Source organism: Asterias amurensis, chromosome 3, assembly GCF_032118995.1.
Source record: "Asterias amurensis chromosome 3, ASM3211899v1".
Lineage (NCBI taxonomy): Eukaryota > Metazoa > Echinodermata > Asteroidea > Forcipulatida > Asteriidae > Asterias > Asterias amurensis.
The window spans coordinates 12,323,278-12,438,758 of NC_092650.1; the positions used below are offsets into that span (position 1 = coordinate 12,323,278).

At 37.6% G+C, this 115,481-nt stretch overlaps 2 protein-coding genes across 2 annotated transcripts in view; one reads left to right on the plus strand and one right to left on the minus strand.

The window, feature by feature from the left end:
* Positions 1-274: 274 nt before the first annotated feature.
* LOC139935001 (rotatin-like) lies at positions 275-91,215 on the plus strand. Its single transcript, XM_071929443.1, has 47 exons — positions 275-447; positions 4,387-4,574; positions 5,539-5,731; positions 6,633-6,785; positions 8,120-8,201; positions 8,979-9,093; positions 10,335-10,485; positions 11,285-11,447; positions 12,700-12,961; positions 13,900-14,091; positions 15,970-16,182; positions 17,062-17,171; positions 18,219-18,348; positions 19,381-19,509; positions 21,209-21,325; positions 24,166-24,317; positions 25,286-25,457; positions 26,435-26,534; positions 27,742-27,848; positions 28,837-28,948; positions 30,712-30,859; positions 32,584-32,784; positions 33,432-33,555; positions 35,279-35,403; positions 36,968-37,285; positions 37,725-37,862; positions 41,319-41,394; positions 42,143-42,271; positions 43,336-43,437; positions 44,059-44,217; positions 44,666-44,779; positions 46,162-46,345; positions 48,560-48,645; positions 50,680-50,746; positions 51,968-52,160; positions 55,164-55,405; positions 60,006-60,143; positions 63,964-64,161; positions 66,978-67,151; positions 68,118-68,215; positions 69,535-69,612; positions 70,661-70,787; positions 71,402-71,595; positions 72,182-72,341; positions 76,440-76,565; positions 87,394-87,497; positions 89,162-91,215. The coding sequence occupies exons 1-47, from the start codon at positions 384-386 to the stop codon at positions 89,324-89,326; spliced, it is 6,873 nt and encodes a 2,290-aa protein (XP_071785544.1). The 5' UTR covers positions 275-383; the 3' UTR covers positions 89,327-91,215.
* Positions 91,216-95,953: 4,738 nt separating this feature from the next.
* LOC139935278 (uncharacterized) overlaps positions 95,954-115,481 on the minus strand; it is a 23,425-nt gene continuing 3,897 nt past the window's right edge. Inside the window, exons 2-14 of the mRNA XM_071929792.1 lie at positions 110,336-110,491; positions 108,720-108,959; positions 105,728-105,852; positions 102,198-102,289; positions 101,127-101,156; positions 100,581-100,673; positions 100,332-100,448; positions 100,022-100,117; positions 99,553-99,642; positions 99,255-99,368; positions 98,155-98,184; positions 97,964-98,056; positions 95,954-97,814 (exon numbers count right to left, since the gene is read on the minus strand). Of these exons, the coding sequence (XP_071785893.1) occupies positions 97,669-97,814; positions 97,964-98,056; positions 98,155-98,184; positions 99,255-99,368; positions 99,553-99,642; positions 100,022-100,117; positions 100,332-100,448; positions 100,581-100,673; positions 101,127-101,156; positions 102,198-102,289; positions 105,728-105,852; positions 108,720-108,959; positions 110,336-110,491 (1,422 nt within the window). The 3' untranslated portion in view covers positions 95,954-97,668. The remainder of the gene's footprint in view (positions 97,815-97,963; positions 98,057-98,154; positions 98,185-99,254; positions 99,369-99,552; positions 99,643-100,021; positions 100,118-100,331; positions 100,449-100,580; positions 100,674-101,126; positions 101,157-102,197; positions 102,290-105,727; positions 105,853-108,719; positions 108,960-110,335; positions 110,492-115,481) is intronic.

The window sequence follows — 115,481 nt, forward strand, 5'->3', positions numbered from 1 at the left end:
ACGTTCGTCCTGGAAAAAGAACACGCAACACACCGGGGTTGACCAGGGGAAGCTAATCAAACGCACCGGTGCACCCTGTATAAAACTTTGGGCCAACCGGTAACCATGACCAAACGTCACTATCTTGTTCTTGTTCATTGTTGCGCTGGCGCCCTCTACCGTTGAGTGTGTGTACTACGGCTCGCATGTCTTGTATCCATTCACTACATCAGGGCAATCAACGTTGATTTTTTAATGGACACTGGAACCAAACTATAGACGCGGGGAACTGGAAACAACATGGTGATGAAGGGGAGCGCTAGTACAAAAAATCATGTTGTTTTAGAATTAGTGTCAATTTCTTTTACCATTGTAGCGTAGGGAAAGCAGCAAAGGGATTTAAGATGTCCGTGCCATTATTACATACAGTAACAGATGTTGACTTGAGGCCAGTTCTTAATAAATTAGGTAAGCATCACCCTTCCTTCCCGTCCTGCTTCCATTCCAATCCACCATTGGTTGTAGTTCCAATTTGTTTTCATAATCTTAAATCAGGGTCCAATTTCATGCTGCTAAGCACACAAATTTGCTTAGCATGAAATTTCTTCCTTGATAAAAACAGGATTACCAACCAAATTTCCACATGATTTTACGGATAAGAAAACAACAGCTGAACATACAAATAACAAGCACCAGCAACAAATGGAAATTTGGTTGGTAATCCTGTTTTTATCAGGGGGGCAATTCCATGAAGAAGTGGACATGACCTCAAAATTTAGAATTGTGTTTTTTAAGTAAAAATTAGGCTTATATTGTAGCATATACATCAAATATTCAGGAAAAAATGGTTTCAATGTCATGTCTTTGCAAGAAAGTTACAAAAAAATAATTTTTGTGCCAACAATGTTTTATCATGAAATTATGTGTAAAAAAGTTGTGCAACTTCAATTTACTACTGAAGGGGGAAGATAACAAGGTATCAAATCAATCTAGTCATATTTATTCATTGATTGGACCTACACATTGGCTGCAATCGTCAAAATTTGTGTTTGTGATAGATTCAGACCATCAATCTGTGAAGCTTGTACCCCCATTAAACCTTATGTAACGTAACTAACCAAAACTTCCAATTGTTTCTGCCTGTAGAGAAGGCAATCAATTAAAATGTTTATATCTTGAATTTTCCTACTTGGTGCAATCCTTAATTAAAATAAGGAAGGAAAAATCATAAAAATTGTACCATGTGGAAAATAGAAGCAGTCAAAAACTGTAACGTAACTAACTATGTAACGTAACTAACCGGACCGTAACGTAACTAACCGACATAAAGACTATTAAGATGCTGCTAAGTTGACACAAGCATAAGTTTTCAGCCATGTTGTAGAGTTTAAACAAGTTAGGGAAGTGTGATACTGTTCTTTGACCCACAATTCAACTTCTAGCAATGTTTTGTTTGCCATGTGCCTCATTTTGTCTGTATGCATATTATGTATGCAAGATCCATGCGCAACACCCCTGGCCTACAAGTTCATCTTCTTCAACTTTTGTGGTGAACTTTTTGGGGTAAGTTTGATGACAATAAAGTTACATGGTGTAATCCACATGAATTTTATTTTAAAGGGTTATCTTAAAGTTGTATTTTTCTTCTATATACTAAATTAATGAGAGTTTGTGTACAAGTGCTGCATGTGTATAATTCTAACATTGTTCATCAGGTACATACATATGTGTAGTTATAAAAATTGCAATTTTCAAAAAAGTTGATTGACTTTGTTCCTTATTTTTATGTCCATAGATCAAACTGGCCATTTTCAAACAAGGAAAAGCAATTAGCAACACTAAGAAAACATAAAGGCAGCTAGTCACTACAAAAAAATACAACTAGGAGAAAAAGGCAGTGGCCGTCCAGACATTTTGTGACATAAGAAACAGCGAGAGATTTTGCTGTCTAATCGTCAACAATATCAGCTTGTATGTAAGGGGGAAGCAAACTCATTATAAGCTTGTTGCCCTGTGCAAACAGACCATGGGATGCGATTAGTGTGAAAAAAACAAAAACATTTTGATGTGCATCTCGTAGAGATTTTTTTTAGGACAAAGCACAAAAAACAGTAGGACCGGAACGTGTTCAAAAGGTTTAATATTATAATAAGTCTTCCTTTGTACATGGATAATCAAAGGCTTTAGTTATTAATTAGGGAGGGGGTACATGTATGTAGTAGAAGGGCAAAGAGGAACTGGTGTTGGTAGGCCGGGGTGGGGTTTGGAAAGGAGGGAGGGTGTGATGAAGAGAGAGAGACTGCCCATTTAAGCATTAAGCTGAAAAGCATTGTGGAGCGTGACAGCTGTACTTCAAGAGCAGCACAAGATTGAAATTCGCTGGACTTTCTTCTGCACCTCCCATGGCAAAGGTCATGTGGATGGCATGGGAGGGGCAGTGAAGCATCTTCTGTAAAATGGCCCACTCAAAATGTTTGTATCTTCTATACGAGGGACAAAATGATTTTCAAGCTAGATGTGCCAGAAAATGTCAACAATCGCGAGCATTTCAAAATTTCTGTTTAACTGTAAGATTAGTGTCCATGACCAAGAGTCAAGACAAGCGACTCATTTAACATCCTTTCTATTGTTTTGTTTTCTTTGGTATCTATGTAAGAGAGAAATTCACTTGGTTTATTGTGACTTTAAAATACTGCATGGCTTATGAATGTAAAGGAACAAGTTTATATGTTACAGATATAAACATTTTGTAATATATGTGACCTGGGTTAATGATATGGCGAGGTAATGGCTTTTTATACCTTTTTTGCAATTTTGTTACCAAATATTACTTTGTTCCATTGTTTTTTGCTTAATTGATTTGTATATAGTGTAGTATTGCATACTAGTTACTAATATAGACCAGATTAGAGCTGTGAGTGAAGTACAAAGGGTGTATCACAAATAATATTAGTCACGGACAAAGTGTAACGTAACTAACTGTAACGTAACTAACCATGATTTTGGGGCAATGCCTGGAATTGATAAGAGTTATTTTATTTTTTCCCCTACCAAAACACTTGCTAGTACCCTTGTAGTTATAGAAATAGTAAAGTTTGTTTCAGCTGTACCCTGTTTGAGGAAACTTTTTGTTCAAAGACATGCATTTTTTTTCCATGTCCCTTTTTTGTAACGTAACTAACCAAAATTAAACTGATCATAACAACGGAATAAATGTGTCTAGAAGTTTGTAATTTTGTTGTATATTAGGTCTAACCAAGATGTAGCCATGGTACAAAAATGGAGACTTGATAGGCTTTCATGTTAATATTGGAGATCACAGAGCTGTGCTAAGCAGCTAAAAGTGTAACGAAACTAACCGTGGAATTGCCCACGGAAGAAATTTCATGCAAAGCAAATTTTTGTGCTTAGCAGCTCTATGAAACTGGACCCTGATCGTATCGTCGGATCATATCATGGTCGGATGTAATAATAATAATAATTAATAATAAGACTTGTAATGTGCACGTATCCACCCTGCTGGGTGTTCAAAAGCGCACTTGTGTGGCCAAGGCTAGCCACACAAGTGGGGCTAGGTCGGATGTAGTTGCGATAACATACACCCTCCTCCCGACGAATGCTAGGCCGGAGGAGGAGGGTTTTACGTTATCGCAACTAGGTCCGATGCACTTGTGTTGTGTCCAAGGGGGCCTTGGCCACACAAGTGGGGCGAATGTTTTGATGACTTAGCCACCATAACTTGAATTTACGCTCGATAACCACATTATGTCACCCAAACCATTTCTCAAATGAACCAGAATGATCTACTTTAAAGCATCAAGCAGGTGGAGCAGTCACTAAAATGATGCAGCCTTGTTCAATTTAAATAGTAAAATTTAATATAAAAAAACATAACAGGGTTAACAAAGGTCTGATGTTAACTTTAAAGGATTCGGTTACCTTTTCAAAATGTCCACAGATTTACATTAAACTTACAGGGTTTGAAGTGATTGATAGTGGAAAGCTTCCCTTCAAATATTACTAACTAAGGTTACTGTAGTTTTTGAGAAATGAGTAAAACAAGTCACAACATAATTTTGGTCTCATGAGATCAAAATTATTTTAGCATGTAAAATTCCCTTAACCAGTTATGATATTATACCAAAACCATAGCATAACTGGTGAATACGTTTTTACATGCTGAAACTGAGACGAAAATTATTACTTTTACTCATTTCTCAAAAACTACAGCACCTCAGTAAGTAAAAATTTCAAGGGAAGCTTTCTACTATCATAATCTTCAAACTGTGTAAGTTCAATGTGAATCTGTGGACATTGTGTTTTTTGTTCGGAAAAAGTACATATTATAAACCCTTTAAAAAAGGTCTGATGTTAACTTTAAACCAAGTCAATTGCCTTTTCCCTCAGGACACAAGTTAGAGGAGATCCGTGTGAGGGCATTGCAGAATATCTGGAGTAAATTGGAGCATGGGTTAATCTGTGAAGCGGATCTCGTTCAGGAAAGGATTTTACACATAAATCTGTTAGAATGGTTTAATCACAATCACTGCCCGAATAAAGAAGAGGTACTCAAACTCATCAAGCGACTAAGTAAGGTATGTGAGATCTAGGCACTATTCTGCTTAAAAAAATAAAATAAAAATGTAGCGTTAGATTTGTCCAGTGTTTGGGTCTGCCGGTATGTTTTAAGCCAGACCTGTTGATAAAAGTTACTTCATTCTTTCTGTGTGACTTTCTAACTGCTTCAGTTTCTGGTTGATTACTTACTTAAAAATTAAAGGGTAGCGACGAGTTCTTGAACGGTATAAAGGCTCGGGCCTTTATTGCACGGCAGCGATTCTGCAAGGTTTTAAATGGAGGTTTAAGAACGAGTCATTACCTTTTTATTCCCATTCATAAATGCGCCTTTGTTAAAAAACGTTAAAAAAATACAATTATAGACACTTTGACAATTAAAAATTCAAGGTTTGAAGTATTTTTTTCAGAAACTTTGTGAAGAATCTGTTTGATGCGCGTGGTTATAAGTACGCGCCCGCGCTTAGAAATAGATTAGAGATAGATTACGCACGCTTGCTTAGAAACATATTACGCGCTGTTACTAATGGCTATGAATTGCACGTTCCACGTGATAATATTGGCGTACGCGCGCCAGACACGCAGAAGCCAGCCGGTTATAAACAGTTCCAGCTGGTCATTATCAACCGTTCAAACACCCCCATGTGAAGCTCTCTCCACCAATAGGAGTAGCAAACCTGTCCATGGGGTATTTATAAATGTAGATTGATGTGGTCCAATGTTTGATCTAAATAACACATCCCCGCACTTCACTCAATTAAATTTTGCTTGATTACCTGTTTGCTGGAAAATGTTGTAAATTGCCAAAATGTGACGTGTAATGTGTAAAATGTAATGTCAATGTGACAAATGCACAAGGCAGGTTGCTCTGGTTTTCCTGCATCACTGAAGGAAGATGTCAGTTGACAAGAGATGCACTTTTACATGACTGGTACTCATGTAGACTATGCATTATCAACACAACTATTTTAATCTTATGAACAGCATGGGTCATCAGTCAAGCAGTTTCTTGAGATTGGAGGGCCTAGTTTCTTATCCAAACTTCGAGCAGATACTGATGATTCTCTGAAGTCAATCATTGATGACATCTTGGACAATCTACTCAGTTTTCCAAATGAAGAGGAAGCACCACATACAACAGAATGTATCTATCAACATCAGCAGACAAACAACAATGGTATTGTAGTGTTAACCCCATCTCCCTCCCCACCCTCAACAGAACAAAACAAATACCCCCTTGGAAATAATAGAACGCAATATCTATTAAAGGGAAGGTACACATTTGGTAATTACTCAAAACAATTATTAACTTAGAAACTGACTTGGTAATGAGCATTGGAAAGCTGTTGATAGTATAAAACATTGTGGGAAACGACTCCCTCTGCAGTAACGTAGTTTTTGAGAAAGAGGTAAATTCTCACTAAAATAATAAAAGACTTCTAGCTAGAAGTCTTTTATTCTTATCTAAGAGCACACAAATTCGTCCAACAAGGGTGGTTTTTCTTTCATAATTTTCTCGCAACTTCGATGACCGATTGAGGCCAAATTTTCACAGACTTGTTATTTTATGGTTATGATGGGATAAACCAAGTGAGAAGACTGGTCTTTCACAATTACCGATAGTGTACCTTCCCTCCACCCGTCCAATTTGAACACTAGATTGCCTTTGATTGGGAGGTACTGATTACATACTGTACTACATGTACCAATACCCATCAAATGTCTAATAAACAACTTAGTAATGTTTTGGCTTGAAATTTCCACTCGGCGGTAGAAACATTGGATACATGTATGTGTTTTTAAATTAAATAATTGATGGAATGAAGTGCAATCTTTGAGCACATCAAATTGTATGCTACATGTGTACATGGATTTTTCAGCATTCAGTACCAGTGACAAATGTGTTTTTGTACTTACAAAGTTGTTATCAAATGCAAAAGTTCTATGATTTGTGATCATTGATGGTTCGATCAAGATTGATATTGAAGCAAACATTTATAATTCTAGACGTGACAAAAATTATAATTTGAAAGCTTTGGTTTCTAGTTGTCTGAGAACATGTCATGTGATTTCTATAGAGTCTGGATGTAAACCGGTCCTGCATGAGATGAACAGGCCATCAGTTGCAGAACAGAGTACATCACAACTGCCTCAACAATATGGCTATTTCAAAAATGGCACCAAAGTCAATGTTCAGCACACAACTGGATACAGTAATTCAGTTAGTACTGGTAGGTCAATATACAATTGTTGCATGCTGTGACGGGGTCCATGTTGTTTTGTACATCTGAGGGGGAAAATGGCACACCAGGCGAAGCCGAGGGTGCCATTTGTCCCTAAGGTGTACAAAACCCTTGGACCCCGTCACAGTGTGCAATAATTGTTTTGTTATACATGTACCTTGGTGACATTTTTATTCCTCTTCTCGAAGTTCTGTCGGTTGTCATCTTCAAACATCCAACGGAGTATGCATAGTTTAATAAGCAGACGAACAGTTGTACAAATGAGAAACAATTTTTCACTGTTCCCTTGAACCCGCAGCTGTTGTGTACAAAGCGCTGGAAATTGATAAATTTAAACAAAAACGTATGTACCGTGGCTAATGATGAGCGCTACGCATAACGCCTAGCGCACATCCTTAGCCATGGTATCACATCACATGATTGGTTGTCGACCAATCAAACATCACAATTTGTTACTGAGCTATAACAGACTTTATAACACCCCTTACAAATATTTGGCCTTTTCATTGGTTTAGAGCGCGTCGCATGATATGTCTTGGTTTTACTAGACGGCGGCTGTGTGATAGTGCATCGTTTGCCGTGTGATAGTGCATCATTTGCGGTGTGGAAGTCCGACGACTATCACACGGCATGCAGTACCCAGACGTCTTTTTGCCCACCTCGAACCCAATCAGTTGTACATCTGTGTATCTGAAACGCGCGTACGAACGTTACGTGAACGAAGATGATAAATAGTCTGTTGGGGTGTTATAAAACAAATATTGACTGCTTTAACTCGTGCTATGGTTAAAACTACGACTCCTTCAGTGATCCCTGAACTGTTCCATTTTCCCTCGGCTGCACCTCGGGAAAATAGAACGCTCCGGGGATCACCTCGGGAGTCGTAGTTTTAACCATAGCACTAGAAGCAGTCAATATTTGTATAATAGGATACACTAATTCAGTTAGTACAGTAATTCATAAATATGGGTACATGGTATTTTTTTCTTGAACTTTCAAAGTAATTTTGATTTTGAGAACAACCTAGTCACAAACCCTGACTACACTAAATGTAAGTTAAAAAAACAAATATTCTCATAAAATGAATTGTTTTGTCTTTTTCCCTTTGGGGAATGGATGGATTATCCGGGGCATAGTTAGCCAGTCAATGCACCACTACCAAAAAGAGGATGTTGTGAAGTTGATCCTACATGTCCTAGTGTTTATTTAAACGTCCATCGCTGTTCAGTTTGGAAAAGTTTGACAGAAAAAGAGTACATCAGATGTTAAGTGTTTAAGACTTGTTATTGACCTCAATATCCATTTTTTGGTTAATGTTGTAGGTATTAAAGGTTTGAAGTTTTCTACATTTCCTTGGCTTGCTTTAACCCCCACTGACAGACATGTGTTGATATCAACCAACAGGTATGTCCAGATAGTCCACTTTTTATTCTAACAAATCTGTATCTGTAATTAGGATAACTTTTTGGCCATTCTAACTTATCATTGTTGAGAGTCATGGGTATGACATACATGTAATGCAATGCAATGTTGATGTCATTGTGCACCCTGTTACAATGGCCACTGTGTATTGTTTCATTTTATTTACATCCGTCAGCTTGGAAATAAGTAGGTTTGTTTACATGAAAAGTTGTGCACACAAGTTTTCTCACTTGTATTGTCGTCTGAAAGAAAAACAAACCTTCAAAAGTGATTGAAAATAATCACATCAAACCTTTAGAAATGCCTCTATTTTGTTGTATGCAATGCAAGTCGCCAGACACACAAGGCCTTTAAGGTGTTGGCTACCATTTTTTTCCCATAGGGCCTTTGCCATAGGTACTCCCAGAGGTTACCCTCTTTATAGGGATGTAGGCTTGGGTCAATCAGAAGCCTGGCTTGTAGAGCAGAAAGCACTACCTTCCCAACTTTACTTTACATAGCAAGTGTCACGACCGAACTCAAACCCACACTCTGCTGATCAAACACCAGAGCTTGAGTCCGGTGCTCTTAACTGCTAAGGCCATGACGACTCACAGATAATTTCTGTACCTAAAACCTTTTGTAAAGTTCTTTCAAATCACGGTATTCCGTGTGTAAGAAACCGCAGTAAGTTTGTAGCGGAACAATAAATTGAAGCAATGGTATGCTACAGTGTATGTTGTATTTTTCAAAGTGTTCACATTATTTACTCCCCATTAGTTCACTATGTAGTCCAAGACCAAGTCTGGTGCATACTTCATGTGAATTCGTCAGCGATGTGGTTCTTCAAGACTTTCCAGCTGAGATTTTCCTACAGAGGCCAAGCATCGCTAAGGTTTGTGTTTTGTTTCATTACTTGCTTTTGCTGTCATGGTGATTTTAAGTTTCTTTATTATTTTTTCCAGAAATACGGAGAATTAAATCCAAAATCATGCTTTAAAGGGTCTGCGTAACTTTTGTAGGACAAAAAACACAATGTCCACAGATTTACACTAAACTTACACAGTTTGAAGATAGTGATAGTAGAAAGCTTCCCTGAAAATATTCGTGCTGAGGTTCTGTAGTTTTTTGGGAAATGAGTAAAACAATGTCATGAAAATAATTTTCGTCTCATGAGACGAAAATTATTTTAATCATTTACAAACGTATTTTCATGACATTTTTTACTCATTTCTCAAAAACTACAGCACCTCAGTAAGTAATATTTGAGGGAGGCTTTCTACTATCATTATCTTTAAACCCTGTAAGTTTAATGTAAATCTATGGACATTTGGAAAAAGTACACAAATCCTTTAAAGTGTTTTCAATTTCCTACAGTTTAAGTAGGATTTGAAATTTGCATGGTGGCAATACGATAAGGAAAGGTTTGCAGTGACACCATGTAAGGATAATCTCTAAATGAGTTGGGGTGGTTCTGAAACTCGACGTTTCGATCAGTATGCTCTGATCGTCTTCTGGAGAAAAGGCTCTGATCGTCTTCTTTGGGCATCTTTTGACATGTGGGCGTGTCATGGCCTTAGCAGTTAAGATCGTCTTCTGGATTGTCTTCTGGGTTCTTCTGCCAGAAAACGATCAGAGCATACTGATCAAAACGTCGAGCTGAACCCAACGGTTCTTTTCAGAACCACCCCTACTCATTTAGAGATTATCATTGAGAGATAGTCGTTACACGGTGGTACCGCAAACCTTTCCTTCTATAGTTTGTTTAGCATTATAGTTTTATCCTTGAAGCAAATGACAAGAATCTGCTTGGATGTTATAATGAGTAACAAATAATAATAAGTGTTGTACTCATGCAATGGATAAACAAAGGATGGGATGAAAATGCACATTGAATAGTACAAGAATGCAAGGCTTGTGATGTACAAGTAGGCCATGTGGTGGTTTTGAATAATCAATTGCGCTTGACCAACAATCCTCCAATCAAATGACAATACTTCTATTCATACAATATAGTACATGTAGATTGACGCATTTACAAATGAGCTGCTACTCATGGATACCAGTTAAATTTATTCCTCCGTTTTACAATACATTATACAATTGATGCATTTTGTGTCATCAACTGAATTACAGAGTCTGATTTCCTTGGTTGGTCTGAAGCCATTGAGTAGTGGGGACCATTCTATACCTTTGAGTGCCATGAAATGTTTGAGGGAGCTGTCATCACTTCTAATGTCAAGACATGAATTCTACCATGATCCAGCTCTCTACTGTCCCAAACAAGGTCAGTTCTGGTCAATTAATCATAATGATAATGTATTTTTGACAAAGGTTTTATCTAATCAATTGTTGAGAGGCTCTTACATGTACATGTAAACGCTCCTTATTTGCACCTTAATTTTTTCTTTCCTCTGTTGTATTTTAAAGAAAAAACATGTGCCAAGGAGAATTTTGTGAATTGTGCATCTGTTTATTAAGTTCTTTGTAAAAACAGAGACTTTAGAAAATTGCAAATATTGCCATTCATAATGTCAAGCAGAGTATCGCATTGCTACTAAACAAACAATTCAAAAGCTTACGCTTGTAGGATTGATATGTATGTCTTCTTCTTCAAGTGCCGTGAGCGCATTCTTTAGGCAGATACTGGTACTCAACTAAGTGTTCTATGTTATTGCCAGTTTTAATGCTTGTTGGCAGAACTGTGCGCCTAAGAACATTATCATGTACATGTACGTACAATTCACTTTATACAAGGACTCAAGGAATACAATTGATAGTTGAAGGAACACGTTGCCTTGGATCGGTCGAGTTGGTCTTTGAAAAGCGTATGTAACCGTTTGTTATAGAATGCATATGATTAGAAAGATATCTTAAAAGTAGAATATAATGGTCCACACAAGTATCAAGTGCAGTCTATTTATTTCTGCAGAAGGCTTCCCTTCTTGTTGCCATACAGTAGTGCACTGTATAATATACAGACAGCTCATCACTTTTGTCACTTCAATTTTCTGCAGGATGCATGTCTAACCCAAAACGTCCGCTATCATTATGATTTGAACTCTCTTCTTTAATTTTATTAAAAGATTTTGGATCCCGGACAACCTCATCAGCATCTTCTGGCACTGGAAGAGCATCTTGTTCAACTGGCCAATCAACTCTGAGTTCAGACTCAAGACCCTCTGTGATTGGACGAAATGAACCTCGTGTTAGAGGGGACGGAAGGGACCGAGATTCACCTAGTTCAGTGTAAGTAAACAGTATTGGCCACTTTTCAAACACGAGAGACACATGCAACCCGTGCTTGCCTCTCAGTACACACAACTTATGCCGACGATGAACTTTCCATGCTGATACTAGGGATTTTGGGACTTTGTGTTAGAGTGTCCACATTACTTCAAATCAATTTGGAAAAAAGTTTGTTTTAATATTTTATTTTAAGACCAATATTTGCATACAATACATGTATATGCTGAAGCAATCATAACATACATTGCACATTGGTTTTTGTTTTGGTTCAATGTTGTTTAAAAAAGTCAAGTCTCAAGTTCTGTTCATGTCACTGATATTAGTGTTTCCAGATGTCTTTTTTTTTGACATGAGTATAATCTATTAAAAAAAATAGTAGGTTTTGGCTATTGAAGAGACAACAGGTCAATTGTCATTTGATACATATGCGGATCGTTTGCAAAGTCTATTGACTTCACTGATGAAATTGAGACTCTTTACGTTTTTGTTTTCAATCCAACTTCCTGTTGTTACTAAAATACAAGGTTAAACATCTTACCAGAAAGAAGAGGTGGAGATAATAGTCTCCAAGCTGCAATGGTTTCAATATACATGTAATGTGTAGGAAATGATGATACAAACCTGGAACAGACACTATGGAATGTATGTGGTGACTAAAGGCCCGGTCCCACTGCAGCGATAACGAGAGTGATAACAAAATCGACGCAAAGAGAACGCATTTTATTGGTTGAATGAGAGTGTGCGTATTCTGTGTGGAGCAATTTGACCAATACATGTAGAATGCGTTCTCTTTGCGTCATCGTTGTCGTTATCGTTATCGTTATCGCTGCAGTGGGACCGGGCCTTTAGACAGAGATTATATTACCAGAAGCTTCTGTGGATAGTTTGAAGCTTGGATAGCACATTCAAAACAGTATGATTACGACTAGTACAGCATGTTCTATGTTCCTCTGACCCGTTTATCCAGCTATGGGGACAGGGCATTCAGTAACATTTCACCCTGCCTCTGGAACTCTCTGCCTCAACATCTCAAGGACACACATGGCATCTCTCGATTCCAACATTCTCTCAAAACCCATCTCTTCAGATTAGCATTTGCAGATATAGAGTGAAATTTTCTTCTTGTTCTTTGACCAGCGCCTTTGAATGTTCTACAGATTTAGTGCGCTTTAAAAATGCCGTATTATTATTATTATTAGTAGTAGTACACCCTGACTCTAATTACTTATGGTGTGTTCATGTTTGATTGTAGGGACTCTAGTCCAATGGCTGCAGAGATATCTGCTTCTGGTTCAGAAACGGACAGTGAAGATGCAATGATGCTTCAGTTCTCACAGCTTACTCTTGCCCAGTTTTCTTGTGATGTCCTCGTTCATGTCATTCCACTTCTGAAGACTGCTAATACTGAGGTACTAATGTCTGGTGTGTACCTTCTGAGAGAGGTATTGAGGTTGATAGAGATCTCTATAACAGCTGATATATGGAATGATGAATGTGCAGCAGGCAGAGCATTGGTGAGTAAGCTGATTTAGAAGTCATTCACCACTTCATTTTCCACAAAGTTTTTCAATGTTACAATTTAGGTCTTGTTTTCAACTCCAACTAGTTTTTGGTTTTATAAACAATGGCACTTATGATCATTCCTAAAAATCAAACACTTTTCGGATCTTGGCTGTGCTCCGTGGTCATAATGGGTTGATGTGGCTGGCAGCCAAAGGTGCCCTTGCATGCCTGCTTCTTGAACACGTTGTAGCCGCATCCTTCGCAATTCAGCTCTAGCTGCGAGTGAGGACGATTAGCTCCCCCAAATTATTATTATTATTATTCCTGTAATGGTGCAGTTTACAAAGCTTCCTGGTAAATGGTGTGTTTTCTCAGTTTAAAAAGGAAGCTTTCATAAAGTAACTCTGTAACGACTGTAAACTTGGCCGGGGCAAACTTGTAACTACACGCCAGCAGGTCAGCCTTTTCTGCTCGCTCGTGACTATTTCCAACTCTTCTGTAGACTTTATGTCATATAAATCAAACAGTTCATATATCTAATAGTTTTTATTTGAATCTCTTTTAAATTTCCTGTTCAGCAGGTGTCAATTTGGAAAGGACTTGAGTAATGCTATAGACTTTCTGGATTGAATTATAGACTACGATGATGAATTTGTTTCATAGTAGTCATTTATCTTAAACTCATTAATCAGTACTGTCTGTGTTCAGCTCCTTCACTCATTCCACAATCATTGTTTTACTACATCAACTGCCTTCAGTAACATTTGTTGTAACCACAAACTTTACTTTGTCCTAAAATAACATTTATTTCAGTTCAATTGGTAAGGTATAATGTTGCAGTATTTTACTCTCCGTATTAACATTGCATGGTGTGATGGAGTAGTGTCTGTACACACATTGTGAACATAGTTAGCTCAAATTTGTTAATTTATTGATTTGATTTCCACAGGTGGATAAGTTATGTGAGAGTTTTGATAACCTTGGTGAAGTCCTTGAGTATCATTATCAGCTGTGCCACAATGATGACCATGAGTCATCTACCATTGTTTCTAAAGATGGTTTGTTTAATCACCGTCTCTCCATGATTGCCGTTCTCTCATTGGTCAAGAATCTACTGCAACATCTTGTTCCTCTAGACAAGGTAAATTACATCCACTTTAGAAATAAATAAGTTCTTTGAGTCAAACTAAGTAAAAAAAACACCAGTTGCAGTCAGCAGGCAAGCATAAACAGAAGTTGCCAACTTTGTAACTATAAAAACATCCGCACAATTTAGTTAAAGCCATTATACACTTTCGGTACAGAAAAAAGAAAAAAACAGTTCACAGATTTACAAATAATTTACAGGGTTTACAGAAGGTAATGGTAAAAGACTTCTCCTGAAATATTATTCCATGAAATGCTCTACTTTTTGAGAAAACATTAAAACAATATCAATTCTCGATAGCGAGAATTACGGATTTATTTTAAACACATGTCATGACACGGCGAAAACGTGGGAAAACAAGGGTGGGTTTTCCCGTTATTTTCTCCCAACTCCGATGACCGATTGAGCCTAAATTTTCACAGGTTTGTTATTTTATGTATAAGTTGTGGTATATGAAGTGTGAGCCTTGGACAATATTGTTTACCGAAAGTATCTAATGGCTTTAAATACTTACTTTGACTGATAATGGGCCCTAACCTGGCCCTGTTCAGACAGCATCTTAAAGTTAGACCTCAACCGTTTGAACTTTACGAGCAGTGGGGGTTGGTTGTAAAAATAAAACTACTTTGCGTTCAGACAGCTTGAATTTAAACCCCTAAATGGTGTACAAAATACACTTGCTTTCACAATGGACCCTTCCCATGAAATATGCTAATTACATTCATGCCCGGTACAGACCCTGTTGGTTGGCAAACGCCATAGAGTTGTGCTATAAGCAGACGCGCAATCGCGTCTGCGTCAGGCACTCATTAGCTGTGTACAAAACAGTGCGATGTTCCCTCATTTTGCCGACCAAAATGTTAGTGCACACGCGCTACGTGCAATTAACATATTTCATGGGAAGGGTCTATTGATGGCGTGTTGTGCAACACCCCAATGGTCAATTGTGAGGACTTGAAACTGGATGTGGCTGTTTTTATTCTGTCCACACTTTGTGCTAAAAGACAATCCTGAAGTGTTTAAACCACCCTCGCTGACCGATTTAACTAATTCAGTTTTAAACTCAATTTGTTTAAGTTTGAAAAGCCTTCAGACACACACAGTTAAAATCAAATGATTTCTAAATCATTTGGTTTTAAAAACCGACTTAAAGGAACACGTTGCCTTGGATCGGACGAGTTGGTCTATAAAAAGCGTTTGAAACCGTTTGTTATGAAATGTATATGGTTAGAAAGATGTTTTAAAAGTAGAATATAATGATCCACACAAGTGTCACTCAAAATTGCACGGTTTTCTTTTTACGTCCCGAACTATCACGGTCGGCCATTTATGGGGGTCAAAATTTTGACTCCCATAAATGGCCGACCGTGTTTTTGGACGAGGTAAAAAGAAAACCACGCAATTTCGAGGCATATTTGTGTAGATCATTGTATTCTACTTTTACATCATCTTTCTAACCATATGCATTTTATAATAAACGGTCAAAAAACGCTTTTCAAAGACCAACTCGACCGATCCAAGGCAACGTGTTCCTTTAAGTTCTGTGTCTGAATGACCTGACTGCCAGTGCCTAGCTGCTATTAATAACCATTGGAATTCAGCTTGGATAAGTGTTTTCTTGTACTACATTTACTCTACTAGGCCTGTGCTGATTAGTATCCAGATATTTTGTTTATGTTATTGTATTTATTAATACATAATTGAGAAAGACTCTGCTAGGGTTGAAATGCATGCCTTTGTAACTATTTTTTGCATTTATACTATTGGTCCTTTTGGTTGGTAAGCAGTTTGCAATGTAGCAAATTCTACTTTCTCAATAATAATAATAATAATAATAATAATAATAATAATATCATCATCATTTAATATTAGGCTGCTGACATCTTACCCGAAGGTTTAGCATTATCAGTGTTTAATGCTGTGATGGATGCAGGCTTGGTGCACTGTTTGCCTCAAGTTAGACCAGTGCTGCTTCCATTTCTCAAGAAATGTCTACCGAGTAAACACGCCTTGTATAAGCACTCAGCTTCAGTTTGTACCTCCATGGAGAAAGCTTGCCACTTCATCCAACAGGTCGATCAGAAGGTGAGCATGTACACAGAGACCAATGTATCCTCACTGCTAACAAAACATTGCAGTTATACTTACCTGACTTATAAACCCCTGTTCATCTATATTTCCTTCTTCATGTACGTGTTAATCTTTCAGCTCACCCCTCCATGGTATTGATACAATCATACATTGTAGATACAGGGGTCGATTTCACAAAGAGTTAGAACTAGTCCGAACTTAGGACTAGTCCCAGGAGATATTAAAAACTTAAAACGCCCTAACTCGAGATAAAACTAGTCTTAACTCTTTGTGAAATTCACCCCAGAACTATTTTATAATAAGGGAATCAATGTGTGGTGAAGAGGTTTTCAACTAGTTGTTTAATCCCAACGAGGCCTGGTTCTTGATAATTTTACCGAGATGAAGTCAAGGTAAATTATCAAGAACCAGGCCTAGGCGGGTTTAAACCACTAGTTGAAAACCGATCAACACACTTTGATTCCTATTTACAAATACCTTTTCGGTCAAAAACAACACTTTTTTGTCAAAAAGTAAAATAAATGCAAAAATTATAACTGTTTAATGATTTCTTTCAACACAACACCCCTCCAGCTAAGAAATGGTAAAGCCCTCCTCCGCCCTTCCTTATAAGGAATGCTATGGCGTCGCGCGTATTGCGTGATGTGGCACAACTGTTTCAGCCGTTGCTCTCGACCAATAGGTATGAAGAAACTGTCTTATCAGCACAGGTGCAAGCTCGCATGTCACGCCCATGTTTCAACTTTTTTAATTGGTGTTATATCAACCGTTATAACACCCCCATGTGATGCCCTCTCGACCAATCAGAATGGATGAACTGTCTTAGGTATTTATGAATATTGCTTTATGTAATTCTTTATTGTTTTTACTAAGAATCCCAACATGAAGGAACTTCTTGATTTAGCTGAGGCCAGTCTAATGGGTCTTCATTATCACAAGGTTGTATCTGTGGTGGATAAATACGTGCAACTATGTTCAACCATGTAAGTCTTTCATTTTCGATTACAAAGGATAAATAATTGAAATAACACAATTTTTCTACTTATTTGTTTTAGAATAGACAAGATAAATGTAAGCACCATTTGTGTATGTAGGCCCTATATGATGTTATTCCATAACTGGAGTAATGCAAAAATTGTTTAAATTATCTTCCAGCGAACTTGAATCCTCTTTGATGATTGGTCAACCACTATTAGAAATTTAGTGCACTATTATATTTCGCTTACTTTGTATTGAATGAAGTATGCTCAGAGCAACATGTGTAATTGTAAAATCAGAAATTTACCAGCACAGGAATTCCGGTATCAGGGGGTAACTTAAAGACACAGCCGTCGATTTCACAAAACTCTTCTTAACTTAAGACTAATCTTAGGACTTAGGACGAGTCCCAACCCTGCACTGTAGCATGCAGACCTTAAGATTAATCCTAAGTTAGGACGAGTTAAGTTAGGACGAGTTACTCATCCTAACTCGAGATAAGACGAGTCCTAACTCTTTGTGAAATCGACGGCTGGACACTATTGGTATTGTGAAAGACCAGTCTTCTCACTTGGTGTATCTAAACATATGCATAAAATAACAAACCTGTGAAAGTTTGAGCTCCATCGGTCATTGAATTTGCGAGATAATAATGAACAAAAAAAACACCTTTGTCACCGAAGTTGTGTGCTTTCAGATGCTTGCCCTCAAATTCTAAACTTGAGGTCTCAAAATCAAACTCGTGGAAATTACTTCTTTCTCGAAAACTATGCCACTTCAGAGGGAGCAGTTTCTCAGCCTCTTCCTATTACTCGTTATCAAGTGAGGTTTTATACTAATAATTATTTTGAGTAATTACCAACAGTGTCCCGTGCCTTTAATGGCAAGTATATAGATTACAGTTCTGGGTGTTTATGTCAGAAGACTGAAGTGCCCATCAAATGTAACTGGTCTTAATCAACCGAAGGGTTAGGATGATAGTTCCAAATTTGACTCTACTGTTATAAAGGTTTAAGAGGAGGCTTACATAATGATATTGATCCCAATTCTAGATGCTGTTTATCATCAGGGAATGATGAGGATCTCAACATACAGTCCAGAAAGATCCTACTTCAATTATTAGCTTATCCTGAGGAGACTATACAGACACAAACATATGCGGCATGTCTGAATATCATCAAGGTAAATACACAGTTGGGTTTAAATAATGTAAGGTTAACTTTGAAATGTCCATGCTGGGATGAACTTGAAGTTGTTTGATACTTGAATCCAAACTATTACAGATAACTACCTATAGGGGAATAAATGACATTAAACAGCCAATAAAGGATGATCTCAAATATATAGATATTACAGTTTTCTAATAGCTGGAGTCAATAGAAACGAAAAAAAATATAACGAGTCTCTTACCTCACGTTAAAACATGTTAAAAATGTGATTTCTACAGAATGCTTGTAGCCAAATTTCTGAAAAACGTGAGGTCAAACAAATTTGCGCGACAAAGGAATCGTGATGTCAGTGGCGGCTATTTGGTGTGAAAAATAGCGCCCTCAGTTTGCCAAAGCTGGAGAACTGTGTTCACACCCAATATGGGGAATATCGTCACTGGGTCAAGAGGTCATTATAATAGATAAGCCGTTTTTGACTCTCGGCTGAAAAAAACCGCGCAGCCGGGTGCATTTTTGACTTGAATTATTCGTTACGATGTCTATTTGGCCATAAAAAGGTAATAGTTGAAATTTGACATCATCCTTTATTGGCTATTTGATGGTTTGATCATGAGTCTATACAATCATGTACAGTTTTTACCGAGCGTAGATCGGAACGTTGGTTGTGTGTGACCGTGCAACACCAATGGTCTTGGAATCAATCTAGAGGCGCCCTTGAATGCCAGCTTCTCGAACACGTGTAGCCGCGTCCCTCGCAATTCAGCTCTTAGCTGCGAGTAAGGATGTTTAGCCCCCCAAACTATTATTATAAATATCTGACAAACGAAGTCACTTATAAACAGAAAAACACATAAACAAGATGCTTTGAACATTTCTATTTTCTAGAAGAGATGAATATGGCAAGGTTCTTACTGGGGTGTCATGAAACGCTACCAACTTTAAGCAGCCAAAATACATGACATGTTGAGGCATAATTGATGATATATTGTTGAACTATATCTTTGTGTAAATGATTCAGCTGTTTGTCTCTTATTCTACTCTACAGGATGTTATTAATGTCAAAGAAGTTGTTAAGCCCAGTGCTGATGAAATGAGACGGATTGTATTTCTCTTTGATACACACATTCTGTATGAGATATGTTGCTTTGGATTGAAGAATAGTAACAAAGACAAGGTATGTTCTTAAACAAAGTGAGTTGAAAACCATTTGAAAGAAACTTAATCGTGTTGACTACATTTTCCAGTGTCTTACTTTTTTTCTACCATACAGTTCTTTTACCCTTGTTAAAAAAACTGTGAATTGTTTGGTAGTTGCGAATATTTTGATTGTAATAATGTGATACTTTATTGCTGAAACACACTATGCTATAATAATAATAATAGTAGTAGTAGGCCTCCATCTCTCTCGAAAGGCGATGGACTTGTAACTGGGGGACATTGTTAGGCTAGGGATGGCACTTGCGTCTGTGGCTTGCAAGGCCTACCCTGGAGTGGCAGTCGCGATGGCAGCCCCAACAGATGAACGTTGAAGCAGCAGTTGGCATCTGTTTCCTCTGACAGCGTTTTGCATTGTGTTCATCTGCTCGTCTGAGGTCGCTGCATGTGGTTCCAATGGTGACTGTTTGCTTCCAGCGCTGCCTGTCAGCTGCTAAGGACTCCCAATTTGAAGGGGAAATGGAACAAGCCTGCAGGTCTCTTTTGCAGGCATCCTTGAATCGTAGGCGAGATCGACCTGTTCCTCTCTTCCCAAGGGACAAATCGCCATAGAGCAGGTCTTTTGGAATCCTGTCATCATCCATCCTGTACAGGTGACCTAGCCAGCGGAGTTTCCTCTGGCTGAGCACAGCATAGACTGATTGAACACCAGTCCTCCTCAAGACTTCGAAGTTTGTGATCTTGTCCATCCAAGTGATGTTAAGGATGCGACGAAGGAAACGAAGATGAAGTGAGTTAAGTCGCCTCTCTTGTTTCGAGTAGGATGGCAGAGACTCGCTGCCATATAGCAGAGTGCTGAAAATGCATGCCAAGTATACCTGGACTTTCGTGTTGATAGTAAGCTTCGAGCTCCTCCATACTCTCTTGGTCAGCATTCCAAAGGTGGTGGTACTGGAGACGGTTGAGCCAAGGTAACAGAACTTCTTAACAACCTCGAGGTTGTAGTTGCCTATGGAGATGGTGGGTGGTGCAGGGGTGTTTCTGCCCATCACTGTTGTTTTCTTCAGGCTTATGGTAAAATTAAACTCGACGCAAGCAAGTGAGAAGCGGTCCATGAGTGATTGGAGTTCATGTTCAGAGTGGGCAACAAATGCCGCATCATCAGCAAACAACAGCATATTAATAAGGACTTTGCGCACCTTGGTTTTTGCACGCAGACGGGCGGGCAAGGTTAAAGAGTCCACCATCAGATCTTGTGTGCTAGTGAACACCTTCATCCTTAAACATTTCTTAGCTCCCTGGGGAGTATACAGCCTGTTTTGTCAACTTAGAAAATGATCGCCTGCACGCATGCCTGGTCGCGTATATAGGCCAGTGCACACTCTAGTTCTTATATATAACCCTATGCCTTTATCACACTGTCACCATCTTGATCATGTTCCCTGTTTCCAATAACAGAAATGAATACTAACATTGATTGTGCATGGCACCAGACTATTATTTCGTCCAGCCTCAGTTTCGTTACAATGAGTTGGAATGGAGTAAAATCAAGATGGCCACACCGTGATAAAGGTCTATACTCTGGAGGAGATGGTACAAACATTTCCTACTAGCACAATGTTCAAGTCTGCGAACAAGATTAATCTTTAAAAATTCAGAAAGCATTTTATACAAGACAATTAAAAAAGAAACATTTGGTTGGTTTTTGTTTGACAAAGGTGTGTAGGCATGCTGAAGAGTTACTGTTACATCTTCTACAAGGTAAACTGATTATGGGTTGCAGTATATGGCATGACTTCCTGCAGGCTTGTATTCCAGTATTGCCTCTACTTCAGGTTTGTCAAACTAAAGACAGCAAAAAAAGTAACTCGGCTGTTGTAAAAGCACCTATAATTTTAAAATTGTTACTCGTATTCTAAAAATGAAAATACCAGGAGACGGACAATTTAATTACTGTGATGTTGACACCTTGTTTATAACAATTGGGCGAGTATTGTTGTTGCGGTATGTGCTTACCATGCTTACAGGTAAAAAGTGCCCATTTCTCCTCTGATTCAGCGTGAATCTAATAGCGGGAATTTTGAAAAGCGGTTCTTGTCAATAGGAATGACTGCAACAATGGAAATCAGCACTTTTTACCTGTAAGCACATATCGCAACAACAATACTCGACCGATTGTTATAAACAAGGTGTCAAATCACAGTAATTAAATTGTCCATCTTCTGGTTATTTTCATTTTTAGAATACGAGTAACAAGTTTAAAATTATAGGTGCTTTTACAACAGCTGAGTTACTTTTTTCGCTGTCTTTACTTATTCAATACAGTTTGTTCACACAATGATAACACTCTTTAAAGACCATACCGTGCAGTTTCCGCGTCTATCACACTTAACGTGTGTGGCTAAAATGGATCGGTCTATAATACGTAGACCTAGCACGATTGAAAGTGCTCCATGGTTTTTTTCTCCGAGGTATGTGGAGCCAAGTTCAAAATACAAGACCATTTGTTTACATGGCACCATGTAATGGTTTACGAGGTGCTGTGGCGCATTCTGCAGCCAACCGTACTACAAAACACCAGGCAAACCAATTCTCTTAACAATTAGTGTACTGGGTTCTTTTACACATGGGGCTTTACTCCCATCCAAAGAAAAAAAAAACAATAGTTAAGTGTCATGCAACAGGACAAGAGTGGTAAGAGCGGTTTCTCAAGCCCACACTCCAGTGGTCAAAAAAAACTAGGGCTTGTTTCCAGTGTGCATGACCACTTGACCACTTGATAATGACACTCCGTAATAGATTGACGAGGTGATGTAGTGGAATCTGCTCCACACCATGCCAGAAACACCGCGTAAAACCGCTTCCGTTCATGATAAGTTTGCTGGGTGTTTTTAAGTGTATCACACAACACAAGTGGCCCTGGGCTAGACGTCCCATCTTAAGGAAAAAGTGTCTTCCTTGAGGACACGAGTGCCATGACCAGCCAAACCCACTCGACACAAACATCGACCCACAAACATTACATGAATTTGAGTCTCTTGCGCCAGACCGTTGTTGTAGCCATGATGAGCTGTGCTGGTCGAACCCGCCCAGGACTTTCCCAGCACTCAGAGAAAATTTCATTGTGCTATTTAGCACAGATTTCCCTTAGAATAATATACACATATTGACTGGCAATGAGGTAACTAGAGCACGTCTATTCCCCCGAGGGACTTTGAGTGACCAGAAGAGGGAAATAGGCCCCTCTTCTGGTCACTCACAGGCCGGAGGGGGAATAGACAAACACTACTTACCAAATTATGCCAGTCAATATGTGTTTTATAACACAGCTCGGTCTAAAATGTGAAATAAGAACAGAAATCTGGAAAAGAATGGAAGTTTTGTAGTTGCTGTTCACGGTTCAAGTCAAGAGAGGGCGCTGTAACCGGGCATTTTTTTCAAAGACTAGTGCCCGCTCGGGAACTAGTTCCCCCAAAACATGCGCGCGCGATCACTAGACATAGGTTGCGTTCGTTTACCTCCCCTGGGTCGACCCCGGTGTATGGCGTTTTTTTCCCAGGACGAACGTGAGTAATTATCTGCACACATTCGCTCTGGAAAACAAAACCGCCACACACCGGGGCTGACCCAGGGAAGCTAAACGAACGCACCCTATATTAGTTCATCCCACGTGACCGTGTTTCAGCCAACCAGAATACAGAAAAAGTACATGTAAGAGGTGTGTTATAAATCAAACTATTGTCCACTGTACATTGATCTGACCCACACAGCTATTGATAAGGAGTTTCAAGTGTCACAGAGAAAGAACACAGTCAAAAGGTCATTCAACTTAAATTGCATGGCCCCACAACATGAACAGTTTGGAAACCTAGCATCATGCCTGAATCTTGCACATCAGCATTAATGGCTCCATAATTTAACATGAATAATTATGTTTAAGCTGCTTGCCCTTGGTGGACTTTAACAACATTCTAGCAACAACCCTGCGCTGGACCATTTTTAGAAAGTTTATCAAAATAATTTTGTTTATTTTAAACCTTTAAAGGCAGTGGACACTATTGGTTATTGTCAAAGACTAGGCTTCATAGTTGGTGTACATCAACATATGCATAAAATAACAAACCTGTGAAAATTTGAGCTCAATCGGTCATCAAAGTTGCGAGATAATAATGAAAGAAAAATAACCCTTGTCACACGAGGTTGTGTGCGTTTAGATGGTTGATTTCGAAACCTCAAGTTCTAAATCTGAGGTCTCAAAATAAATTCATGGAAAATTACTTCTTTCTCGAAAACTATGGCACTTCAGAGGGAGCCGTTTCTCACAATGTTTTATACCATCAACCTCTCCCCATTACTCATCACCAAGAAAGGTTTTATGCTAATAATTATTTTGAGTAATTACCAATAGTATCCACTGCCTTTAAAGCTTGCAGGAAAAACAGTTTTACAAACTTTTATTTTTCTTCCTATGTTTTGCTGCATTTGTTGACAGAGACGGGGAATTTAAGAAATTATGAAAGTAGTTATTTGAAAAGAAATAGTCTTTGAGATGCTTAGTATTATTTGGATTGAGGATAAATTATGAAAGTAGATATTTGAAAAGAGATAGTCTTTGAGATGCTTAGTATTATTTGGATTGACACGGAGTGAGGATACAATGAATGTTTGATTGTAGGGGGTATCAGACACCAAGAGCCAGCTTTCAAGGTGTATCCTGGATCTAATACAACCTTCAATCCATTGCGGTCAAGTGAGACAATCTCAAGACTTGTCTGGTCTGGAAAAGCTAAGAGGTTCCTTGAGGCTACTGTTCTGTGCAGAGCAAAGGTATGTAGCTCAGTTGATGTGCAACGTTCCAAGCTGTCCCAAGTTCAAGAAATTTGCAGGAACCAATAGTTGAACTATTATTTACACCTCCATGAACTACATGTATAATAATATTAGCTGAATTGCAATCCAAAAGTACTTGTCGAAACTAAGGGAATCAATGTGTGGTGAAGAGGTTTTCAACAAATGGTTTAATCCCAACGAGGCCTGGTTCTTGATAATTTTACTGAGTCGAAGTCGAGGTAACTCGTCTCGGTAAAATTATAAAGAACCAGGCCTCGGCATTCAACACACTTTGATTCCCATTCATAAATACCTTTTCGGTCAAAAACAATCATCACTTTTTGGTCAAAAAGTAAAATAAATGCACAAATTATAATTGTTAAATGATTTCTTTCAACACAACACCCCTCCAGCTATGAAATGGGAAAGCCCTCCGCCGCCCTCGGGTAAACAACTCCTTATAAGGGAATGCTGTGCGCGTTGCGCGTATCGCGAGATGTGGCACCACTGTTTCATCGGTTGCTCTCGACCAATAGGAATGAAGAGACTGTCTTAAAAGAACAGGTGCAAGGTCGCGTGTCACGCCCATGAATTAACACTTTTTACCGGTCATAAACAAAGGTTTATACACACCCACGTGACAAATAGGAATAGCGAAACTGTCTGAGGTATTTACGAATGTAAGTTAATTGTACAACAACCACACAAAACAATCATTGCCACTTAAAGACAAGCTGCTGCGAACAAACGTAGCTTTTGTTCACATGATAGAAATAAGGCAAATGAAATGTTGATATCTTTGAAAGTTTTGTTTTAATTGAAAAGACCTTTTGGTGAATTTTATTATTAAAAATGTACTCAACTGATTGTTATACATGAATATTGAGAGCACAGTAATATGTAGTGATGTAGTTGATTTAGATCAATCTATTGGGATTGTTTTCTTCTTCTTATTCTTTTCTTAGTGTACGTCTTGAAGGAGCGAAGGCTTTGATGTGGTATCTCTCTCAAGAAGCAGATAAATCAAGGAAGCTTCCATCTTTAGATATGTACACATTGAAAGATGTAGCTGACCTCCTCTTCATGGATCATCCTGTTAGTCTAGACATGCAAGACTCGGGACCTTCAGCTTTTTCAGTGAGAGACTTTGTTTATATTTCATTCTTTTAACTTGTTTGCTCCAAGATTCCAAGAAATATTTACCATGACCACCTCAGAATATCTTGAGCAATTTTTTTTATTTGAGAATATCATCGACCAAACAAAGCAACCAAACCAAGTAAAGACAAGAAATGTTCTCATAAAATGCTCCTTGCTACTTACATGTATTTATCTCTTTCAAGAAAATGATTATTTTTTTTCACTGTGACTCGATCCTGTCCTCAGCCGAAAGCCACAGCTTTTAATTTAGGAATCAATGTGTGGTGAAGAGGTTTTCAACTAGTGGTTTAAACCCGCGTTGAGGCCTGGACTTGATAGTTTTACCGAGGCAAGTCGAGGTAAATTATCAAGAACCAGGCCTCGGCGGTTTTAAACCACTAGTTGAAAATTGATTCAAGACACTTTGACTCCCATTTAACAAATAATACCTTTTTCGGTAAAGCGGAGAGCTTTACCATTTCATAGCTAGAGGGGTCTTGTGTTGAAAGAAATCATTCAACAATTATAATTTTTACATTTATTTTACATTGTGACAAAAAAGTGATGATAAAAACTGAAAAGGTATTTATGAATGGGAATCAAAGTGTGTTGAATCGGTTTTCAACTAGTGGTTTAAACCCGCCGAGGCTTGGTTCTTTATAATTTACCTCTACTTCGTCTCAGTAAAATTATCAAGAACCAGGCCTCGTTTGGATTAAACTACTTGTTGAAAACCTCTTCACCACACATTGATTCCCTTATTGTAGATTGCACAAAATGTGGCCCTTTCTTGTTTCTAAAACCAAGAGGAGTGTTTTTGATGACAAATTGCCATCCTTTGTATTGTGTAAAATTGTAAAGACAACAATAAACATTCTATAGAAAAAGTAATGATTATAATATTGTATGCAGGTGGATTTCATTTTGTTGTTGCTGCATCTTATGTTTCTACTATGGTGTTCATTTTATTTTAGATTGAGGGCCTTCTTCAAGTCTTTGGTATTTTTACCGCTGTTAACAGTGAGGATGATCTGAGAAAATCAGCACTGGAGCAGATAGCTATCATCGTTCAAGGTTAACACTTACTGTGCATTTCTTAAGATTTTTGTCTAAAAAACCCAAAATACAGTACATTGTACATTTATATGTATGTACTTACTCAAGTTAATGATAAATACTGACTGATAAACTACTGCAAACAGAGATTCAAGTTGTGGCTATAGTTGATGTACATGGTGGCATGGTTAGCGTGTGCGTAAAGAGCTTGCCTCTGCTGTGCCACAAGGATTTTACAGAACATCCGGTTTTCCTCGCTCGGGAAAAATCAAATACTTTTGATCTTGGCTGTGCTCCGTGGTCATAATGGGTTGATGTGGCTGGCAGCCAAAGGGGCCCTTGCATGCCTGCTTTTCGAACACGTTGTAGCCGCGTCCTTCACAATTCAGTTCTTAGCTGCGAGTAAGGATGATTATAGCCCCCCATATTATTATAACTACAATGTATTTGTGATGCCAGATGGTATTAAAGGGAAGGTACAGTGTATACATTTGGTAATCATTAATGCCAACTTACTTGGTTGAGTACAGCAGCTCACAGTAGTATTTATAAAGTATTTTGAGAATCATTTTGATTCCAAGTAAAGTAAAAGATATCAGTTTTTATCCCCAACAATTTGAATTTTAGAAAAATTTCCAAGATTGTGTCTTCCAATTTCTTCCTGCGTGGACTCAAACGCTCCAGGTTTACGGCAAAACATGTATCTTAAAAATGCTAAATTTTCATTTCAAAAGATAGTACTATCTTTTGAAATGAAAATGGTGTGTTAGTTTTATAGGATTAAAACAAATGAACGGTTCAAAAGACCAAAGAGTTCCGCATTTACTTTAGACTATGCAAGTGTCATGCAAATTCAGACAGTCTAGGGAACATTAGGTTCTCACGTACATTGCTTTAAGGTGTTCAGAAAAAACAAAAACAAGTTTGTTTTAACAGACCACAATGACTGAATACACATTTGCAGTCTATTAACCTACATATATATCCATTCAAAACATCATGGTTGTCATGGTGTTCTTGGTAGTTAACTGTAGAAGGTCATGTGATGTAACCTCTAATCCAGTGCCTACAAGAATCAAAACACAAATTGTTATTCCTAAAGTTGCCCAGATTCAGTTTTATATTCCTGTCAAAATTTCTTTGAATCTGTCTGGAAAAAAAAGACAATGTGCTTATAATTTATTTGGTAATTTGTGTTCTTATTTGTATATACAATGTATTGCAGATGTGAGTGTCCATAAAGCCTTCTTGTCTCAAGGTGGTTTGGAGAAGGTGATAGAATGCATACAGCAAGTTACAAGTGTATCTATGGATAGCTTCAAGCAGAATAAGGTATACATCATATTATGTGTTATGTGCAATCTCGCATATGTATCATTCAGATTGTCATTGATAATTGTTGATAGTCTCTTTTGGACGGTGAATGAATAATCAACACATTTTAATAATAATACTACTTTCTAGAGCAAGTGAAGTGTGTAGAAGACATGCCAAGGTTAAATCAAACTTGTCAGTGTCACAAGGTACATACATAGATCAACGCAGCTTTGTTAGAAGTTAATTTTTATCTTTCATTCTATGCACTATGATGAGCAGCATTTGTTTATTATGGATAATACGTGCTAAGTGCCCAAGTCGAGTGGTGTCCTCGAATCACGATGGTTCCCCAAGCCTTTCTGTCTCCCATTGGATAATATACACGCAAATATCCTTTGTGTTCAATGCGTAATTTGGTACACCTAGCCAAAGCAACAGTACTCTGTTGTGCTGGAAGTTTCGTGGCCGAGCGGCTAAGAGCACCAAATTCAAACTCTGGTGTTTCTGATCAGCAGAGTGTGGGTTCGAATCCCCAGCCATGACACTTGTGTCCTTAAGCAAGACACTTAACGATAGCTTCGTCCTTTGGATGGGATGTAAAGCCGTTGGTCCCATGTGTTGTGTAAACGCATGTAAAAGAACCCAGTGCACTTATCGTAAAGAGAAGGGGGTTCGCCCCGATGTTCCTGGCTGGATTGGAAGCATATTGCGCCACGGAACCTTGTAAACCATTACATGGTGCTAAGGATTAGGTCTTATATCTCAAAACTTCATCCCACTCCCTGCAGAAATAATTCCTGGCGCTTTGTAACCTTTTTCAAAAGGTGCATATAAATACGGTTATTATTATTATTATTATTATTATTATTATTATTATTATTATTATTATTATTATTATTATTATTATTATTATTATTATTATTATTATTATTATTATTATTATTATTATATAATATTAATCTGATATAAATATGCATTGTCTTTGATGTGGTTGCATTGGTAGTTGCTGTTGATTCCAGCGTGTATGTGTATCTTGCGTCACATCCTACATGCTAATGTATCATTAAGACATCAGTTAGCGCATCAAGATAGTATCTACTTGCTCCTGCTTAGAGGTGAGTCTTAAACTGAAGAGGTAACTAGAGGTAGTATGAAGCAGATTCTATTGCTGTTCTTGACCTACATTCATAAATACCTCAGACAATTTCGCTATTCCTACTGTTGGAGCGCGCGTCACGTGGGGGTGTTTAAACCGTTGATAATGACCAGTGTTTATAACCGGTTATCTGCGCTAGTCTTGATGCAAGACGTTTCTTGTTAAGGGCGATGCAGGTGGCGTCAGTGAGTTGGCCGCACTGTGTGTGAAAGGAAAACCAGCGAATATGCACAAATGGAACCGGAAAACACTCGCGTACAGATACGTACATGTACATGTAACATATACTGAACATACCGTACCATGGAGGTGGAAACAGAGCTCAAGCACTCGGAAACAAATAAGTTTTACAGGCCTTGTTGGGATTAAACCACTAGTTGAAAACCTCTTCACCACACATTGATTCCCTTGAGTAACTAGCTTCGTTGGGATTGTTAAACCACAAGTACTATTATAAGGTTGCCCTTCATCAGGCTGCATCATGGTGTTTAGTTCAGTCATATATATGGGTGAAAATTCACTAAGCCGCCATAATTACGTTCAATTTGGGTCCAAAATTCAAAATAGATTCAGAATAATCATTCCAACTCGGTCAAATAGTCCAATTGTTCTAATTTATTAATTTGATAATGTCGGGGCTACAACTATTTCGAATATTTAACAAACAATACTTTAAGCTCAACAACTTGTAAACAGTAAGCAGTAAATATACAAAACAATAAGACCATTTTGAAAAACCTCTTTAATGTTAACTGCTAATGTTTTTAACACCTTGTTACAAATATGCTCTGCAACATTTTTGCCGAAATACGTACCATATGGCTGTTTTAGAAAAAAATTATGGCTATCTGCGTGAATTTCAGAGTGTTTTTTTCATGACTAGCGCACATATTTTGAAGGGTAACTGAACAACCAATTGTCCTAGTCTCATATCAATGCTTGTATTTACACATACTAACCTACTGATCATTCATACGATCATTGAAGTTTAGAGTGTATCTGGTTTAAAAGATACATATTTCTTTGGGTGCACAATTTCGGACATAACTTTGGACTATGTGGACATTTCGGACATAACTCTTTGTAGACATTACATAGTTTTACAATATATTTAGTTTCTCTAAATCTTTGGTGTTACTGACTCTGTTTTTTTTTTTTATGTTTAACACTTGATCTCCAATGTTGATGTAGGGAGTGCACAATAGCATACATGTACTCAATTCAAAGCGTTTGTATTTATTCCCTGCTTTTGACTCACTTGACCATAAATGTTTGCTTGATTAGGTTTAAAACATGTTTCTGGTAGAGCTCTTTAGGATGTGTTTATCATCTCTCAACACAGATACATTCCGTGCTTGTTGGAAAATCACAATAGAAATGGTATCTCATCAATACCAGCCTACTGTACCTACTGTACCTCAGGGCATAGTTATTGGCCCAAAGTAACTTTGCCGTAGCTTTTTGTTTTGTGTTAGATATGGATTATTTATACACAGATCTTAAAAGTGAACAGGAGCAGAACAGTGCTTAGGTAAAAATGAAAAAGATATGATGTACATGTATTTTTGACAGGCATATCAAGGAAAGTTTGACTGCAGTGCGAATTATTATTTTATTGACATTTTAGGGAAGGTATATGAAATGACAACTTTGGTAACAAGTAAAGTGTTGTGTACGTGTTGTAGGATTGCCTTTTATTCCTTTTGAAAATATGTTTTTCAGGTGCTTTGTTGTGCTACACAGACTCACGTGTCCGGTACCATGCATCCCATATCATGGTTTTACTGCTTTTTGACGAGGTTGCCTCTCTATCTACAGATGAGAACCAGTCTGTGAACCACTTTAGTCTTCCTAAATGTGTATCACAAAAGTAAGTATTTCTAGGGATAAACTGGCAAGTACATCAAGGGAGTCCCTGTTAGCCTAATGCCCAAACCTTCTGTGTTAAAGGCAGTGGACGCTATTGGTAATTACTCAAAATAATTATTATAATAAAACCTCACTTGGTAATGAAGTAATGGGGAGAGGTTGGTGGTATAAAACATTGTGAGAAACGGCTCCCTCTGAGTTGGAGTACTTTTCGAGAAACAAGTAATTTGCCATGAATTTGATTTCGAGACCTCAGATTTTGAATTTGAGATCTTGAAATCAAGCATTTTAAAGCACACAACTTCATGTGACAAGGGTGTTTTTTCTTTCATTGTTATCTCGCAACTCTGACGACCAATCGAGCTCAAATTTTTACAGGTTTGTTATTTTATGTATATATGTTGAGATACACGAAGTGAGAAGACTGGTCTTTGACATTTACCAATAGTGTCCACTGTCTTTAAAGGTCCATGTTGTTGACCATTGATTTTCTTTTAGTCATAAGGCCTGCTGTAAAGAGGTTCCCTGGGGATGGGAGAGATGCACCCATTGCTCCCTATCCCATCCACATCAAACAATGAGACTCTCAACAGACAGTGACACTAGTCTGGGGATGGGAGAGATGCACCCATCGCTCCCTATCCCATCCACATCAAACTAACAATGAGACTCTTTAACAGACAGTACCACTAGATTTGAACCTTGCACTTGAAAATCATAAAAACCGATTCAACACACTTTGATTCCCATTCATAAATACCTTTCCAGTCAAAAAACATCAACACTTATGGCTCAAAAGTAAAATAAATACAAAAATTATAATTGTTCAATGATTTCTCTCAACACAACACCCCTCCAGCTATGAAATGGTAAGGCCCTCGGGCAGCTCGGGTAAACAACTCCTTATAAGGGAATGCTGTGCGCGTCGTATCCCATGATGTGGCACAACTGTTCCAGCCGTTGCTCTCGACCAATAGGAATGAAGAAACTGTCTTATAAGCACAGGTGCAAGCTCGCGTGTCACGCCCTTGTTTTTAACACTTTTTACTGGTCATAAACAAAGTTTTATACACACCCACGTGGCGCGCTCTCCACCAATAGGAATAGCGAAACTGTCTGAGGTATTTATGAATGATGTTTTAGTGGTGTTGAAGTCTTCATCCAAAGCATTTAATATATCAGTTTGTGCCAAACAGAGGTCTCAGTTTGTGCCAAACAGAGGTCTCAGTTTGTGCCAAACAGAGGTCTCAGTTTGTGCCAAACAGAGGTCTCAGTTTGTGCCAAACAGAGGTCTCAGTTTGTGCCAAACAGAGGTCTCAGTTTGTGCCAAACAGAGGTCTCAGTTAATCCCAAACAGAGGTCTCAGTTTGCGCCAAACAGAGGTCTGCCAATGAATGTTCAAGATATTTCCATCCAGCAACCCAACAACCTAATCAATAAATAACATAATTGATAAATTGGTAGCCTTACACACCCCTTTTCTAAAACACCATCTTGATATCCAAATATGACAAGCTACATTTCTGGACTTGCTATTTTCTTTTGTGAGCCCTTGACGGTCTGTATCTATTTGATATATGATCTATTTCACAGTAATGTAAAGCATAGCCAGTAGCCACATACTATAATCACATATAACATAAGAAACTGACACAAAGTTGGTCACATAATGATCTGTTAACTATCAAGACTTCTGGACTCCAAATTTGTTTGTGTTTTGTTTAGGTACAGGCTTCCATTCCGTGGTGCTACTGTCAAGTCACAAAGTATCCATCGAATAGAACTGCCATTATTGGATGATGCAATGAAAAGGTCCCCTGTTGCATGGAGAATGGTGAAGTTAGTATGGAATACTGCATGGTATGGTGGTATCAAGGCTATGATACAGAGGATTCAGTCTAATACACTACTAGACTCTCCAACCAGGTACTAAGGATTAGAGTTTTTTTAAGGGAAAGGACAACATTTATAAGAACTATTATAACTTCAAACCATTTATGTAATATCTGTTAACCTAATGATATTATAAGTCATCACACAAGTGCGAGTGGAATACGGAAAAATATAGCGCTTCTGCGTCCCATATCCGACGAGGCCAGAAGCGGAGTTGGATATGGGACGCAGATGCGCTATATTTTCTGTATTTCCATGAGCACGCGTGTGATAACATATTTATCTTCAAGCAAACTTGGCGCGTGACATAGAACACACAAGACGTAGGTCGTGATATTAGGCATGCAATGTAGGTTTTTGATTGGAGGATTAGCGCGTACTTGAAGATAACAAGTTATAATGGAAGTATTAATTCCATTGACAAATCTAGCCCTGGAGAACTTTCTATTTCAGATGTATAGCTTTATTTACCCATAACCTGCCAAGCGTACCAAAGTTACCATGTAGCTTTGAAAGATAAGTACTGTGGGCTGGCATGCAGTAATGGATTGATTGGGGATCCATTGACGCTGAAGTGTTTGTTTATATTTGTTTGTTTTGTACATTTTAGCTGTTTTTGAGTATTACCCTTGCTTGTTCATTTTTGAAACCATTGTTGTTATTTCCATTTTTGTTATTAGCTTTGATCCAGACCTAGCGCTATCGAAGGAAGAGCAAGATTTGATGACGTGTAGTCATATAACAACGAGCCTGACTGAATGTTTAAAATCACTACAAGAAGCTACACACCATTATGCAGTCAAGGTAGAGTTCAATCAAACTTGTACAGTAGATGTGGTTTGTCAATTAATGGTCGAGTTTGCCAGGGATTATGCTGTATAGCATTTTGCTCTAGTCACTAGTCCTGCGAAATCTCCGCTTTAAAGCGGATTTCTGTGTTTTTTCATTTTCCCACTTTCGCAGATTTCTTGGGCTCCGCCTTTGTTCCCGTTTCGTGTTTTTCTTGTGGTCCACTTTATTCCCGTTCCGTTTTTATCTTTTTTTTTTTAACATCGGAAATAGATCGTCAAGCAGCACGTACCTGGAATCGTGAAGCACTTTAAATGCGATTTGATTTTGACATGTGAGTCGGGGACTAGACCCAGTAGAATGCTCCGCGTTGGTCTTTCATTGGAGTCGTTGTTGTTAATTTTTCGTTTAGCGCGATGTCTATTATACATGTACTTTAATGCCATTGTTCCATTGCACCAATAGAGGGCGCTTTACTAAAAGCTGTATTAAAAAGCCAACACCTTGAGACAAGATTAGGCACACACGGTTCGTACGTTGTGTGTGTGTGTATTTTTTTGCAACACGTGGAAATATGGCAGTTGACTTGACGACGAGGATTTGACGACGAGGCATCCTCGCGCTTGTGGAGCATTATTGAGATTGGAGAGAAAACTAGAATGTGTGTGAAATCTGAAGAGAACTTGCAAGGGTTTTCCTCATTATTTTTTTTGAGTCAACAAAATTTTTGGATCGCTCGCAGCTTTTCCCACTAATTTATTGACACAAACAATTTTTAAAACATAACAAAATAAAAAACATGGAAGTGAAGTTCGCAAAAATCCAAAATTTGCGTAATTTAGTGAAATATAATCACAGCCAAAATTTTGTAGATTTTTGGGGAGAACAAAAACATCAAAATGTCTTCATAATTAACAAGAAATGTCTGAAAAACAAAAACTGTTGATGTTTAGCTTTACTTCATATACATGTAGCAGTCTGCATATCCATCCATGTACACATCACACGTCAGTCCAATCTACACAAAACTGCTGTTCCTTAGTCTGTTAGTCTAACAAGGTTAGCCCATATTAATTTTGGTTTTTACCCATACACTGATGTGTGTTAGCACTATATACTCAGTACTTTCCCGAGTCCTGTGAAAAAAATATCACAGGCATACTTGAGTGGGATTCGAACCCATGACCCTTGCAACTCTAGACTCGGCAAAAGCACTTAGTATACAGTGCTGACACACATCGGTGGGATGGGTAAAAACCAAACTTGTGCATCAATGAACACACTTCTGTTGAGAAGACTCTCTGGATTCAATTCATACATTTGATTTGTCATGCCTTTAATCCAGAATCTGAATGCATAGTCTCTGTTGTCATCAACACTTCAGTTGAGTCTGTTACAGTAAAGTGGTGTGGTGATTTATCCAATCCAAAAATCAGAACCAAAAATGGCCACAATTTTTGGTAAATGAATGAAAATGCCAGAAATGCCAGCATTTGATCTTTTCCTTTTCAGGGACTGTTGTACTCTTTCTATTAACAGAAGACCTACAAAATTATGTGTGGGTTTATTTTGTAGCTTCAAAAGCCCAACAAAGCTAATGTGTCCCTTTAAGTTTGGAAAATAGGACAAAGTTACTAATTTATTTACTAAGCTGCGGGTTAACACATTGTTGTACAATTCCTTCCACTCGTTTAAAAATGCAATTTTAAACAGTTTGAAATCTTATTCCTTTGTGCAGATGTCGCTATGGAGATTATCATTATGGCTTCTGACTGACATGGTGGCTCAAGACGGCACCAATAAATCCAACCCAGACATCACACAGTGTCTAGTGCAACTAGAATTCAATACAGTATTAGCAAGGTATCAAGTTTATTTAAATTACATTCATTTACAGCTAGAATTAACTGTTTTATCTTGTGTGGTGATATGCTCATAATATGGAGCTGTTTAAACATTAACAATGATTGATTTTAAACAAGATTCTAACCGTAGTCTATAGGGAGGAGAATCTGGTCCTAAGATATAATCAGTGTTACTATACCTCATACATATTCATGACCGAGAGTTGAGTTCTTACTGGTCCATTCATCATCACGTGCCATGGGCTATTTTTGTTATTTACCAATCGTGCACACGAGTAATCACGCACCGATGGTTTATGCGCATGACAAGTAGAATAGCGCCCGGGCAGCCCAGGAGCTACTCTTCTTGTCATTCGCATTACCATTGTGTGACCGGTCAGCCCGGACACTATTCTACTTGTCATACGCCTTACGATTGTGGTACTGTTTTGTATACACGCACAAAAAGCGCTCCCTCTAGCGACATTCTAGCGACATGAACAAAGTATATGCATTTTATTTCACAGTTGTCATTTTCCCTTGCTCCAAACTCATGTTCCATAACTGAATATGTAAGAAGTATAGTGAAACAAAATTAACATGGTTTATTTGAAGTGATTATTCGATACTAGATCCCCGAGGTATTGGAAGTTGACAAACTAGTTGAGGGAACTAGTTTGTCAACTTCCAATACCTCAGGAAGCTAATATTGACTAGTCACCCTCAAACCATGTTATATTTGTATAGTATGAATTAATATGTATTCATAAATACCTCAGACAGTTCATTCATTCATTCTGATTGGTCGAGAGGGCATCACTTAGGGGTGTTTAAACAGATGATATAACACCAGTAGAAAGTGTTTAAACATGGACGTGACACGCGAGCTTGCACCTGTGCTTACATGTATAAGACAGTTTCCTCATTCCTGTTGGTCGAGAGCGACGGCTGCAACAGTTGTGCCACATCACACGATACGCGCGACGCCCACAGCAAAGTTTACCAAAGGGCCTTACCATGTTATAGCTGGAGGAGTGTTTTGTTGAAAGAAATCATTGACCAATTATAATTTTGTGCAGTTTTTAAATTTTGGACCAAAAAGTTTTGATGTTTTTTTGACTGAATAGGTATTTATGAACGGGGAAAAAAAAATGATCTTGGCCGGTACTAAACACTGTTTAAAACCGGTTGCCCAGTTGCAGTCTGGATGCTGATAATTACCCTCTCGGGTAATTATCACATCCAGACTGCAACCGGTATTAAACATAGTGTTTAAAACCAGCCAAGCACATATTTATCCCCTTAAAACCTTGCAGGGTCGTTGCCGTGCGATAAAGTTTATTTAGTTCTGTTTCACCGTTTTATCAACATCTGTGTTTTGGAAGTGATTATTTACGCTTTGGTTATAATTAGTCGTTTGCTTGCTTTACTATCTGATAAGTGGGGCTGTTTCGGACAATTCACTTATGATGAAATTAGATTATAAACTTGATTTAAATTTGAAATAAATGAAATGGTCTAAACTTTCACATGTTTCAAGTGATATTTGATAAGTTGTGTTGATTGATATGATTGATTTTCAGATTCATTGCAGTGTTTCCATCAAACACTGATGATAAGCTGTTACTCGCTGAAGTGCTATCCTTCCTTATGCTCCTACTGAAATCACTGGCATTGCACCCACCACATACCGACTTCTTACACTGGTTGGGGAATATGGCCTGCAATCCAAAGTGTACAATAACAGATCTAGTTATTCGATCTAAGCATGATGTTACAGAGAGTGACAGACAAGGAAGGCATGAGGATGTGTCTACAACATCACAACGATTCCTACATAAACAACTACTGGCTTTCCTGGGCTTTTATATACAGAGTTTACCTCTGTCATGTCAAGCTTGGTAGGTTAATGTTAACAGATGATGACCTACATGTTGTTGGGAATTTGTGTTGGTAACATTTTTTGTTTGTAGACTTTTTTTATGTGGGTTATACCACAAACAATTGTGATGATCAATGAAGTAAACATTCACATTATCAGTGTGGCTTTTTGTTTTTACTAAAGTGTACTCTTTCTTACGATATTGATTTCACTCGTTGTAAAATTAAGGGTGTTCAACAATTGTTGAAACGTAATATATGAAACTGATTTTTAGTTTGGGTCTGTTATTAATTATGCACTCTTTCTTTTCTAAACAAAGTTCAGGATTTGACATTCAAAAACAGTTTTTCATGAAGATTGACTTTTCTACTTTTTATATTTTGGTGGTTTACTATCCATTTATATTTACCAACAACCTGTCGTACCTAAACATGTACATTTATTTTGTTATTTTTTAGGAGAAGGAAGACTGGTTACTTAGGGGGCTCCTTAACCCATGCTTTGCTATTGAGTCTCAACTCTGCCGATGCTACTCATTTCTATGATCTTCCCTCATTGGAGAACACACTACATGCTTTAGTTCATGTAACTGCAAGGTATGAAGTGTATGTCAACATCATGATATCTCAGAAGCAAAAAGCAAACAGTTTTCCAAATGTTCAAGACTGTAACCTTGCATTCCCGGTCATGACACTTGTGTCCCTGAGCAAAACACTTAACTATAATTGCTTCTCTCCACCCAGGGGAAAATGGGTACCTGTGAGGGCAGAGATGGTTCTTGTGATTGATTTAGCCGAGTAGCGCATATTAATGTTGCACAAGGCTGTATACTCCCCACCAGGGAGCTGAGATGGTTTAAAGAGTGATTTAAGGCCCAGTGACCAGGGGTAATAATGTGAAGCGCTTTGGGACGCCCTCCGGGTGTGAAAAGCGCTATATAAAAACGGGTTATTATTATTATTATTATTATTATTATTATTATTATTATTATTATTATTATTATTATTATTATTATTATTATTATTATTATTATTATTATTCACTATGAGGGAGTTTTCTACAACTGTGTGTAGGTATCTACAGGCGCATAGTTATGTTTATCTACCTCATGTATCGATCCTCTAATCTGATTGGTAAAAAATTGAGTCATGGAAATAGCTATGCCCCCTTTTCCTACCAAGATCTCGTCATGACTATTCTCGCTCTGAAAATAACGCAACCATGATATGTACCACAAGCGTTCCATGTCACGGCGCGACATTTCGTCGCAGACAACCTTTCACCGTATAGTCAGAGTGTTGTTGAATAGAAGAATCTTTATTCGGTATATAAAAGAAATATTGACTGGCTAATAATCGGGGAACAGTTAAAATTATAGGCCCTCGATGTCAAAACCATTGCTATGCCCTCAGCCTCGCTTCGGGCATAGCCATGGTTTTGCCATTACCTTGGTCCTATAATTTTAACTGTGCCCCTCAGTGCAGTCAGTATTTCCTTAAAAGCATGCAATATTAAAATAGGTTGGGACAAAAAAAAGATATGGCAGAGTGAATAATAATAATAATAATAATAACCTTACTTATAAAGCGCTTTTTACAAAAGCGATACAAAGCGCTAACGAAATACAATGGCAACAAAAACAAAAGATAAACTACACGCTTTACAGACAAAACAATGCAATTAACAATGATACAATCTAGAGTAACTTAGGATAGAGGTGGGTTTTTAATTGGGATTTGAAGGAACTCAGGGAATTGGCTAAACGAACAGATTGAGGGAGACGATTCCAGCATTTTGGCCCAGTTGCAGCAAAGGCTTTAGATCCTACATTGGTACGTGATCGTGGGGCATTCAATACAACAGCTGAAGTGGATCTTAAATTATACAGAGACTGGCGGGTGTGGAGAAGGTTGCCCAGATAAGTTGGAGCTTGGTTAGAGAGTGATTTATATGTGAGTACTGCGTTCTTATATTCAATCCGTTGCAAAACTGGTAGCCAATGCAGGGTCTGGATGAGAGGTGATGTATGTGTGTATTTCGGTTTCTTGTAGATGAGACGGGCGGCTTGATTTTGAAGGAGCTGTAGTGAGTGCAAGTTCTTTGTTGATGTTCCATAGAGAAGGCTATTGCAATAGTCCAACCTTGAAAGAACTAGTGCTCGAATTGCTGCATGTGTACAACTAGCATCAAGGTACTTCCTGATCAAAGTCAGGTTACGGAGGTGAAATTTAACAGTTCTTGAAATATTTGCCACCTGAGCATCATGAAGAAGACGATCATCAAAGATGACACCAAGGATCCGAAGGGATTGTGAGGGTTCAAGAACAACATCACCAAGTGTCAACTTGACATCAGTGAGCTTCCGATGATGTGCTTGCGATGCGACTACCAGGAATTCGGTTTTGTCTTGGTTGAGTTTAAGTTTATTGACAGTCATCCAGGTTTGAATGTCTCTGACCACATGTGTCAGCTTGGAGAGTGCACCTTGGATAGAGTCTTGAGAGCCTGGATCACATGTGAGATATATTTGTATGTCGTCAGCATACATGTGATAGTTAATATTGTGTTCTTGGAAGATATTGGCAATCGGTTGCAGGTACAAAGTGAACAGCAGGGGCCCTAGGACTGACCCCTGTGGGACTCCATACTCGAGTTTAACCTGGGGAGAATCTGAATTGTCAATGGCAACGGAGCATGTCCTGTTCTGAAGATAGGACACGAACCACTGTAAGGCGAATCCGGAGAGTCCAAAATGAGTGTGAAGTCTTTCTGTTAGAATGGCATGGTCCAGTGTATCAAACGCTGCTGATAGGTCAAGGGACAACAGGAATGTAGCTTTCTTGTCGTCCAAGGCGCGTGATATGTCATTCTGTAGAGATAGTAGAGCTGTTTCAGTGCTGTAGTTCTTTTTATATGCAGACTGTCTCAGGTTATCAAGATGATTCAGATCGATATACTCGTGCAGTTGATGAGCAACAACTTTCTCCAAGACCTTAGCGAGAAAGCGAATATTGGAGATTGGCCTGTAGTTACAAAGGCTGTCTTTGTTCAATGATTGTTTCTTCAGAACAGGTGTAACCGTTGCTTGACCAAGACAGGAAGGGAAAGTACCACTTTCCAGCGAAGAGTTGACGGTCTCTAGGATGATGGGCATGAGTACAGGAATGTGTTTCTTTAACAGCCACGTCGGTAGAGGATCAAGGGAGCAGGTTTTATCAGGTAGTTTCCTAATGATATCTTCAAGGTCGCTGAATGTTACCCGATTGAATGATGAAAGCTTGGTGTTTGGTTTAGCGGAAACTAGACCAAGAACAGATGCATGGACATTGAGATCATCGATGCACTTCCTTATATTCCTCACTTTATCAGTAAAGAAGGAACAGAAAGCAGACGCAAGTTCCACAGATGATTCAGCGTTGGGCAGCACACGTTTGTTCTTGTTCAAGAGTTCGTTAACTGCTTTAAACATGTCCTTCGGTGAAGAGCGCTCGAAGATGTCATGATAGTAGGCCTGTTTAGAATCAGATACAGCCGATGCCACTAAAGTCTTTGCTTCATGATAGGGTAGTGGGTCACTTGAATAGTATCAAGCTGCATGGTTTATGACATGATCCATGTAATAGTTTGAATAATAAATGTTATTAATGTTGCCTGAACCACAATCCTCCACTCCGAATGACAAGGATCTATTTGGGTGTTTCACACTATTTATTATTTGATGTTATTTTCAATGTTAAAACCAGCATGTAAACTCCGGCTTTCAAATCTTGTTGTCCACTGTCTTCTATGAGGTGGAATGTTTTCATTTTGCGAAATGTGAAGAACACGATAAAATCTGAATTTGTGATGGATCTCAAGCTGATACATGTTCCACTCAAGCATAGCTTATGCAAAAACATGGAAAATGGGGTGTTCAACTGGTAAAAAAACAGTGCCATGATTTAAACTTAAACAAAATTAGATGATATTTGTGGATATTATTTGATTCACATTAATAATTGAAATGTTCTCGATGATATTGAAAGATTAATTGTTGCTGTTTTTGATCGCAGGCCTGGCTGGAGTCTAGACTGGGCGGATGGAGACAGTATGTCACTTTGTCAACTCCTGTTGAATTCATTGCTAGAGGTTAGTGCTTTAACTTTGTCAACTCCTGTTGAATTCATTGCTAGAGGTTAGTGCTTTAACTTTGTCAACTCCTGTTGAATTCGTTGCTAGAGGTTAGTGCTTAACTTTGTCAACTCCTGTTGAATTCATTGCTAGAAGTTAGTGCTTAACTTTGTCAACTCCTGTTGAATTCATTCCTAGAGGTTAGTGCTTTACTTTTGTCAACTCCTTTTGAATTCATTGCTAGAGGTTAGTGCCTAACTTTGTCAACTCCTGTTGAATTCATTGCTAGAGGTTAGTGCCTAACTTTGTCAACTCCTGTTGAATTCATTGCTAGAGGTTAGTGCTTTAACTTTGTCAACTCCTGTTGAATTCATTAGCATTGTATTGGCCATTAAATTTCATTATTTGTTGTTATAATTTATTGATTGCATTTTGTTCTTATTTTAAGGTTTATCTGCTGTCTTGCTTTTAGTACTTATATGTGTTGTGTAGTTTACATTTTAAAATTTGTATATTATGTGCAAACAGAGGAAATGATTATTATGCTTGCATGACGAATGAATATTGTAACTGCCATCAATTTCACAAAACTCTTCCTAACTTAAGACTAATCTTAGGACTTAGGACGGGTCCCAACCCTGCATTGTAGCATGCAGACCTTTAAAGATTAATCCTAAGTTAGGACGAGTTACTCTTCCTAGCATGAGATAAGACAAGTCCTAACTCTTTGTGAAATCGACGGCTAAATATATGTATCTCTCTACAGGTAGTATCTGCTTTCCATGTAGGACGAGGAGGGACAGCGATGTCATATATGGGCAAAGGAGTGACAAAGAGCGCCACTCTCTGCTTGTGTCATTTAGCCCATGAGATGGCCACTAGATCTCATCAAAAGGTTAGAGGTCAAACTCTTGACTGTTAAATAATATACAAATATTGACTGCTTCGAGTGCTATGGCACGAGTAAAAGCAGTCAATATTTGTTTGATAACACCCCAAACATTTCTAAATACTGTACTATTAAGTAACAGATCTGTATGCTACAATCCACGGACGACTCGAATACAGATTGCGAAAACTTTTACTGTGCTGCATGTAGTGTCATGTAATCCGAAATGGTTACAGACTATTAATTTATCATTCTCGTACACGCAACGGACGTCTGGGTACTGCACGCCGTGTACTAGTCTTCGGACTAGTGCATGGCAAACCGATGCACTATCACACAGCAAATCGATGCACTATCACACGGCCACCATATAGTAAAACTAAGATATATCATGTGACGCGCTCTAAACCAATGAAAAGGCAGAATATTGGTAAGGGGTGTTATAATACCTGCTACACTTGATGCAATTGTGAAATATGCTGAAATGTAGTGAGTTAGATTCAACAAAAGACTGATGTACATGTATGTATAGAAATAGTACAGAATCACATGTGTCATATATTCATTGTAAGTTACATGTGTTTTCCCTAATCATTGCCCTAAACTTTGCAAACCAAACACTTTGTGCATATATATCAAATTGTTTGTGTCCAAACATAAACAAAAAACTGTCATTATGAAGAGGTAAAGCCTTCAATGCTGTAATGTTCCAAATGTTAAACACACTGCTTGTTATGTTATTTTCCTTTAACACTATTAAGAACACGTTTTTGGAGACTTAGTGTCTGGCATGACTTGACAAATTAAGTCAATTTGGAGTAATTAACGTTTTTGAATATTTCCTGGGGTGATTTATACTACATGTAGATGGGAAAATAGATTTAAAAACACTAACCAAATCCCTTGAATAAGAGTCGTATAATACATTCTTGTAACCTCTGTTGCAAGCATTTTAAAATCTATATCATGCTTGATAAAGCTCCTTATCGTTTGATACACTTTATAGGCAATTGCTTTAAAAATTGTTTCAAAATTGTGTTACTTTATTTGCATTTTTTTAATTCATGAAGAGTTGGCCAAGTGAATGGCTGTATACAAGGCAGAGACCAGACGAGCAAGCGGATGTTGGGCTTGGATGGTTGACTCCCCTTTGGTCATATCGAGATCCTGAGGTTAGTGTATAACATCTTCCTCCCTTTATACAACACATCACAAAGTCAGTATTAAGAAAAGTTTATTACCTTAACTGTTGCTGTATTAAAGGCAGTGGACACTATTGGTAATTATTCAAAATAATTGTTAGCATATAACCTTACTTGGTAACAAGCAATAGAGAGCTGTTGATAGTATAAAACATTGTGAGAAACGGCTCCCTCTGAAGCAACGTACATGTAGTTTTTGAGAAAGAAATAATTTCTCACTGAAATAATTGATATGAACTGGAGATCTTAGCTGAGGTCTCAAATCCAAGGCATCTGAACTTGTGTTTTTTCTTCCATTACTCTCTCGCAACTTCAATGACCAATTGAGCTATAAACAAATTCACAGGTTTGTTATTTTATGCATATACATATTTTGAGGTACACCAAGTGAGAAGACTGGTCTTTGACAAATACCAAAGGTGTCGAGTGCCTTACAGGTATAAATGAATAATTTTTAGAAATTCTTGAAGATTGTGATTTAATGTTAGCTATGATAAGGTCTTAAAGTTGTGTGAAATGTTAAATGCTCTTGGATTCATACTTAAAGACTGAAAGTGGTTTAGCATGCAATATTGCTTGTCCTTTTTGTAGGTGAGAGCAGCTGGCTTAGCTATAGCAGCCATTTTGTCTTCTACTGAAGAAGGACGTGTTACCGTGACAACAGGTTGTGAGCATCTGCCAGGTGGATTATGGGCCATGGCATTTGGAGTTCTTCTTGACCAATCAGAGTGCAGTATTGTCCGCCAACAGGTAAAGTAGATTACAATCTTAATAGGATGTCCAAGTGATTGTAAAAGTAGTAGAACTAGATCCAAAAAGTATGGTTATTAAAAAGTACGTCTGTTATCAATATAAGCGATTTTTAAGAAATATCAGAATTAAAACAACTCTCAGTTTTCTAGAATTTGCAACTTTTACTTGTGCGTCAAATTGCAGGACACTTTAAACATTGCAGGAACAAATTTAAACCTGTACACATATTGTGCAATTAATAATGTATCCTCTTCACTCGAGTTTTATTCAAACAAAACCAGTCTTTATTGTCTTGTAGTGTTGCAGCAACACCGTTGAAATCATTTGGCCAATCGTGTAATATTTGTTATCGTTGTTGTGAAATCTGATACACTTGGTGTTCAACAAACCTCAATCATGTAAAGTTTAAAATCCTACTTTGCTTATATTTCTTGTTTTATAACAGGCAACTTTGTTGCTGGTGAACCTGTTAAGCCAAGATCAGCACAGTGGCAACCCAGAGGAGGCTGGTATACATAAAGTATGGGCTGGGCTTGTTATAGATGACCAACAGACAAAGGTAGGCGGTCATTCTGATATACATAAAGTATGGGCTGGGCTTGTTATAGATGACCAACAGACAAAGGTAGGCGGTCATTCTGATATACATAAAGTATGGGCTGGGCTTGTTATAGATGACCAACAGACAAAGGTAGGCGGTCATTCTGATATACATAAAGTATGGGCTGGGCTTGTTATAGATGATCAACAGACAAAGGTAGGCGGTCATTCTGATATACATAAAGTATGGGCTGGGCTTGTTATAGATGACCAACAGACAAAGGTAGGCGGTCATTCTGATATACATAAAGTAGGGGCTGGGCTTGTTATAGATGACCAACAGACAAGGTAGGCGGTCATTCTGATATACATAAAGTAGGGGCTGGGCTTGTTATAGATGACTAGCAGACAAAGGTAGGCGGTCATTCTGATATACATAAAGTATGGGCTGGGCTTGTTATAGATGACCAACAGACAAAGGTAGGCGGTCATTCTGATATACATAAAGTATGGGCTGGGCTTGGTCGTTCTGATACACCGCGTATACCGTATTTTCCTGCGGATAAGACGCTCGGCGGACAAGGTGCAGGATCCTAAAATGACCCCCAACAAATTTGAACGTCAGCAGACAAGGCGCACTGCCGCACAAGGCGCATGTTTAACCGCACACAAAAGAACACCGGGCGCCACCCGGTGTCGGTACATTGACACAAAGCAAAATTTTGTTGCCTTTTAGAACCTACGTATACTGACCTTCATAAATATATGATTTGAACTAATTGTAACAATAATATAAAACTTGTGTCCTACCAAAGATGACAGTTAAGTTCCCAAAGCACTTATCAATCACAAAGGTCTAAAAAGAGGCAAATACAAAAATAAACTATTACCCCATCCTTTTAATACGTAAAGCCTAAGGCACACTTCAGAGATCATTATTCTCTACAATAAAAACCCTCAAAGTTTACCACATAATAGCGAATTGGTGAATGACGTTTGTTTGAAGTTATTGACTGTCAATCATTTTCAAAATGAATACCCGGCCACACAGAAGAACGTTGGTACAACGCCAACATCTGTTGGACCGAAAGCTAGACACATTGCGGCATTTTTGGAATGAAAATACAGTCATGGGGAATAAACACGTTGTGGCATTGTTGGAATAAAATGACTGTCTGGGGGACTGTGGCATTGTTCTCACGAAAATATGGTCTCAGTGTCTGATTAGCCTTGTTTGACCGCATTATTGAGTAAGGATTGTTGAACTGGACAAGAAATTACTTTTTTCTTTGGTTGCCTTTTAAAAATTTTTTTTTTAGCTCTTATCATCTTTTAAAGATTGGACAACATCCCTGATGTTTTATTTTGTTCATTCCTTCAAACTGTCTTTCTTTTTTAAAGGTTTCTGTATGCGGTTTGCCAGCCCTTCTTGCTGTACTGAAACACTACAATGTATATGAAAGTTTGAGGTTGTCGTTATGTTACTACTACGGTCATGCTAGCATCCAACCAGTCAGTGTTGTAGAAGAGTCTACTGTAGCATCAAGTAGTGTCGCATCAGCTCCATCTACAACAACTACAACAGGTAACAACACATCTCATTCTACACCATTTTGTTATTTGCAAAGCAGTGCAACTGCTGCTAACCCAGCATGTGTGTATAAATAGAGCAGCATTTTCTAAACACTTGAGTGATTGATTGATTAATTGATTGATTGATTCAGTTCATTTCTACAGGGATCGAGGATGCTTTTTCCATTATTCAAACTGTTAAATTACAGCATTTTAGAATCTAGTATTTTAGTTTTATACTTGGACTCGGATAAAAGAACAATTAAATACCTTCTAATTGTTGTACGACACAGTTTTTTTAATTATTAAATAAGGGAATCAATGTGTGTTGAAGAGGTATTCAACTAGTGGTTTAATCCCAACTAGGCCTGGTTCCTGATAATTTTACCGAGACAAAGTCAAGGTAAACTATCAAGAACCAGGGGACGATTTCACAAAGAGTTAGGACTAGTCCTAACTTAGGACTAGTCCTAGGAGGTATACAAATTGCATGGATAGTCCTAAGTTAGGACGAGTAACTGGTCCTAACTCGAGATAAGGCTAGTCCTAACTCTTTGTGAAATCCACCCCTGGCCTCGGCGGGTTTAAACCACTAGTTGGACGGTCCAACTTCTCATCAATGGACTCGTAGTTCTCAACCTACCAAAGGACTCGCAGGTCCCAAATTAAACTTCCAATTGACGGCCATGTCTTGCAAGAAAACTGACTGAGTGACACATTAGAAACTGCGCCAATATTGCCTCCCCCACGCCCATAAAACCATGCACCTGACTGGCTGACCAACACACACTGTGATTGGCCAAAAATTACATGAATATTTAGTGGCAAAAGCTCCCCTGAAGCCTAAATTTGCATAATAGTTGTTGTGTACACATACCAATGGTCATAATTATGTGTGTATGGGTGAATGGGTGTGTTTAATCATGCACATGTACAACAAATTGCATAAACAAATTATAGGAGAAAGGAACATTTGGCGAGGTTAAGTGCATCCTAATTGTACCTTGCAAAGTATAAAGGAATGATCAAATTATTTTGATAAAATCACACATTATTATTATTCTAGACCATTACCTAAAAAATGTAACTTTAAAAAAAAGTATTTTTACTATTCTTTGTCATTTTTTTTCTCAAAAATGTTTGAAAAGAAGATACATTTTTACTGTAAAACAAGAGCATATGATGTCCTCTTTCCAAAATTGGCTGTCTACTTCAATCTGATGATATAGTCAAAAGTTAGTACTGAAAAGGGCCAATGGTTTTCCCTTTCAGAAATTGTTTTGATTTTGTTTTAAGAAACCTGAATCCTATTTCTGGCTAGGAAAAACATGTTTTCATTTGTAAGGGTGTGGACAAATTCCTGGAAAAAAAACCCCATAATTGGCATTATAACACACCTCTTGCTCGTTCTGTATTCTGGTTGGCTGAAACACGGGCACGTGGAATGAACTAACATAGGCTAGTGATTGCGTGCGCGTGTTTTGCTGGAATGGTACAAAACTCCTTTTTCTGTTCTTATTTGACATTTTATGACCGAGCTGTGTTATAAAACACATATTGACTGGCATAATTTGGTAACAAGTGTTAATCTATTCCCCTTGGGCCTGTGAGTGACCAGAAGAGGGCCTATTTCCCTTGGCCTTCGGCCTCGGGAAATAGGTCGCTCTTCTGGTCACTCAAAGTCCCTCGTGGGAATAGACGTATACTAGTTACCTCGTTGCCATTCAATATGTGTATAATATGTTTACAGAGGTTGCTATGTTAAGCAATACTGTGTAACCATTTTGCAGTTAGAGTCTCAAAGTTTTTCCGAGCCCCCTCAATGGAATAATTTTCAGAACGTCTTAAGGTTGATGTCACAATGAAACTCTGACCAAACTAAAGGCAACAAATGTTTTCATAAAAAGCACTAAGATTTTGTTCCTCTTTCAAGCACATTTTTTTATTTGTTTTTACCATAAGCAACAACTTGTAATCAACCATGGCATCCTAGAATCTTGGATTTGCCTCTCAGGACAATTACAGTGGAAAACTAGTATAGCAACGTTACCCAAAAACCTGAGCTTCTGTCATTGGTAAAGGATTTTACCAGATGGGTTCAGCTACGAGGACCTAACTGTTGCTAGCAAATCAGCACTGAGTTGTAGGTTTGGTTAGGCTTGGTTTCAAGACTATCGTAGGGAATTGGATTGTTGATAAACTGTATGTCTTTGTATTATATTTATAGATCTTGGTAGTAATCAAGGTGACAGCGGTAGTAATACACCTGCAAGCACTGAACTACCTTTCTTACTGAGTGGTCTACAGCCTCAGGTATGTTATAGAAACACACACTTTCTTTAGACATCTTCAAAGCCACATATTATTCTCTAGTATGCATATCAAGTTTGAAAATTTCCTGCCGTTTGGGGGTTTTCTGCTTTTGAAGGCCAAAATATTACCTCCCCTGGTTCAATGAATCCAGTTTAAAATTTGGGGGGTAAGGGTTACATACATGGTTAATTGACCCATCATGCAGCCGACCCATGTTAACATTTTTATGTTCGGATAAACGAATTTACTCGAAAGTGTTGCAAAAGGCTTACCAATTACCAGTCACGATGTACACAACGCATGATCCGGTGTGACACACACACAATCATATCATTTCCAATTTACAGTCCTGTAAGCTTTGTTACTTTGCTTGCGAAAAAAAAAAAATAGAAGAAACATTGAACACTAGAGAGCATTTCGGACAATGTGGTGGCGCGAGAGCCCTCTATTGGTGAAATTAGGCGATAGTTGACAAAACCAGTTGCAAGTGCCTCGAGATTGAAGACCTAACGTGTCTAGGCATGCTTGGGAGAATCTGGTATTCCCTATAAGTTGCAATAATAACCATCGAAGGTGCGCGAGCTAGAACCATACAGCATTGTCATTGCAGGTAGTCATGCACTTTCTGTCAACACCATGTTCAACGTAGCAGGTCCTTGGAAACTTTAGCATGTTTATAAAAAACTGCCGAACGTGTAGGCTTCATTGTTTATGACAAATTTAGGCTGCCTGTATGAACGAAAAGAGGGTTTTACTGTATAATGTCAACACTCTGACAGAAATGAAATGACTTACAACCAAGAAGAAGACTCTGACAACACCCAAGCTTGAGTCCAATGACTAGACAGTGTTCAAGGGTTTCCCTTAACTTTTTTCCAATTGTTAATCGTTAACACCAAAACTTGAGTCCAGTGCACTAGACCACTCTGCAACAACACTCTGACAACACCAAACCTTGAGTCCAGTGCACTAGACCACTGTGCAACAACACTTTGACAACACCAAAACTTGAGTTCAGTGCACTAGACCACTCTGCAACAACACTTTGACAACACCAAAACTTGAGTCCAATGACTAGACCACTCTGCAACAACACTTTGACAACACCAAAACTTGAGTTCAGTGCACTGGACCACTCTGCAACAACACTCAGACAACACCCAAACTTTAGTCCAGTGCACTAGACCACTCTGCAACAACACTCTGACAACACCAACACTTACGTCCAGTGCACTAGACCACTCTGCAACAAGACTCTGACAACACCCAAACTTGAGTTCAGTGCACTAGACCACTCTGCAACAACACTCTGACAACACCAACACTTACGTCCAGTGCACTAGACCACTCTGCAACAAGACTCTGACAACACCCAAACTTGAGTTCAGTGCACTAGACCACTCTGCAACAACACTCTGACAACACCAAAACTTGAGTCCAGTGCACTGGACCACTCTCACAACACCCAAACTTTAGTCCAATGACTAGACCACTCTGCAAAAACACTCTGACAACACCCAAACTTGTGTCCAGTGCACTAGACCACTCTGCAACAACACTCTGACAACACCAAAATTTGAGTCCAGTGCACTAGACCACTCTGCAACAACACTCTGACAACACCCAAACTTGAGTCCAATGACTAGACCACTCTGCAACAACACTCTGACAACACCCAAACTTGAGTCCAATGACTAGAACACTCTGCAACAACACTCTGACAACACCCAAACTTGTGTCCAGTGCACTAGACCACTTTGCAACAACACTCTGACAACGCCCAAGCTTATGTCCAATGCACTAGACCACTTTGCAATAACACTCTGACAACACCCAAACTTGAGTCAAATGACTAGACCACTCTGCAACAACACTCTGACAACACCCAAACTTGAGTTCAGTGCACCAGATTGCTTGGCCAGGACACTTTGTAAACACTTCTGTTGTCATGATTTTAGTTGTTTTGCTTGATATTCTGTATCAAACATTTTTGAGTTTGTAAAAGATGTAGAGATGTGTTTTTCTTTACTATAGATATTGAGTGCCACAGTTAACAGCGATCATGAAGTGAACACCTTTCTCACTATGCAGAATGATCAAGGTAAGCCGTTATTGTCCTGGGCCCAAATTCATAGAGCTGCTTAGCACAAAAATTTGCTTAGCATGAAATTTATTACTTGATAAAAACACCATTACCAACCAATTTTCCATTTATTGCATATTGCTTGTTACTGGTACTCAGCTGTTGTGTGCTCATTCTGACAATCATGTGGAAATTTGTTTGGTAATCCTGTTTTTATTAAGGCATAAATTTTATGCTAAGCAAATTTGTGTGCTTAGCAGCTCTTTGAAATTGGGCCCTGCAAGTGTTTTATAACTAAAGGTTTTAACCTGGAATGGTTGGTGCTACAATAGTAAAAAAAATTTTAAAAAATTAATTTATGCAAAACGATAAGCTTTCATCAGGTAAATTTTACATAGCACCGTTTGTAAATCTCTTTTGAGTAGTTCTGAAAAGAACCATTGGTCGACAACCATTGGTAATAATGTCAGAAGCACTTTGATATGCCCTTCGGGCTGTGATAAAGCGCTATACAAGAATCAAGTATTATTATTATTAAAAAAATCAGCGTTTCAATCAGTATGCTCTGATCGTCTTCGGGAGAATGAAGCATTAGAAATAATTCAGCAAACAGCTTTATTATGTTTTAATGAAGCCTACACAATGTCTAAATATTGCAAATTTAAATGCATCAAGGTAAGTTTAACAAAATAAAATATTTTAAATCTTCGGACATAACTCTTTGTTGGCAGGGGCCGTCCAGGGTAAGGCAAAAGTAAAAACAAAAACTATCATGAAAGCGATGTGCTCTCCCAAACAACGCTAAAAATGATGTATGGAACTAATACTAAAATGTTATTGACTTCTGAAGCATTTCATGCAGTTATAAAAAATTATCCCAGAAACATTTTTTGTGTATTGAATGTATGCTCATTTGACAAAGAAAAGTTTACAGAATTTTTTTTTGTAAAAATGTACATATATTTGTTAAGTTTCAGTTGTTTTTATTGCTTGAATAAAATGAAGATTTTAAAAGAATGAGGAGGGTGTATAAAGTGCAGAATAAACTATTGCACACAATGTGGTCATTTTAACCTTAATAAGTGGAAGTTATCTAAGATCATAATGATTACATGCAGATTACCAAGGTGTAAGACGCTTCAACAAAGCTTCTAAAAGCTCTTTGTTTAGGAGTAGGAAGCTTCGGAGAGTTCTGTATTGTTTTTATAACAATGTTGTGATTTGACTTGAATGTAACAGGTTCCAGCAGACCCGACTCATCTCAATCCAGTAGTACAGTGAGCATTCCACATTCCAATGGACGTTACATCAGTGTAGTTACTCCAAGCTTCATATCAGCCATATGTCGACTTCTCCTCAATCTCTTAGCTTTGTCTCCCAAAGAAACCAAGCCTTCTATGGATGAATACAACATTAACCAAAGCTTGATCAGGTGAGAATGTAAACATGATTTATAATCCATCCTCAAAACACTCACTATTTTGTTTACCAGATGTGGATCTTGTATAAACATTTTAGGGTTATTTCAACAAGATATTTTACAATGCATATGATCAGATACAAACATTGGGCTCATGCAATTTTGTTGTCGCAGATTATAATCACAAGGTGAAATCTAGACTATTACATTTTACTTGGCGAAGATTTTGGAGTGAATGTATTCTTGGATTATGCACAAACACAATGCATTCAGAGTTTGTTTTATATAACACACACAAACATATTTACCATAGGAATTTTTTTCACAACAAGCACAAAAAAACCCAGAAACTTGTCCACCTCAAACACTGAAAACTCTTTAGAAACTTTCTAAACAACGTGGACGACTTCGTTGACACTATTAAACCTTGTCCGGTGCATCATGAACGGACCTTGTTTTGTTGGGACAAACTGACAGACAGGAATGATCAGTTTGGAAATTGTCCTGTGAAACATTGCTGAGAAGTGTTTCAAGTGTCCTATATCAATCATTATAAGACTACAATGTTACTGGGCATCGCGGCATAAAATACAGGTCAGAATGAAACATGAACTGTGAGGCGTTATCCGCTAAAAAATATGTGTGCAGTATATTTATTTATATGTAAACATTCAGTATGTAATCATTCAGTATTCATTCAGTAGTTCCTCAGGTGCCAACCTCCCTCCCCCCCCCCCAAAAAAAAGGGGGATAAAAAAGGGGAGTAGTACATGTAATGTGAATCGCTATTGTTTGTTTCCAAGCATCAAGTGATAACAAGGTATTCTTGTTTCTATAAATTAACTGCTTGGGCAAATGAAAATAATATGTATGGAAAGAATTTTTGTTCATTCCCACATATACATATTTGCAGCAGAAGTTCTTTTTCATAAATCTGTGGCTACTCCTAAAAGTAACTTAATAGGGTAGTATTGGCCATCGGAATGATCCATGTAGATTGGAAGCGTACATGAGTTGGTGTAGTGGGAATCCTTAATCTAGGCAGTCATAGCCTCAGGAACGAGGTCCTTATCCCCAGGTCCCTCTGTCTCAATCACAGGAACTCACTCACAAGAAGGAGAGTTTAATCGATGTTAGTTTTGCATCGAGGGATAAAGAATATAATTAGTTTTACCCTCACACCAATTCGTAATGAGCACTGTATACTGAAGTATCCTGAAGTCTGTGAGAAAAATTTAATATGCAAATCTCTCGCGTGGGACTGAAACTCACGACCTTTGAACAGCTAGAGCAGATGTCTCACCACTAGACCACCGAGCAAGCCAAGTGGCTAGAGACAGTTTGAGTTCTATGTGTTAGCAGCTGGTACTGCAACAATTTAACAGTGTACAGTGCTTTGTAAACATCTGAAAGGGTAAAATACAAATTGTATTCTTTATCCCTGATGCAAAAATAGCATCTATTAAAACCATTGCATTTGCAGTACCTGCTGCTAATACATAGGATTCAAACTGCCTCTGGCCATCAGATTAGAGGTTGCATCATTTTTCGTCTTTGAGGAGCCAAAGGTCTTGGATTTTAATGAATTAAATAACTGCATCAAATCATTGGCTGTTTTGGCACCAAATTGGCTGTTTTGGCACCAAAACAGCTATTGATATCGTACATTGTTTCATTTGGGGGGTTTTCCCCAGATCTATCTGTCCAAGCAGTTCATAACACCATTCATAACAAATTCTTATTTCCTGAGATAACATTTAAGTTACATCAAGACGACATCCTGTGTCAAATTACATTAACTTAAATTTGAATAGTTCAAACAATTTCACAATATTTTTAACAATATCTCATGGATTTATACAACCTACATGTATACATCATCAGAAAGTAGTGAAAAATAAAAGGTTATACATGTAAGTGTACAGACCCATTGAACCCAATTTGACCCCATCTTTCAATCGAAACCAGAAGCTGAAGTGAAAAATATTTCCTTGCCCTACATTGGTGTATGTTGCTAATATTAAAGGGAACTTGACATGGTTTCTGTGTTTGAAATGACATTTGGTTCATGTCCTTTTATGACATTTAATTGATGACATTGTATTGTGCCATTTATATGCCATGGGTAAATTGATATTTATTTGTTCGAACTCTCAATATGTTTCAACAAGTTTCTCTAAAATCTATACAAATAATGAGCTGAATTATGAATTTTGAAATAAAATCGACTGAGTGAAATGAAAGTTATGGTGAGAAGGTGTTTTCTGTGCAATAAGCAAAGCACATGTTACGTTGTATCGTTTCAACCAATATGAATGACACAAGACCTGTCAATTTACGCCTTCTTTCATCAGCCTGTACGTGCAACAGCTAAATTCATATAAACTTGGAATTTCTGATGTGACCCAATTATTAAACATAAACTGGAACAACCAGCTAGCTGGCTAGTCATCACTAAGACATTAAACTTGGTTTCAGTTTTCTTTCTTGCAGGATAAGTAAATTCTGTAAGTAATAATAACAATAATAATAATTAATAATTTATTGAATTTAAAGACACTGGACACTTGGTACATGTAATTGTCAAAGACTAGTCTTCACAGTTGGTGTATCTCAACATATGCATAAAATAACAAACCTGTGAAAACTTGAGCTCAATCGGTCGTCGAAGTTGCAAGATATTAATGAAAGAAAAAACATCCTTGTCGCACCCTTGTCACACGAAGTTGTGTGCTTTCAGATGCTTGATTTTGAGACCTCAAATTCTAAATCTGAGGTCTCGAAATCAAACTCCTGGAAAATTACTTCTTTCTCGAAAACTACGTCACTTCAGAGGGAGTTGTTTCCCACAATGTTTTATACCATCAACCTCTCCCCATTACTCGTAATCAAGAAAGGTTTTATGATATTATTTTGAGTAATTACCAACAGTGTCCACTGCCTTTAACTATACAATAAAACTTGTAACTTTCTAACCAATGAATATAATGTGTATGGTCTGTTTTAATGTTGTAGATTGATTGATGTTGAGCACATCTCAGGTCTCTTACATCACCTCTCAGTGACATCTACCCAAGAACAAAGAAAGATTCGTCTACAGCTGTCAGCACATCTTACCATGTACAGAGATATCTTACAGCTTCTTCAAGCTTACAAGCGCACACAGAATCCTAACAAATCTCCAACCGCTAATATTGACACTACAGAATTAGTGCTTGCTTGTAGATTGCTTGGTGTATCCAGCACAGAGGCAACAGGTAAGTATAAGAATATATTGCAGGTCAACATAAAAACAAGAATGTGCCGACTCCAAAGTAAAATCTCTTTTCTTAGTATGTGTGGTTCTGAACGGAATTGGTGGGCTCAATATTTCAGTTGGTGTGTTCGGTATGCATACATGAAGACCTCACATTTTTTTATTTTTTTTCGCAATTTGAAACTAAATTAACTTTGGTTTACAGAAAATTTAAAGGCAGTGGACAATATTGGTAATTACTCAAAATAATTATTAGCAGAAAACCTTACTTGGTAGCGAGTAATGGGGAGAGGTTGATAGTATAAAACATTGTGAGAAACGGCTCCTACTGAAGTAACGTATTTTTCGAGAAAGAAGTAATTTTCCACGAATTTGATTTCGAGACCTCAGTTTTAGAATTTGAGGTCTCGAAATCAAGCATCTGAAAGCACACAACTTTGTGTGACAAGGGTGTTTTTTTTTTCATTATTATCTCGCAACGTCAAGGACTGATTAAGCTCAAATTTTCACAGGTTTGTTATTTTATGCATCTGTTGAGATACATTGAGTGAGAAGACTGGTCTTTGACAATTACCATCAGTGTCCAGTGTCTGTGGAACTATGGTATTTGTAGACGATCGGCCCTATCAGAGCATGTTGTCCAGCACTGTTGAAGCTCATGAAATACTTACTGTAAGTCACCCAGTCTACAGACAGATAAAAAAGACCTAAAAAATTGTAAAAATATTTGTGCACTCAATTATGCTGCACTCATCATGATGTGACAATGTATGATAGTGCCCTTAAGCAGCCATCCAAATTGACCAAGTAACCAATTATCTTCCTTTGACTGTTGCTGTTTCTAGCTTGAGGTAAATCCTATGGGAATACACTGACCATTTGTTTGCTTTGGGACAGCTGCATATTATCATTTAACAGGAAATATTTACCATTTGTTATGTAAACTGAATCATCTTCTACGAGAGGAAGGTACTGCATTGTATTAAACTCCTGAGGGATCTACATGCAGCGTTACCTGCAGCTATCTGTTTCCATTGCTCCCTTCTTCTTGATTTTGGTTGTTTTTCTTAAGTTTGGATTGGATACAATGATGGGCGCAAACATGAGTGCAAAAGTATCTATTACAAATAACTGCCAAGTTGTTTATGCCTAGTGTACAACAGTGATCGCACCTATTACCGCATGTATGTCATGCACCAATCCTGACCTGGGGCCAATTTCATAGAGCTGCTTACGCCAAAAATTTGCTTAAGCACGAAAATAGCTTGCTTATTTGACACATGTTACTGGCCAAAATTTCATGCCATATACATTACTTGTGACTGGTATTTAGCTGTTGTTTACTTAGCATAACAATTGAGTGGAGGCTTGGCCAATAATCTGATTTTACTAAACATGATTTGTTTTTGCTTAAGCAAAATTTGGTGCTTAAACAGCTCTGTGAAATTGGGCCCTGGAAGCAAATGGCTACAGATAAGTTTAATTACATTTAGTAAAGGATTTGTTAAAGACAGTGGACACTATTGGTAATTGTCAAAGACTAGTCTTCACAGTTGGTGTATCTCAACATATGCACAAAATAACAAACCTGTGAAAATTTGAGCTCAATCGATCGTCGAAGTTGCGAGACAATAATGAAAGAAAAAAAACTCTTGTCACACAAAGTTGTGTGCTTTCTGATGCTTGATTTCGAGACCTCAAATTCTAAACTTGAGGTCTCGAAATCAAATTCGTGGAAAATTACTTCTTTCTCGAAAACTACGTCACTTCAGAGGGAGCCGATTCTCACAATGTTTTATACTATCAACCTCTCCCCATTACTCGTAATCATGAAAGGTTTTATGTTGATAATTATTTTGAGTAATTACCAATAGTGTCCACTGCCTTTAAAGAGGAGTATTGGCTAATTTCTACTGTCAATAGATGCATACATTTTGTACACGTGTCAAAACAAACCAGTGTGGATTTAAACTTGCTCTAAAAATGTCCCCAGTGATAAGAAATGAATGTTTCAGTTAGCAAGATTTGGCATTGAGTTACTACCACTGCTGATTTGTCCCCTTGTGGTCATGCAGATTGCAACCATGAAGCCATGCAGTAATCTAAATGCTTGTCCCCAGGTGTTTTATAAATCAAGATTTTCAATTTCATGAGGGGAAGTCAGATCATTAAAAGTGAAACCTTAATCCAGCTAGATTAGCTGGTTGAGGGCAATGTATACAACTGTCGTAGCGGTGACTTGCGTAGGAGGCTGATCACACGGAGCCTTTCAAGGTTTTCAAATCCATCCACTTTTCAAATAAACAATAACTGGTCTGTAATGTAAAACCACAGGGTATCAAATTTACAGTTATGGTGATTTTAAGGTGAGCTTGGATGTCTGCAATTTTCCTGTTTGTGTAAGTTAGTGCTGGATATGTTATTTGCATTATCTCAAAAACTGTGCCATTTACAGCAAAAGCTGAATTACTTCTGGTGTACCTTCCATTTGGCTTAGTTTTGTGGTTGCTTTATAAAGCTGCATTTATGTAAGCAGGACCAACTTTAAAGGCAGTGGACACTATTGGTAATTACTCAAAATATTTATTTGCGTAAAACCTTACTTGGTAAAGAGTAATGGGTAGAGGTTGATGGTATGAAACATTGTGAGAAACGGCTATAGTTTTCGAGAAAGAAGCGTTATAGTTTTCGAGAAAGAAGTAATTTTCCACGAATTTGATTTCGAGACCTCAGATTTAGAACTTGAGGTCTCGAAATCAACCATCTAAACACACACAACTTCGTGTGACAACAGCATTTTTTCTTTCATTATTATCTCGTAAGTTCGATGACTGATTGAGCTCAAATTTTCACAGGTTCGTTATTTCATGCATTTGTTGAGATACAGCAACTGTGAAGGCTAGTCTTTGACAATTACCAATAGTGTCCACTGCCTTTAAAGTCTTTAGAAACAATTTTTTCCATCTAATAAAGTTGCCTTCTTTGTAGAATGCTCGGCATGCCGAGGTAGAAATTCCTGACAGGCAACCAAATGCTCACACTGTATCCTTGGGGATTGATTGATAATTCAGTTCAATTAGCAGCATAGGAATAATTTTCTGATTTATTGTAAAACATACATGTACTACATGTAGGCACTGACAGTGAGAGGATCTTCCAATATACCATCGAAGAGTTCAGCACAAAATGAAACAGTTTCCGTCCCTTCTTTTCTTTTCCAATGATTGATTTCTCATCACACTACTTTATTTGCTGAAAGGGAAAAAAGTCAACAATTTCCCGATCTTTTTTTCGAAATTTAAAACTTAGGTCAAGGTGTTTTTTGTGGTCTGTTTAAGTGCTTCTTCAGTTCAAATGTATAGTTTTACATCTAGTTCATACATGTAGTAGTTACTCTTTGTGTCTGAAAGATTAATTGGTCAATATCAAGTTGCAGGAAATGATCCAACACAAACAGCCATATTGGCTTCTATGAACCTAGACCATAGCATCAGGTTTCATTCTTATGGACCTTTAATTAATCATCTGGGGTTACAGAACTAATTGGACGAGTTCGTTTTTGATTATTGGGAAGTATCGGCCATAGACAGCCTGGAAATTAATTTGTAGCTATTATTAAAGGAAATGATGTTGAACAGAAGGCTGGCATCATTCCAAATCTTATTATTATTATTATTATTATTTCAGAAGCTATTTTCTATCGAAACAGAATTTCCGTTGGCATTTACGGATGGTAACATTTTATATTATAAAACGGACATTTATATTGCGCAGTTACCTATATAATACTCTACTGCGCATCAAGGTATAAAAGAAATGCAGAGAAAAAAAGAAAGAAAAAAAAAGAAGAAGAAAAAAAGAAGATTATATTGTAATAAAAAGAATCCATCATTTATAGTGTTGATTCGAATAACCAGAAGTGCATTTGGAATGTGAATAACTATGATTGCTTTTATAACTGCTTGTCTAAAATGAATAAGTGTGTTTTGTTAAGGCAGTGGACACTATTGGTAATTACTCAAAATAATTATTAGCATAAAACCTTTCTTGGTTACGAGTAATGGGGAGAGGTTGATGGTATAAAACATTGTGAGAAACGGTTCCCTCTGACGTGCCATAGTTTTCGAGAAAGAAGTCATTTTCCACGAATTTGATTTCGAGACCTCAGATTTAGCACCTGAGGTCTCAAAATCAACCATCTAAACGCACAAGGTTGACAAGGGTGTTTTTTTCTTTCATTATTATCTCGCAACTTCGATGACCGATTATGCTCAAATTTTCACAGGTTAGTTATTTTATGCATATGTTGAGATATACCAACTGTGAAGGCTAGTCTTTGACAATTACCAATAGTGTCCACTGCCTTTAAGTGTAAGCGTTTCCTTGGGTGATAGTACACATAATGTTGACAAATACTGAACATCTTTTAAGTTAGATACTTGTTTATAGTAGAGAGTTAATTGAGTGAACCATCTTTACTGGAAACATGTATCAAAACTGTTTGTGAGTTAGTTTAACTCATACATTTTTTGTGTGCTGAAAAATTGCATTGCTGGTTTTTAATTTACTTACCTTGATGTAATTTGTTTGTGTTTTTATAGGGTCTTGTACCTGGAAGTACATCCATGATGTATGGGAAAGTACATTCTCTCTGTTGCTCACTCATATCACCACGTTGCACCAAGCTAAGCTCAAGGATCTGTTGCCGGTCATGGTCAAATATTGGAAAAATATCACAGGTATTCCACACAGATTTCTAAAAAAGTTTTATTCTGTTAACATCAATTAGTGTTTTTATACTACATACGTGTTGATGCACTAGCTTACTCAGGGGCTAGTTTACTTGTAACGCAACCAATACATCTGTTACTCAATTAAAATGTATATTTAGCACAGCCCCGAGCTTCGCGTGCAATTTGACCCTACATGAAACAGAGCATTAGGATGTAACGGGAGTTGAAATTAGGCCCACAAATCTTTTACAAAAGTTTTACAGATTTTTAAATATATGATTACACTTTGTAACAAAAAAAGACATTTTTGAATTGGATAACAGAGTAGAGACTATGTCATAAAAACCCTGCAGGACCGAGTTTGTTTGACCCTGCTGGTTTTAAACGACCGGTAAGACCCTTTCACTTGCTCTTGTATCCCCTTATTAAGGGAACACACAAACAGTTTGTCAGTTAATTAGTAGTTAGACAGAACCCAGTAGGTAACTGATGACTTTTGCTGTTATTCACTTTGCCCTAATCTTGATGTTTGGTTTTCAGGAACAGTGTATTCTGTGAAAGTACATGTAGATTGCCCAGTTTTAAAACTAGTTTGTTAAAGGCAGTGGACACTATTGGTAATTACTCAAAATAAATATTATCATAAAACCTTACTCGATTACGAGTAATGGGGAGAGGTTGACAGTATAAAACATTGTGAGAAACGGCTCCCTCTGAAGTAATTTAGTTTTTGAGAAAGAAGTAATTTTCCACGAATTTGATTTCGAGACCTCAGATTTAGAACTTGTGGTCTCGAAATCAAGCATCTGAAAGCACACAACTTCGTGTGTGACGAGGGTGTTTTTTCTTTCATTGTTATCTCGCAACTTCGATGACCGATTGAGCTCAAACTTTTACAGCTTAGTTATTTTAAGCATATGTTAAGATGAAGACTTGACTTTGACAATTACCAATAGTGTCCACTGCCTTTAGAATTTAATAGATGTAACAGTTGTTTGGAGGTACATTGGTTTAACCTTTAAAGCCATTGGACCCTTTCGGTACAGAAACAAAAATTAAAGTTCACAGATTTACAAATAACTTACAGGGTTTACAGAAGGTAGTGGTGAAAGACTTCTCTTGAAATATTAGTCCATGAAATACTTTACTTTTTGAGAAAACAGTAAAACAATATCAATTCTCGATAGCAAGAATTACTGATTTATTTTAAACACATGTCATGACACGGCGAAACGCGCGGATACAAGGGTGGGTTTTCCCGTTATTTTCTCCCGACTCCGATGACCGATTGAGCCTAAATTTCCACAGGTTTGTTATTTTATATAGAAGTTGTGATACACAAAGTGTGGGCCTTGGAAAATACTGTTTACCGAAAGGGTCCAATGGCTTTAAGACCAATGTGGGATCACAACTGTATACTTGGTGCTTTCCCAGTCCCATTGGCTATAACCAATACTAGTTTACATGTACATGTTCATTAGTAGAGTTGATCTACACTCAATATCCTAGGCATGGTTTAAAATACAAACATTTTGTTAAATTAGGGGTTTCATAGTGAAGCATACGCATTACAGATGTCTATGCTGGTCAATGTCGGCTTTGTCCACTCCGTAAACTGCATTAGTAAACAACACTTCATTTGGGCTTTATAAAAACCAATATGAAATATCTTGCGATGAGGCAGAGTAAATACATATTGTGTGTACCATTGCATTAAGGAGATTATATGCTGGGCTTGTTAATGCTGAGTACAAGCTGTGTAAAGATGAGGTGTCTTGGCCCAGGCTTCAAGTTGCTCCAAAACAAACAGCTCATCTACTCACACGCCTCCATCTCCACTTGCATTACTAGTATTTACTCTTTACTTTACCACTTTACTTATTTACCTGCACAAACTTCTTGAAAGAAATTTTCTTTTTAATCACAGAAGTGTCACTTGTATGATGATTTCATAAGATTTTTACTGCTGTTGGTCTTACATTTTACAGTAGTTTTTAGTGTACTGATATATTTTTATCTGAGGAACAAACTTTACCAAGCTTTTATGAACGAGGCCTTTGATTAGGGACGTTATTGTCAACAGATATTTAAATAGAAAATAAAAATATATATGATTTGTATTTTGTAGCTTATACACTTGAAACCAAATATCCAGAAAAATATTTGTATTTCGATTTTCCCATTTGATAGAAACTCAGTTCCGTTATTAATTAGCCCATTTGAAAGAAACTCAGTTCCTTTAATAATTAGCCCATTTGAAAGAAACTCAGTTCCTTTATTAATTAGCCCATTTGAAAGAAACTCAGTTCCTTTATTAATTAGCCCATTTGAAAGAAACACAATTCCTTTATGAATTAGCCCATTTGAAAGAAACTCAGTTCCTTTATTAGTTAGCCCATTTGAAAGAAACTCAGTTCCTTTATTAGTTAGCCCATTTGAAAGAAACTCAGTTCCTTTATTAGTTAGCCCATTTGAAAGAAACTCAGTTCCTTTATTAGTTAGCCCATTTGAAAGAAACTCAGTTCCTTTATTAGTTAGCCCATTTGAAAGAAACTCAGTTCCTTTATTAATTAGCCAAACCATCATGAAAGTTTTAGAATGTGCTAAAATTTCCGGACAAAACACCAAACATTATGAGGATATGAAGGAATTATTAACCAAAAACCAACACTCAATTATGTACAAAAACCCAGTAAATGTTAAATAAAAATGTGTGTTTGAATTATCAATGATTATGAAATGTTATTACAGGCCAGGAATTTGATCTCTGAAAGGGCTAGGCCTTTTGGATTTTGCACAGGGCACTTGTATTTGAAAATAGGAAAGTCTATGGGGAACTGTTAAAAGGGCACCGAGGCCAAGATCAGGGGCAATGGAGGCAATGGTCTCTGTGGCCTTCAGGTAATTCCAGGCCTGTTATTAAAGGAACACGTTGCCTTGGATCGGACGAGTTGGTCAAAACAAAAGCGTTTGTAACCGTTATTTATAAAATGCATATGGTTGGAAAGATGTTTTAAAAGTAGAATACAATGATCCACACAAGTTTGCCTCGAAATTGCGTGGTTTTCCTTCTACTGTGCGAACTAACACGGTCGGCCATTTATGGGAGTCAAAATTTTGACCCCCATAAATGGCCGACGTGTTAGTCGACGAGGTAAAAGGAAAACCACGCAATTTCGAGGCATGTTTGTGTGGATCATTGTATTCTACTTTTACAACATCTTTCTACCCAGTATGCATTTAAAAAAAAACGGTTACAAACGCTTTTCAAAGACCAACTCGACCGATCCAAGGCAACGTGTTCCTTTAATGTCGTCTTTATAATAAAAGATTGTTATTCCATACAAATTGACTATCCAAATTAAAGACACTAGACACTAATGGTAATTGTCAAAGACCAGTCTTCTCACTTGGTGTATCTAAACATTGCATAAAATAACAAACCTGTGAAAATTTTAGCTCAATCGGTCGTCGAAGTTGCGAGATAACAATGAAAGAAAAAATACATCATTGTCACACGAAGTTGTGTGCTTCAGATACTTGAATTTGAGACCTCAAATTCTAAATCTGAGGTCTCAAAATTGAATTTGTGGAAAATTACTTCTTTCTCAAAAACTATGTCACCTCAGAGGGAGCCGTTTCTCACAATGTTTTATGCTATCAACCTCTCCCCATTACTCGTTACCACGTAAGGTTTTAAGCTAATAATTATTTTGAGTAATTACCAATAGTGTCCACTGCCTTTAAATAAGATGTTTTCAATGGATTGATGTAAACGGACTATGTGAGTGATGGCAGTTGTTGACCAATATTTAACTCCATACAGATTCAGTGATACATATCATGAAGACACCAATGGATTCATCTACCAGGATAGTTGCTCTTAACTTCTTAAGTACACTTCTGTCAGGATTACAGTACAGAGTGAACAATAAAGCTACATTGAAGCAGTGTAGTAGGCAAGAGGATTCTCAAGATGAGGAGGATAACATCAAGTACTTACTGGAAGTTCTAGATGATACAGGTAAGATTATTCAGTTAGAAGTACAATGTGCAGCTTGGTATACATGTATATCCTACTTCTGCCTTGCAATCCAATCTGTGGTCACATTTACACTGTAATATGGTGTTAATATTTGAACCATTTTTTTAAGGATATACCAATGGTATTTGTGACACTTTGTCTCTTTTTGGCATTTATGAAGTTAATTTTGGTTCATTTCATCTCATTTAAATATTAAAATGTATATTCAATTGTAAATTTGTTATGTTGACTCATAATTTAATTATGATAATGATTTTGCGCATATTTTTGGTGTACTATAATGTTGCATGAAGCTTGTTAACAAAACATTTGAGCTTATTGGCTCAGTTTGGCTAGAGATTTTAAAATGAACGTTGAAAACATTTTTTGTTTTTGCATTATAAACCATAACGCCATTTCAAAACAAACAAACAAACAAACAAACAAACAAACAAACAAACAAATGAATTAATTTTGTGTACATTTGCCTGTAATTGTGAACCATGTAGCCATCTCAGTGAATGCTGGTACATCTTTTAAAGTGTCTATTACATTGCAACCATTTCTCATTTGACTACATTGTGTTACGTGTTCCCACATGTACCTACATAAATACAACTTGCTAACTGCAGAATACCCAGAGTCACTACAGTTGATATTATCCATGATAGATACATCCCATTCTGTCAAACAAGACAGATGCTAGTCAGCAACATTCAATCTAAGCCATCATCATTACACATGACATGAGCTTGTTTGCCAATCTCAGGGAAATAAATTCACTAAAGGCCAGCTTGTCTGTCTGCTCAGTCATTAATTTGTTTCCCATTTTCCCTCCTTATCAAATACAAGGTCAAATACTAATAGAGTCAATACTGTGATAGGATTGAGGCAAGTTGTTTGGGGTATTCCTTTTACACCCTGCTTTAAAAGTCAAATGTCTTTCATTGTGTAATTTAATTCACGAATCTATTCAGTCAATTTGGAATGTGATTATTGTACTATGGCATTGAAAGATGAGTTTACAACTGGTTTTCAAATGAAATTTAGTCCTGCAGTACAATGAAAAAGTAGAGTTTTATCGTTTCATCAGACTCGGTGTACTGCATCCAGTCAATTTGATTATAGCCCTACGTCTACACGTAGCTGCAGAAAGTTGTTGATGTGATTTAAGGCTTAGGCCGAATAAAAAATAAAAACCAGTTGATCGTCCCCGCCCGCATCCTTTTGGGGGGCCGCATCCTTTATTTTTTTTACTATTTACTATTTTTTGATTTTTTACTATTTTTTACTATTTACTATTTTTCGATTTTTGTTTTTAAAAAAAGATTAAAAACTTTTTTTTTTTTTAAATCTTTAATCCATCTTTTCAAAAGGACTGGCCTAGGAGCTTTTCCCGAATCTAACTTGATGCTCTCGAACACTTGTAACCGTCTGTTTCATAAAACAATTATTAGTTAATGCCTACCAGCAAATCTTTTTAGTGTTATCCGACCCTGTTAGTGTTAGTGTTAACACAGGTCCTCATGCAACTAATAGGTATACATAAGTTTGCCGTTGATTCAAACTGAAGAATTGGTGCCTGTTTGATTTGAAATACTAAGTGGCCATCTTGGAAAAAAAATTGTAAATAGTAAGGCCCTCTTTCTCCTCTTTTTTGAAAAATCCGGACGATCAACCGGTATTTTTTGTTATTTGGCCTTAGTTGTGCTAACTGTAGAGGCTCAGTAGTGTCCCCTCCCCACAGTGCCCTTCACTTGCCCTCAACATGAGCTGGCGCTATCAATGGATGAAGGAGAGTCATGTGATCATTCAATGCTCACCTGTTGTTGCTGTTTCTTGATGATGTCATTATTGCCAAGTCTATGCTGTTTTTGTATCTTGTTTTAATTGAATTCGCCTTGTCATTGCTTGCAATGTCCTAATGACCTTCTCCTAATGGCTCATTTCCTACACAGAACTAAAACACATTCACAAGCAAGCACACTATTTAGTAGTTAGTATTTTAACTAAGAATCTTGGTGCAGTATTTCACCTGTAAAAACATCGGCATTAGTGTGAATTCTGAGATAAAAGAAAAGAGGTTTGCACTTGTGTAGTTGTTCAGCTTAAAGACAGTGGACACTATTGGTAATTGTCAAAGACCAGCCTTCTCACTTGGTGTATCTAAACATATGCATAAAATAACAAACCTGTGCAAATTTGAGCTCAATTGGGCGTCAAAGTTGCGAGATATGAATGAAATAAAAAAACACCATTGTCACACGAAGTTGTGAGCTTTTAGATGCTTGATTTCAAGACCTCAAATTCTAAACTTGAGGTCTCGAAATCAAATTCATGGAAAATTACTACTCTCTCGAAAACTACGTCACTTCAGAGGGAGCCGTTTCTCACACAATGTTTTATACTACCAACCTTTCCCCATTACTTGTTACCAAGTGAGGTTGTATGCTTATAATTGTATGCTTATAATGATATTGTGAAGAAAGCTTCTTCAATAAGAAGTGATCGGCTATAAGACAAATCAGTATCCAAGTAATGCATGAACTATTCGCAGAACCAAAGATTTCAAAGTACAGGCAAACTTTCTTGAGGTGTAATAATCACTTTACTGTCTCAGAGCCATATACAACCGATTTGCATTGAGGTGAGTGGTGTGCTGTATAGTGTTTGTTGTCCACTAAGCATGGGGTGCAGCCCCAATGGGGTGGTTATGAACCTGAACTACTTTACTTCAAGTTCAGCATTGCCGAGGGGGCTTGTCTGGGTCATGTGGGTTTGTTCCTATTTGATCACTGTCACTCTGTACTTTTCAGGTCAAACTACAGGCAGTGGAATCACCTTGTGCAGTGTACTACTTGAAGCATATGATGGTACACTACCTAGATGTGTAGATACAGCAGGATGCACTCATGAAATGACTAGTATAATATGTGCACTGAGGAACCTCTTAGCATTCAGTCAACAGGCCAAGACAACAGCCATTCAATGTAAATAGATTATTGTAGTTGATTCATGTATTAATTGAATTTTGGATAACAACTATTTAGTTTTGGGTTGCTGTTTTTTGCTTATTTTTGTACCTATTGGTGTTATGACTACGCTTATTCCAATAAAGTAATCTTTTACATCTTTATTTTTTAGTCCAAATTGTTGAAAGTATCTTATAGTTTAATAAGACATCGGGGAACAAACACCTTTTACTTGTTTGCTTGTTATGTTTGCAGAAATAGTGACAATCCTTAAGGATAGTTTGAGCATTTTGTTTTTATGTGATCAACTAAAAGTATAGTTGAACTGTTTTTATAATGGAAGTTGTTTGTTTAAAGTTATCAAGTACTACTGGAAAACCCTGTCTGGAGTGATCTACTTTGACTATTGGCATCATTCCAATGGTTCCAAGAATCCCACATCAATACATGATGAGTAGTGTTTATATAACCCTACAACAGGAGTTGATCAATTTAGACAAGCAATGATTATCCAGTGCTGACTAGCTATCTACAACATCTAGTTTATGGTTAATCGGTTTCTCTAAGTTTTTGTCTGTTTGTCTGATGTAAACAAAACAAGCATTTTCAGAGGAAAGTTTCGTTCACTTTAGTTTTGTTTTGTTTTGATCATTATTTGGAAGACAGATGTTTCTTGTATTTGTGTTTTAATGTTGGAATTGAGACATACACAGACATACATGTAAGAGATGACACAACACATTGTTTTTAGATGTTGCGTTTGTACAATACAAAAACATACCTTATTTTTGGTAAAATAGGTTATCATTGTGAAAACAAACTCATAGGCAATTTTTTTTTTTTCAACTTAAAAACAACCCTTATAGTTTATGTTGTTGGGTAATTTTGCTCAATAAACATCGTTTATCAACGATGAATTTCCCTATCTGCAAATTGAAAGATTTATTTGATTTTCCCTTTTTAATTTGTTGATTTGAATGACAGCCGGTTTAGTGGACTCCCTGGTTGACAGCATGCAGCACACACACGCCAAACTGAATCTACAATGTCTTCAACATCCAAGGCCTAGTGCCAAGAAGAAGGTGACATACCATAACAGCTGTGTGTACTCTAGGGTTTCATCATTCATGTATGGGAAGTTGGGATTAAGTGTACATCGGTCAACATCTTCTAGTTACCTGCTCTTATTATTGTGGGTGTAGTCCAATGTTATTAAATCTCTATGCTACACAGGTGCAAATAATGTATCTATGGTACATGTACATGTTCCTAAAATACACACTAGAAATGGCTTTTCCCAGCTTTCTTTATTTGTTTTCCTCTGGCAACCATTCTTTTTAATCACTTGAAAAATTGTTTGTCAAGTAATATTAAAGACTTGTGATGCACACAAATCCACCCTGCTGGGTGTTCAAGGCGCATATTGCATAATGTTATGAACAACACAATTCCCTACTTGTGCATTCTCACTCTGTCAATTTTGTTTTGTTAAAAGACAAATTAATATGATAAATTGCTTTCAACATTTTTCAAAAGTCTAGTCCTTTGAATTCTCATGTTGCTGGTTTTAGGTTTCCTCTTCCAAGCTCCATCTACAATGGTTTTTTTTCTAAATTCCCTGAAAAAAAAAAGTTTTTTGAAATATATGCATTTAGTTCACCTAGAAGATGTAACCTGTTACAGTCACATTTCCCCCCTGCAAAGCAAGGACTGGTGGATTTTCATGTGTGTCCTGGGGTGGATTTCACAAAGGTAGTCCTAACTTAGGACTAGTCCTAGGCAATGCTAAGAGATAGGACCAGTCCTCAGTTAGGATGAGTTACTGGTCCTAACTTAGGACCAGCCCTATCTCTTAGCACCGCCTAGGACTAGTCCTAAGTTAAGACTACCTTTGTGAAATCTACCCCTGAAAGCCAACTGATACTAGTTACATGTTGGCAACCATTATGTTCTCCATCTTATTAACACCACTACTAATTGGACTGGATCAATATTGTCTTGTTGAGTAGTTAAAGGAACATTACAGAAGTGGTAAGACACAAAAATTGTGAAGATCACAGATTTACATAAATCTTACACGGTCTAATGATGATAATAGAAAACATCCCTTGAATCATCTATGTCTGAAATTTCATATTTGATGAGAAATAAATAACATTATTTCGCGTTTTGAGTTTATCACTCAGTGAGCATTTTATTAGTTTTTCACTATTTCTCATGACCCAGATGACCGATCGGTCTCAAACTTCTACAGGTTTGTCAGTTTATGTATAATGGTGGATTACATACAGTGCTTACACTTCCATCAACTTTTTGGGTAGCAAACCAATTATGTAATGTTCCTTTAAGTCATGAATATATAGGGCAGGAGCTGACTCAATACGTTGTTATCTTTCTATAGGAAGAGCCACTGTTATTGAAGCTTATTGGTCAGATGGAGTTACTGCAGAATTGCCTGTACCAATGCAAGGATGCTAAGGTTAGCTTTACATACTAACTGACTGATAACTTTCTCCAGAAGACGATGAGAGCATACTGATCGAAACGTCGACTTGAAACCAACAGTTCTTTTCAGAACCACCCCAACTCATTTAGAGATAGTCATTACATGGTGTTACCGCAAACCTTTCCATATTGACTAATAACACTTAATCTGTGACTAATGTGGAAGACTTACATCGTTTTGTCTATTCTAAAGGAAAAGTTGAAAGTATTCTTGTGTTGCAATTGTTGCAGTCTGTAAGATGTAATGAACTGTATCAGAGGTCATCATGTACACGTATTAAATCGGAAGAATTGGCCTGAAAGAAAAAGACTTGCATATCTTGTGACATTCTGAGTTCTAATTCAAGTCATGCACACATGGTTTTAAAATCAAACTAAAACTTACGGAGAAAAAAACTTTAATAACTAACTTGTTTAAAATGCCAAGGATGGCGCCCAAGCTGTTTATACATGGCATGTTTTCACTGCGTCCTTTGAAAACATAAAGACAAGCAATTACAATACAAAACAATGACAAATTTCACAGGAAAATTGCAAAGAATGGAGATTTAAAAAAGTCTATGCATTGCCCATTTCTTTTTTAAAGCACAAACATTTTTATTCTAATTTATTTGTTTGCATGGTCAAATGTCTCAAAATAAAGTACAACACCAAAGTTAAAACATGTGCAACAATGTTGCCTATTTCCACTTTTCTAATATTCAAAAATAAGTATTGGTGCAAACAACGACCTTTTCAATATGAAGTGTCAAGTTTTTGCAACACATATGAGAGGCAAGACCGGGATTCGTTATATTCCCAAGACATTTCTAAGAAGCTTGATCAATCCTTCTGGTGAAAGCTTTTGATAACTGACTCAGACTAAGTGGCCATGGTTTGTGCTAAATTTGTGTCACACTCATCCACAGGATTTTGTGGGCTTGACTCAAGCAATGTATTAACCTCATTCTTTCATTTGATACATTGTCAAACAATTTGAAGACGTTTATGGATTTGATTATTTGTTTTCTTGATGTGTTTAGATGACAGCCCTGGAAGCAGGACTCACCGTGGTACTTCTCAAGCTTTGGTCATGGAGTATTCTAGACAATAGGTTACTCTTGTCTACTTTATCCCTTCTGACAGTATATACAGCCAACTTCCTACCAGGTATAATACTTCTTATTAAAGTTAAACTAAAACAGATTGGTTTGAAATGTAGGCCTATTTCCTTTTCCTGATTTGTGTTATCTCTTGTATTTGGCCAGTGGATGTCAAGTTTCTATGTTTTTTAACGTGGACAATAAATAAATCTATTCTATCTAACTTATCTCTCCATTCATCAGGGGAAAGTTAACTTTTGAGATAGTAACTACATGTAAGAGATGTTTCATTGCACTGTTTTGATTGCGAGCATACCTGTAGTACGTCAATGTTAAGTTAAACCAATTTATACTTAGACCTAAGTAAATCTTATCTAAGTCACTTACAATGTAGTCATGTGATTTTGAAGTTACTTTCATACTGCAACACAAAACCATGCTGGTTCATAAACTTTGCAAAGTTTTAATACTAATAATTATCCTTATAATTTATCTTGTCGTCAACATGGCCAGACTTAGTGTGTATGGATTGTATTCCTAAATCATTGTGTGTTCCTTCTTGTGCATAATTTGTACTTTGTGGTTTGTTGATATGTTGTGTGCTTTTAAACTTGTGCGAGCAATGTAATTTTGTTTTTTGGAGATTAACAAAGTTTTCTCATGTCTTTTGCTATTGTACAGCGTGTTCATCCGTAGTTCAATGTGCTCCAGGTCAAAGGGGATCTTCTTTATTTCATCGTATCATACAACAGCTTGATAGGAATAGAGGATGTACGAATGGTCAATCAGGAGATGAACAACTCATTAATCAGAGAATAATACACGTACTCGGTAACGCAGTGTGGTCAGCAGAGTGTAGAAATGCTCTATGGAAGGTATGCAAACTCTACCCACTCTAAGATCAAAGTCAAATTCTTCTTTTTTCAATTTATCATGCTTGCCATAAATGATGTGTTGAACTAGAGAATGAGGCAAACGAACTAGGTTTTATAAGACGTTAAAGGCACTGGACACCTTTGGTAAACTGTCAAAGACCAGCATTCTCACTTGGTGTATTGAGAATAATGGAAGTTGCAAGAGAATAATGGAAGAAAAAACACCCTTGTCGCACATAAAGATGTGTGCTTTCCTGAGGTCTTGAATTCAATTCAAATATTTTAGTGAGAAATTGATTCTTTCCTCTCAAAAACTATGTTACTTCAGTGGCAGCCGTTTCTCACAATGTTTTATACTATCAACAACTCGATCCATTACTCGTACCAAGTAAGTTTAAATGCTCACAATCATTTTGAGTAATTTCCAATAGTGTCCAGTGCCTTTCAATACATTATACTTCAACAGCAATAAATGTCACTTGTGAATTTGAAATTGGTTGTTAAATTATTGCGTGGATTTGGCATTGTGGGAACCTACATAAACACAAATGATGAGGCTATAATGAGGACTTTTTGTTTTGAACAGACTGGTTTCCTGCAAAACTTCAGTCAAGTGCAACAGAGGAAAAGGAAACCCACTAAACAGTCTCCAGCAAGCAAACAGTTATCTGCTGCCCTCTGGCTTCACCTTCTTGCCAATCTGACCTTTTCGCCCGAAGGTCAACAAATGGTGATGAGAATTCCAGGTAAGGAATTGACCTTTGACCTTGTTTCCATTGCCATAATTATCTATTGTCTTTGAGTTGGCATATGGTCACCATCATGTTTTGATTATAGGTGGTTGACTTTGTGGTGATGTCAGGCCCCAAACAGACTACCACATAAGTTTTGTCAGTTGGGAGTCGAATAATAGATATCTGATTGATTCATTGTTAAAATTCACAGTAAAAGTTGTCATCATATTATCAGAATCTTAAAAACTTATTTTGTCTTAGAAATCAACAAGCAAATATGAGGAAGTTATTTTTTCTTTTTTTAACCTTCATTGAACATTTATTTTATAGGTGCAATTATTTGAAATGGGTTGCATATCTTGTCTCATTGTTTGGCCTTTGTGTATTTGATTGGAGATTCAATAATATACTGTTTATGTCGGGTCAGTTAGATCGCATTTGAGCATTACTCTCCAGCTTAGATGCCTGTGTCAGTAATGTCTTTTGAAGGAAAATAGTGAGCAACCATTTTGAATGATGATTGTTTTAGTAAAGTATAACTTCTGACAACTGCATTGAAGCTGCATTTTAATTTTTGACTTTCAAGCGTTGTTTCTGTAGCAAGAAAGCTGTCATATAAAATGTTCCCCAAGCACTTGTAGCAATTTGTATTTGTGTCAACTGATGTGTGGTTGACTGAAATATTGGCCTGTAGTTTGTTCTATCTAGGGACCCCTTAAAGGTCCTTGGTAAATGGTTTACTTTGTATAAGCCATTAAACTAACACCCTAGGGCCTTCCTGTTTCTTCAGAGGAGTACTAAGATCAAGAGGTCATGTCAGGTCAAGTCATGTGTGGTCTAGCAGTCAGGAACAATCCTAACTAAATGGGGTTGTGTATTGTCATTTCACACTACTCAACTGGGTGAATGGCCCAATTATAACATTGTCTCACAGTGTACACATACTAAGCATTGTTACTTTGTGGTTGTGGTTAATACTTTGTCATATAGTTTTAAAGTATTTTTTTATAGTAAGAAAGTATACATGGCATGACCTAAGTCTGACTTGAGTAAAGTGCCAATTGGAACCTTAGGCTGTGGTGTAGTTAGGTTTTATAACTTAATTGGGGGGGGGGGGGGGGCTCATGGGAGTGGGTCAGTGGGGTTTTAAGGTGTGGTGGAACTTCCCCTTGAACCACAAAAATTATTCAACAGAAGGGGGTTTGATAGGTGCCTTGAGTAGGATACTAACAGAAGGGGGTTGGATAGGTGCATTGAGTAGGATACTAACAGAAGGGGGTTGGATAAGTGCCTTGAGTAGGATACTAACAGAAGGGGGTTGGATAAGTGCCTTAAGTAGGATACTAACAGAAGGGGGTTGGATAAGTGCCTTAAGTAGGATACTAACAGAAGGGGTTGGATAGGTGCCTTGAGTAGGATACTAACAGAAGGGGGTTGGATAAGTGCCTTAAGTAGGATACTAACAGAAGGGGTTGGATAGGTGCCTTGAGTAGGATACTAACATATGGGGGTTGGATAGGTGCCTTGAGTAGGATACTAACAGAAGGGGTTTGGATAGGTACCTTGAGTAGGATACTAACAGAAGGGGGTTGGATAGGTACCTTGAGTAGGATACTAACAGAAGGGGGTTGGATAGGTGCCTTGAGTAGGATACTAACAGAAGGGGTTTGGATAGGTGCCTTGAGTAGGATACTAACAGAAGGGGGTTGGATAAGTGCCTTAAGTAGGATACTAACAGAAGGGGGTTGGATACGTGCCTTGAGTAGGATACTTACAGAAGGGGGTTGGATAGGTGCATTGAGTAGGATACTAACATAAGGGGTTGGATAGGTGCATTGAGTAGGATACTAACAGAAGGGGTTGGATAGGTGCATCGAGTAGGATACTAACAGAAGGGGTTTGGATAGGTACCTTAAGAAGGATACTAACAGAAGGGGGTTGGATAAGTGCCTTGAGTAGGATACTTACAGAAGGGGGTTGGATAGGTGCCTTGAGTAGGATACTTACAGAAGGGGGTTGGATAGGTGCCTTGAGTAGGATACTAACAGAAGGGGGGTTGGATAAGTGCCTTGAGTAGGATACTTACAGAAGGGGGTTGGATAGGTGCCTTGAGTAGGATACTTACAGAAGGGGGTTGGATAAGTGCCTTGAGTAGGATACTAACAGAAGGGGGTTGGATAGGTACCTTGAGTAGGATACTAACAGAAGGGGGTTGGATAGGTACCTTGAGTAGGATACTAACAGAAGGGGGTTGGGTAGGTGCCTTGAGTAGGATACTTACAGAAGGGGTTGGATAGGTGCCTTGAGTAGGATACTAACAGAAGGGGTTTGGATAGGTACCTTGAGTAGGATACTAACAGAAGGGGGTTGGATAGGTACCTTGAGTAGGATACTAAAAGAAGGGGGTTAGATAAGTGTCTTGAGTAGGATACTAACAGAAGGGGGTTGGATAGGTGCCTTGAGTAGGATACTAACAGAAGGGGGTTGGATAGGTGCCTTGAGTAGGATACTAACAGAAGGGGGTTGGATAGGTACCTTGAGTAGGATACTAACAGAAGGGGGTTGGATAGGTGCATTGAGTAGGATACTAACAGAAGGGGGTTGGATAGGTGCCTTGAGTAGGATACTAACAGAAGGGGGTTGGATAAGTGCCTTGAGTAGGATACTAACAGAAGGGGTTTGGATAGGTACCTTGAGTAGGATACTAACAGAAGGGGGTTGGATAGGTACCTTGAGAAGGATACTAACAGAAGGGGGTTGGATAAGTGCCTTGAGTAGGATACTAACAGAAGGGGGTTGGATAAGTGCCTTGAGTAGGATACTAACAGAAGGGGGTTGGATAGGTACCTTGAGTAGGATACTAACAGAAGGGGGTTGGATAAGTGCCTTGAGTAGGATACTAACAGAAGGGGGTTGGATAAGTGCCTTAAGTAGGATACTAACAGAAGGGGTTGGATAGGTGCCTTGAGTAGGATACTAACAGAAGGGGGTTGGATAGGTGCCTTGAGTAGGATACTAACAGAAGGGGGTTGGATAGGTGCCTTGAGTAGGATACTTACAGAAGGGGGTTGGATAGGTGCCTTGAGTAGGATACTAACAGAAAGGGGTTGGATAGGTGCATCGAGTAGGATACTAACAGAAGGGGGTTGGATAAGTCCATCGAGTAGGATACTAGGTTTCAAATAAGTTTCATTATTCCACTGAATCCACCTTTGATAAATTTAGGAACATTTGTGGTATTATGTCAGGAGTGCAAGAAACTGAATGGTATAATGTGTTCAGTGTATAGATTGATGACTATTTAACATTGCTAAAGGTTGTAAAAAGAGACTCCTTCAGTTCTACTCTATATGCTCAATATAGGGTGTAATCTTAGGATTCTACCTCTGTTTCACTGATGCATTGTATACGAGAAATGTCTTTGGCCATTAGAAAATTATTTATTTAATGCATTTGATTTATAATCATACTTTTCTTTATATTTCTTCTTTTTATTTGATTGTATACTACAACATCCAAAGCAAGTCTAGTTAAAGAATGGATAAAATATATTATAAAAATTTCACAATTACACACGACTAGATACAAATAAACAAGGCAAAAATAAAAATAAAAATGAGCGATCAAGTGAGAACACAGAAACAGACTAGACCAGACTTGCTGTCACTGTGAGGTCGGGGGGGGGGGTGTTCTTTGTATGTCAAGCTATACGACTCAATTTATTTCATTTCTTGTAATAAAAACCTTTTATTTTATCAAAAATTAACATTAGTTTAGAAGATCTACATGTTGAAAATTTTACATTTTAAAATAAGGCAAGCCAAAAATAATGTACTGTTAAAATTCTTTGAAATAACTAAGAAACGATTTATTTTTGTCTCTAGTTCAGCACTTTAGACGCTATGTTATGATTAAGGGGCCTTGTGAATAAACAACTCAAACTAAAAGCAACATTTATTCTCAGTTGTGATATTTTGAAATAAATAAAGTGACAAGTGATTAGCCTTAAATCAGTCAGGTTTGTATACAAACTATCGAAGGTGGCAATACATAAACACATTTAAGAGTACATGACACTTTGATAACGGCACAATGGAATTGATATTTCAGAAGCGTTGGATTTATTGCTGGTGTTTGGTGAGTCATCCAGTGGTAGTGACGTGGAGTATCTAGCGACTCTGATTCTATGTAATCTGTGCTTTCCCAGTGCAAACAAGCCCAAGTTACTAGCTTCAGGTAAGAATTCAATCTCGTTACTGAAAGAAACATTGCTATCCCTAGGTACTATGCCTGGTATTAGTCACTATGTCTAACACAATTATCCTAGATTCTGTTTGCTTGGGTTATTGAATATAATAAGAGTGAAACCTCAAAACCGCTGGGTCCTGAAGGTCAAGAGGGGTACATGTGTGTCAACAAAAGTTATGGAGGGTGTTGAAGTCTCGAATTCTGGCTCGAATTCTTCTGCACTTCTTATGCTCTGTTTTCCTGAACAATGAGAGACAAAAGTTACTGGAATTGTAGCTTTTATAACATTGTGAAGTAGTGACACGTCTTTGATTTAAAGGGGATGTTGGATACAAATACAAATACTCTTCAGATTGTGATGTGACTGACTTATTCCATCTCCTCTACATACCACATTTCATAATACTATCCTCTGGATCAGTATCTTTGCTTTTATCTTATGTTGGTCAAAAGAGTGTAGTTGAAACCCAACCTTTTTGAGGAGAAATATGCAAATTGTTTGAATGGGTTATAAATGATTATTTGAATAACGTCAATTTGTCTGCTGAGCAGGCAAATAGGATGCTTAATAAATTACAGTAGTGAAAGAAACACTTAGTGTATTTTTTTTTCAAAGGGTAGTATTAAGAAATGTCTGGGTTAAGGAAAAGTAATGTGCGTGTCTTACCATTACATATCCTATTTATTTGCCTTCCAACCAACTGGTTTAATACAGGTACTCTCAGAGCTTTGCTTAACTTTTTACAAAATATTAACTTTTATGTGTCTGTTTGATTGATTGGAAACATAGAGCTTAAAGGAACAGTTTTGATCAAATGGGTCAAAGTTAGTTCTCATTTCACAGATGCCAAGCATTGGTCAAGATAAGAGCAATAAGCGCTGTATGCAGTCATAAAATCCCTGCTCATAAAAGCTGCTTGATCACAACTGGCCAAGTTTGATGTTTAGTTATCACTCTGTTGCTATACACCGTCTCTCATTAGCCTTTGGATATCTCACAACCCTTCACTTCATATCCGTTACTTCTTGGAATGTCTGTATGGCAGCTTCATTTCCAGCTTCATTTTCAGCTTCATTAATCTTGAGCCAAGCTCGGTTATGTCCAGCTTTTTATGATCCACTTCACTCCAGTGAAATTCTAAACAAAGACGCCGGTGTCATGATAGAGTCAAGTTGTACTAGTTTCAGGAGTCAGTAGAATTACCTATCAAGCTATCACACCTCAACCACTCAGCACTCAAATGTCACAGATTTCAGAGAGTGACATTTATATACTCCCAAAACCAAAGTTACAAAAGAAATGAGTAAAACAATGTAATAAAAATATTTTTGGTCTCAGTGATCATAAGACAAACATTGTTTTAGCATGTAAAAACGTCTTTCCATGATATTGTTTTACCCATTTCTCAAAACTTCAGCACTTCATCAACTAAATATTTTAAGGTACGCTTTCTACTATCATTATCTTCAAACGGTGTAAGTTTAATTTAAATCTGTGGACACTGTTTTGTGTTTTAAAAAGTACCCAAATCCTTTTAAGTGAAACATTCAGCATATTGTTTGGATGACTTTTCCTGAGAATTGATATGGGAATAAGCAGCTTGGTATGTTATCTGAAATATATCGGTGGACCAACAAGTTATAACATCAATTGATAAATAAGCAAAGAAAATGACTGTCAATTCACTTAATTGGATGAACAAATACACATTATTACCAACTAACGACTTTTTAGTCCTAAAGTCTGCTGTCTCCCTATTAAATGTCAGTTATTATATTATTAACTGTAATGATAACAATAAAGACTTGTTGGGTGTTCAAGGCGAAGTTAACCCAAAACAAACACCATAAAACAGACAAAACTAAATTAGTCCTTGAAAAACTGTAACATAAGATAAGTTTTAGAAGACATTTGAATTTTGTTGTACAAACACAAGATCTAACATTAAGTGTAGAGAGTTAATATCTGTGATCAAGTCGCCAGTATTAATCCATTCAACATGTAAGTACTGAATAACACAATAACTTTAAGAATTAGTCATGCAAAATAGTGATTGGCATTAATCATACAACGTGAACATTGACACAAAAACAGTTTTGAATGTTTGTGTTCCTATGTGAGGTTTAGAGAACATTATTTTCCATAATTCCATGCAAAATATTAATAATTACGCGTACTATGGAGTACAGCAAGAAAAATATCATCAAGTAACAATAAACATACATTTAATAAATAGAGTATGGACCCATTTTTATGAAGCAGAAGCTTGGTATAAAAAACAGCAAGACAGACAGACAGACATGCAGACAGACATGCAGACAAAAGGACAGACAAAAGTACAGACGAACATAAAGACATGACACGAGTTCATAATATTAGAACAAGATGGCTGAACGGTTTAAGCAGAAGCTAATAATAGTATACATACATGTTAGTAACAAGGATTCTTCTCGCAATTTTACTTAACATTGTGATGTACATGTATGCAGCTAAAAGTTCAACATGTTCATCCTTTTTGTTTTCAATCAGAAATAATTTCAAATGAGTGAATTGTGTAAACAACTGAGAAAAAATATCAGGCTTTTGAAAAGACTTTTGGGGTTGAAAAAAGAATTGACTAGAATGGGCTTCGAACCAACGACCTCCGGATTAACATGCCGGCGCTCTACCAACTGAGCTATCTAGCCCTGTATTGGCACTCTAGTCAAATCTTTGTTCAACCCCAAAAAGCATTTCAAAATTTACCCTGTCAGTTTCCCTTGTGGTTTATATGGCTTTTGAAATGAATATAACTTTGGCTTAGTGGACGGCACAGAAGCAAAGGCTTTTACTGTAAAACTCATTATAGTTTTCATTTAGACAACTATATTACCTCCTCATGGGGTTAGCATTAGATGTGATTTATTAAAGCCAATAATCGTATTAGTGTTGTTGGTTAATTACTGGGATTTACTGATGAAGAAAACAATCCAATATTTGCGACCTTGTTCCGGTCAATCAAGCTACAATAACAGCAGAATAGTCTGATAAAGGTTAAGCTCAAGGGTATACTGCAGTTCATACATCACTGATATGAAGTTTGCCTGAAGGAGTCCAAATCCTATCATATATCAATCAAAATTAATGTCAACTACTTGATAGAAGAAGTGAGATTCTAGGAAAACTTCAAGCATATGACCTACTGCCCAATTACACTCTAATAATTCATGGTTAGAGTGCTACTTGTAAAGACACACTAGGGAGAGACAGAAAATTGGGTGTCCCTATGCTCAATTACCACCCATAGAATAGAATCAGGACTAGAATAAGATTGTTCTTATTGTGTGGTCGGTATGTTGAAGTTGGATTAACATCAAACATCATTCAATGGATGGCAGGTGTAGTAAGTTACAATCAATCAGTATTTATTTCTACTTTTAAGCGAGTGTCCCTTTTAGTTGCAACCTCCAGGCTCCAACGGAACCAAGATATTATGACCTACTTTGTCTGGGAAAACAATCACAAATGACTTTTTAAGTCAGTTCATATTATGAGTTTCAAAGTTCTCTTAAAGGCAATGGACACTATTGGTAATTACTAAAAATAATTATCATCATAAAACCTTTCTTGATTACAAGTAATAGGGAGAGGTTGATGGTATAAAACATTGTGAGAAACAGCTCCCTCTGAAGTGACGTAGTTTTCGTGAAAGAAGTAATTTTCCATGAATTTGATTTCGAGACCTCAAGTTCAGAATGTGAGGTCTCGAAATCAAGCATCAGAAAGCACACAACTTCGTGAGACAAGGGTGTTTTTCTTTTATTATTGTCTCGCAACTTCGACGACCGATTGAGCTCAAATTTTCACAGGTTTTCTTTTTATGCATATGTTGAAATACACCAACTGTGAAAACTCATCTTTTACACTGACCATAGTGTCCATACTGTCTTTAAAAACTGTACAGTTTACGTTAGTTTGAAATACTTTCAAAAACCAATGTTCCAACCAGTGTTCGATATTATTTGCCAGTTTTATTGGCTAAATGTTTATAATAATATCAACAACATTACTGAGTATGGAAGAAAAACATCCCAAACATGGCAGCCACAAAATGTTCCCCAGTTTGGGGGAATTTCAAAATGACTGTCTAATGTATAACAGCAAAACAGTTTATAAAAATTTAACATTACATACAAATAAACTGCAAATATACTGTAATCAACCCATTCCTAAGTATTAAGTATTGTTGCTTTGGTTATGGACTTTTTAAATGCAAAATAATTGCTAAGCTCTTGCTAAGCCTTGTGAATGAAATTGTTAACATTAATAGTGAATGTTACACAGCTTCGTTCATAGCAGGAAGGAAATTGTAAATAATGTAAGAATTTTATCAATATTGGTGAGTTTGAAAACAGTCTATTTTATTTACATATCATGTGAAGGTACTTCTCTTAACCTATATTGTTTGTTCCTATTCTTATTATTTTTAACAGTCAACATGCAAGTCAGTGTTGACTTTCTTTTTCCTCTTTCTGCATAAATTTTTTAAAAGATTTATTGCTTTCCTCAATGTATTTTTAGTATCGAGGGTTTAATAAGTTAAGGAAGTTAGTACTAATAAGATCCCAAGAGGTTTTTATAAGAACTGGTTGATGCAAGGGACAGCTTGCAAATAGAGTTAGGTGTTGGAGGATGTCGCCTCCAATGAGGTAAGGGCAATAGGTCAACATCAGGTCATACTTTAGAAACCCAGATGCATTAAGGGTTCGTGAACTATGTGGAAACAAATTTCCAAGTTTTGATTTAAAGGAACATGCTGCCTTGGATCGGCGAGTTGGTCTTTGAAAAGCGTTTGTAACCCTTTGTTATAAAATTCATAGAAAGATGTTGTAAAAGTAGAATGATCCACACCAACATGCCTCGAAATTACACGGTTTTTCTTTCTACCTCGTCGACTAACACGGTCGCGGCCATTTATTGGAGTCAAATTTTTGACTCCTATGAATGGCCGACCGTGTTAGTTCGCAAAATAAAAGGAAAACCACGCAATTTCAAGGCAAATTTGTGTGGATCATTGTATTCTACTTTTCAAACATCTTTCCAACCACTGCATTTTATAAAAACCATTTTCAAACGATTTTTATAGACCAACTCGTCCGATCCAAGGCAACATGTTCCTTTAAAGTTGTTCAATTCTGAGTTTTGGGGATTAGTATCCTTTGATAAACAATGAATAAGGGACATATGTTTGCATTTTGACTGTACCACAGTGTCCCTGGCCTCAGACACCTGGGGGTTGGGGATTCGTATTTAGATATAGCTACTAAGCTCTCTCCATAAGTTTGATTCAAGGTAGTTGTCAGGGTCAGGTGGGCTTTTATTTTAATCCATGAACTCTTTCAGCTAATTGATAGAAGGATATTATATTTGTGCAATGTTACAGCTGTTAAGTTAAACGTATGTGTCCTTATTACTGTAGTTATGTGTGATTCATTGTTAAGAGCAACTATAAATATAAATTTTAATAGTAAACTTGCGGGTACAACCATGGGTAAAACTCTTTTGAAGGAGTGGTGGCTCTGAAAAGAGCCGGTGTGGTCTCCGGTTTGATTCATTGTTCTACTGTGTGTGTTACCATTGTTTTCTCAAGAAATGGTCTGCTGATACTCCACATGTTTGTTCCTTCATGACTTAATTTATGTATGGACTGTGACCTGTTACCAGTTAAGATCTGATGTGCTTAAACTGCATTGATGTTTAGATTATTGTTTTTTTTTAATCTGTAGTAAGTACTGAAACCTGAAAACAACTCCAAGGAGAATTACATCATCAAGTATTGTAAGAATAATCAGAAACAGCTGACAGTATCGCAGTGGCTCCAGTGGGTCCCAGCTGACACTGTCATATACCTTGATACCCGTGCAGTCTCAATGACAAATGACCCATTTAAAGTTCATGTAGCAGACTTGTTTGATTGTGGTCGGACCCTACAGCCTTGAGGAAACTTATAAAGGAAGGAACCAGGGGATTCACAATGTACAGGTGACTTCACTTGTAGTTAGGATAATATTTCCTTCAAGTTTACTCAGGGGTCATAGGCTTGTTTTGTCAGGGACTGCAACAGACTACTTGCGTACGACTCTAGACCTGATTGATCCAATGTAATAGGAAGACATTAGACAAACCAGTCAGACAACTACATGTATACGCATGATATAGGATTTGAGGCATTGCATGGTGAGGTATCAATGTATATTTGGCTTGCGGTAACACCATGTTTGTATCTACTTGCCAGGTAGAATTTGTACTTAGAGAGCTGTCTGGCTTTCATATTCTACTGCCGCGAATAGATAATTGGAGGTTCGGAGACTTGTCATTTCTGAAAAGAACTGTCCTGTTTTTTAACTATTACCAGGGCGGATGGTATAGAAAATACTGCAAACCAAATATACATTTACGCATGATGTAAAGCTAAGGTCAAATGGAGTTTTTAATATACTCTTATTGTTAAATGATGTTTTATAAATAGTTTGAGTGGTTTGAACACTAAGGCTGGTTATTTAACTGGTAGGGCACTAAGGCTGGTTAGTATAGTTGGTGGAACACTAAGGCTGGTTAGTTCAGTTGGTGGAACACTAAGGCTGGTTAGTTTGATTGGTAGAATACTAAGGGCTGGTTAGTTGAGATGATAGAACACTAAGGCTGGTGAGTTTAGTTGGTAGAATACTAAGGGCTGGTTGGTTTAGTTGGTGGAACATTAAGGGCTGGTGAGTTAAGTTGGTGGAACACTAAGGCTGCAGGTAGTTCAGTTGGTATAACACACATCATGTAAAGCTAAAGTCAAATGGAGTTTTTAAGCGGTTTGAACACTAAGGCTGGTTAGTTTAACTGGTAGGGCACTAAGGCTGGTTGGTATAGTTGGCTGGTTAGTTTGATTGGTAGGACACAAAGGCGGGCTAGTTTAGTTGGTGAAAGACTAAGGGCTGGTCAGTTTAGTTGGTAGAATACTAAGGCTGGTTAGTTTGATTGGTAGGACACAAAGGCTGGCTAGTTTAGTTGTTGGAAAACTAAGGCTGGTGAGTTTAGTTGGTAGGACACAAAGGCTGGCTAGTTTAGTTGTTGGAAAACTAAGGCTGCAGGTAGTTCAGTTGGTAGAACACTTAGGCTGCAGGTAGTTCAGTTGGTAAAACACTAAGGGCTGGCGAGTTTAGTTGGTAGAATACTAAGGCTGGCTAGTTTAGTTGTTGGAACACTAAGGCTGGTGAGTGTAGTTGGTAGGACACAAAGGGTGGCTACTTTAGTTGTTGGAACACTAAGGCTGCAGGTAGTTTAGTTGTTGGAACACTAAGGCTGCAGGTAGTTTAGTTGGTAGAACACTAAGGCTGCAGGTAGTTCAGTTGGTAGAACACTAAGGCTGCAGGTAGTTTAGTTGATAGGACACTAGGCTGCAGGTAGCTCAGTTGGTAGAACAGTAAGGCTGCAGGTAGTTCAGTTGTTGGAACACTAAGTCTGCAGGTAGTTCAGTTGTTGGAACACTAAGGCTGCAGTTAGTTCAGTTGGTATAACACTAAGGCTGCAGGTAGTTCAGTTGATAGAATACCAAGGCTGCAGGTAGTTTGGTTGATAGAACACTAAGGCTGAAGGTAGTTCAGTTGGTAGAACACTAAGGCTGCAGGTAGTTCAGTTGGTAGAACACTAAGGCTGCAGGTAGTTCAGTTGGTAGAACACTAAGGCTGCAGGTAGTTCAGTTGGTAGAACACTAAGGCTGCAGGTAGTTCTGTTGATAGAACACTTGTTTCTTATTGAATGGGTCTTAGTATGGCATCAAGTAATGTAATTCTTGTATATGACATGTGAAAGAGCTGCCTGTGGAAGTCCAGGCGTTGTTGCTCTTGTGTAAGAAATTGACGTACTTATTGTCATATGCATTTAATATCATATCAGTTATCACCCATGTGTCATTTTCAAACCATGTTAAAAGATTACGGCTTCATGTTCCAATAAATATTTGTGTCTAAACAAGTTCAGAGTTAAGGAAGTAGATGCACTCATAACCTGGTTTCATTATTAACACCACTCAGTTTAACATATGCAGCTTTCAAAACTTATTTCCAATCTAGTGTTTTTGAAAAAAGATACGGTCGAGGAATAGCCATGTCTAATTTGAAGGTCACAGCAATGATAATGTGATTGTATCAGAATGATTATTTTCTTATTATTTAGGTTTGCTTGAGCTGTTCAATGTTGGTCACTAAAGTGTCATGTTGAAGTGTTACAAGCTGTAAATATTGTATACACTACATTTGAGGGTTATCTGTAAACCTTAATGTGTTGTAGAGAATGTCTCATTCAATCAGCCTTTGTTATAGTAAATTAAGGCTTACTGCCTGTGTGGATATAAAGGTCTATGTGAGTGAAAATAAAAGCATACAATATAGAAATTAGATGGGTGATGACATATCCAACATTAGGAGGCAAGGCTAGATTTCGAGACCTCAAATTCTTAACTGAGGTCTACAAACCTAAATTTTTTTCTCAAAAACTATGCTACTTCAGAGGAAGCCGTTTTTCACAATGATTTATATTATCACCCTCTCCCCATTACTCATTACCAAGTAATGTTTTATGCTAATGATTATTTTGAGTAATTACCAATAGTGTCTACTGCCTTTAAAGGAAGTGGACACTATTGGTAATTACTCAAAATACTTATTCACATAAAACCTTTCTTGGTGACGAGTACTGGGGAGAGGTTGATGGTATAAGACATTGTGAGAAACAGCTCCCTCTGAAGTGCCATAGTATTCGAGAAAGAAGTAATTTTCCATGAATTTGATTTCGAGACCTCAGATTTAGAACTTGAAGTCTCGAAATCAACCATCTAAACGCACACAACTTCGTGTGACAAGGGCGTTTTTTTCTTTGAGCTCAAATTTTCACAGGTTTGTTATTTTATGCGTATGTTGAGATACACCAACTGTGAAGGCTAGTCTTTGACAATTACCAATAGTGTCCAGTGTCTTTAAAAGAATGTTTATAAAGTCTTTTTACAACCCTTGTTCACAACCCTTGTTCAGTGAACTTTCACTGCTTTCTAGCACTTCTTGAAGTAAGAGTGTTGGAACAAGAACTTTTGTTAGAAAAAAAGTAACATACCTTCCGTTTCAATTGAAGTAAAGTGGAAAAATTTTAAATCTGCCAATTTTAGAACATCTTTTGATAATCTAAATCAACTGTGCCTGAAAATTGCAAGTATGTAAGGAGGTTTTTTCCTAAAGAGCCAGATGCAATTTGACTGTTAGTTAGTTGATGTTTCCCTGGTTGGCCTGCCAGGCACTCCAGCAAATTGTCAGTTTCCTCTCTGGGCTTGCAATCACAAGTTGTTATGTCAAACTTGAGGAGTGGCACAGGGGCTGAGTTTGTTGCTGGTAATTTGTTTGGAATGGATATGTGGTGATTAAGGTCTGCAGTAGTGCAATGGAAGCAGGTTATGCAGATCGTAATCACAGTCCAATCAGTTACAAGTTACTATACAAACTTGCCATAGGTAGCTACATCCAGCTAATGCGACTAATCAAGAGGTGTTGTGTTGTTTTTTCTTGTATCTTTAAATGACTCATACAACATGTGAATTGGTCAATGATGTCAACATCTCGCTGGGTTGATAAACCTCTATCACATAAATCAACTTTTTAAAGTTTAAAAGTCCAAGATGCAATAGAAAACCTTTATATGTAAATTAAAACACACATTGCAACATGTGCTTTGACCTTTCTTGATTAAACTGTCTTGAATTTGAATAGTAGGCCTAGGTGACAACTAGTTTTGCAGAAGATTAATGATATGATGTTATGATATAGCTTGGTTATGAAATTACAATTATTGCACTGAGATTGACTCTAGCTACTGCCTGTACTGGTTAGGAATAATATTAGGACGTAACAATAGAAATACATGATTAGAGACACATGATGTCAGACAATGAGTCTTTATATAACTCCACCATTGAGTGTGATGAATGTAGCTGGATCATTAGCTTGTGGTTCATGAAGTATAGGATAACGCCTGAGGTGTGAGCGTCATTCATGGGTAGGAATGGGGGGCATTATGTGATTAACCTGCACCAGTGACATCATGCTAGATTGATCCAGCGCTCCCATTATTTTGCCCGAATTGCGTGATATTGTTTTTATTTCTAACCCATTGCACCATTCTTGCAAAGTAATGGAGCGATGGAATGATAGTGTAACCTCATAAGTGGAGGTGGCTGCTATAGAGTATACCCAAAAGACCTCTTAGTGGAAGTGAGGGTTCAAGTGGTTTTAAAGGGAAGGTACACTATTGGTAATTGTCAAAGACCAGTATTTGTCATTTGGTATGTCTCAACATATACATACAATAACAAACCTGTGAAAATTTGAGCTCAATAGGTCATCAGAGTTTGAAGAAAGAAAAAACACCCTTGTTGGAAGAATGTGTGTGTTTTCAGATAGGAATAAAAGACTAATAAAAAAAGAAAAAGACTTCTAGCAAGAAGTCTTTTATTAATTCAGTAAGAAATTACCTCTATTTCAAAATCTATGCTACTTCAGAGGGAGCCGTTTATCACAATATTTTATACTATCAACAGCTCTCCAATGCCTGCTACCAAGTCAGTTTTTAAGCTAATATTTGTTTTGAGTAATTACCAAACGTGTACCTTCCCTTTAAACTATTGTTTACCCTTGTCTGAACACACAATTTATACCAACTTAAGAAAGATCTGATTTTAGGTAACACCTGATTTTAAAATGATAAGATACACCTGTTAATAAAGTGAAGTGTTTTATTTTTCAGATAAACTTTTACTTTTCTTTGAGAGCAAGCTGAAGTCTGGAGTGCCATCAGTGCGATACATAGCAGTTGATGCCATGTGGGCGTTACTCTATGGAAGCCAAAAGGTGAGATACACAAATTTATGTTTGAACAGCCGATAAAGGATGATCTCAATATTTCAACTATTACCTTTTTATGGCCAAATAGACATCGTAGATACCGGATAATAACCATTTTACTCTCAAAATTTGCATTTAGTACTCGGGTCAAAAATGCACCCGACCGCACGACTTTTTCAGCCAAGAGTAAAAAACGGCTTATCTATTATAATGACCGCTTGACGCCACTGATTATTTTCCCCTCATTGGGTTTAACACAGTTCTTTAGCTTTGGTAAACTGAGGGCGCTATTTTCCACATCAAATAGCTGCCACTGACGTCACGATTCCTTTGTCGTGCAGGTTTGTTTGACCCCATTTTTTTTCAGAAATTTGGCTTGGAGTGTTCTGGAGAAAAACCCATTTTTACCATACTTAACGTGAGGTAAGAGACTCGTTATTTTTGAAAACTGTAATATCTATATATTTGAGATCATCCTTTATTGGCTGTTTAAATCACTGTCTCCGGTCAGTCATTGCTAAGGCACTGGACACTATTGATAATTACTTAGGGAATAACAGTGCGAGTACCTGGTCTTCACTGCGTGGTAATGACCGGGTTGGTGGCTGGCGCTGTTAACGGACCGAGCCGGAGGCGAGGTCTGTTAACAGCGCCAGCCACCAACCAAGGTCATTACCACGCAGTGAAGACCGGGTACTCGCACTGTTATTCCCATTAATAAATACCTTTTTTAGCGAATTAAACGGCTAAAATTTTCCAAATTTTGTGACTTTTCTCTCGGTGGTACTTCCAGACATGTTCAGGGGCCATATTTGAGCTTTTGATGGTTCCCATCTCTTTCGTGCGTTAATCACATTACTGATCTTTGAGACCAGTGACTCTTTTAAATAATGATCTGTTCAGCGCCTTCACTGGGGTCAAAGGAGGCAAATGATTTGACGATAGCTGTTCCTTGTGCATTAAAAAGCGCGCATGAGCTCGGCGTCAGTTCATACGCGCGCACATGTTACATGCGCGCACTCAAAATTGATACATTTTTTAGCGCGCGTACGCGTAAGTGCGCGAAGTTGCAATGAAACTAACAGGGATATAAATAAGCGTGCGATACAGTGCAACGCGCCAGGTTTACACAATGTATGCTGATTTAGTGGCCACTTATTCACTATTTTCCAAAGCCGGTTTTGACCAGGTTTTGACCAATCAGAGACTTGAAACCGTCCAAGGTATTTATTAATCAAATTTATTTTATGGCATAAAAACGTAAAGAGCAATGGAGAGCTGTTAAAACTATAAAACATTGTGAGAAACAGCTCCCTCTGAAGTAATGTAGTTTTTGAGAAAGAGGTAATTTCTCACTCAAATAATAAAAGACTTTAAAGCTCTTTTTAGGCATCTAAAAGCACACAAATTTGTGCCACAATGGTAATATTTTTCTTTCCTTATTCTCTTGCAACTTTGATGACCAATTGAGTCAGATTTGTCTGAGATTTTTTATTTTATTTATATTTTGGAATATTGAATACACCAAATGAGAATACTCGTCATTGACTATAACCAAATTGGTCCGGTGCCCTTAAGCAACTGAATTCAGAAAAAACATTCTTTAAAATGACAAAGTTTGTGATAGTTTGGTAACATCTGTTTTTTATTTCCCCCCCCCCCCCAATCAGGCAAAGGCAATCCTTAAAGGATCAATCATATTCCAGAGTCTTCTTGATAGTCAAAGTTCAACACTGGTCATTCACCCTCAACCTTTGACACTTAGTAAAGGTCATGAAAGGTTAGCTGATATGAATGAAGCTCTATCCAATGTGGTGGCATTGATGGTTGATTAATAATACGTGTTCAGTTGAGTAGCCTAGATTTAACTTGTCTAAGACGTTGTGGTGAGGTGTGGTTTACTTCCTAACATAAAGACAGGCTGTTTAAACAGAGAAAGCTCTTGTGGATTGTATGTTGCTGTTAAAGATGTGGTGAGTTGCAAGTTACTCATCATAGAAGTTATTAAACAGAGAAAGCTTTTGTGGAACTATTCTTTTGAATGTACCTACAACTTTACTAGGAAAACTTGCATCACTCACTCAACTTCCATTGCATATTGAGTAAATAGTTTGATTTGGTTTGTATTAATTTGATTCAATGCAGTATGTGCCAACAGTTGCTACTATACAGTTGTAGTTTGTACACAAATTGTCAAGTCTTAAAGGCAGTGGACACTATTGGTAAATTACTCAAAATAATTATTGGAATAAAACCTCACTTGGTAATGAGTAATGGGGAGAGGTTGATGGTGTTAAACATTGTGAGAAACGGCTCCCTCTGAAGTGATGTAGTTTTCGAGAAAGAAGTAATTTTCCACGAATTTGATTTCGAGACCTCAAGTTTAGAACTTGAGGTCTTGAAATCAAGCATCTGAAAGCACAAACATTCGTGTGACAAGGGTGTATTTTCTTTCATTATTATCTCGCAACTCCGACGACTAATCGAGCTCAAATTTCCACAGGTTTGTTATTGTATGCTTATGTTAAGATACACCAAGTGAGAAGACTGGTCTTAGACAATTACCAATAGTGTCCAGTGTCTATAGATCCTATAATTTAGAGTATTTTGTGACCTTAAACAAACACATTTTAGTTTGCATGGTAAAATACCAACATAACTCATCTTAAATTGCTTGTGGAAATGCTATTGCTAAGTGTACTTTATTGATTGGAAATACTCAGTTCTTTTCTTAATAAAGCTCTATTACATGAAGTGGGTTTCCATTACATAGAATGTTTGATATGTTGGTACCATATTTCCAAAGTTACGTCCAGGTCTGAGACAAACACTAAAGGTTCAGTGTAACACTGAGTGCATTTGATGCCAAAGCACATGGTGTGTTATATAGCTATGTATTGTGTGTGTTTACATTTACATATATACAGAGGTTTGGTACTGTTACAAACTCTTCAGTTAATCTTTGAATTTAAACAAGATGAATCCTTTGATTTGTATTTAGCCAAGGTGGTTCCCCTTTTCTCTCAGTACACTAATTTATTTGCCTTTAAATCTTAGTGTTCTATTGCAATGGTGTGAAGTTGCTTCGTCCATTTTGAGCAAAGGGGTGATATTTGAGTTGTTATTTTGCTTCTCCAAAAATAGTATAACAAATTAGTTAAAAGTTATTAAAAAGTGTATTTTTATGGTAATACATACAAATTCAGTGGTCAGATAATAGATAATGAAGGCCAAACAATAGTCACGTTGTGTGTGTGTATTATTGTTTTCTTCTTTTATAGTATGGTTATAAACTGTTCTTACTTACAGTCTATTGACCTCTTTCACTGAAGTCACATTTGGCTGTCAAGTTGTGGTGTGTTTCTAACCGCACCTTGTGTCGCCTAAAAGGCACACCGCACAGATGCTCTTGGGGTCTCTGCCAAAACGGGTGTGCAACCCCAATCTATCGTGGGCGATGACGCGAGGTGAATTTGGGTCAAAGTTTGATTCTTGATTGTCTTATGACCGAAATACAGCAGCTATATGAGGCTTTGTGGATAGCCTGATGCCTGTATGAGAATACACTGAAAGAGATTACTACTCTTAAATATGACATTGTGACGTCTTATACACACAAAAAACAATTTGTATATTATGTTTTTACTACTAAATAATTAATGTTAGGATTGTATATTTCGATTTTCAAATAAGCGAATTATTCGAATAAACTGCAAACTTTTAATCCATGGTTGAAAACATGGAAGAAAGCGATGTCTGTGTCTTCTGAACGATTGTTTAACATGTTATTTCATTTAAAGTAAACAAAACAAGCTCATACTAGACCCAGCAAAAGATGAACAGAAAGACTCGGAATGTATCTACTTTTTGCCCTGTTTACTGGCTCCGCTCCATTGACAATGAACTCCGTTGATGGCATAAATAATGTCACTGAAATTATCTCACACTGGTGAGAGGCGAGAGCTCGTCAAGGGTTTTTGCAATGGGAATGTTTTTTTTCCTTTTGTTAAAAGAAATCAGGAAAATATTGTTTAAGGATATTAATTCTAAAGTGCGGAGGGGTAAAATGTGCCTATGCCGCGGCGTAATAAAGGGGGGGGGGGGGGGAGGGGGTCATAACAACAAATCAAACACTCTTCGTGTACTACGGGTGTTCAACTTCGACCCACTACTTCCGGGCGCTCTGGATGGCCTTCAACATCAGATGTGCGCTAGACTTGTGGACAAGTCGTTAATGGTCCCACGCGGTGAGATAGTCGAGTTGCAGCGTTGCTCTTGCTCGACTTCTACTCCCCAAGGGAGTAGTAGAAGTCGGGCAATCAGCAGTTCGCGCAAGAGCAGTGATCTGGCGAGAGCATCGCTGCAACTCGACTATCTCACCGCATGTGACCATTAACGACTTGTCCACAAGTCTAGGCGGCCGCAGAAAGTACTCCCTCCCCCCGAGAGTGACAAACACAAAATTCCGACATTCAGTCAACGGGTGTTTTATTGGGTTTTTATTTTCAAGAAATCCAAAATGTGTTTCTTTGCGACTAAAGCTGTGGTCTGTTCTTCGTGCATGTTCGATAATTGACAACAAATTGAAACATTTAACCGGACGTATTTAAAAGCCTATCCATTTCAAACATTGAACGCCAAAATACACACATACAGACCGTGCATACAGTCGGAACGTTCGATGGAAAGTATCAAGTCCGAAGGAAAGTATAAAAAGGACAAGAAAGGAAATTTATCAAAAGTTGGTAGTGCAAAATCACAAGTTAAATCAATCAGTCAACTATCGTATAGTGCCGTCATTCTTGTTGACCGAAAACGTTCAAATCGCATGTAGAACTGCAAGAATAAAAAACTACGTCAAAACATGACCAAAAGTATGTGATGATATTACAACAGAGACTATGATCAAGGAGACCTCTGCAGCTGAAGTCCAAGTGCCACTCTATGTTAGGCACGGTGGCGAGTGAACAAAATGAAGAGAGAAGTTGAAAATGTCAATGTTACAGTTCAGTTGCCTTTTGTGAGAAGTAAACCTACTAAAGATGTTCCCTGTTTGAAGTTGGATAAATTAACTTGTTTTGCAAGAAAGTACATCAACAGAGGGGGGGGGGGGGGTTCTATACTTCAACGTACGTCCCACATTACCCTAAAAGGAAGCTTTGTCGAAAATAATGTTCCGCCTTGGCACGCCCCTTTGTGATCCCAGTGGGTACGGGCTCAACCCCGTCTCCGTCCTGCATTTCCACTTGGAGTGGTGCATAACCCCTACCCAGATCACGTTGACATCTTGCCAATAACAACCATACGATTAACTCAGGGGCCACATGTTTTGTATTGTTATCAGTTATGGATTTTGTTTGTGTGCCAAGGGCACTTTTGCCGTGTCGAATTAAGGCCTGCGCTAAACGTCGCTCGTTTGCCTTGTCGAACTCAAATGATTTATGCACGACAAAGTGAGGCAATTAAAACGAATCGGTGACAAACGTCGAATTTATTAAAATAGTTTGCCGCACTTACAGTACTTGAAAATGGCAATGCAGGAAAACTGTCACTAAAGAGTCATGTGACATGGTGGCAATTGTAGCTGTGACACTCATTTAGTGACAAATTCATATTGAAATTGTTTTCCGCCCTAATTTATGTCGTATTATTACCATTTTTGGTGAGTGGCGTTCATCGTCGTTTTTAAGAGTGTCAAACAAAATATTTAGCTCAATTCTGAAATCTACAATATGTTTGTTCCAGTCAGAATGTGTTTCCAATCCCATCCAGGAATCGCGAGTTCCGAAAATCTCCCGTACGGAGAACCTTCATTAATTTGTTAATTTTGGTTTTCTTACCCATGTACACCGATGTGTGTTAAAAGTGTATACTCAGTATAAACTGTTCTGAGGGGAAAAAATCACAGGCGTGTTTCTCAGGTGGGATTGGGTCACTCCGATTTAGTATGAATTGCGCACACCTCAAAGTTCATCGGAATTAACGGCGCGTAACTTATCCTAGATTTTAAAAAGTATAGGCCTATAGGACTATATGGTGCATTGGTGTTGTGGTTTTGGTTTTAATTCTAAGCCCCTGCAAATAATAAGTCCTTCTTACAGTTCTATGACCCCATTCATACAAATTATGATCATTATTGTTTTCGTCGTCTGCCCTTTGGAGTGACGTAGGCCTTTATATCGGTATAAAGAGATGACGCAAAATAGTAATCAGTTATTTATGAGTGTTGTTAGTTATAAATTGAAGAATAGCAATTGTGTTGTAGCTTGATTATTGCAGCTAATTGTGTTAATTGTCTTAATGTTTTTTTTCCAATGCGACTGCACTGTTTCCTGGAATGCGCATCGTTGTAGGTCTACACTGCAGTGTTCTGGGTATACGTAATTTATATATCGACTGTGCGGTATTGAAATTAGACAGTTATAAAGATCATTGATCGTTTGTCTCCAAAAATTACAGCACGGATGAAAAAAATGTTTCCGCGTTCTCCTTAAAGGGTATGTACTTTTTCCTAACAAAAAACATAATGTCCACAGATTTACCTTAAACTTACACATTTTGAAGATTATGATAGTAGAAAGCTTCCCTTGAAATTTTACTTACTGAGGTGCTGTAGTTTTTGAGAAATGAGTAAAAGTAATAATTTTCGTCTCAGTTTTAACATGTAAAAGCTTTCCCCTATCGTTATCTTCAATCCCTGTTAGTTTAACGTAAATCTGTGGACATTTTGAAAAAGTATCTGAATCCTTTTAAAAACACATGATACTCCAGCGACGATTCCAAACTCAATTCAGAAACATATCTCAATATTTTGGTTTTTAACCCACGAAATCCTCCTTCCCTTTTTAAACATAAGACCTTTGATCATAGGAGGGCATACTGTGAATCTGATTTCATTTTGTAAATTAATATAGAACCTTCCAAACAGAATGGTTAGAATTCCAATAGTCAATTTAGTTATAGCATGACCCTCGGTTGAGTTGGTTGACAGTGTTGTCAACTGACAAATCATAAATTGCATTAGTTCTGAATTGCTTACTGGCGTCCAGTCATTGAAAATGCCCTTGTATTTTAAGTGCACCACTGGTTCGTCCTTCAAGATGCTGGCCCTGGTGCTCTGGACAATGACCGGGTGTAAAGTATTTGTTTGTAGAAATCTGTTTAAAGACAGTGGACAGTATTGGTAATTGTCAAAGATCTCACTTGTTGTATCTCAACATATGCATAAAATAACAAACCTGTGAAAATTTGAGCTCAATTGGTCGTCGAAGATGGGAGCGACGTTGTGTGCATTAAGATGGTTCATTTCGAGACCTCTAATTCTAAATCTGAGGTATCGAAATCAAACTTGTGGAAAATTACTTCTTTCTCGAAAACTATGTCACTTCAGAGGAGCCGTTTCTCACAATGTTTTATACCATCATCCTCTCCCCATTACTCGTCACCAAGTTTTAAGCTAATAATTATTTTGAGTAGTTACCATTAGTGTCCACTACAGAATGATGCATTGCCCGTCAAAATTTAATTTAAACTTCCGCTTTTCCAATAATTTTCAAATAATAGAGCTGTCTGACAATAACTAATTAGTCAGGAAACGATAAAAAAATATTTTAAAAAAATAAGGAAAGACGATGTGTAAAATTTCATCATTATTGGCTGCATACGTAGAAGCTTAAGGGCAGTGTAATTACTCAAAATAATTATTTGCATAAAACCTTTCTTGGTGACGAGTAATGGGGAGAGGTTGATGGTTTAAAACAGCTCCCTCTGAAGTGACTTAGTTTTCGAGAAAGAAGTAATCAACCATCTAAACGCACACAACTTCGTGTGACAAGGGTGTTTTTTTTCTTTCATTATTATCTCGCAAGTTCGATGACCGATTGAGCTCAAATTTTCTCAGGTTTGTTATTTTATGCATATATTGAGATACACCAACTGTGAAGGCTAGTCTTTGACAATTACCAATAGTGTCCACTGCCTTTAAATTAAACTGTTCAAATGAGATATGAGAGACGAAAGCGCATACATGGTGTTCAGCATACCTCAGTGTTGTATGGGCCCCTGTTGTGACCCATGCCTGTCAGTTCTAAAAATCCAAGTGATCCCCCGTATTGTCTTGCATTGAAGGCAAGGACATTAAATGGTTAAGACATGTTTGCTTTAAGACGTGAAAGGAAACGAAGTTCCAGTATATGTTTGATCATCCACCGTAATTAGATAGGGTCTTTAAACCCAATCACCGTACGGCAATCCAGTACGAGGTTGTGTTGTTAACAAAGATGCAAGTCAGAGGAAGTAATGAAGTAATACAAACATAGCGGGTTTAAATTGTGAGGCACAATTCTCTGGCAGTGGCACGACATTCCGTAACTTGTGGGAGCACAATTGCTACTGTCTGTGGGAGATGAAGCAAAACCAAACCAAGTTTGCATCAAATGATAAGATCCGTGTCTTCATATCAATTTATGTTGCAACTATTTTATTGATTCATAATAAACAGTAATATAATAGACACTATTAACAGATACGACATGGTTTGAGCTATGATATATGAAAACATTGATATATGAGTTGTGAGTTGGCCTCCCTTGGTTCGAATGTACAGTTATCAGACAAGACGTTATATACAAAGAATAAAATTATACAAATAATCTGCCGTACATAATCGCGCAGTAACTACAATGAAACTTATAAATATATACTGATGGGGGGATTGTGTTCAACTTATGGATTACCGACCATCTATGAGTCATAATTGGAATAATTTCTTAGCAACTGACACCAAATATTTGCTTCATGGCTATGTTTCTGTTTATGGTATTCAATGCTGTTTTGTGTTACAACCATGCCGTGTAGCCAGAATAAAGGACTAGTTTTAATCACAACAATTTCAGTTTACACTTCTATTTCCTAAAATGTTAACGATTTTGAAATCAGAAAAGGAACATATTTCGTTGTTTGGATAGTTGATGTAGGCCTATACCATATTTTCCATTAAAACAAAAGGAGTGCCAGTTAATTTACCCATAATTAGGAAGATGTTAAACAAAAAACGTAGTATTTCATTTTACCTAACAATACAAGCCGCCCAATATTTTTTACAGTGCACTAATAAGATGTGACTTAGAAATAAAATAATCATAATAACAGCTTGATAACTTTTGAAAATATAATTATACACTTAACATTTTGCTTTTTCTATAATTTTTACACAATAAATAACCACGCACGACAGACAGGTGTATTTCCCTGATAGTTTGCTTGATTGAGCGGTGTTGGTCTGGAGAGTACAGTGCTACAATAGTATGCCCCATTGATGTAGAGTCATGTTTATTATACTGGTACGTGCAACATCTAATACTAATCACAAAAATAGTTATCTTCAATTGATTAACATGTACAACACTCCACTTAACAACAGTCAGTATATACCATCACTGTAAATCACGTTAGCGCTACCAGCAAACCAACACAGAATATCTGTGCTCAAGAATCCAGACAGGTGCGAGCTTAAGAACTAACAACTTCTTTTGCAGAAGGTGGTTTAAAGGGAAGGTACACTATTGGTAATTGTCAAAGACCAGTGTTCTCACTTTGTGTATCTCAACATATGCATAAAATAACAAACCTGTGAAAATTTGAGCTCAATTGGTCATCGAAGTTGGGAGAAAAAGATGTAAGAAAAAACACCCTTGTTGGATGAATTGGTATGCTCCAGATAGGAATAAAAGACTTCTAGCTAGAAGTCTTTTATTATTTTAGTGAGAAATTACTCTATTTCAAAATCTACGTTACTTCCGAGGGAGTCGTTTTCACAATGTTTTATATTATCAACAGCTCTCCAATGCTCGTTACCAAGTCAGTTTTTAAGTTAGTATTTGTTTTGAGTAATTACCAAACGTGTACGTTCCCTTAAAAAAAAAAGATGGAATTCAAGTTATTTGAGTTACCATCGTTAGTGCTGAGCTGTAAATCCATCAAATTTCAATTCTTTCTTTCAGTTAACTTATATTTTGCGGTTCCTGTCATGTAACCGAGCTCTCGAACCTTCCATCCATTGCTACAAAAACGTGTTAGGAATCATGTCTGTCACCACTGTCAGTGTTGTTATTGTAATGACCTTCGACTTACAAATGTAACGCCCACGATTGTCGCTGGAGAAAAACATATGTGTTTTTTAGACGAGGCGTGACGAACCGCCGAGTAAATTGGGGTTGCACTTGCCACAGGATACCGGGCAGAAGTTTACAGCGAAGTCTTCATTATTCTCACACATGATAGCATCTGACCACTCGCAGTATTGGAACTGATCTTCACATTGCACTACAATAGGGGAAAATAACACTAGTTTAAAATCAAGTGTTTTATTTATTAAAACGCTCAAACATTTTGTGAAACAAGATTATTATTTGATAACCCGTTACAGTGGTAGGGTAGTGGTGGGTGGATGCGTGATAGTCGTTGTGTCTCACCTGTACAGTCCTCCCCATGCCATCCGTCCAAACACTCGCACTGACAAGTCTGCTGATTGACCACGCCATTATTGTAACACGTCACATCACAATCTACAAAGGAAAACAACATTAAAAACAAATTGAAATTCATGGCCTCATAATACATTATGATACAGTCTGGATAATGAATGTAATCGGTAATTACGTACCCCCAGCTGGTTCTGCTGCCATAACAGGATCTGTGGGAAAACAACGAGACGTAAATTACATTTTGGTATAAAAAGTGTGTTCACTTTGATGATCCCCTGAAGCACAGTGTGGAATATGTACAGAAGTGAACACATTACGTTACAAGTGCTTCGATTTGCTGATTTCTAAGACTAATGTTATAGAACCAGCTTGGTGGATATGCTGCTTTTTGGTAAATGGTAAATGATGCAAATGATTAATTAATGCATTTCCTGAATATCAACTCATTTAAATAGCGTAATGTTATTGTTTATACATATATCTAATACGAGATACACATGTTTTTCATACACGTCACACGCAGCCATCGTCGCCTAAAATCCAGAATAACACACAGGGATAATCACTCCCAAAATGACGCAGGTAAATTGGGCCTAAAAAGGATGACTGAGATTCGAATCTGTCACATCATGTCATGGCTTGTGGAAAACTACATCAACATTTCTTATCAGAACATAGCACAAGGGGCGTTACTGTGGGCACAATATAAGGCACATTGTATGTCGACCCTTCCTATTACTCATCTAACCCCAGCCATGGACCCCAGCCGAGACCACAGCAGAGATCCCAGCCAAGACCACAGCCCAAAGAAACACGTGGGTGGAATTGAACATTTCTATACTGTATCCTTTCTGCACATACTTGAACTTGAACAATCGCGGACGGATGCACGTTTCGACTGTGGGATATAGGGGGGGGGGGACACCTACGCCTGTATCAACATCCCTGTCCAGGGTACATAGAAGACCATTATAAGGTAAAACATGATACATACTATCTGTATTTCATTTTCATCTCACTATTTTACATAATATTGTAAACTAAGCTAAGCAAAGGAAGGGTGAAATTAGGTATGAACCGTAGCCATGACCTGGATCAGAGTATAGCGATAATAGCGGCAATCACATTTTACTGGCTGCTTTTTGTGTGGTGACTTTAAAGATGATAGGCGGTTGTCTGTGAGATTGGAGTCATTTTTTATAAAACAGTAAACTATTGTTACATTCGTCGTACAAACTGATACTTGATAGCGTGGGTTTGGCCCAAGGACAATACTTACTACATACGCCACACATAGCCTGGCAGTATTTGAGTACGTATGGATGTTCAGCATCACACCAGTTTGGATACCAACCCCGATGGCATAACACCTTGTTGGTATTCTCACAGCGCTCTGAAAAAAAAATATGACCAATCTTAAAACAATGACAAATTTAAGGGTTAACAAAGCAAAGACAAAGGTTTGAACTAAGATTCAACAGAAGTTCTTCATAGATTACTTAATTTGACGGCATGTCACAATTTCATAACTGATTTCAAAACCGTCATATTATGATACTTTCTATATTTTGACATACCTGCGCAGGATTCGCCCATCCATCCGTCATTACACGTACATTGACAGTTTGCGTGATCCATTGTACCATGTATGCACTGGATATTACACTCTGTTATAAATCACGAGAAAGCAAAGTGTTAAACCATGATGGTGGCTTTCATTGGCTGAATAAGCTGATAATACAAATTAACATACAGGAGTTAGTAAGAGAAAACCACCAAAATGGCTTTAATTACAATCAAATGGCGATGATTAGCGGTAAATCAAAAAGAGTATAATTTTAATCCGACCCAGGGTCAAGGTGTATCATAATTTTAAACACCCCTAAACATTGGCATGCCCCACCCCCTGCCCTCAAGAAAAGAAATGCAATGCCTGACTCATTGGTTTAATGCAGTTTGTATACATCAACCAGTTACCAATAATGGTCAGCCTCATCGCAAAGGTAAAACCACGTAGCTTTAAAACTTCTTGACGAAGGCACTTACCTGAGCAAGATGCACCACTCCATGGTTTGGGACAGTCGCACATACACGAGTCTGGATTCTTGACTCCACCATTCACACAATCGGGACCACCACACTCTGGAATTCACAATCAAGAGGTAGTTAAAAAAGCATGGCAACAAATCAGAAACGATTCAGGAGTGATGAAAAGGCGGTGAAATGCTTTGCTCTATAATACTGCAATACAAAAAGAACATTACTCAAAATCTAATCGTTTTAGCTCGTTAATTAATTGACTTTAGGCCTAGTTCCATTTATTGTTTGTGTTTGTAGATGAAGCACCCTTTCTTACCACATACGCCACAAAGTGCTGGACATAGCTGTTCCACTGGGTTAGCGTCGTTCTCAAGGAAGCACCATTGCTTGGGCCATCCGTCTCCGCACCATGGATGGGTATTGTTACAAACATCTATAGGATTAACAAAAATGTACACCAAAATCACAAACCGTTCATTGATAAACCATGTAAAATAAATCTCCTTTAAACGTTACCTAATAGGAATTTATATTATGAGTATTTGAATCCAATTATGAGTCTTACTTTGGCAGAGTGTTCCGGTCCATCCTGCAGGGCAGTCACACTTACACGCATCGGGGTTTATACTACCACCATTCTGACAATCAAGGCGACATTCTGTAATAAAGAAAGGTTGACCAATAAATACAGGTATGGTCTCATAATAACAATCGGACTGGAAAACCGAGACCCCCAAGTGGAAGCTGGAGGTCACTGAATGTGAAGCTTCGAGGCAACTTTGAAATTAAAATATCTAGATTATAATTCTGACCAGTTTGACTCCAGCTATGGGGTCTCGGTGGGGAACTAACCGTCAGATAATTTGAAATACTCTTTTCACGTTCGAACTACGTGCAGTGTAATATAATGTTTAAGTCCGTGTATTTCAAGTTACAAAAACCCTCAACAAGACTTAAACTTATCTAGTCAAAATGAGCAAAATGAAAACCACAGACTGAGAATCCAGGCCCCTATAGACGAGTCAGGTCAAATATACGGGGAAGGTCGCAAAGGTCTTATTCTCAGAGTTCCTCTACAGATCTAATTCGTGAAAAGTTACTAAAAACTTACCACATCCTTGGTCAAGCAAGGAACAGCCACCTGAAACAGAAAAATAAAACTATATTTATACTATAGATTATTACGAGCCATTAAACAAGGCCCCCTTACCATCAACACATAAAAGTTTCGCTGCCATTGTAGTGGCCTAAACGTACTTACAAATCCAATGCCCTCCCTATGCGAGAACTCTTTTCACATTCGAACAATTACTGATATCAAACTTGTCAAATTTTGAGTTAAATGATGAGTCCCGCTTAAGTTAGCCTCACCCCTACCCTAGTTATACTTTAAAGGCAGTGGACACTATTGGTAATTTTCAAAGACTAGCCTTTACAGTTGGTGTATCTCAACATATGCGTAAAACAACAAACCTGTGAAAATTTGAGCTCAATCGGCAATCGAACTTGCGAGATAATAATGAAAGAAAAGAACACTCTTGTCACACGAAGTTGTGTGCGTTTAGATGGTTGATTTCGAGACCTCAAGTTCTAAATCTGAGGTCTCGAAATCAAAATTCGTGGAAAATTACTTCTTTCTCGAAAACTATGGCACTTCAGAGGGAGCCGTTTCTCACAATGTTTTATACCATCAACCTCTCCCCATTACTCGTAATCAAGAAAGGTTTTATGATGATAATTATTTCGAGTTGTTGCCAATAGTGTCAACTGCCTTTAAGGGGGTGTCTTGTTGGTGTATGCCGTGGAGCCGACCGGAACTGCAGTAACATGTTAATGGATGTGTATGTAATTGCATCTCCGGCTCCAATAGGCCTACCTCACCATAGAGGATAGCGCCTCTTGGGGTCACAGTGACTGACCCGAAACCTTTGCCAACTTGACCCGGAAATGGGTCTCTGATCCCTATCAACCCTGAGCCCGGTTATATTTGGCTAATATTATGGGTGCGTTCGCTTAGCTTCCCTGGGTCGACCCCGGTGTGCGACGGGTTTTTTTTCCAGGACGAACGTGTGCAGACAATTACCCACGTTCGTCCTGCAAAAAAAAGCCTGCCACACACCGGGGTCGACCCAGGGAAGTTAAACGAACGCACCCTATGGGCAATAATGGGAATGTAACCTACTGCAAAGTCCGTTTTTACAGTTCCCCAATCCTGAAGCACAAAGACTGCATTGTTTTCCGATCTGATAAGGTGCATGGCCATTCACGTTCCCTCTAGAAAAGAGAAATAAAACCAAATCTAATTCATTCTGGGGGTTTTGTATTTCTCACAATTTGTTTCACAGTGGTTTAATGAAATAAAATAAATCGTCTTCCTTTATATATGACAAATACAAACTTATCGGCAACGAATTTATTAAGGGCCTATAATGATTTTTCCTCAAAATTTCCATCCTGGAAAAAACACAAACAATCTTTAAAGACAGTGGACACTATTGATATGTTGTGGTGTACCTCAACATATGCATAAAATAACAAAGCTGTGACAAATAACAAAAATTTGAGCTCAATCGGTCGTCGAAGTTGCGAGATAATAATGAAAAAGAAAAGAACATCGTCACAAGAAGTTGTATGCTTTCAGATGCTTGATTTCGAGTCCTCAAATTCCAAATCTGAGGTCTCAAACTCAAATTCGTGAAAAATTACTCTTCTATCTCGAATACTACATTACTTCAGAGGGAGCCGTTTCTCCGCTGTTTTATACTATCAAATATCCCTATTACTCGTTACCAAATAAGGTTTTATGATAATAATTATTTTGAGTAATTACCAATGTTGTCCACTTCCTTTAATAAATGTTAATTTTGCATCGGGGATAAAGAAAGGATCATATTTGCATATCTTTTTGTATGAAGCACCTCCCAGCACGCTCAGTACTTTCCAGAGTTCTGTGACAAACTATTCTCACTGTTTCGGGGGATTGTCGTATACCCCACTTTAGTTTGATACATATCGGCCGACTAATCGTCACAACTCCGCGTTAATATAACCAGCGTATGTGCAAACATTGCAACATGGAATGTCTTTAAAGCTTATGAAATAATAATTGGCGGGGGAAGTTCAGACAGAGGATATTCAAAGTAAAACCATAACACTAGAAAACATCCATGCAATGCGACCCGGTCGACATATGGACCTGCAGTGCACTGACACGCACCTATATATGTGTCCATACTTTGGGAGTCAAAATGATAGACTCATAGACTCACAGAAAGGTGGAAATGGTACACAGGTGCGTTCTGCGTCTTCGTCTTCAAGGGGTAAATATTCGAATAATTTCAAACCGCAGTGAGATATAACGTCTTCGGTTGTGTCCCTTACAAACTAATATATTTACTAGGATATAACGCTACTTTATTTTAAACCCGCATGGGGAAGTATACTGCAATACCAGCCAACGTCACACCATAAATACATTGCATGCAATGACATGTTAGTGGTGCCTTAAGGTACTTATAACAGCAAGTGACTATGCCAGCAGAAATTTACATAAAAGACGAACGTTTTAGCTTTTAAAGGAACACGTTGCCTTGGATCGGACGAGTTGGTCAAAACAAAAGCGTTTGTAACCGTTTTTTAGAAAATGCATATGGTTGGAAAGATGTTTTAAAAGTAGAATACAATGATCCACACAAGTTTGCCTCGAAATTGCGTGGTTTTCCTTCTACTGTGCGAACTAACATGGTCGGCCATTTATGGGAGTCAAAATTTTGACCCTCATAAATGGCCGACGTGTTAGTCGACGAGGTAAAAGGAAAACCACGCAACTTCGAGGCATGTTTGTGTGGATCATTGTATTCTACTTTTACAACATCTTTCTACCCATATGCATTTTATAAAAAACGGTTACAAACGCTTTTCAAAGACCAACTCGACCGATCCAAGGCAACGTGTTCCTTTAATGTGGGACAGTTTGGCCATATAAACTTGAATAATGCTTATCTTGCCTTGGACGGCAAAACACGCCCCCATTACTAGTCCTGAAATCACTCAAACCTGTATGGACTATATTTTATCAAGAAACTCAAAATGTCTGGCGCTCCGAAACTTTTCGTGATAACATAAAAATTATCTCTCTTTTACCACACCGTAATTTATTACGTCTGCCCTAAAATAAACATTTCCCGCGTTACGCAGGGTGCACGGGCAAATTGTTGTCTTTTTCCGTAACATGAATGCACAGTATAACACACGGAGGCAAGAAGGATTAGGCTGACACATGAAGAATGTAAAAAGGGCCTTTAAAGCGTTGATGTAAGTAAAGCCAGGTCTATGCTGGAACTTGAAAAATCGCACGTAGACCGACATTTCTTTGAAAAATAAATTGAAGATTTACAAGCAAGAGTTATGCATACAGAGGGGCAATGACAGCAAATTGGACACGGGTTTTGAAAACAAATTCCATTGTTTCCCCGGATGCACTGTTTCCTCACTGAGAGTCAGCGTCATTAAATTTGCAATCACTTCATTATAACCATTAGACCCGCCAAAAAGGTTTGGTAAATTACATCTAATAGAATGCTGAAGGTTGAATAACGGTTAGGAAGATGGAACCACTTGGTTGTTCAAACTTAACGTGGTTCGATAGAATTTGTGTTGAGAAGGTGCCGTCGATTTCACAAAGAGTTAGGACTCGTCTTATCTCGAGTTAGGACGAGTAACTCTTCCTAACTTAGGATTAATCTTAAGGTCTGCATGCTACAGTGCAGGGTTGGGACTCGTCCTAAGTCCTAAGATTAGTCTTAAGTTAGGAAGGGTTTTGTGATATCCACGGCAGGTGGAAATGTGCAACTTTTGCGTTAGGCAAACCCTTTACAGGCAACGCTAAAGGTTGTTTATACGTGTGTTTTGCAAATAGGGAAGACCTACCGTTATGTTGATAAAAATTAGGCAGATGACAATAGTTGTAGTCTGGCCTATGCTGCCTCTCTTTACATACCCAATTGATTTGATGACATTTTGTCATTGACTTTCGTAGTGTTACTAGGAAGTGAACTTTCACAGACTTGTTATGTGAGAGAAACACGTTGCCTTGGATCGGTCGAGTTGGTCCTTGAAAAGCGTTTGTAACCGTCTGTTATAAAATGCATATTAGTAGAAAGATGATGTAAAAGTAGAATACAATGATCCACACAAACATGCCTCGAAATTGCACGGTTTTCCTTTTACCTCGTCGACTAACACGGTCGGCCATTTATGGATGGCCGACCGTGTTAGTTCGCACAGTAAAAGGAAAACCATGCAATTTCGAGGCATGTTTGTGCGGATCATTGTAATCTACTTTTACATCATCTTTCCAACCATATGCATTTTATAAAAAACGGTTACAAACGCTTTTTTATAGACCAACTCGTCCGATCCAAGGCAACGTGTTCCTTTAAGTACAAAATCACCCCTCTTAAAAATATAAAAAATAAACCACAAAACACAGAAACAACGCCAACATAGAACAAATCTTTCAACATTATCGAGACGTGGTATTAAAAACAGAAGTTTGAAGCTACGTCACTGTTAGTCGGAACTGGTGACTCGTCGGACCCGATGAACCATTATACTTACTTATAAGTTAGCACATTTCTTATTTGTAAGGAATAAACCAATTGAAATAATTTCAACGAGTGATATGACCATGATAAGCAGATAAATACCTACCCAGGTCCATAGTTGCAGACAAGCAACTGGGCATTCTTAAAGCTGGCTCCTTCTATCAGAGGATCACGTAGAACCGGACATAAGTGCATTGCGCAGCCAATTTTCTTGGTATGAGCCCAAACAATCTGTCAAAGCCATACAAAAACATATTCATCAGTTCAAAAACTATGTATTACATGACAACTAAAACAAATTCATAAGTTTATATATTGAGAAAATTGAATTAGTTGTTGCAAACAACTTACCAACCAAATGAGCCGATGGTATAAATGCAAAACAAATAGTTAATGGCCTGACGTTTCGACCCTAGCAGAGTCTTTCTCGAAGGCTAAATGACAACACAACAAACATGAACAGGTAACTCAGTTATGTTGAATTCTATATTCATACCTCGTGATTTTTTTCTATCACCAATATGAAGAACTTAAACAGATGATAATAATATAATTAAAGGGAAGGTATACGTTTGTATAATCAATCTTAAAATTAACGGCAACAAAACATTTGGTTGCTTATACGCAACTTTCGATAGTATAAAGCAATTTGAGCAATACTTTTGTTTAATTAATGTGGTTATGTAAAATGATGTCAGTTATTTGAATCTTAGAAGCATTGCCGCGGTAACATTTCTTAGACGCTGTGTTCTTATCGAAAATTATTATTCCTCCGTGAAAAAAAAACCGCTCTGGAATTTCTGCGATATCTCAAAACGCGACTTTTAAATGGAATGTTTACATGTTCTTGTTTCATTATATACACGTACATTTATATAGGCCTATAATTAAAACAGTCGAACGGTTCAAAAAACCAAAGGTATACTTTGCCTTTATATACCATGAAGTCATCGACAATATATACTTGAACACGGAGCGAAAGTCACGAGGAGATGCCCAATGGACAGAATTAAAACAAGAGATAAACTAAACTTACAAACAATGGAGAGTAATACAATTCGGGGAAACCCCAATTGAAATACAAACCGCGTATGCAGTGGGAGATAAGAGCTTTTTTACGCACGTCTGAATCGAACCGTGACATTTTTGCAAGACATTGGTCAAGAAGAAGCAATATCCTTTAAAAAATACTTTAATCTGCAGTATATTTCTTTCCTTTATACTCAGCGAAACGAACTTATTTTATTATTTTCAAGCATGCCAACATTATTTTGCATCGGATAGATGGATGAGACTGCGAACCGCTTCAAATACTATTATGACCCCAGTGTAAATTTAATCAAGTTGTAAACAAGACGGTATATCAAGATGGCAGTTTGAACTTTCTTGTCTTTTCATTATTTGTGCACAAACACCGAACAGCATGGATTACCGCCCACATGTGGAGTAAATGCTGTGGCATGCATACAAAACCTAGGTAGGATGTCAAGAAGTTCAAAACGCCATTAAACATAACCGTATTCTTGTCGACCTCCGAAGTTGAAATTGAACAGTCATATGAACTTTATTTTCTTTGAATCCAATATATGCAGAGGATATACCTCATTCTCAAAGGGAACAGGGTAAACCAACAAGCGCGGGAAACAAACAAAATACAAAACTTGGAGGAATTTATGTTCAACTACTTGAGTGCAAGTTGCGTTTCTGTGTAAACGTTGCATGCTTGTTTCAATATCTTGGTTAACCGGTATTCAAGTGTAGCAGAGTTTTCAAACATTGTCGATTTTGCTTGTCAGACGGACATTTAGGTCGATTGGTGTCTGTTTCAAGGCTTTACATCAAGTTGGATTTCTGATATAGTCGTTACAGCTCGACCTTAGCTGTAAAACAATGCACGTTTATACAATTGGTGACAAATAAATCTAAGTTAGTTCACTGTGTAAACTGCAAGGCTTCCTTCTGAATTCAGCAAAAACAACACAGTTTGTTATTGTTATAATATGATAACGACAATTGGCCTTGTAGAATGTAGAATGGATAGTACTATTGAATGCTGATACTGGACCGAGGTTTCTCATGTTGGCTCTTCCTATGGTTCTTCAAAGCTATAAGCTTTATCACCTGATATTTTGATGAGTTGTGCTCGGTAAACTACAGTAGAACGGAAATGAAGAGCATATGCCGAACTCTGATTCTTAGTTACCATTGCAAGAGTGATGAGTCTGACGGTAACAATTTGTCTCCATCACGACTTATATTACATTCTGGATTGTTTTTAATCACAAGTAGGCCCATGGCTTGATTCCAGAAAAAGGCTCAATGATTAAAAAACAAATACCTCATCGGAGAGTTGACTTCGATCAATTTTAGGGTCGACGTCTTCCTTAAGGTCAATTAAATTTTTAAAGGAATAACCCTAAAGCAAACTTAATTGTTGAGGCACCAGTTTTTAGCACCAGCAGAATATTAACCTTTTGGAAATGTTGTTTAAAGACAGTGGACACTATTGGTAATTGTCAAAGACCAGTCTTCTCACTTGGTATATCTAAACATATGCATAAAATAACAAACCTGTGACAATTTGAGCTCAATTGGTCGTCGAGGTTGCGAGATATGAATGAAATAAAAAAACACCCTTGTCACACGAAGTTGTGTGCTTTCAGATGCTTGATTTCGAGACCTCAAATTCTAAACTTGAGGTCTCGAAATCAAATTCGTGGAAAATTACCTCTTTCTCGAAATCTACGTCAGTTCATAGAGAGCCCTTTCTCACAATGTTTTATACTATCAACCTCTCCCCATTACTCGTCACCAAGAAAGGTTTTATGCTGATAATTATTTTGAGTAATTACCAATAGTGTCCACTGCCTTTAATGTTAGAAACATTGGAACAATTACCACGCATTTCCTTTCCGGAACTTATAATAGGCCAACTATATAGCTAGGAACCCGGCTTCGTTTCCATCTTAAACCCTCTGCCAAATTATGAAGGCTTCCTTTTGTTTACAAAGTCGAAGTTAATAATAATGGAAATAGCGATATTATGGTAGGGCTTCGCCAGTAATGAATGTTGGGTAAGGGCATTGTTGTGTTCGTACCTGAGTGTAGTGTCCACATACAGTTCCCGGTACGCACGAGTCTGTATTGATATCATAGTTCTCCTTCTCATTGAACCAATGTGAGATGAGATACATTGGAGAGGCTGAAGCACCACCCCTGCTATACGCCAAGTTCTGCCCTACGTGTTGGTATGGTGTAATGTTGTCAGGGTTCCCATGACCCCATATGCATTCCTTCGCGTAATCCGCAGCCATAGATTCAAGATCATCGTCCCATGTCTGAGAAGAATAAAGAAAACACATTCATATCAAAGGAAAGTTATATTCAAAACCTACAACTAAAGTGCAAATAACTTTCTCAGTTTACTGCAACTTTCCCATGTCTTGAGAGAGCGGCCTTGCGTCATATCAAGCTCACGTCAGATCATCAGAATGTGGGTTCGAATCCCGGTCAAGGCAAGCGGTGTCCTTTAGCAAGAAACAATAATTACCCACACATTTGTACCAGCAAGATTGACGACCTAGAATTATTTCATCGCGAATATAGTTCGTGACGCCACACACACATGGCAAAGTGAGACAAACCGTCTGTCCCTATACTTCGGCCTAAATGTTCATTGTATAACTATACAGTTCATTTGACTAAGCAAACATCCAGAACTTATCGCAATGTTACAATGTCCTGCAATTTTGCATGAATTTTAAAATAGGGTTTTATATAAAAGTGAAGCCATGAAGACAGTTCATTTTCAGTTTTTTTTTAAAGAAGAAAAAAGGAACTGCATGGAGCAAACTATAAACCCTGACACCCCCATGTGGTTAGGGGTGACCCCCTTGCTGAGCAGGACGTGGTTTTCCTGGCACTCTCAAAGCTAAATCAATGACTTATTCTGTGCAGTGTCACTCAGAGTCAGAGTGCACTTAAAGCTTCTCGTCAACATGGTTTCCTATGGTTTCAAAGGACCCACAGTCATTCCTTTCAGCTCAGTCGTTCATATTGGATTCCTAAAAAGCTGTTATACATGGAAAGTTAATTGTTTTCATTTATTCAGTTTAATACGTCATCAACGCGTTGCGGTTGTGAATTAGGCGGGAAAGATCTTTACAGACACTGGACACTATTGGTTATTGCCAAAGACCAGTCTTCTCACTTGGTGTATCTAAACATATGTACAAATAACAAACTTGTGAAAATTTGAGCTGAAATGGTCGTCGTGGTTGCGAGATAATAGTGAAAGAAAAAATCGCCCCTGTCACACAAAGTTGTGTGCTTTCATATGCTTGATTTTGAGACCTCAAAATATAATTCTGAGGTTTCGAAATCAATTTCGTGGAAAATTACTTCTTTCTCGAAAACTACGTTACTTCAGAGGGAGCCGTTTCTCACAATGTTTTATACTATCAACAGCTCTCCATTGCTCGTTACCAAGTAATGCTTTATGCTAATAATTATTTTGAGTAATTACCAATAGTGTCCACTGCCTTTAAAAACTAAAGTCTGGAGCTACGTCAGACCCGATGGGTCATTACTTACTTACAAATTAGCACATTTCTTATTTGTAAGGAATAGACCAATGGACCACTTCCTGAAACAGGCAACTTGAGAATAAATCACATTGTCTCTAAACATTGATTACGAACTCCAAAATGCTTACCACTTCCTCCATATTTGCTGCGGGTCCAGGTACATTTCTCCTGTAGTTATTATGCATAGCTACAAGCATTCTTGCCATGCGGGGAGTAATGCCAACTTGGACGGGGGCTTTGGGTCGTTGCTTTGCTGCTACTGGTTGAACGATAGTCTTCACCCTCTGAAGCAAAAACAAACACACAATTCAACCATATCAAATAATAAACCACAAGGGAATCAAGAACAAATATCAATGATTAAAAGTCTCATATTTCAAAATAATGCAAAGGTTTAACACGTTGCATGCGGTATCGAACACCTGTGAATTTAAGAGAGATACGTGATTTTTGTCCCTTTTTTATTCCGTTTTTTTTTCTTGTAGTTTTGTCGTGTTATTTTAATTCACTTATATATTGATTGATTGATTGACTGACTGATTGATTGATTGATTGATTGGTTCATTGATTACTATGTAGACCTACTTTTAATTACATATTTCAAAGTATCTTGGTCCAATATGAAACATTACGAATTTGTGGAACATTGAAATTGACTATAACAGGAAATGTTTTATAATAAGGGTGCAGGTTTTTGCTGGGAGTTTTTATTTAGCCAAATAATGATGGAATGAAAAACATGTAAACAAGGACCGACCGGACCTTTTTTTGGTTGAATATTACGCATATTATTTTGATCATCACCGCGAGGCCGCTCCTTGGATTGGAATTAACGGAAATAAACGTGACTTTCAATTCAACGTTAGCAAAAGGCACAACACCGCATGGTCATCCTGTCATTAATTAAATTGGTGCTTAATGGAGGTTGCATAAAATGCTCATTTCCGATTGAAAAGCAATTCAAACAAAATATACACGGTGTTATCTTGGTTTCAACTCATTTTTCATATCTTTCACTGGCAAAACTAATTAACTCTTCCCCGATGAGGGGGCACGGAAAACATTCTGACAATGTGATCAGAGTGGAGGCAGGGTGAAAGTGCTTACTTTAAGCGGCAGCTGTTCAACCATTGTAAGAGAGTTGTAATGAGAGGACATGATAACGCAGACAGCAGTATTGAAGGCTATACGGGAAGTATGGTGCCTTTAAAGTGACATAGATAACTTGTGTTGTTATGGCAGTTTTCAAGACTTACACTAAGTCTCGGGTATTGGATTTAGTCTAGCGACTGTGGCTCAAAATCACAACAATTATATCAAATCTGAGGCTGTTAAACTGGAACAAAATAATAAATTTGATTTTATAATTGACGACCACAGCTGTGGACAGTCGTTAATAATAAAAATACGATTTATGTCCCCCCTTTGTGTTTACATGGTAATCTTTTCAATTTGTCTAGTTAATTAAAAGACCAACTCGGGCCCCCTAATGGCCAAACATAATAATATGAACTGAAGTACTCCAGTATCTTTGCAATTTGCAAGACATGTCTTCCTCGTCAAAATAAATTTATTCGAGGTGTTTCAAAAACCATAGAGCGTAACTTTGGTTCATACATACGTAAATATTTTCTTCGAAGTGTTTTGCAGAATGATGGAACTATTGGCTCGACAGGTATGTTAGTGCAGTCAAGTGGGACGAACCAACGACTAATGTTATCATTACTGACTTGCAACGAGTCTATACTCGTTCAATCATTCAATCATCATTTATTATTTAGGCCTACTATTCACAAACCCCTAAACTAAACTAAAATGACAGCAACATTAGTGTTTGAGTTATTGTAATGTTTTGGACTGAAAATGTCCCGGATACATTCATGAATGACGCAAAAAAGTAAATTAACTAGTTATGCGAATACTCACTGATGTTAATAAACCTAAGTTAACTTCTAGAGTGATTGAGGATCCGATATAGGGGACGGTTATAGGGGGTGGGGGCTTAAAAGCAAAGATCTTTAGCGTTATAGAGAGCTAGTATATACCACAAACTGACAGAAAAGATGAAAACAAAATGTTTCAATCACACACAATTAGCAGATTGACACTATTGGTAATTGTCAAAGACAAGTCTTCTCACTTGGTGTATCTCAACATATGCATAAAATAACAAACCTGTGAAAATTTGAGCTCAATTGGTCGTCAAAGTTGCGAGATAACAATGAAAGAAAAATAACCCTGGTTACACGAAGTTGTGTGCTTTCAGATGCTTGATTTTGAGACCTCAAATTCTAAACTTGAGGTCTCGAAATCAAATTCGTCGAAAATTTCTTCTTTCTCAAAAACTATGACACTTCAGAGGGAGCCGTTTCTCATAATGTGTTATACCATCAACCTGTCCCCATTACTCGTCACCAAGAAAGGTTTTATGATAACAATTATTTTGAGCAATTACCAATAGTGTCCACTGCCTTTAATTCTCATCGTTACAAATAAAGTAGGCCCAACGCCGAAATAGTTGATACTGAGTTTTCATCTCGTTTATTAGAGTTCTATTTCTTTCATTTAATTTTTTTTGTATTTAATTCAGTTGTTTTGCTGTCTTCTTTGCTATTCGTATACTCTGTCATACCCCGACAATTTTATTTTTAGTTATTACCATGGATTTCTAATTTTATTTTATAAATAAAACTACTCTTTCGTTCGCCATTTAAAAAAACAAAAACAAAAAAAAAACGAATTAATGATATCAAAAAAGTGGATGACAATGAATTTGTTTTGCTTGAGTTAGCTTGATAAATAAACATAACATCATAAGTTAAAACAGACTAAATATCAAGGTAAATTAAATGTTTTCATTGTTAACTTTTCTTCTGGCAGCTCAACGTTCGTTGATTGTGATATTTAATAACAGCTGTTACAAATCACAATACTTTTAGTCACTGTCTGACCGAGAGGTCTACACGTGCGTGCTGAATACAGCGACCTTGATCTAAAGTTTCCATTTGGTGAGTGATTCAAACTTATAAAACAGTTCCCATTAGCAACAAATCAAGTATAATCCCACAATGGCTGGTGTCAATACATAAATCAAAAGTCCACAAAAAGACTATAACATGATTAATTGTGCATGAAATGTATTGCCTATATAAACTGCTCACAAAAAGTAAGGAAACTTTTTTCAATCCAGTATATTTGTTATTATTTAATACTCTCTTTGTAAATGGTATGTATCAATGCAAAGCTGAACTGTTCCTCTTTAAAAAGATACCACATTTGCAATGATTACATGTTGCTGGACTTGTCCACATGAATAATAATGAGGCAAAGTCACAAACCAAATGTGCCAAAATTACCGTTGTCTGTGAATGGTCAATAGGTAATGCTCATTAATCAAACCGATCAAGCTTTTCAGAACCATTACACAGTGATTTTCACCAGTGAACTCATCGGACACAATTTACCCTCATCTCATGGAAAAATACCTTGTTTGATGGGTATTTGCAAGAAGATATTCTACAGCCGGATGCAGTCCCATACTTGCAGACTTTGGACCAAACTCCATCTTTCAAGATGACAACGCTTGCCCCCCTCGAGCCCGACTGGTGACTGACTGCCTGAAAAATGTTGAGGTGCAACGGATGGATTGGCCCGATAACAGTCCAGACCTGGATCCCATGGAACATCTGTGGCCCAGCTTGGCCTCGCTGTCCGCGCCAGAACCACCAACATATCAACTGTGGCTGACCAAACCAGGTTCCTTAATGAAGAATGGAACGCCAATTCCTCATCATCAGCGCATCACAAGACTTGTGTGCAGCATGAGAAGAAGGTGCCATGCTGTCATCAACGCCTTCGGATCATCCACTCGTTACTGAACTTTTTGTATCAATAAAGTGTATTAAGATCAGTAAGTTGTCTTGCCCTATACAAAATTTATTGTCTCAATCAAGTGGATTAAGATCAGTAAGTTGTCTTGCTTGTTTGAATTACAGTGTCAATTCATACAGTAACACAAAAATGTTGCTAATTTTGGCACATTTGATTTGTGACTTTGTCTCATTCTCATTAACGTGGTCAAGTCCAGCAACATGTAATCATTGCAATTGTGGTATCATTTTAAAGAGGAGGAGTTCAGCTTTGCAATGATACATACCATATACAAAAAAAGTATTAAATAATAACAAATATACCGGATTGAAAAAAGTTTCCTTACTTTTTGTGAGCAGTTTATATAGTCGGTCCATTATGAAGGAGACTCTTTAAACAACTCAATATGATCCAAAAAGCCCATAACAGAAAATCCGGCTACTTACCCGTTCACTATGGATTATTTGGAACTCTAAATTTCAATTTTTAAACAATATCCAAACATGTGGTCTGTTCCGCATAACACTCGCTACTGAGGCGTATGACTGGCACACCTGTGTCAAATCTATCAACTTTTACACAAACTATAAAAGTGATCAATACTTTAGCAACGTTGGTAACTGAGTTGAGAACAAACAATAGCAATTAGCATAAATACTCAACATACACCATGAAGCGACGAAAAGTAAAACCTTCTATACCCGATACTGTTGTATAAAATTTGATATATTTTTTTTTAAGAACTGAAAGACAGTGTTTTTGTTTAACTTGTTTTCTATGATTGAATTTATGTCATTGAAAATGCTGATGTCATATCCTTGGTCCCCAAGACTGTCTCCGCCAAGTTTCGATTCCCACTTCCTAGATGTGTTGATATTACTTTCCTCCAGCATTGTTAGAATATGAATAGGGGATCTTCGTCTGCAATCTACGTCACCATACTGTCCAAGGAGTGTTGAACCTTACCAGCTGTAAGCCAGATCGTCTTTTCAAATCCAAATGTAATTCCGCCGCATTCAAACATCTGGATCAACAAAATTTCTCAGAATTGGTCCAAAGATCGCTCTCGAAGGTTTTCGTAGATTTCATTGTTAAAAGACGTTCCAAGTGGGTCACTATAGCATTGACCTTTGCAATGTAATTTATTCAGGGAGAGATATTCCGGTACATTAAAGAGGCTGGATGCCTGCATCCCATAATGCTTGCAAGAAGCGTCTGTCCAGACATAGAGTAAGGACTCCAGTGGGTCCAGAGGATGGCACACCCACTGTCACAAATAAAGAACCCAACAAGATGCGGTCAGCAACAAGAACGCTCGCAGAACAAGTCAATTCATTTCTCGAAGTTGAATGTTTCATTTGTATATCACAACCATATTATTTTCTTTTGATTTAACCGCACAAA

Coding starts and splice junctions, on each gene's coding strand:
- LOC139935001 (XM_071929443.1), top strand. CDS start 384: ATGTCCGTGCCATTATTACATACAGTAACAGATGTTGACTTGAGGCCA. Junction 28,949..30,711: donor CTACTTGCTCCTGCTTAGAG/GTGAGTCTTAAA, acceptor TATGTTTTTCAG/GTGCTTTGTTGTGCTACACA. Junction 44,780..46,161: donor TAGATGACCAACAGACAAAG/GTAGGCGGTCAT, acceptor TCTTTTTTAAAG/GTTTCTGTATGCGGTTTGCC.